The sequence below is a fragment of the Nannobrachium achirus genome (assembly GCF_963921795.1).
Source record: "Nannobrachium achirus genome assembly, chromosome: 2".
In the NCBI taxonomy this organism is placed as follows: domain Eukaryota; kingdom Metazoa; phylum Chordata; class Actinopteri; order Myctophiformes; family Myctophidae; genus Nannobrachium; species Nannobrachium achirus.
The window spans coordinates 40,100,296-40,244,474 of record NC_137811.1 but is presented as its reverse complement, the minus strand read 5'-3'; the positions used below and the strand labels follow the sequence as shown (position 1 = coordinate 40,244,474).

The window sequence follows — 144,179 nt, the reverse complement described above, 5'->3', positions numbered from 1 at the left end:
TCTATCTATAAATGCGACAAATCTCTGTCTGTTTGTTTGTAATCCGAGTATCTCGAGAACCGTTCGTCCCACCGGCTTCAGATTCGGCACGCGCGTTCCCCGCCACCGCGCGGAGTGCAGTGCCGGGCCTCGACCCGACCCGACTTGCGGTTTTCCGAAACCGGCGCGAAACGTTCGGAATCTCCTTATGCGGAGCTGATTGTTGACATCAGGCTGTTCCGGAGGAAATCGGCGCAAGCGCTGAGTCATTGTGACATCACTTCATAAAAGGCTCTGACATCACGTACGCCACATGAGTCAACACAAAATCTCTGTGAATGTGTATGTATGTATGTAATCCGCGTATCTCGAGAACCCTTCTTCCCACCGGCACGCGCGTTCTCCAGATATGGGCATAAAGTCTGACATCAGAGTTTTCCGCAACCGGTACTGTGTGTGCAGAGATCTTCATATATGGGCATAAGTGGACAAAGACAAACAGATGGTCAAAACGGGTCCTATGACAACAGGTATATTGGGGTTTGCATTAAAGGGTGGGGCATTCATGGGGTTTGCATTAAAGGGTGGGGCATTCATTCCCTATTTCAAATTCGGCACGTGCGTTCCCCACCGCAGCAGGTAGTGCAGTGCTCGGCCTCGACCCGACCCGATACACGATTTTCTGGAACCAGCACGAAAGGTTCGGATTCTGATGTCTGACATCAGGATTTTCCGGAACTGGCACTGTGTCTGCATAGATCTCCATATATGGGCATAAAATGGATGCAGACAGACAAATACAGATATCTCCATATATGGGCATAAATGGACACAGGCAAACAGATGGTCAAAGATCTCCATATATGGGCATAAAGTGGACGCAGACAGACAGATACAGATATCTCCATATATGGGCATAAATGGACACAGGCAAACAGATGGTCAAAACGGGTCCTATGACAACAGGTATAATGGGGTTTGCATTAAGTTTGTCTCCTCCTCCATCTGTTTGTCTGTGTCCCTTTATTCCCATTATGGAGATCTCTGTATCTGTCTGTGCCTCCGACTGTGTTGCAGACACAGTGCCGGTTCCCCCTTGAATGCAAACCCCATTATACCTGTTGTCATAGGACCCGTTTTGACCATCTGTTTGAAAAAGCGACAGAAATCTCATATATGGGCATAAAATGGACGCAGATAAACAGATATCTCCATATATGGCATATATGGGCATACAATGGATGCAGAATCACAAAGATCTCCATATACGGGCATAAAAGGGACACAGACAGACAGATACAGAGATCTCCATATATGGGCATAACATGGACGCAGATAGACAGATATCTCCATATATGGGCATATATGGGCATAAAATGGACCCAGAACTATAACTGCAGTGATCTCCATATATGGACATAAAATGGACACCGACAGACAGACAGATACAGATATCTCCATATATGGGCATAAATGGACACAGGCAGACAAATGGTCAAAACGGGTCCTATGAAAACAGGTATAATGGGGTTTGCATTAAAGGGCGGGGCATTCATTCCCTATTTACATTGTTCCGAGTTGGCCAGGTCGCCGACTAGACGCTGGGCCGCCCGAAGGGCGGCCCAGCTTCTAGTAATTTAAAATGATAGAAGACATCCTGAAATATGTCTAGATGATTTTACTGCCATCTAGCCAGGGACCCACAAGCCCAAAAGCTCAAGGAATAGGGTAGGAACTGTGATTTTCTGCCGTACTTTTTATTTCTGTTTTATCTATTAGTTTGGTCATTAAGGTCCACAGAATGAGAGGCCATAACCTTTTTTCGCGATGTTTCCGGCAGAGCAGGCCTGGGTCTGCGGGTCCCCGGGCTAATCTCACTTTTTCTTGCTTCCAGGGCAACCTAAGTGCAAAGTGGTTCATTTTACCCCGTTCTCCCCTAAAGTACATTTAACTCCTCTCTCTGCAGAAGGGACATCAATGTCACAAGATTAACCTGGAAGACACAATTAGCTTCTTGGCAAAGCTGTCAACACGGTGCACACGCACGCACACGCACACACACACACACACACACACACACACACACACACACACACACACACACACACACACACACACACACACACACACACACACACACACACGTTTTCTTTTCTTTATATTAGTAGTAGCCAAGCTGTAAATTACATTTCATGTCAGTCATGATCACTGTGGGGTGGAAAATGTGTACGTCCAAAACCGTACATTTTCAGGAAATTAACAAACCTGTGTTCCTAATGATGGATTCAATGTGGATATTTCTGTGTCACAAGCTCTTGTAAACACTTTTCATTGGTTCAATATTTATTTTAAAAATATCACACCCAGTGTTAAGTGATGTTAATTTCATTAAGCGTCCCGCAAAGCTTAGCCAAGTGTGGGACATACTAGCCATAAATTATAACGCTTGTAGAGAACTTCTTTTTTTATCTCTTAATTTTTATCCCACGATTTTTGTAACCCATTTTTTCACCCAGTGCCAATTGCCTAAGCTGTAATCGTGGGCTCTGCTCTGCCTCTGCCAGGTCTGGGGAGGGCCCCGAACTGAGCTCATGCTTCCTTCAGTGCATGAGGAGTGAGCAGGCCGTTTCTTTTCACCTGACAGGAAGGCGCTTCCCTGATTGGACTTAACGTGTGGAAGGAAGGAACACGTTATTCCAACCAGTTCCTTTCCCTTCCATCAGGCGCCCTGGCTGGCCAGGGGGAGGGATTATAGAGACCAGGATTACTGTATGTTTCTGTGAGGGTATCTAGACTAGAGCCCGACGATACCATTTTTTCGACCGATACGATATCCGATGTTGGAGAGTGCTAGAGCACCGATACCGATATCGATACCGATGTTTTGTAAAAATCTTTTTTTATTCATTTAAGATCATTTCATTGACTGCTCGCCCCTCGGATAAATGGTCAGATTATTGCATTTTTGTCAAAACTTTGAGTTTGGTCGCAGTTATCAATTTCTATTGCTTGTTGGATAATAATACTCTTTTAATTTGGGGGTTCTGCTGTGTTTTGTCTCGTTTATGAATTAATATGTGTCTTTTATCTATTTATTTATTATACAATTAATATATCGGATATCGGTGGAATAATTCACCGATGTTCGATACCCTTCCGATTGCTCCAAAACGACCGATATATCGAATTGACCGATATATCGGTCGGGCTCTAATCTAGACACGGGGAGAACATGCAAACTCCACATAGAAAGGCCATTTTGCGAACCCCACCTAGGGTATGGGCGCTGATGACGTGGAGGAGGGAACATGCCACCAGCGCCCACAGCGTCCCCTGGCGGGAATCGAACCCAGGACCTAGATAGATAGATAGATAGATAGATAGATACCTTTATTATCCCAAGGGGGGAAATCAGTTGCCCAGAGGCAGCACAGCATAAGGTTATTTACAAAGTTACAGAGAAGTATGAAAAAGATAAAAGAAAAACAAGAACAGAGTACAGTAAAGAGCAAGGTACATCAAGAAAGGGAACGAATAATATTTTTATGCATATAATATATATATATATTTTTACATGAAGTGTCCTTAAGCACAACTATCAGACCTTCTAGCTGTGAGGCGACAGCGCTATCGACTGTGCCACCGTGCCCCCGAGAACTTTTATTTTTAAGACGTTTTCTCTCTACAAGCGTTATAAAGGAGAGACGGGAGGATGGTTGGTGAGCCCGTTTGACCCCCTTACTGCACCACAGACATGCACAAATCCAAAATATAAGGTGGTTCCCTTCTTGCCCCAAGTGTTATCTATCTATTCGGAACCTCCTTGGGATGTGTCAGTCCATATTTTTCAATAAAGAAGTGTTTTACTCCAGCTTGTCCCGAAATCTCAGTGCATTTCCTTGTTTTCCCAAATGAGCGCTACTGCACAAGCACAACAGCGGGAAACGGGGGAAACCAGAAAAGCAAAGAGATTCCGATACAAGCTTTGACTAAAACACTTCTTTATTGAAAAATATGGACTGACACATCCCGAGGAGGTTCCAAATAGATGGAGAACACTTGTGGCAAGAAGGGAAGCATCTTATATTTTGGATTTGTACATGTTTGGAGCAGTAAAGGCCCCTTTACACAAGGCCGAGTTTGGCTCTGATTAGATATCGTTCTGGATTTTATGACCTCCCCTGAAAATGAGTTCGGGCACGAAATCGCCCTTGGTTTGAAAACTCCTCCGACACGATCCGAGCCTTTTGACCCTACCGGTGCTCCAGAGAATTTCTGGCAAGCTTGATTTTCTCGCATCAGCGGGGTGCAAATCCTGGTATGAATGTCCTCCCAGATAATTCTCTCCTAGCGAATCCATGCTCAACCAATGAGAACACAGGGCCAGTAGCAAAATCTAAGGAGTCCCAGATTCATCTCAGCTAAAGGGGACCGTGGCTTGAAAAAAAAAGATTGTTGTTCTAAACTCGAGTGGTACAGTGTCGCACATTGAAAACAACCAATCTACAAGCTCACAAAGTGCCGCGGATCTCATTGACTTGTTGTAAACTTAATTTTGGAGTTTATTTATTTTGATGGGGAAATGAAAATGACTTCTCATTGAACTGTACAGTCGTTGTTTGTGTTTACTTGCATCGCCGCGACTCGCGACAATGCGGAAGCACGACCTACACAACACATCGCTCTGTTTTACATCCTCCTTTCTAAAGCCGACATAATATCCAAAGTTCTTATAAGATATCGCCCTCGTCTGAGAGGGCCCTAAATGGGCTCACCAACTGTCCTCCCCCTCTCCCCTTTATACCGCTTGTAGAGAGAGAACGTCGATGAAGTAGGTCATTCATTTACACAGAAAAGTTTAAATATGGAGATATTTCACAATTTGACACATAACATTGTACAGTATAGGGTGGTTCAACAGTCATAACTTGTGTTAAAGTCAGTCATCAAGTGTACTAAAACCTCCAGCATTTTGGGTGAAACTGATCTCCATAATATACCTCTCTCCAGGCAATTCCTAGTGTACTTTGCTTGACACCTCTTCTGCTCTCTTCATCATTGTTGCCGTGTGAACTCCACTGTATGTTCCCCCCAAGCTCTAATTAATAGCTTTGTGCTCCCTTCAGCTCATCTATTCCCTGTATTATGCAGACTAATTGCTGGGAGAAGCATCTCTACTAATCCAATTTGGAGCCTTGCATAATCTTCGGGTGCGACTCCGGCAGTATTGAGCTGTGTGAACCTGCAGCCAGAATGCCTACTATATGTCTGTGTTCTATCTGCTCACTGAAGAAGATGGTATCTCTCAGGGCTTGTTATTCTAATTATCAGTCTACACCCTGTAACCTTATTTCGCACAATACTGTGCATACTGATTATTGACTGTACTGAGGAAGAGAGGATATGGTTTGTTTATCCAGTGGTTTGCATTGTCACCCTTGCTCTGAGCATGAGGTAGGCTACTGTCTGTCATCGCCCCCATTTCATGTGTCAGTATAAGCAAACATCCTCTGATAACTGCAATATTAAGACTTGATCACTAGATGTCACTATGTAGCCATGTATATATCACCATTCTCACTGATACTATTGCACAATAGGCAGCTAAACAAGAGAAATGAGTAGTAGTTAAAACATTATGTGGGAGTGAAGTTTAAAGTACACACTGATGATATCTATAGCCTTCTTTATGTACATAGTTGGCCATGAATGTCTCTTTGCTTGAGTTTTAGCCAAGTTTCTAATCTGCTGAAGTGGCAGTTGGGGAAGAGTTGTAGGCACTTCACCCAGAGAGGAGAATGCAGCAAGACCTTTTCACACTTCAACATAAATATTCTAATAGGTCCAAGTTTATTTCCTGTTGCTCTGTGAACATCAGCATATAGCTGACAGTTGGACCCAAGCTGTTCCCTAGCAACGCAATTCCACTGAAAAGGTCTTAATGTCTACCCTTCTACCTCTCTACCCCCCTTTCATTCTTTCTCTCTCTCTCTCTCTCTCACACACACACACACACACACACACACACACACACACACACACACACACACACACACACACACACACACACACACACACACACACACACACACACACACACACACACACACATGCGCAATAAGTATTACATCATGTCTCTGGCTTCTGTCCCCAAGAAAGAACACAAATCATTGTACTATAGCATCTAGCGTACTGCGGTTTAGCTCATAAAATGGCTGGATGCTTTTGTCTTCATCTAGTTGATGTTTACTGTGCAACAGAACAAGTGGATCAGTAGCACCCTTTAAAGACCAGGCTCAGTGCATGGATATTTGAATGCTAATTAGCGGAATTAACTAACCTTCTGATTGCCACAACAAGGTTCTGTTGTACCACATCATTTGAATTAATGAGCCAGGTTGATGAGAATCCTGAACTGCACAAAATTGGATTGAATAAGGGATTCTCAGAGTTCGGAGTGATGAATGGGACTCTAATTTAATTTCCTTCAGAGGTGCTGTGGCTACTTACTGTACAGTTGACCTGGATCCTGTGTTGTTAGTGCAGTTTAATCAAAATCACTGTATTTGCCAAGTGTGATTAATGTGAAGGAAGGAACTTGTCTCTCAGTGGCGTTGCCAAAAGAGCATATAGACAACTTACTCTGCAACACAACACACACTACAGGAAGGGGTGACAAGACTTGTAATGTGTACAGGGGTCATCAATATGTCTTTACACAGACAAATTATGTCCATGACGAAGACTTGGTCCGTGGCGCGTTTTAGATTTTCTTTTTTACACACCATTATAATGTTCTTATTTTATCATAAGACCCAATTACTGAATGTCAAGTCTCCAGGTTTTCTTCAGCACATGTATGACACTTATTTACTATGACATGGCATATAAGAAGTCCAACTAGTACCACTGGTTGTCGAATGTTTTATTTATAAGGACCCCCTTAACTCTGAGAGTTGAAGCCGAGAGTGGTCAAATGGATTACGGGTCCATTTGGTTGCATTTGAGTTACATAACAGACCTGTTATGGGCATTCAGGGCTAGATCTTTATGTGTTTCTGGTAATATTATTGTCCACTGATTTTGCAGGTCCGTGGGAAAAAAGGAATTTTGACAAAAAGGCCCACCACAAGCAAGCATGGCGATGACCCCTGCCTGCGTGCAGTGCAATGGGACACAAATGGCTTGCTCCTAAACAAGACAGCCCACTCTGCAAAACCTATAAGGCAGAATTCGAGTGACAAGTCTGAGCCACTCAGAATTCTTAGAATGTAAGAAAAGGGCTAACATTTCCATGCTAGAAGGGTAGACTATACGTTATGAGACTTCTTTAGTCTCATCCTGTGACATCCAGGAGACAGTGTATACAAATCTGTGAACCTAGCTACTGCAGACAGTAGACTACACAAAATATTACTCACTATTTCTACATTTCATATCATGTGCATCCCAACGGCACAGAGTACGGAAATCTCTGGAGAAATCTATCCGGGATACACTGTGAATCAAAAAAATACATTATGCAATCCTGACATTTTAGATGTGGCTGAACCGATGGAGTGTTAAAATAAACTGTCAAAAAGAGTTTTAGTGTAACCCTGCTCCAGTAAAAAGAAAAATCGTCTTGCTGTAACATTGAACTTTTTGACTAGCGTACCATTACAAATAAGTTAAATCAGGAATGGTCAGTTCTGCTTGAATTTATTGAATGTATAAAGGAATACATTTCTTCATCTCTTGGTTATGTATTCCCCTGACATGCTGTATTATGTGTGAGTTGTAGTTTATATTATCACTTTCAATTAATTTAGTTGAATGAATGGACCCCATTACTGATGGGAATTCATGTCACACTCAGTAGATAAGAGCCCCCTGAGGGGTTGTGGGATTGATAGCTCACTGTGTGTCAGACTCAATCCCTTTCCTTAAAAGTGAAATTCTTACAATCTATCTGCCGTTTAGTAGTAGTTGGTGGGGAAAACAAGTCTAGAATTTTAATGGAGCAATGATGAAATGAGGGACTTGTTTTGTTGTACAAAAGTGGAGAAAACAACATAAAAGTGTCTTCATAAGCAAAACACGTTGCTCCTCCTGCCTGGCATATTATGATAGCAACTTTTAGCACCATGAATCACATGCACAACCATGTCTCTGTTGATTCATTGCACAAGAAATAAATGGGCTGAGATTATAGAAATCAATGAGGTGAATCTTCCAGATCAATCCTCTGGCAGCCCTCACGGCTTCCAAGAGTCCCTCGTTTCTCATTCTCTGTTGCTTTTAAAGGGTGATTTATTTTATACATAGATGCGTGCACCAAAAACAGCTAATCTACAAGCTCAGAGCGAGTGGCAGTGCGACGCGCTGTGGGTTTATAGATTGGCTATTTTCACTGCGCAACAAAGTATATCAAGCCCTTACCGAGCTTCCCCCCCCCCCCCCACCACCACCACCACCACACCATCAAACTCATTTATAATGACAAAGACTAAAAATGTTACCGCCTGGAAAGAGAAATCTACATTTCTCGAAATTGTCATCTCTTCAATCTTGGGCCGACAGTAATGAACCTTGGGGCACCGACATTTTGATATGCAATTCAAGTAATGAAAAAAAAAAAAGAAGAAAAAGAGTTGGGGGCACTAGAAAATGAGAGAGGGAAGGAAGGGAGTGTGCTCTGAATCATTAGTTTTCTAGAAGCACTGCTGTTAAGAGACTAATTGAGTGTCCATGTGAGCCATGGCAGGGTTGGGCTCAAAGTTGCCATTGTCAGCATAAGCAGGTGGGCAGCCGTGAGGAGAAAAGTTAGGGGAAAATGGAACTATGGCTTCTCCTGATGGATGTAATTATGAGTTTAGAGCCCACTTAAAGGGGTTCTGTGTGCACAAGCTGGTGGGTGGTAGGGTTGACTTCAGAGGACAGAGGAGGCTCTGCCTATGGGAGGCTTTGAAGAAGGGGCTGGGCAGTTGCAGCATTATTTTCTCCTAACTTAATGAGAACATGAAAACATCTAAAAACTAGAAAAGAAAATTTCGAAGAAATTTTAAGTGTGCCTGCAGCTCGCTAAGTGTGTGCAACCTTGTATGTGTTAACATTAGCATCTTTAATAGCATTAGCATTTGTTAGCATTAGCATGTGTTAGCATTAGCAATATGGTTTCTTGTTTTTAAGAAATAGGCTCCTCCCACAAGTTCCGCAAGGCGATTACGTTGTCCCGTCGCTCCCGAGATCGTTTGTGTTTCGTTTTGAGAGGGTCGTTCCCCCTGAAAAACACGTTTTGGCATGAAACGGTTACGTTTTGCGCGTTTGTGGTGCCCCCTATGGGTCGAAGTGGAAATGCTTTTGGGTATATGTTCAGTATAGCGCCCCCCACTTGTGGTTAAAATTTGGTGTTGACTGGATGTTTCGTTTGTGATTTATGGCTACTTCTTACAAAACGGGCTCCTCCCGCTAACTTTGGAACCCTGTTACGTAAGAACGGTATGGACTATCAAAATATCGTTTAAATATGTTTATCGCATGAGTCCATAGATCGTGTGTATCGATTTTTGTGACATTTGGAAAAAATATGTAGGAAAAGGAGCAAAAAGTGTGTTTTGAAGAAAATTCAAAATGGCGGAAAATCTATCCTGACGCAAATGGGCGTGGCCTATATGAGGAGATGCGTCATGACCCAAGGAATCCAGGGAAAAAGGAATTTTAATTTTCCGACCCACGGTTCAAGAGTTACAGGCCGAAAGGTAAAGTGGACTGTTATAGCGCCACCATGAGGCCAACTGACGAAATTATTTTTTATTTAATCCTTGATATCATTATAAATCTCCTCTCCAAGTTTTGAAACTGTAGCCCCTATGGTTTGCGAGAAAAAAAATATTGAATGTGAGTTTTTGCGATTCCCATTATAAGTCAATGGGTAAAATTAATTCACTAATAAATTAATATCAATTAAACGATACAACTTTTCTCTTAGAAAAGTAATAGCACACCATTCCCGGCCGAGCCGCACGTTTTGATGTATATATTGCGGCGGTGGCGTAAATTGTGCGGCAGTTATTAGCGCACCAAATTTGCAAGGAACTTAATTAATTAATTAAGTATGGCGGATTACAATAAGTGTTTTGCCATTGCATGGCAGGCACACTTAATAACTGAAGAATAATAGCAAAATGGTTTTTCAGTCTACAGTTTTGTACAGGTTTGATTTGGCTTATCTCAATGCTGGTTCGGAATCCAGGTCACGCTGTCATTCTCAGATGCAGCAACAGGCAACAATTATAGTTGAAAGCTTTTTATCTACATCTGATAATCTGTCTTTGCTTTTTCCCTGTCTCTACTCTCAGGTCTCCAGGCAGGCACACAGTCTGCATACACCGTCAAGCTTTTTACCTGCTCCCGTCCCTTAGGTTGCTGATGACTATTTCTTGCTGTCACAACAGTACATGTATGCACTGTACGTATGGATGTATATACTGTATTCAGGGGTGTCACAAGGGGGGAAAAGTGGGACTGAGTTACTAGGGCCCAAGGTGGAGGGCCTTGATATTATTTTATACTTTAGCTATTGAAAAATAGCAGATCTACAAGCTTGCAGCGTGGCACTTGGTGCCGCGCTGTGAGCTTGTATGTCTGCTATGTTTCAATAGTTAAAGTACCCAGGGCCCAGAATTTGGTGCGACACCCCTGACTGTATGTAACCTTTATTTAACCACCATTACAATGAGGATCGAGTCCTCATTTACAAGTGAGATCTGGTCAAGACGAGGCAAAAGCAAACCATGCAAGTCACATAAGCAATGAACTTATGATGACGTGTGTATTTATCAACGTTGTGATGACAAATAAGGAGACAAATTTCTCACACTTGGACACAAAGTGATTGAAACTACAGTACGCTATGATATGGAAAACCCACCCATTACGTCATACAGTAGGTGTTCAGTGTCTACCAATGTTAACGGGTCACACCAAATGACCTAATATCATAATGTCAGCACTCGCCATGCACAAAAGATGTTTGCGAGACTGTAGGATTCCTCTGCCCTGCTCAGCAGGAAAGCTGATCCGGGGCGTATCACTCGCCATCGATTAGTGGCGGACGTTTTGCCCGTTGGAGAAAAACCTTTGGGTCGTTTGAGGACATGGTCTAAAAATACAACCCAAAGGGCTGCCGTGGGCTGTTTTCTTTTTTATGCAGGCTGAGCTTGTTGTCTGATGACTATCAGTTGACTGGATGAAAGCTGTTTGAACTGGTTGTGTTGGGGGACTTCCAGTTGGCTAATGTAATTCTCGTAGGGTCCAGGCCTGGAGAAGGCTGCTTCTCCGAGGAGGGGGGATGGGGGGGGGCATGGGTGAGACGTAGCATTGAGGACAGGTGCAGGGTGAACAGGTTGGGGCAGGCAGAGAGAACGTGGGCAGACTGGGCACAGATGAGCGTGTGTGTGTGTGGGGGGAGTGTGGGGGGGAGGGGGTGTTGGTTAGGTTGAGTCCTGGGCAAGAGTCCTCATGAAAACAGACAAGCACAGGTGTCTTCTTGTCACTGGGTGAAAGTGTCAAAAGTGCTGAGCCAAGACCTCCGCTGTGCCGGAACGTTCCGGTCTGAACCAGCGGCGCCCCAACCCGTCTCTGTCCCTCCTCCTTCTGACCACAGGAACATAGTGGGCATGTGTGTGTGTGTGTGTGCGTGCGCACATTCGTGTGTGCGTGTGTGTGTGTGCCACAGGCCACGAGTGCCAGCCATGCCAGGCATGCCAACCATACCGCATATCTCCCCGCTGACCTTAAGCCCTCATTGTGGCTGAGGAGAGAAGCCACAGCCTTCTTGACCTCGCCGAGCGAACAGACTTACAGAGTTGGAACACACACGAACACACACGGAGGAACTAATAGGGAACTGTCAATGTATTCTTGTCTGTAACTGCTGGCAAAGTTAGTGTGCTTTGACAAAAAAGCCCTTTCCTCGGGTTCACTTTCCTGAAAAACAGTCAACTCAAGACAGAATCAGCAAAATCATGCAGCAGACCTGGGCATATGCTTCATGCTCAGCGCGGTTGGCTAGCCATGTGTTAAATAATACATGAATTTTCTACCCACACGAGTAAACGAGTAAAAATTGTGAACGGGCGGAAAAGTGTAGTGTATTCAACTGAAAAAAAATTGCAATTGAAAATACTTTAGCATTGAAAATACTTATACCACTTATTTGACCGAGGTCCCCCAAGGCTCTATACAGTAGATCCTGTGGTATTTCCTTTAACACCAAATCTCTTCACAGAAAATAGCCCACTGAGCTTGTAAATCGTCTATTTTCACCAAAATGTTTGCCCTTAGAACAGGGATGCTAGGGGGTTCAAGTGGTTAAATATTGAATGTGGCATCGTTGAAAACAGCTCCACTTCTGAAGATATCATTTTCTTTTTCACTTTTGAAGGCCCTTATTTCGCTCCCTGGGACAAATTAAACTTCAGGCTTCCCGGTGCCTGTCAAATGACCTTTTAATGGATTTGCGATACTGTCCCTGAGGGTGACATTTGTCATTTAGCCTGTCCTCCTCCAGACAGAGTGACGGAGACAGGGCAGACTGAGGTCGGAGTGCAGGACCAGTCACTCAGCCCGGTGGAGATTCAGTGTCTCGTTCAAGGACACTGTCTGCCACAAGGAAGACACCTGAGTCATGAGGGATCAGACCTGCAACCTTCTGGGCATGCCAGCAGGACACAACGCCAATAGGGCAGTGGCTCTCAAACCTTTTCATGTCAAGGACCCCCAAATTGACGCTTATTAGCCGGCGGACCCCATTTGAAAAGATATGCCCATAAGAGAAGATCTTTACGGCTCTAGCAGTGATTGCCAGCCATCTAATTTCAAGGACCCCTTGTTTGACATGCATTTTAGGCAACAGATCCCCAATTTAATGTCATATCTATCGCTGAGAAGAGAACCTAATTTATATTGTAAAATCAATGTTAGTTTAACGCAGAGTGTGTACAAATGAAACAAACCAGGATCCTGGATGGCTTGATTCTAGGCTTAAGATAATTGTAAATCTCAATGGGAAAAATGTATATCCTATTTTGTTGTGGCGCCAGTAAACTACGCGGCACTCCCACTGCTATGCCCTATACCTGTGCCACAGAGAAAAAGAGAGGTGCTGGGGGAACATTGCCTTAAAAATTGCCTTCAAACAATATTCAGTTTATGAAACTAAAATGGCACCAGAGATAGAGATATAATGTGTTGAGATAACCAGTCATAACGTGATAAAGGAGAGCCTGTTTGGTAAACCGATACACTGGAAGAGGTGAGACAGAGGGCAAGTGAGCACCGACTGGTGTGCACAGCTGTTAAGGACCCAGCAGCAAGAACTTATTGGCTCACTGCAAAGTGGGTCAGCACGGAATCACCGCTGAGTTCAAGATCATAAAATAACATTGCAGTGTGTTGTTGGTTGTGTGCTCTTGAGAATCATATCATACAGTAGCCATTTAGATCTTATCCTGTCTAGCTTGGTTTGTCATGCATGGTGGCTATATGTGGAGGAACTATGACGCTATAAATAATACTTAGTTGCACACGCGTGTCGTGCACAGAGTATTTTGGTGTGTGACACCCCGTGTTCAACTCAGAAAATGAACCTTGTGATGTTCCTGGCGGCCTGGAGGAAATATCACAACTGCAATTCCTCTCTGTATTCTACTCAGCATGAAAGGATCTTTCATGAGAAAGATGGAGAGGGGGGAGGGGGGAGGGGGAGGGGGGGGGGCAAGCATATCAGGTCAAGAAATGTAATAGTCTTCACTGAAGCCATTTTCGGGAAAAGGCAGGCGGTTTGGGGCTTGGTAGGGGGGAAGTGGAAAGATGTGTTGTTTCTGTGTGTGCTGTGCTCGGTGTGTTTCTCCACCAGTGTTTATGGACCAGTTAAAAGCCTCCAAATGTGCTGTGGTTTGCGGCCTACAGTACAGTACAAGTCCTCCAAAACTCCTCTCCGGGCATCCGGCCAAAGTGGGCCTACAGTTCAAATAAAGCATGTACTGTAGATTCAGAGGAGTGCAAGTTATGGCCAATTTTGTAGGTGTATAAGTGGGTTTGTGTCTCTTGTGCTCGTGACGTGTGTTGAATAACACTATATCTTCCATCAATCTATTTTCATCAGTCTGCTATGGAGTTCTTTAAAGATGAACTCAACTAAACCCACCCATTTTCAATCCTTTCAATTTCATCTACACAAAGTGTATGAAGTTGTATAATAAATCCTTTATGCCCTGCTGCTGGTGCATTTTTTTCCTTCTCAATACTGAGGTACTTCAAACACCTTATTTTCCATTGAGGCCCAGTGAAGATAGTCAACGTCAAACCATACATTACAAGACCCAATTCACTGGACCGGACCATTATGTCTCAGATCAAACGTGGACACACAGTGCTTCAAAGCCTCCCAGAGTTCATTAGAAAAAAGGACTTTAGAAAACCGTTTCTTCACTTTGGTTTCACAGTCCACTCTGACGAGGAAAGAGTGTGTGTGTGTGTGTGTGTGTGTCCCATGAGACATGTATAAGTAAAAACTTCCTTTACTTGCCAACTTCAGCAAGATTTTCCATCACAAAATTAGATGAAAGCTGTGGGTAAAGTGTTTAACAAGCTTAAAATTATATCCAGCTTATTGAAGGACTTCTTCAGAAGCTTTAAATCGAGTCTTGGGGCAAGCAAAAAAAAATGCTTTGCATAATGCTCTCTCCAAAAAGAGAACAACACTGATGGAGCTGACCAAATTCCAATGTCGGTAAATAGATTACGGAAGTATATTTCCATTTTCCTTTTTTTTCCAGTAAAAAAAAAGGGGGAATTATCCTTCATCCATCATTGTTAAAAAATGACAAAGCAGTTTCAAGGTTCTTGCTCAAGGACACAGAAAGGTGTAGATTCAGGGTTCCTATGGGAATCAAAATATGTGGGACCTTGCAGAAAGATGTCTACTCATTTATTTTCAGTAGAAACTATTACACCGTGGCTCCTCAGAGGTGCAGCCGTCTCCAAAAGGGTCCTAACCCTAACCCTGTCTCCGTGTCCGGGGCTAATCTCGCAAAACGCTGGACCCGATCAGTGCCAGATTGATTCTTAGCGCACATGGCCAGTAGGCAGCAGAAGTGCCACCACTAATGTTTTTTCATCCCGAAGATCCACATGATTCCATTTTTACCTTTGGAGCCATCATCATTGTTGCCAGACCCATGAAATGGGTAGGCCTACATAAGCAAATGTCGGTCTGTCCGGGTTTTCTATATAAAGGGTATATATGATGATGACATGATGATGACATACCTACAAAAGGCATGATGTCATAAATGATGATGACAGACAGGGGGTCTGGCACAACCAGGTTGACCTGGTCTAGTTGCCAGACCCATGAAATGGGTAGGCCTACATAAGCAAATGTCGGTCTGTCCGGGTTTTCTATATAAAGGGTATATATGATGATGACATGATGATGACATGCCTACAAAAGGCATGATGTCATAAATGATGATGACAGACAGGGGGTCTGGCACAACCAGGTTGACCTGGTCTAGTTGCCAGACCCATGAAATGGGTAGGCCTACATAAGCAAATGTCGGTCTGTCCTGTTTTTCTCCATAGATGGTCATGATGATGACATGATGATGACATGAGGGAGGGATAGACCGACAGACAAAGCCTTCATGTCATCACAATGACATGAGGGAGGGACAGACCGACAGACAAAGCAAAAGGCTTTGTCTGTCGGTCTGTCCCTCCCTCTTTTCTCCATATTTGGTCACAATGATATCACAAATGATGATGACATGAGGGAGGGACAGACAGCCTATAAAGGGACAGACAGCCTATAAATGTACCATTAAATTTATAGGCCCAGAGGGTTGGCAGAACCGGGGTCTGGCACAACCAGGTTGACCTGGTCTAGTTTTATCTAGATGTCTCTAAAATGGTAGAGGACTGACCTGAGAGGAAGCGCTGATGTTGATAATAATTATGCTCTTTTATTGTGCCTTAAGTTGCGTTTATTTGTTTTTTAACCAGATTGATTTATTCTAGCCCTATTCCCCCTCTATCTAAAAAAGAAGACTTTTACCATTTTCAACCTTCATGTAATTGGTCCGTACCATTTTTCCCCCTAAGATTTATTTTTGGGCTTTCATGCCTTTATTGATAGGACAGTAAACTGACAGAAAATGGGGAGAGAGATGGGGAGTGACACGAAGCAAAAGTCATCGGGAACAGGATTCAAACATGCGACACGCTGTCAGGCATTGCAGCCTAAGGTGCCCGGACCACCACGCCGGCAGCCCGGGCCATATGGTACCATTTTTGTCCCCATCTGTCTCAGAGGAGGGCTGTAGACAGTTCAGAAACCTGCCTACCAGTGACATCATCGATGGTGGATCCAAGCTTATAGAAACTGCAGGCTTTCTATTCCTGGAAAGTTAGCACACTAAAAAGAAAAGAAGAAAAAAAAATCTTGTTTGAAAAAACCTGCCTAATGATTATGTCACTGATAGGTGGGTTTTTGAAGTGTCCACAGACCTCCTATGAGACACAGACCAAGGAGAATGCTACCCATCATGAGCATTAGTGAGGACCAATTATATGGGGTTGAAAATGGCTGAAGTTGTCCTTTAATTGTTAAATAAAGGTTTGATAAATGTTTAATAATTGAATTTGATGGGCACTTCACAAACACAAAACCACTCGTATTCTGTATAGAAACAAAGGAGGTCGTTGCTGTGTTAGAATGCAAATTCTCACGACAGGACAATTTTAAACACTTGTCACTTGACAATAAACAACAGAAAGTTTGCCTGTCATAATATTGTCTTTCAATTCCTGCCAATACGCCAATCTTGTGACATTGCGTGACAGGCAGCTCAGCAATAGGGTCAAGGCACACTTTTTGTTTCAGAGACTGCTGACAGTGATGAATGAGAGAATATAAAAAGGGCCCTCGGAGAACATGAAAGGTTGACGGAGGAGAAAAGTGTGGTTTCAAGAAAGGGACAAGAAGCGTTACACATGTACTGAAACTGATAATGTTTTTCCCCCCCCAACATCTGCGTGGGAGACGGCAGAAAAACAAAACAAAAAACAAAACATACCTTGGAAACTTGTCAGTGCCAGTGGTTATCGACAGGTCTGGAAGGTGATATATGGTGAGCGCGTCTCCGCGGGCCCTTTCAGCCTTTTGCAGTGGAGACATAATGAATTCTGATGCCACCTGTCAACGTGCTGTCACCAGGGTGAGGACACTGGGAATGGAAAGTCATTTAAAGGGAGTACCATGATTCCATTGGAAATGTATTTCTTTGAAGGTGGGTGGGGGGGTCATGGAGGAACAGCTGACAGCATATAAACCTATTTAGAGAGAGAGAGAGAGAAAGAGAAATCCACGGTTTGTCGAGTCACTGGTCAGACGGATTAAGGGAGGTGAGGGACCATGTGCTGTAATTGGAAAATGCTATTTCTCTGTCAATCACACCACAGTGTTTTGGTATTACCACAATTTATTTTATTATTTTTTTGCACTGTTCATTTCTCTTGGCTCGGGCGTCAAAAGTACAGGAGAGGTTAAAAATCAATAGAAATGAGATTAGATCAGTTTTGGTTGAACTTCCAGCAGTGAAATTCTCCAAACTAATTCTCTCACCGGGCAAAACAAAACACTGAACCAAAAAGGCAGGCTGGCCTATACTTAAAATCAGTTAATCAAATCTGGAGGTGAAACATTAATTAACTTCTACATGTACATTAAGCTGGTGTTTGCACTTTTTGACAGTCAACAAATTGCAGGATATCTTCATGGTCATTTGTTTATTATCTACAGTAATTTGAGTGGGAAAATGTGAAACAGACTAGGTAGATAAATCACCCCTGCGTGAGTCCACTAATTATGCCGGGGCTAATGACTGTCTGTTACTCATAGGGGTTTAACGATCACCTCTATCCCCATTTGTCTCTGGGATACACAACGCTGAAAAACACATGCACACTAGATCAAGATATACCAAGAAACACTCGTATTCTCAGCACACATGTGGAGAGAGACACGCTGTAGCTGTGATAATCTAATGCACCTTTTCTCAATGGACCACCAGGGGTCCAGATATACCTTGACAGGTCTGTAACAGAGATAAATAAAACCTGAGGATTTTACATTATAGAGTGTGGAGTCCCAGAGGGGGGGGGGGGGGGGGGGGAGACCAAATGCAGTCCGTAGTCGTGAAATGAAAAAGGCTGAGAATGCACTAATATAATACAGTGGTTCACAACCTGTGCACATGATTTTGGGGGGTCCCCAGATGACAGTGAAGTGATCCACAAATGGGTCCCGAGTCCCGACCCACATTTTGGGAAACAGTGAAGGCATGAATACATTCAGCTCTTTCTCAAGAATACATACTAACTAGGTAAAGTTCAAGTTGTGTGTCTGTGTCTAAAATGGTAAATAGGCCTACAATGACAACTACCTTTTTGCAGTGCCTTTCACCCAAGCACATTACAATGCTCATCTCACAAACTGAGGGTGAAGGCATCCATGCAAGACACCAAGCGTCTCATCGGAAGCAGTTAGTGTCTTGTACTTTAACACATTTGACACACAAGCCAGGAAGCCGGGAATCAAACTGGGAACCTTCCGAATGATTCCAAGAAAGCACTCTGCCTATGTGTTGGGTTGGGTGTAGTGCTTTCTTGTGGGTTTAAATCCTCTCAGCAGACCTTGTATTGAACTGTACTTTCCTGTGCAAACTGCTAATAGTATTAAAATGCTAATAGTATTATAAGTATTCACTCAATCAAACTGACTTAGAGAGTCAGAAGTTAAAATCCCTATTAACCTCCTTGATATGAAAATAATTGTGAATCAATGGTTTAAAATACATTTGAAAGAAAGCCCAATAAGCAACTACACTTTAAAAAAGCCCCAAATTGCTTATTATAAGTAGACATGGACAGCGTCTGGCTGATACGCAAGCTTGTCCAAGTTCCGGTCCCCGCCGAGCCCCCTGTGATTGGCTGAACCGGAGGTAGGGAGCGCTCCATTGTAGTCAATTGGACCGCGCAGAGGAGGTGAATAGAATGCGTTAGGAGGTTATCGTGGCGTTTATCGTGGGCTTGCCCAGGCCTTACGGCCTGGGCATAAATATAACTTTTGCATTCACCACGGCTTCGTAACTCACGCGGCCCTGGCCCGCTCTTCGCGGGCACTCGCGCCTGCGGCGCTCGGGCGCCAAGAGCAGGACCAAGGTCCGCTGGCCTTCGCGCCGCTTGCAATGTCGTGGACAATAACTGAGCGTCGTGGACAATAACTTTGACATCTAACCATAAAACGAGCGCTCCCTTCCTAGACACGCTTGGACATAGACTAGACGCACATGGACACACCGGTTCACCCGGAGCCCAACATCATTGAGTTTCCTGTTTACCACTTTCCCAGGTGTTTCGCCCACGTGTATCTAATACCCACCAGGACACAGTTAAGATCCGTCCCGCAGAAGCTTCTGATTGGCTGAACCGGAGGTAGGGAGCGCTCCGTTGTATCCACTTGGATCGCACGGAGGTGCCGAAAGCTGAGTTGGCTTATGTGACCTTCGCAACGCTCTGCGGTGTCTCACATGGCTCAAGGTCGGCTGAGACGGCGCGCCTCCATCATCTCCACCGAAAACAAGCGCTCCTTTACAAGAACCTAACTGAACCCTGGTGGTTATAGGATTCATGTGTTTGGCAGACAGGGTTTCGACCTATGTGTGTCAAAACACTGTTTCGGTTCCAGTTAAGACCTGCCCACGGAAACTTGTAATTGGCTGAACCGGAGGTAGGGAGAGCTCCGTTGTGTTCACCTGGACCGCGCGGAGGTGCCGAAAGTCGGGGGGACGAAGATTTACTATTCTGTCCATAACGGCACATAACTCGGTAACAGCTCTTGAGTCGTCTCATTCGACCTTCACAATGCTCGACACGTCGACTTGCTCGCTCGGTGGTATCTCATGTGGCTCAAGGGCGCCTGAGACGGCGCGCCTGCGTCATCGTCCTTTCACGCTTTTGACCTGCCTCCTGGGCGTGGCCACTGGCCAGGAATAAGGGGAATACTCAAATTTCTGCCTCCATCCTCCAGTGTCAGCCGAAAATCGTTCACCTTCTAAATGTAAAATTGCTTTCGAAAGAACCGAGAGCATGCAGGAGATTGAAGACTTCCCAAGCTGCTTGGAGTGAGGATCAGCAAGGATACATCAGGTGTATCCTTCATGTCTCCTTTGCTCGCATTTTTCATCAGAATGCATGATGTATATGTTTTCCTGTTTTTCTCCTGTGACATATAATTTCTCCTCCACATGACAACACTCTGGGCTCCTGAGTGATCCAGCTGTGTGACACAAGTTAAGTAATGGCTGTCGCTTCAAAATTATGCTGACTGAGTGAGGAGCGTTCCCATTTCTTAAAGCAAACCCGATCGATTCTTCCATCCTTGGCGCTCCTCCTTGTTTGGAGGCGGTGCTAAGGCGCCAGGAACTCACACGAGCGGAGGAAACGAGAATGGAAGTTTAAAGGAGTAGTTCACCACTTTTCAACCTGTCTTCATATAATAGGTCCTCACTAATGTTCATGATAAAATATCAAAAAAAAAATCTAATCAGTCCAAGTCTCCTAGGAGAGCTGTGGGAAGTTCAGAATCCATCATCTTGTGACATCATTTTCCCAAAAAGAAAATGTAATCAATATTTTTGAAAAAGATATTTAGATTTTTATTATCGCGAGAACAATGGCTTCCACTTTAAAATTGCAACTTTTCATGATTAGAAAGCCTGCAGTTTCTATAAGCTGGATTGGCAATCGATGATGTCACAAGACAATGGGTTTCTGACCTGCCCACAGCCCTCCTCTGAGAAAAAAGAAAAAGAAAAAAAGCTATTTTTGAGTGAGGACCAATTATATGAACATAGGTTGAAAAGTGGTGGAGTGCCCCTTTAAGTATTTGGATCTGGCTAGAGATGGAGGTAGAGAGGGAGCCTTTTTCACCATACCAAAATAAGCTGATTGATGTATCGCAAAGCTGACAATACTAATAGTCAACTTTGATTTTGAAATAAAAGTTCAACAATTAAACACATTAAACCACTGACACATTCACACTGTATTTTTCTTTATTCCTAGTATAAGAGACATACAATGGTATTCTGTGAGACCAAATTCAGAGTAGCTCATGAGGCATAGCCCATATACGTATCAAACAAAAACAATACTGAATCAATGAGACCCGGCCCAATAGAATGTATTTACACTCTGTGCAAGTTCAGAGAAACCAAAAAGTCATACCCACTACCTTCATTTATATATGACGACATTACACCCTAAAATTGCAGATTGAGCTTGTAGATCAGCTATTTTTGACAACGTCATACAATGTAGTATAAATCAGGCTTGGTGGAGACTAGAGCAAAGACCATTCCCTTTCCCATATACAATCTCTGTGCTAACTGAAATAACATATTCTCCAAGTCATCAGACACCATTAGCTACCACAATCCCTTTTTCAGAGGGATTATGGTCTCAACCTTAAAGGGCCACGTCACCTCTGGGACAACCAGATCTTATTTTATTGTCGTTTGGGATACGATCAACACAATCCTGAGTAATCTTTTGTGTTCAATCTGTTTTTTTAGATATTTTAGTGTTTCAGCATGTACTAGTGATGCATTTTGCATCATCAGTGATGCGTTTTGCATCATATGATGCAAAATGCATCACTTGTACATGCTGAAACACTAAAATATCTCAAAAAAACAGATTGAACACAAAAAATTACTCAGGATTGTGTTGATCGTATCCCAAACGACAATAAAATAAGATCTAGTTGTCCCAGAGGTGAAAGTGGCCCTCTAAATAAAGTGTTATTTTTCTCTCTTATTATTATTTTTTTTTTTTCAATCAACCATTATAATGAATTTCTGCTTTAAACTTTTAATGCAAATTGACTCATGTCAACAGATGCATCATTTCTGGTGGACCTCTGCTTGCTGGAGTTGCATTTGTATGGATAGTAAAACCTTGTGTCAGATGAGTTCTAGGAAATATGAATCAACAAATACCATTTTCAAATTCAATTACTAAGTGTCAAAGAATTGACTATGATTTCTGTCAACCACGGTCAAATCAACTTTACAGAAAAGTGCAAGAGTGAAGAAAGAAGTGAAGAGAAAGAAGACATTTCTCCAGACTCGGCCGGCCAACTAACTGGCTTTCACATTCCCCCCCCCCCCCCCCAAAGATAATCCTTGGCAGATGTTCAACGCGCCAAGCCACCAGGGTGCCAGTTCCACATTCCCTCCCAAATATTTACCCAAGGACAATCTCAGCCTCACGTGGTCAAGAGTTCATTGCATTCTTCCATGTTGGCGCACATCTCTTCAACGGAAACGTCGCATCTCCCTTCCTAGTACTAACGTTACGACCCATTCGAACCCGGGTTGAACCCAAGTGATATGTCGGCGATCCAAGGGGGATCAGGTCACGAGGAGCAGTGCTCTATACAAAGTCTAAGGCAGTGGTTCTCAAACTTTGAAATTTGAAGGTCTCTCCTTAACTTTGACAGCGTACAAATAGAACCAAATGGACCCTAACGGGTCCATTTGGTTCCATTTGTATGCTGCTAGGTTAGAGAGTCCCTAAAATCCACTTTGCAAATCACTGGTAAGGAGATGCTCATGCTAAAGGAAAAACAAAAAACAAAAACATATTAGTTCAGTGGCTGTCATGCCTGATTTCTACTCGATTGCCCGCCATGTCGCGCACTGAATATATCTGATCTCTACAAGCTCACATCACATTACGCTGCATTGAGCTTGTAGATCGGCTATTTTTTGGTGTGTGACACTGGTGTGTAACCAAGTATAAATCAGGTGCAAGAAGTGATACCCAGTGAAAACTGACAAGAAAAAGGAGGCAACAAAAATATCTGTAGCCTCAAGCTGTGGTATTCGCCCCCCCCCCCCCCCCCCCCTTCCAAAATTCTGCAGGCTCACACTTCAGGGATGTAAAAAATAAAATAAAAATTAGAGTCCAATAGAAATACATATATGCAATTATATACGACACATACTGACAACCATAAAAAAAAGAAACATCTACTATAGCATAGTAGCATCTTAGCTCCTTGCATTTCCCCTACCCCATGTCACACACTATATTAAATAAGGCACACATTTACACATACAGTTAAAATTTGGCTAGTAATTATTCCTTTATTTACAACCAATAGCCACAAAGTTAATAGTTATTATAACTGCAGTCCATACTACATATCATGTTTGCTCTCCCAAATGGCATGGCATGTTTTGTCTTTTCCTCTTTGGGTCCAGTTAAGTATACCAAAAACAAAGTATTTTAAATCTATTTTTTTATTTTCCATTCAAGAGGTTCTGGAACCAACTGAAGTTGTAGAGCACCATTGTGATAACATTCTAAAATAAAACTTTTGTGGACCCTACTTAACCAAGTCTTTAGCATCTAACTTTCTGGATAGGAGGGTCTCCAATCCCAGAAAAGAAAAGAGAAAAGACAAACATAGCTGCTTTGAAGAGTTTTCGTCGAGGTGTCAGTATAATAGTTTGTATTTATGTTTTTAGCCAAATTGACCATATGGAATTTGTTAATGAATTGCATGATTTGGTATCGTAAAGACACAAGTTGTCCACATACAAACAGTGCTGTGGCCAGGATCTCTTATAGGTTCATTTGATATGCCCAAAGATGAAAGAGTATAAGGCAAAGACATTACTACTTTTAGGGGAATTTGCTGACTTTTCACCACAGGTTACATGTACTGCATATGTATATGTATACATATACGGTGTGGATATAAACACACATATATATACACACACATGCATAATATAAACACATTCGAGGGTGGGGTGGGTTGGGATTATTTGCCAACACTACATCAGAAAAGATAAGCAAAAGCAAGAGTCAGAACTCAAAAGCATCACAGGAGGCTTCAGCTTTCAAGTCCAGAAGATGACCCATGTTTTAAGTTTTCTTTTGAAACACCAAGACTTCCAATAACTAAGTTGCATTGTAAATCCACACTGAGGACATTTGCAGCCTAATATAAGGTGGTGGCATCCTGCCAGCCAGGTCCTTCACTTTTCTATAAGCAAGTAGCTGAGCAATACCAATATGGTACAAAGATATTCATAGGACAAAAAAAGGTTGGGAAAAACAAGTTGAGGTTTTGGCCACAGTGTCAGTGATTGCCACGTGATCAATTGTCTCCCGTCGCAGGTCAGCAACCTAAAGACCTCTACAGTTACTCAAGGGAAGTTCCTTTCAGAGGAGAGCAGATCAGAGAGTTGTTTCTCTAGTGCAGCAGTCCACCTCTGGTCTCCTCAGTAGTTGAACTGTCCCTGTTGGTTAACAGGGGACGTGGCAGGGATGAACAGGGGCTTAGGAGGTACATCGGGTTTAAGTGAGGAGGTCCGGCGCACAATGGCCCCCCTGTGGAGGACCTCCTGCTGCTCACCGTTGTAGCTGTGCTGGCGTGTGAGGTACCCGTTGGGTATGAGCGGGTAGTGGACCTCACAGGCGCTGCCGGTGGAGTTCATCCGAGCTAAGAGCGGAGGTGGTTGGTGGGGCCCTCCTCCGCCCCGTTGGCTGAAGCTGTGTTGGCGGGGGATCATACCTCCTCCTCCTCCTCCCACGCCTCCACTTGACATCTTAGTGGCGGCGGCGATCAGCGAGTGCCTCTGAGAGGAGTGCCTCCTCTCCAGCGTGGACTGGTGATGTGACGGGATGTCTGGAGGCACGTCCATGCGCCGCGTCAGACTGTCACGGGGTAAAGTGGAAGAACTGTAGTAGGGGGCCGACTCTGTCTCGGGGATCTGCGGCTGGATCCGGTTGGCAAAGGCAAGCTGGCCCATGCCACCGCTGGCCATCAGACCAGACGGGGTCATGACCTGTGAGTTCTTGCTGGAACTTGCTTCGTGGATGTGTTTCAGGAGCTCATCTAAAGACGTCACCTCCATCACCTTCTGGGGGTAACAGGGGTAGGGTTGCTGGGACAACATACGCTCAGTGTTGTGAATCTTGCGTTCTTCTGGGTGCGAGGGTCCGCCGACCAGAGCTTGCCCGTTGGACATACCATGGGAATAGGGGAAGACCTGCTGGTGAAGAAGGGCTGAACTTGGCCTGGAGCCCATATTGTGTGATTTGGGCTCCTTGGCGTTGTTGCAGTTCTGGTTCTTCTCCCACTGGTTCTTGAAGGCCTTCATGCTCTTGATGGGCAGCTCTGGGGTGGAGTCCGGCGTGGGCAGACCAGAGAGCTCCGAGGAGTGGTGCAGGTGGTGGGGGTGGACAAGGTCTCCCATGGTGACCCCATGGTGACCGTTTCGCCGCGGCACGTGGTGATCTTTGCCGGGCGGGAAGAAGGAGTTGTAGAATTGGGGAGAAGACACTTCCAGCTTGTCGTCCTTGCTCGGGCTGTCCAGCAGACCATTGAGCTTGGCCAAGCTGCGGAGGGACAGAGCGTGTGGGATGGGAGCCTCAGGGTCCTTGGCCAGCCTCTTGGTTCTGTGGCCAGCGTGGTTACAGTAGCAGGACACCAAGAAGCCAGAGAGGAAGGCTCCCAGCACAAACGCCACCAACACACAGGCGATCAGCAGGGTGTAGTGGACACTGTGATTGGTCTTTTCCACCTCCGGAGGCCGCCTCACACCTTCAACAGATGTAAAACAGAGACAGAGAGAGAGAGAGAGAGAGAGAGAGAAAGAGAGAAAGAGAGAGAGAGCACAAAAAGGCGAGAAATTCAGTTAACAGGTTTGACTGACAGAGCAAAAATAAGGCTAATGTAGGTCAAGTACGGTAGCAGCTGGGACAGGCAGGTTGTGTTTACAGAGGCTTCACTAGGAGGGGAACAGCATAGCATAGGTGGTTGAACTCCGCTCTTGGCTTCCTTCCCTTCCACTGTTAATAGAGCAATAAAGTCTTTCTAGCTCTCCTCTCAGAGAGATAGTGGCAGAGGCCAAGAGCTCCCAAGTTGGTGAGAAATCAATTTTTGAAAGCAACTGCGGCTTAAAATATTGATGGGTACATAGCAGCAGAAACCTACACTGAAAAAATCAGGGTGTTAAATTGACTCGGTGTAAAAATGGACCCTTGTCAGTGAGCAACATTTTGGAGAGTGACATCACTTTCAACAGACTGGGGTGAGTGCACCCGGCGGAGATGAATCTCCCCCCAAAAAATATCTCAGCTCAGTGTGCTCACTGATAGTGGCAGCTTTGCAAATGTGGCCGTGTCATTTCTTAAAACCAAGCTTTGATTGTCTTTACTGCTGTGCCCAAAACAGAGGGATATTATAATCAAGTAGACATGTAAATGTCCTTGGATGATGTGAGCCTAACACCAAACAAGCCACCTCTCACAATCAGAGCTAATTTCGGATCAGTCGCTGCCATCTGTGGTAGTGTTAGGCCGTTCTCTGGCCCTTAATGACAGAAGATGATTAGGATTGAGAGAGAGGGGGATTGGGGGGGGGGGGGGGGACTAGGCTGTGCAGCAGGGTGGGAGAATGCAGGTGTTTCAAAAGCACCAAATTCAATGTTTATTGGAAGCACAGTTTAAAGCTGGTGGATGAGTCTTAATCGTGTTTTTTGAGAAGAGAATGGTGGTGACAGAGTGAGTGAGTGAGTGAGTGAGTGAGTGAGTGAGTGAGTGAGTGAGTGAGTGTGTGTGTGTGTGTGTGTGTGTGTGTGTGTGCGCACGCGCGCGCGTGTGTGTGTGACACACGCACATGGGTAATTACCAGTTGTCTTGGCCCAGACTTGACAAAGTGAGGGCATGTTGCACTGATGACTATGCATTAATTCATTCAAAGCAAAGCTTTGATGATGTACAGTATCACAGCTAAAAATAGAAATCATACCGGGCTATAAAAGCTACAGTATGGTGTGCGCGATCTCATGTGTGCATGTGAGTCTGTATGAGTGTGTGTGTTCTTGCGGCTGCCAGCATGGTGTAAGAATACTGCAAAGTGGTGGAAGCAGCATCTATCATAACAGTACTGTATCTGAATCTGTATCTCATTGTCAGCACAAAGGACATAAGTCTCAATAGCAACTGACACCATGATAACCACATGATGCACGATGGAGAGATGAAGCCTTCATCACTGTCAACACTTTGCTTTGATTGCATCTTAACCACTTAAACCCGATACGCAGCATGTCAAATAGCCATCCACAACTGAACTTGATGGATCTGGTATTTTTGCGGAATAATTGCCTAGTTTCACAGAATGTTCATCCACTTGGGCCAAATGTTCGCCTGTTATTATGACACATCCAGAATAGGTAGGGAATATGGCAAAACTAGCATCAAACATCCTTTATCAATTTAGCCGTGATACAGTAGATATGCTTCTGCTGTGGCTGACTATGTCTTTGTTCACTATTTGGAGAGGACACATGTGAGCAGAGGTGTCGATGAGAGCTCTCCACCCCATTCCCAACGAATCGCTGCTCGCAGCCACAAGTGCAGTTTTGCTACCATTTCCCAGCAGAAGGATAAAATAGTTCTCACTATACAGAACACAATTATCATTCTGGGAATAGCATTTTCAATGGAGCTTCAAATTAAAAATCTTCAATGTTTTCCCACGTCTTTTTTTTTAATTGCTTGGCTTATGGCCACATTAAAAAGTCATAGCTCATTATCGCAATTGTCATTGCTGTGCGTGTGTGTGTGTGTGTGGGGGGGGGGGGGGGGGGGGGGGGGGGGCAAAAGTGATGCCTTCTAATAACTCCTGCCAGCCTGTGTCTTTTCGTGGCATTATATTACACTGGCTGTCAGTCATCTTTACAGCGTCCATGAGGTCTGTGTGTTTCTGTGATGGCCGTTCCAAGGAAACAAGAGGCAGTCTGCTGGTGGTAGGGATATGCAGATTTTATGCGACCAGAAAACGGATGCATGTTGCAGTGAGTCATCCATTCCACACATCCGGGACCATGACCCAACACACACCAGTAGCCAGACTTATTGAAGGGCTCCTATTGGTATGGGGTGGTGGGGTGGCCGTACGAGTCAAGTGGCCTGGTAGGCAGATGAAATGCATGGGGGAGGTAAACATAATCATGACTTGTCACAACATGTTTAGCAAGTGGGTGGGATGACTCAATGACTATGTACGTATGCGTGACATATGGTGGCGTGGTCATGTTGAAATTAACACCCAGCTAGACGTGGGGGTGGACTGGCAAGCTTGCTTAGATGGCACGCAGGAGGTGCATTCAATGCAGGCCAACTGCACTCGCAGGCCCGGTCCGGTCCTCGCATGCCGCTATATCTCTGCCGGTTATTTGCAGTAACAAACTCAACAGAGGGTAACTTGGGAAGTGTTTGTTCTCCAATTTAGAGAGATTAAATGTTTGTACACAGGAGATGGATGAGGGATCTAGCTTTCATCACGTACAACAAGTGACGCTTGTGTGGTTACGGAAGGCCATCAGCGCCTCGGGGACAGAGCCGCTTCGCGGCCATCTCCCCAGCATTTCTCCAAGTGTTTACATAATTTCAGAGTCATTTTCGGTGTTCCTTCCCCTCATATGCTGTCGCATTATATTTCTGTGTCGACTCGACATGGCCCTCAGCTCAGCCAAAGCTTAATATAGAGATACCCAAGTCTGCCAAAAGGTAAACAGACAGATGGGCTGTGTGAGTGGAGGCGGAGGGGGGAGCGATGGTGACAGCGAGGGAGAAAAGGGAAAGAAGGGAGATGAGATAAAGTTCAACCTTGGCAAGAAACCGGCAATGAAGAGGCGAGTGAATAGGTGAAGACTCAAGATCCAAGAGATAAGGGTGATTTATACCTGGTTGCGCGCTGGTGTCGCACGCTGAAAATAGACGTTAGATCTTCTATTTTGGGTGCACGACTCCGGTGTGCAGCTGAGTATAACAGGCCAGGGCTTACAGTATATAGGAGAGCATGAGAAGGAGAACAGAAAGGGGATGAAAGCCAATGAGCAAAAATAAAAAAAGTGACAGCGAGTGGGGGACAGAGAGAGAGGAGCAGATTGTAAGGAGGAGTACAGTGAGAGAGAGAGAGAGAGAGAGAGAGAGAGAGAGAGAGAGAGGAGGGAGAGGCAGAAAGGGTGAGAGTGAGAGAGAGAGGCAGACAGACGCGCCAGGGTGAGTGACAGACGTTTTGAAGCCTGGCACTCTGCAGCAGCTTGTGTTATGGTAGGAGAGAGAGAGAGAACGCTATTGCTCAGCTCGCGCTCCTCCGTCGCCTCGTAGGAAGAGGAAAAGCTCTGTGATTGTATCCATATTGTTAAAAATAGATGGAGCGGTAGGTTATGTAAGCAAGCAAAGGGTTTATGCAACATTGCCTGTGCTGCGTCTTACTAATTGGAGATATATTTGTTTGTGGGGAAGAGAGAGTTGATGCGCCTAGTTGTACACGCAAGGTGTTCTTACCTCAGGTGATAGGGAGAGGAAACGCACACTTTCAGTGGGAAATACTTAAACGATACAATAACAGTAATATTGGTTGAGGCAAGTGCTTACAGGCAGCTTAAATTTAAGTACACAGGAGATAGCACACATGCGCTTTTGTATGGCTCCAGTTGTGCTCAAAAGGTTGAATCTTATTTTTTGCACCAATGGAAATGAATTCTTTCCATCTCTAAATGGACATGAAAGGACTTAAATGGACATGAAAGGACTTTCCTCTGTGAGGAACGGTGATCTCCATTCTTCTATAATGTATTTTCAAGGTCACAGCAGGTGACATTCAAAACAGCGGACCCACTTTCTCCTTTGCGTGTGTAACTTTTCCATTGTGACGGGCATTTCTCAAGGGCACGCTCAAATGTTTTTCAACTTGGAAAACCAACCATGTGCTATTTCTGTGCATTGAGAGAAGATGTTCCAAAATAGCCTTAATTAGTTTCTGCGTCTCCAAGCTTTAGGAGCATATGTAATTGTTCCGTTAATGGATACTCGATCCCAATGAGAAGGAACTGAGAGGAAAATTCCCCCGGGCTTCATAGGCGAGCATTACCTCTACTAATGCCAGAGGTTCATTTCTACTGTGTTAAACAATAACAACATTAATGGGTGAAAGTCTTCCATTTCTGCACAAATGGAAATAATGAACTATTTTCTATTTCAAAGAGAATTGTTCAGGGTGGCAAAAGAGCAATTTTGTGGCTTACCATGACATGGTAATTTGACAATTTAAATATCTGATGTCAGTGTGCTGACAGAGATGGTTAACGAACAGTAGCTTGATTGTGTAGGTGAATAAGTGTGCAGTGCATGCTTTACCTTTGTATGTGCGTTAGTGTACTGTATGTGCATGATTGTGTACATTATGTGGATACTGTTAAGTGTACGTGCACAAGGGTCTGGGTTGCTGAGTGAGTGAATTCAATCATGTACGACTTGTTATTAGAAATTTGCATAATATTCCACATCATTGCCCAGCCAATTGGATGCGGTTTGATTTATGCGCATGAGGTAATATGATATGCTGTAATGTAACTGATCCATTCCAATTGAAAGGTAGTGGTAATGAGCACCGCATTTCACTTTAGGTGTGGTGATGCATACGGAGCATCGACAGGTTTCATTACTATTTTGATTAAATACGGGTAAATTACGCATGCTGTACCACCTGGCATCCAGATACACACAGATTTCCTGATTTTTTTTTCTTATAATAAAATGTGTTAAAAAAAAAACATTTAATTAAACAAATATGTCTCACCACATGGATGTACAAAAAAGGTTTTACAGTAAATACTTCTACAGCAGCGTGGTTGAATTGACATCTCATGAAATCATTGCAGGCTATCAAATCAGGCCCAGCACATGCATCATGCAACAGTATAAAATGCTTTTAAAAAATACACATTTTGCCATTTGGTGGATGGTAAAGCATACAGAAAGTTCCAAATATAATTATGTATTGTTGTTACTGAAACAAAATACTGTACATACACTCAAATCCTCAGTGTGTGTACAAATGGAAATAAGTGGACCATTATGGGTCAGTTTGGTTTCATGTACAGTATACTCTCTAAAATGTTTAATTAACACTCAATATTTTACACATTAGAACTTCTGCTTTACCAACCAGCTTAGAGAGACAATCCAAATAAAGTGAACGTTTTATCGCAGTAATACGGTCAAATGAAAACATCTATACTAATCTAGCTTGACACCTTAAAAGGGTTTGTAGAAGAATGCCCACACAGATATTGAGCATAATGGTGCATGTTTTCCCATCTCAATTTACATGTCAAACTGGATGCAAAGATGTAAAAACAAGAAGAAAGGAGTAAGAAAAGAAGAAGGAAAAAAGAAAACACCACTTCATATTCTGTCCTTGTATCAGGTAAGGATGTCAGTTATAGTTTGACAGTTATTGCCAGAGGAGTGCATTGTCTCTCTAAGGTGGGCCATTAAGAGAAAGTGCTTTCAGGCTACTAAAAACACAGCCAAGCACAGTTTCAGCCATAGGTTTGAAACTTGGAAAAGACAGACCATAAAGAGGATCAAGGGTTGAGAGGATTCAACAAAGGAGGCAGGTACAGCTAAAAGGGTTAGTTCAACAAAAAACAAAAACAAAAATAAAAAACAGGCAGGTAAAAGTGAGAACTATTCCCCAGAGGTCAAGGAGACAGAGGAAAGGGTAAGGGGTTAGAGGGCTAGGAGTCAGAACAACTGCATAGAAAGATTTGATCACTGTGGGCCCCGAAGATCACTGTGACACACTCAACACACTCTCCACCCTCACACTGAACTCATTTAAGTGCACTACACAGTCAAATCCTCAGTGTTAAATGTCACCAAATGGACCCGTAAGTGAGTTAAAAATGGAAACATTAATACTCAGGATTTTTACTGTGTAACTGTCATGAAATAAAACAACGTTAAAATGGTGCATTAAAGGACAACTTTGGTTTTTTACAATAAGGTTTCATATTTTAGATTGTAATTAGAGAAAAGAAAAAGTGAGTGTTAAAATGTTCTCTTTTGCTTTGTTCTATTGTTTTATCGCGTTTACCGTGCTAAAATGTGGGGCATGCGTACGCATGGGGCATGCGTACAAGTGGCTAAATATGTCTTTTTAGACACAATAAGCCAGCAGTTTCTTTATTGCCATTTACAGTAGCACTTCTCGACCCCATAAGTCACATCCAACCATGAAAGGTTACATTGTATCTTGGGAATGGGCTTATTCTGTGTAAAATGACATATTTAGCCACTTGTACGCATGCCCCCAACCACTGAAATAAGAATCTCTAAAACAATAGAAAGTAGTAAATGAAATCAATTTAACACTCATCTTTTATATTCTTTAATTACAATCTAAAATATGAACCCTTGTTGTAAAAAACTAAAGTTGTCCTTTAAGTAAAGTGACGTATTCTTTAAACTGATGGATTATATACTGTAAAGTTGACATTCTGTACGCGCAATGACTTGTAGGGAGTTGTAAGATGAGTAAAACATGAGGTCACTCATGATGTCAGATAGTTGCTGTGAAAGCGCTGATGAGCCTAGTTTTGAGCGATCTTTAATGAGTGCCATTAAGACATGGCAGTGACTAAAACTTACGCAAAATTGGCAGCTCCACATAAACCAGCTGGGCATCTTTTTTTCTCTTTTTTTTTTATCCGTGCCGCTCCTACATTTGGCTTTGTGTGCATGTTCGTCCGTTCCGCATGTCCGTCACGAAGAACTTGGCATTGGCCAAGCTTTGTGAACCGCTGGGGTAGTTTTTCCGCAGTGGTACACTCATCACGCCACTACAGAGCAAATGTCATTTATTTAAATGTTTGCTTTCTACAGAGCAGTGTTCCCAAAATCAGATAACCACCATGTGAAAAATCTATACCAATAGTTACTGGTGAAATGAGGGCTTCTGGAGAGAGGAGATGTAAAGAGGAATTCATTTGTCTTAAACCGAGAATTAAATGGGTGAAGACAATAGCGGAACAGAATCAATACCTTGAAAGGAAATAACGCAGGCAGTGTTTTGCCACGGTCTTCAGAGGTATAAATAACTCTTTAGAAGACTTGTTAGCAACGACCCCCCCCCCCCCCCCCCAGAGGACACCGGCACAAACATGAAAAAGGTTCAGTTGGGGTTCGCTCACTGCTCCTCCTACAGCATTTTAATGAGCCTGCTTCACTTGCTTCCGTTATTAATCCATCTCCCTTTGTTCGTCGGCTAAATGACCCGTTAGCCTAGGGCTCTTTGGTCACCCTGTGACGCTAGTTCATCTGACAGTGAAAAGGTCAATTCACCATAGTGATAAGGTGGGACAGGAAACAAATTGGTACACACATGTATAAGACACGTGTCAGGTAAATATCGTGCTATGAGCACATACTGTAGGTCTGCCTGCTTCACACCATGGAGAGGTGGGTGTATTCCCCTGATGAAGACAGTTTTAGTATAACCTGGCTGCTGGTGTCTTTCTTCTTAGTACCTGCCTTTTAGGGTATCGCAGTGTTTACATAACACTCACTCTGCACTCAGCTAGAACCCATATTGGAGTTCATCTCTTACCTTGGACAAATCTGCTTAGGTACAGCATGTGCTAGATAGAACAACGTCCTGGGATTTGACATGGCTTGTGTATTACTTAGGAGTCAGCATTTCTATCTGTTGTCTCTTATACTAGTCTATAGCATTAAACAAAATGATGTTATGTTTACTTCACATACAGCACAGCCAGTCTTCCCTGTGTCACTATGTAAACCAAGTCAGTAGTGGGGTGACAAGGGCCCCACAATGCAATAAATTGTATTTTATAGTGTTAAAGATTATGGCAGATTTACTTTTATTCTTTTTGCGTAGTGATTCTCATTTAAACCCTGACATCAACCGGATGCAACTTTCACATTATTTCCTCTACTCCTCACACGGTTTGTAATATTTCTTGAGGAATCATAGTATTATGAACTTCCGATAACTATGTTTCTTTGCCTTTCATTGTAAAACGCATACAGTGCACTGTATAGTACTATATACAGTGCAGGTAGGTGCATGTCACCAGAAGGGTTGGCCTCCATTTGGCAGGTTGGGGTTCGGCATATTGCTGCAAAGACGGATCAATAAGATTGTTGCTGGGATTGAACATATGACCAACTGTTTGTTACTGTCACTAACTAAACCTCATGCTGAATCTAACCCTAAATCATCACACATATATATACGTTGTACACTATGCAGTTTGTGATTATGTGTACATAGTCCTGGGTGACTTTTGCCTAGATTACAATTAATTCATGATTTTGTAGATCTGATATTTTCACTATTTTTGTATTTCACCATTGTAGAAAGTATAACAGAAGGGTTAAGTGTCAGACTAATCAATTTGGTTGAATATAAAAAAAATCTATTCTCATTTATTTAAAAAAAAGCTTCTCGGTTGTTTGGTTATAAGGCAGTTATTGTTCTAAATATCAGTATGTATAGCTACTTACTAAGAGATAACTAGAGATAGAGGTAAAGAATAAATCTGTGACACTGTTTCTTCCACCATGGCTGCTGTTTTCCACTGCTCTCCAGACTCGAGCTGCAGCAGCAACGACATTGGCTGAAGTCGATGGCATTGCTCTAGTTTCCATTACATCCCTCCTCCTCGCCATGGGCTGACTCGCGGGCCCAGGCTCCCGGCTGGTTATTTATTTGTTACAGGTTTTTTCTCATTTGAGTCTGAGTGGCTCATCATTGCTGTCACAGACACTGAATGGAAGCCTCGCTGGCTCAGGATTTATGGACTAAAACACGGTGTCAGAGGAAGCCAGTGACGAAGGAAGACATAATGTAAGTCTTTACGTGCGACTTGATATTCAGGGTTCCACTACGGAGCAATACTGTATGGAAATTACATTTTTGTGGTTAGCGTCCCGTAACAAAATGGCAGCAGGTTCAATGCCCTCAGTGGTGAATGATTCTGTCCAGTTGCAGTGCTGTGTGTCTCTAACAAGACACAGAGCCTGCTCGGTAATTGAAAGTTTCACCGGATGAAACCTTCAGTTAAAAGCTAAATGTAACATGTGAACGCAGACAGCAGGAGGAGAGAAGACAGAGTTTCCACTTCCGTGGCATGCGTTCTTGAAGGTTGGAAACATGCCGGGGAACAGGAAGGCCATTTGTGCACTGACGAGCCAAATAAGATGAGGCAAGCCAAGAAATAAGATGAGGCTGTGCGGATGGACATTTGTTTACACTTGCATGTATGTTCAGTTTGACTGGAGGACTTTATTAGATCCAGTGCAGGATCTGTTTACGTGATTAAATCTTCTAAACTCCTGGCTGCATAGCTAAGCACATCTACTGTAGATTTAAGATGGAATGTATTTACAGTACATGAACGGCAACATCGTAACCGTCAGCAAACCTTTTGGAATGCTTCTGTTTCTTATGCCATCAATATCTTTCTGCTAAGCGTAGTGGTCCGTGATGTTATCTACCGTTTATCTTGTAGCACCTTTCAGCCTTATCACAAAGTGCTTTAAATCTTTGGTAAGCTGACTGGGCAATTATCAATCATGTCACATCCGATTGGAGATTAAGCAAAACTAATGAAGTGTATGGGCAAAACAGCTAATTAAAGCTTAATGCTTTTTACTAAGAGATCGATTAATCTGGAGAGTTGCGCCTGGTTTATACGTAGTTGCGCGACACGTAGTTGCAGCCAAGATATAACTCGGAGTTGAGATGTTAGTGAAGTACTTCAAGTGTTATTTCACTGCTGGAAGAACATCCCATTTTTAGCTTGCACACTTACATGTGAGGGCATCACAGATAAGGCTTTGGTTTTCTTTTTCTAGACTCAAGATGGTAATCATTGCGAACAACGAACACCACCGAGGGGAGCATCACTCTGGATACATACAGTATGGTGGTAGCATGCTGCTGAAAAGGGCAGATGTTCTCCCACAGTGAAATGCAATCTTTAACTTTCAACAGCGCTGTTAGTTGTCAGCCTGGTTAGAAGTGTACAGTGAAGCTTCTAGGGCCCAGCAGTGCAAATCCTCTGCAGGTCAGAATTAAGCAAGAACAGACACCCCACCCCCTTACCCTCCATCTCCACACTGATTGGCTCCGAGTCAGGTGACCCCTGTTCCCCAACTGGGGGAGGGCCATCAGGACCTGTACCTCTTTCAGGGTCACCTGCCTCCTTTGGGAATGCCGCCCCCTGATAGGTTGTGCTGGCGCTTGTGGGTGTGGTCTTCCCTGTAGTTGTAGTGAGGGGGAGGAGGGGCAACAAAGTGATCGATTAGTGCAATGTGAAATTACAACAAATCATTTTGTAAAATATCAAAGTCAGATCAATCCCAGTGTGGAAAAGATTAGTCAAAGCTGTCAACGACTTGCCGAGAGCTCGCATTCATGACAGTAAGGAAAAGTGACAAGTGCACAGAGCGCAACATAGTAGGCTAATTTACAAACAAGCTTGGACTCTCTTCTCTGTGGTTGCTACATTTTGTCATGTTATTAGCTCAACAATGCACCTCATCAGTCTCTCCACAAAACTGATTTTGTGGTTTTGATTTGGGTTGTTTTTCCAAAGAGCTTACAGTTGACCCATTACCTACCACGTTTGTGACAGAAAATACCTCACAACCTTGAAACGATGAAAAAAAAAAAAAGTCTAGTCTAATGTAAAATTTGCAATTACACTGCATACTGTATCTACATAAAAAACCTTGCAAAGGGCTTTGTAACTTTTCAAATAGCTGCAGGCAGCAAAAACCCTTTGAGGAAAATAGGAATGCTCAGTGCCGTTATGATTTGAATAGTCTGCTGGCTGCAAGTTTTTCCCAAACTTTGCTGCCTTTTGTTTGTTACTGAAGCACTGAGGAATCTGTAGTCACTGGTGCTCCAGTCTATTTTATAGCAAATCCCCCTTTTGTTGGGTGGCTTTGGTCCAGCTGGCTGGACCCCGTATGAATGAGCCTTCCAGTGCAGATCGACTTCTACCATTGTTAAAATGTCTTCCGTGCCTGCTCCACTGCGGTTAAGTGTTTTCACAGATAGGTGGAAACAGATACTGGTACCTGGCTAGGTGATAGTTTTTACTATACCTCTTTTTTCCCCCACTATTTCATCAAAGCTTTTTCACAGGCAACATCCCTAGGTCAAACATATTATAGTCAATGGCAAACCGCTTACAGAAAACACGATAACAGCCAATTCCTGTGATTACTTTAAAGCATCCGGCAAGAAAACCTGCTGGGTTTTTGCCTTGTATTATCAAACATATTTATTTTCATGACACACATTCGCAGGAGTGCGCTCTTCAGTCACTCAGTTTGTCCTTGAAGTTTGATCTGCATCACGCGGCTATTGGCTTGGGCTTTCCCACTAATAAGCCAACCATAATGTTAGCATACTGAAGAGTGCCTGCCCAGACTGGAGGCGAAAGGGCCGTTTCTCTCTCCATCTCTCTGTGCCAGTTGACAGCTTTCGCTCTGAATAAGGTGCCCTGTCAGTGCGCCATCTGTGCCAGGCAAATTAAAGCGGCACACAAGGGAGACCTGGGCCTTAGTGCACTGGACAATAGCTCCAGGACTTTAATATTCGCTCAATTTATCATGTTTGTGTTGGTGTCCCAGTGCATTTGTGCGTGTTGATATTGTTTTCCCTCACGAAGTACAAAGAAGGCATGTTACGCAACAGAGAGGCATTTGATTACCTACGGAGATGAGGTTCTGTCTCACACCCTCTCTCTCTATGGAGGTTCTGTCTCACACCCTCTCTATGGTCTCTATGGAGGTTCTGTCTCACACCCTCTCTCTCTATGGAGGTTCTGTCTCACACCCTCTCTCTCTATGGAGGTTCTGTCTCACACCCTCTCTCTCTATGGAGGTTCTGTCTCACACCCTCTCTCTCTATGGAGGTTCTGTCTCACACCCTCTCTCTCTATGGAGGTTCTGTCTCACACCCTCTCTCTCTATGGAGGTTCTGTCTCACACCCTCTCTCTCTATGGAGGTTCTGTCTCACACCCTCTCTCTCTATGGAGGTTCTGTCTCACACCCTCTCTCTCTATGGAGGTTCTGTCTCACACCCTCTCTCTCTATGGAGGTTCTGTCTCACACCCTCTCTCTCTATGGAGGTTCTGTCTCACACCCTCTCTCTCTATGGAGGTTCTGTCTCACACCCTCTCTCTCTATGGAGGTTCTGTCTCACACCCTCTCTCTCTATGGAGGTTCTGTCTCACACCCTCTCTCTCTATGGAGGTTCTGTCTCACACCCTCTCTATGGTCTCTATAGAGGTTCTGTCTCACACCCTCTCTATGGTCTCTATGGAGGTTCTGTCTCACACCCTCTCTCTCTATGGAGGTTCTGTCTCACACCCTCTCTCTCTATGGAGGTTCTGTCTCACACCCTCTCTCTCTATGGAGGTTCTGTCTCACACCCTCTCTCTCTATGGACCGGGATTGTTTGGCCACGAGGGAGAGGATGAAAGGGAGGGTCCCGCCCTTGGCGTGCTCCCTATTGGGGGGAATGGAGCCGCAGGTACCATAGCAGCTTTGTTCAGCATATGGGCTGTTTTATCGTCTAGGAAAGCTGATAATTGATCTTCAGTGTGAAGGCTTAAACGTTTTTTTTTTCTTCTTTTTCAGACAAAGTAAAAAAAAAAGAAAGAAAAAAAAATGAATCTGGCTGTGTATGGAGAACTTCAAACAATGCGAGCAAGCATGGGGATGGAGGGAGCTCCATGGGATTAAGCAGCAGGGTTGCTTCATTAAGCCTTGCTTGCCCAATGAGTGGTAACTCCTTCGGCAGGGAGGGTACACAAGAGCATGGAGGGACTATGGGACTGGGGAGGTCTGGTGCTAAGCCACCAGCAGACACAATGGCACTCTGTTGGGAGATGGAGAGAGACTGGGCGAGATGTTGGATGGATTGCTCTGCGCAACAGTGACGGTACTAATCACTGGGCTGGATAATAAACCATCACCATTAGCTCCCCCGCAGTGTAACAGAGTAGGAAAAAAGTTTCCCTTCTCTCAGCAACTGACTTAACTTTTTGTTGGAATGGTAGCCTTAAAGGGACACTTGTCTCACTGTTGATGTGAACATGGTCGTGATTTGGTGAACGGTGAACTGATTATCCGTTTGCAATTAACTTCAACCCTAGCTTCCCTATTCACGGGGTGATCATTCAGCAAAAATAGCTGATCGACAAGCTCACATTGCATTGCAACGCAATGTTGTGAGCTTGTGGATCGGCTATATTTTGCACAAGAGATTTATTTATAGCAGGAAGTGCTAGCAGACCTAAAAAATATATATATTTTCAAGCTTTTATTCGATAGTGGCAGAGAAAAGAGATAGGAAATGCTGAGAGAGTAGGGGAATGACATTAACAAAATATGTTTAGGTCGGCTGGGAATCAAACCAGGGAGTGGGGACTGGATGATATGGGCATTTTGTGGTATGTGGTATGCACCCTAACCACTTGGCTATTAGGACGCCCAACCCTAGTGACATCTCCAGGGGAAACTTTTGAACAGAAAACTGCTCAATTTTATGGCCGCAAATGGAACATTAGCCATACAACAAATAGAGATGTAAAAACAAAAAAAAAATGTTTCCCTTTAAAATGGTTTGCTAACACAGCCTCGCTCTCACCCTTCTCATGGCTAGCCAATGACATTGCATTCCCATTCCAGGGCTAATAATACGGGTTTCAGTGTCTGGCCAGTGGAGTAATGGGACGTGACATGGATGATGATCCCCCCCCCTGATACAGGGCATTAGGCAGCCTGGCCACCATGGCTACAGGCCTGTCAAAGGAGTGATGCTACCACCGCTCCGGACAATAGCTCCAATGTTTAAGCTGTCGGTTCGAGTGAGAGAGACAGGGGTGGCATGGGGGACCATGGTCTTTTGCCACACAAGAGCCGCTCCAGCCCCACTTGGTTGTAAACCAGCAGCAAAAACATAAACAAAATAGCAGTGAAAATAGCAGATTTACAAGAACACAAAGCCTTGGGGTGCGATGCGTTGTGTACTTGTAGATCAGCTATAAAACGAACTGTTTTGGACATACACGGTATCCACCCAAGAACGATATATTACCAAGGGTCATCTACTATGTGTAGTAGCGCGCAATTTCACTGCCTGCATTTTTGCTACCTGCTGCATTGAGCATGGTACATTACAATAAGGCCTGATTTATAATTGGTTGCGTGCGGGTTGTGTCGCACAACAAAATTGCAGATCTACAAGATCACAATGTGTTGCACCGCAACGTGTTGGGAGCTTGTGGACCGGCTATTTTCGGTGCACGACACTGGCACGCAACTAAGTATAACTGCAATCCCCCTGAACTATGTGGTAACCAGGAATCTAAGACTACTGAAACAGCTACAGTACATGGCACAGTGAGTGTAAGGTAAAGGTGACTGACCATACGCTGAATCGGCTGCTGTGTTTTGTCTCCGTGTGGTTGCCAGGATGTCTGGAGAAGAATGAGATAAATACAATTAAAAACAACATGCTGGGAATACTTGAGAGGCCAATAACTTCCATTCACTTCTTATGGGAGAAAGCTTTCCTGTCCTTTGCGTTCTTGATCACATCCCTGTACATGTGTGTGTGTGTGTGTGTGTGTGTGTGTGTGTGTGTGTGTGTGTGTGTGTGTGTGTGTATATATATATATATATATATACTGTGTGTGTGTGTGGGTATATATATAATATATGTATATATGTATATATGTATATATATATATATATATATATATATATATATATATATATAGTTTAGATGGTTTATGATACTGTATTGTGTGCTCAGTCAGGGGACGGATGTGACGCCTTGAAAAAAAGGGTGATGATTCCTGTCTTCTAGACCACTTTAACTACATAATCAAACCAGGGTATGAGCAATTAATGCTTAATTAACACAGGGAAAATGGGAACAGTTTTCCTATAGGGGTTGAGAATGGAGGCGGGCAAAATTAATCTCTTAACTCCTTTGGTGTGAACTCAGCCGCTGCCCTTGCTGAGACGGCGAAATGAACGCACTGGAATACTGCATTACAATTTGTTAGAATGCCAATCACTCAAGTCTTCTGTCTTTTAGACACAGGGATCCATTAACTTACAAACTCAATAACTTATTCTGGGAGAGCCTCTATTGGCTGAGAGTCATAGTAAATATAATTATATAAGTGTTTAAAACCGTACCATGGCAGGTGTCAGGGTACTGGAGGTAGCCGTCCTCCACATCCTGTTCAAACCCGCCCCTGGAGAGAAAGGAAAAGACACGCACGCACACGCACACGCGCACACACACACACACACACACACACACAAAAAACATCTCACTTTATATTTGCATCAATCAATTTGTATTTGTTGTCCATCATAACAGAGCCTAACTGGCCTCTTAATTTACTGCGTTGCGGAGACCTTTTAAAATGTGTTTTGTTTACAGGAAAGGGAGTTGTGAGTTTATGTACTGTATATGTGTGAAACCAAAATTAATCTCCCGTTTTGTCTGGCTGAGGTCAGAGTGTCTGTGTCTTTTGTGGTTCCATTATCCATTATTGTGCCAAGCCTCGATAATTTTGTAATCATCGACTGTACCGTTTTATGGAATTGAGAAAGCGTGTGTTTGTGTGTGTCTTGTACAGTGTTGTTGAGACATATCTTTGGGCCAACTTTTATCTGAATTCACTGAACAATGGCAGATGTTCTTTGTCAAACTGTTCCTTCTCATGCCAAGCTCTCAACGTACAGTATGTGCTATGTTCCTACCAAAGAAATATTCATATTCCTTCATTTGTTGCTTAACTCGTTTATTATTGATTGGGAAAATTAACTTCACAGCCTTTGATTTATATTTTCCGCTGTAGCCGCGAAAAATTTGTCTACAAATGACTTGCTGCAATGGACGCATCATCTTTCACCTTGGAGTCAATCAGAAATCAAAGACCCGAACGCATCCAGACGCATCCCTTCCATAAGTAATGAGATGGCACTGACGCACCAGTGAGCGAGTGCCCCCTTAGTTGAGCAGCGCACAATTACATCAATGCCAATGAACCTCGACTGCATGTGCAATAAAAGGGCCAGAACGACACATGAACACTAATACAAGCGCGAGTTCTGCAGAGACTTGTTTCTCAGAATAAAAACAAGAAAACAGCCAGCGCTCAGTAATGTCCTTTCATTAATGTATTTGCCTCGCCCAGGAGAAAAGTAACAAACACGTTTCGACCTGGTCTTCCTCAGCGTTGTAAAAAGTCCTTTTCAGCTTCTCTTTGGATGGATGTTCTGTGGCCTCTGAATTACATTTAGGACGGGCAAGAGCAGATGTACTGTAACTGTCCAAATAGAAGCTCCCTTGTATGTGTGTCGGGGTCTGCATTGATCAACAGGTGTGCAGTCACACCCAGCCCAGAGTCTAATTAGGTTGACCCAGGCCAGGTGTTACTGCATATATCAGCCGCACAGTAGCGTTAAGTCCCTTTCTATTCCAAGGATCATTTTGTTAAGAGGAAGGAGGAGGAAAAGTGCAGCCTTCCTGGCACACGATGCTCCCCAGGGACAGGGGGGCAGGAGAGCGAGAGCTAGAGCCGCGCGCGCACACACACACACACACACACACACACACACACACACACACACACACACACACACACACACACACACACACACACACACACACACACACACACACACACACACACACACACACACACACACACACACACACACACACACACACACACACACACACACACACACACACACACACAGTGAGAGAGCAAGAGCAAGAGAGCAGTGGAAACTTTGCTTCTTTGGGTCAAGTCAGTCAACAATTTATGCCACCTCTGGGTAAGGTAGAGAGCAGAGGAGAGAATGATAGTTTGAGTGAGTGTGTGTGTGAGAGAGAGAGAGAGAGAGAGAGAGAGAGAGAGAGATAGAGAGAGAGGTGAAACAGAGAGAGAGAGACAAGGAGGAGGGTGAAAAATAGAGGGAAATAATATTTCCCTCTATTTTTCACCCTTTATATTATAAAGATGCAGAGACAAAGGAAAGAGGAGGAGGAGGAGGAGGAGGTCCCTGGTTATTTGCAGTCCATCCCCCTTACTGACTTCATGAGCTGCTGTGCTTGGCCCTGGAGCCAAGCTCTGCCAAAGACTGCCTCCTGACACCGTTCCTTTCCCTTTCTCTCCCCTCGCCTCTTTTCTCTCAGAACCCCTCTTCTTTTCTCTTGCCTTCTTTCAACCTCTCCATCTCTTTGCTTTCCCCTCAGCCTCCATCTTCCTTCTGTCTCTTCCTTTCTTCCCCAGTTTACTTTTTGTCCAGTCCTCCTTCCCTACCTTCCCGTTTCTCCATCTTACTTTTGCTCTCCATGTTTCACTCTCACCCCGCCTCTCCTTTAGACGGCCCCTCCCCTCTCTCCCTAGTGGACAGAGGCAGGCGGCCTGGCCGGGCAGAATATTGTGGTCAATCTCTCTCAGGTTCTAGTCCATTGGTTTCCAACATGCCACTATCCTGCCTGACAAACATTGGCTCATAAATCAAACTTCACATACACTGTAGCCACTCAGTACATCACCAGCCAGCATGTGGCCACATTCCCAGTGTGTGCAAACGCTCTCGCAAATACACACACTCACTCACGCACGCACATGTGCGTGTGTACCTTGTGAGCATATGCATTCACACAGATGCACATAATATACATATCCACAGACAACACATAATACTCCAAAATATTCCTTTAGGAATTAGGATACATAATGGAAAGTGGTGATTGGCCAATCAGAGTGATAAATCCTACACATCCAGCAGTCGTCATGATAATCCTTTAAACGCCAGTTGATAGTGGACAAGAAGGGCTTGATATACAGTACTCGCACACCAGAAATAGACAATCTACAACACGACGTGATGGGAGCTTGTCGATCGGCTATTTTCGGTACATGACACCAGCGTGCAACCAATATCCAGCTCGAGTTTGCTGGAATGTCATTCAACAGACCACTACACAGTCAGTTTACAACCTGTGTCCACAGACGTAAAAAATAAAATAAAACAATAACGACGTTAAAGTGATTTAGGAGTAGCCATATATCAACCATGGAGGGAGAGGCAATGTCAGGCGGCAATGTAGGAGAAGAAAATAGTGCCATTAACGCCTCTCCTCCTTCTGCTCTAGCCTTCCCTTCCATCCATTTATCCATCTCTCCTTCCCATTTAGCAGACAGGGTGGTGCACCGCTGTGTGATTGAAAGCCACACAGTCGAACATTACTTTTGATTTCATGACATTACATTTGATTTCATGAAATGGACTGGGTAAAGGGAAGAGGGTAGAGAGAGAGAGAGCGAAAGAATATGACAAAGACGAAAAGAGGAGGATGGGGGGTTAGATAGAGAATGGAGGAACATATGAGGATAAGAATGGATGGAAAGCAGAATGGCATTGATTAGCCTTTTGTGCAGAAGCATGTGCACGCTCAGGAATACACACACACACACACACACACACACACACACACACACACACACACACACACACACACACACACACACACACACACACACACACACACACACACACACACACACACACACACACACACACACACACACACACACACACACACACACACACACACACACACTAATGCCACCAGGGACAATATCTCTAAGTGTCAAATGGCTTCCTTCCAGTTCATACAAATGGATAAGTAAATTATGCGGGCAGAGGCTTTTTTTGTTGATCGATGGCTTTCTGTTGGACTGAAAAGTGTGAGCCCCCCCCCCCCCCCCCCACAAACACACACACACATAAAGTAAAACATTCCCAAGCGATTCCATGTGTGTTGCATGTCTGCCAGCAAGTCCTGTGCTGAATGCATGATATGAGAGGAGATGGAGAGCGAGAGATGGCACATGGTGCTTTCACATTAAAATGTATTGTTCGTTTTACTCAAGGGGTAAAAAATGGACCCGAAAAGAGTCCATTGTTACACATTCAAAGTTAAATGACACTCTGCATTTTCCTGCGATGAAATTTGCAGAGATCCACATTCATCACGTTGATACTGCAGCCAAATCAAACTACTCTAGATTAGATATTGATTATCTAGGGTATACAGCAGCAGTGTGATGCAAGGCCGGTTTATCTGAATAGTGCTGAACGTCTCAATCACGCAGCGGCTTGAGACGTAAAATGACTTTCCTGTGACACCCGTCGGCAACTCATTTCTGAGTTACAACTTTGTTTACCGTGTCTAAATCATGTATCCATTTTGCTGACCTTGGTCAAGGAAAAATCCATGAGTAAATATACAAATTTGTCTAAGGTGCGTGCGTGTCTTTTCACTTACTTGAAGCCTGGAGAAACTGTAGCACAGCTTCCCGATTTCAACCACATGCAGTACGGGTCCCGCGATGACAGACAGGTTCTGTAGGACAAACACACACAGGGGTACCGGGTCAGTACAGACTGTTAAGAGCACGGAGTGTGAAGAACGGTGAGCCAAGGCTCAGCAGATGTACGGCTGGCAAGAACCTGACAAGACCCAGAGTGTTCTAGAACACTGGTTCCCAAACTTTTATAGCTCCAGACCCAAAAAAAGAAAAATGTGATGTCTCCGTGGGACCGAAGATAATGAAAATAGCAGATCTACAAGCTCACAACACTTCTTAAAAGTATTTTCCCCCCCTCTAATTAACTGATTTTATTTTATGGAATTATTTTGGGGAAAAAAAAGTTAAAACTTTTTTGAAAATCTTTTGAAATAAACAAAATATAGGAAACAAAAAATAAAGGAGTGTTTACTCGCGGCCCATAGAAATTGGTCCGCGACCCACATGCAGTTTTGGAAACATTGTTCTAGAACACTGTCACAGGCTGTCGTTTGACTGCACATGAGCTGGGGGAATAAATATGACTTTTTTGTTACCAATCTCTGTAAAAAAAAAAAAAGAAAAAGAAAAAAGGAAACAAATCTACAATAGTATTGTTTGTTATGTATAGAAACAGTTTATCTGCTGTCTTTCTACGCTAGTCATGAACAAGGTATTTTGTTCTCATCCCATCCGAGGGAGATAATAAAATGAGAGTGAAGTGACAAGGTCTTCTGTGTTGGATTTGGGTGCATGTCAAAAATCAGAAAGCTTCCAGGACTCGGTAAAACTACATTTTATTAAGGGCCCCTGTGATCCATGAGAATTACACCCATCACCACATCGCTGGCAGCCTCCATGCCTGCTGCAACACAATCTGTTGATATCAGAGGTAAAGCCCAGGGAGATCAGAGCCTGTCTGTCACCACAATGGAGCAATGGACACAGTAGATTTCCCAACTGAATAAAAGTGCTATACACTACAGCAGTGATCTCAAATTTGATGCAGTGATCTCAAACTTTGAAATTTGAAGGTCTCCCCTCAACTTTGACAGTGTACAAATGGAACCAAATCGACCCGTTAGGGTCCATTTGTTTCAAATATTTGTATTAATTTTGCATTAAGTATAGGGCATAGTGTCATGACAATGATACATGTTTTAAGCATTTGGTTCCATTTGTACACTGTCTATATTCATGTATTGTTCCATGAGACAGGAGCACAGTAGTCCTAGCCTCACTATAGTGGCTGCCTGTTCATTTGAGGATCAATTTAAGATTTTACTGATGACTTTAAAAGGCGCCGCATGGTCTGATGCCAAGCTAATTTTCAGACCTTTTAACCAAGTTACACTCCGGCGTCCCTATTTCGGGCATGTGGTTATATTCTCAAAAATAGCCTAAGCCTATTGGCTTAATTTATGCACGCTGTTTGCCGCTATTGAGTGGCTCGACAAGCTTACAACATGTCACAATGTGATGCGATGTGAGCTTGTAGATCGGTTATTTTCATCGTAAAACTATATCAAACATAAGTGGTTAATAACCTACGTACTCGCCAGATCCTTAAGGCAGAGCAGAATTGGCTGCCCCCCAAATCTAGGCAAAATAAAAAAGTTGATCAGGCTTTTACTGCCAGTCTGAGGATGTGAGGACTATTTTAAAAGCCTTCTCATCCAACTGTTGCTTTCATGTTCACTTTCTTGCTCCTGCATCATCCCCTCTTGTTAATTCCATGTTATTTTGTTTAACTTTTGTGGGACATGATTTCTTTCTGCTTTCATGTTTCATTATTTCTGTTTCATGTTTTTGTTAAGTTTTTTTCCCTCTCTCTTTTGGCTGTAAATCAATTTGCAACTTTTGTTTCAAAATGGGGCTTATACAAATACATGTAATAGTTGTTGTCTGTCTTGTCTTTCATTCTTGCTGGCTTCCACCCATCCATGCGGTACTGTACACTACACTGCAGTTGTGTGTGTGACTGTGTGCTAATTTCAGCTCTGGTCAGTCTGCTACTCTGTTTACAGCAGCACTCTCCGGGGGCGTCTTGGAGCCAGTGGTGGTCTAAGACAGAATGACACAGCTGACCTGAAAGGACAGCGGGTGGCCATTCTGGCCAATCTCCACAGCAGAGCACTCTGGGAAAAAAAAGAGGTCAGTTGTGTCCACTGCGGTTTGGAACAGCGGTGAGTGGAGGGTGAAGTTATTGGCTTTGTGTCCGGCGTGAGACCGACTGTACTCGCATGGTCGTGCATGTGTGTCTGTCCCTTATGTCTCTTTAAAGCGTCAAATCTTTTTCAGACTTGCCCGCTGGCTTTTCGCTCATGCTCTGTCAGGCTATGATGAACACACAGGTGTGCATCCTCGCCTACAGCTAGAAGGAACATCCATTAGTTGCTGTGGGGAGGTGGGATCTCTGCTGCTCTCCGAGGTCTGGGCTCATAACTTTTACTTGTCAGTTGGCTAACATCCAGGGAATACCCCCTTCTTATAGGATATAAGATAACCCATTCCCACAGTAAAACTCTGAGCCAAAAGGGCTCTTACTGTCCATTTGGGTCAATTTTAATATTGACACTGACGATTTTACTGTGCAGCATTTTGCCATGATGAAAAGTTGCATACAGAGGGAAAAACACATTTGAATTTGGAAAGAAATTGAACATTTAAACATTGACATTGTGTTTTTGTATTGCACAGTGGGTCTTGGGGACCCAATGTTCACAGAGCTCAGTCAGGAGTCAGGACAAACAATGTATGAATTATAAACAATAATAGGAGAGAAAATGGGCGAAATTGCTTTTACCAGAACTTCACCAAGCAGCAGTGATAAGCACACTATTTTGTTTGTTTATTCTACCAAACTGACTAAACTGAAAAAGAAAGAAAAAAGAAAAACAGGTTATTTCTAGGAAAAGTACATGTCCAACTGGGCTAGAAAATCTGTCTCTGCAGATTACCAATACAATTCCCTCTGTGTCCAGCCACCATCATTCCATCAAAACACCCCTTTCATACAATGCCTCGCCGCTGTCCCAAAAACATTGTAATTTCTGAAACCCAATATCGGCACCAGTCCCCCAGTGAAAAATAGAAACCTGCCTTACACTTTTTGTGAGCGAGCGAGGCTACAGAGGGGGGAGGTCTGCGAGAGAGCGAGAGGGAAAAGAAACAGAGAGTGAGCAGGAATTGAAGAATGCAGTGAGAGAGAGAGCAAGAAAATGGAGACGGTAACTTGCGAGAGATACACAGACCAAATCTCATTTGGAGGTAGAACGATAGAGCGGTGAGGTGAAAGAAGACACACAGGCTGACACAGGACCCCCCTGGCTTGGCCTGATGAGCCTTAAGGGGGCCCATAATCCCTGGATGAGGTGGGCGGCTGCCACACACTCCAAAAAGGATCCAAAGATGCAGTCGACCCGTAAGCCCACTAAAGTGAGACAGACCTCATCCGCTTTTCCCCCTCGCTCCTATTACAGTACCTCCTTCCCTCTTTCTCATACTCGGGCGAGAGCAAACGCTGGCCACCGCTGGCTCTCGGCCAATCAGCTGGTTCCAATTTGTGCGTAAATGCTTGTTGAGAACTTTCTGGGGCCCCGGCAATGAGGCGTTAGCATGCTATAGGGCTATACGCCGTTCCCAGTGGGATACTGAGGAGAAATCTTTTCTCTTCATTGGGACCGGGGTGAGTGGGGGTAAACATTCCAGTAACCAAAAATAGAACATGAGGCGGGGAAGCGAGGAGTGCATTAGCGAGGAGTAAAACCCTTGCCTGACAAAACAAAAGTTCTCAAACAAAGAGATGGACTAGGAATATCCATAAACAACCTCAGCCTCTAAAACAGTCATTCCAAACCTAATGTTTGGAAACAGAATATTGTTTATGTGTTTCACAAAAGGTCTTATAAATGCTCTACAATAATAGAGGCTGCTTTTGTGCTGCTAATTACTTGATGTTAAACTATTTGTTTACAACCACCGCCTCAGCCATGTTTAAAACCCATTTAGACCTAGAATTATTGAATGCTTTAACTATTGAAAAACAGCAGATATACAAGCTCACAGCACGGCACCGAGTGCCCGCTGCGAGCTTGTAGATCTGCTATTTTAGAAAAATCAAAGATTTTTTTTTGGCAAGTATTTGAATATATCCATTTAAAAGCGAATATTTGTAACTCAAATATTTGCTTCTGGGGGTCCCTGGAACAACATATTTTGAGTTGGGAGTCCGTGGCCAAATACCTGCAATTTTGGGGGTCCTTGACAAGAAACAGTTTGAGAACCACTGATTTAGAGGAAGGATTTAGAAGTCGTGTCAAAGATCGGGTCAAAGATATTCAAAGACTTGCACACATTTTCACGTTTTTTTTTTCTTCAAAAATAGCAGATCTACAAGCTCGCAGCGCGGCACTCGGTGCCGCGCTGTGAGCTTGTATATCTGCTATTTTTCAATAGTTAAAGCATAAAATAATGGTTAAAGTGGTTAAAATCTAATGCGACTCGGGCGCGTTCCAGGTATTTGAGTGTTAAGATACTGTAAACTTAACTGACTTACTGTACACACAATAACGTCCTTGATGGCAATAGCATACTATTAAATACCAAGACCCCCAAACCCTAACAATGTTAGCATCGTGCTCTATGGCGTAGAACATGTGGCGCAAACATTGTTAACTCAATGAATCCATGCAATGAGCTACAGTACAGTGCTATACAGTAAATGAAACCCATCACGGGGTTAGTGTCATGCTCTACTCATCCTGAAGTGCATAATGATGTGTGATATGAAATGTAAGCTTGTCTTATAAACAAACTCATTGTTTATAGTCATCTTTGACTGTCTTCCATCCTATGTTCAAGGGCGTCGTGAGAAACTAAACTTCCTTTACAGTCCTTTATTAAACAAAAGGGGGATTTTTTTGTTTCATCATTTATATCTAGGCCACACACACACACACACACACACACACACACACACACACACACACACACACACACACACACACACACACACACACACACACACACACACACACACACACACACACACACACACACACACACACACACACACACACACACAATAGAATACTTGCTTAGGAAATAGATAACTGCAGTGACAGTCCAACATGGCGCTTACTCTGACCATGCACTGCCCATGCATAAAAGTCCCGTTGGATGATGCCTAAATTATATAAAGGCCACTTACTTCCTGCAGTTGCCATAATCGGAACAACGGCTGAGTGGCATGCGGATGACACAGCTGGAGAATGCCACAAAGAGAGCGTGGTGGTCTCTGTCCAACTCCAGGCCAAGCACTCTCCTGTCCTCGCCGCGCACGTTGCACCTAGTAATACAGGACAACAGCAGCTGTTAGGATCGAGAACCCATTTTGTTACATTTTGCTAAAGGAAAAACTAGATGCTGATGGCTATTGGAGTCAGAGTAAAGTGGAAAGCTGTTCCCTGTGAACGAGGGTGCAGAATTCACAAGAGTAAGACTTGTCAAGCTGTGCACAATAAAAAAAAAAAAAAAAACACAAGGCTGCAAAAATGCATCCACTCTATGATGCAAAGTCTGACAATAGACTAGAGAAAGGGTGGGAAGGACAGATGGAGGCAGTGCAGACACAGAGTGACTGTTCTGCAAAAGCAAAAGTAGGAGGAGATGAAAAAGTGACAGTAGAAGGTAGGTTGAAAAAAGAAGAAAGCAAAGAATAAAAGCAAGACTATGGGGGCGAACACACCGAGATACTGTATTTTGCTACATGAAAGTGAATTCAAAAGATCGCCTTGGGAAAGCGCATCAGGCAAAAGTGTGGTGAGCCTGTGGTCGTAGTTGTCTGCTTGCGCAACCGGGCATTCGATTGATTAACAAAATCATATTTTGTATTTGAGTAATGGGGTGACCTTGAATTACATATAGTTCATTGTAATCAAACATCACCAATTGAACCCATTGTTTGTCTTTGTCATTGCCAAGTGTAGTGGTAAAGTACACCTAAAAAATAAAAAAAATAAAAAAACAGGCAGCGCAAGAGGAGCGTGTGCCAGGCGTGCCAACCGTAGGAAAACAACGGGTTCGGGGAACGACATGTTTCTAGCGACGAGTCTCAGTGTGATCGATCGCCCCCACACTGCGATCGCCCACACAGAAACCAAAAATAAAATAAAGTTCTATGAGTGATTTTCTGACTTGTTTGGGTTGTAGACGTCTATGTCCTCCAGGAGCTGGGTGCTGAAGGAGGCGTTGGAGCCCTGCGTGCTGGCCAGGATCTTCAGCACGTGGCCGTTCTCTGAACCCAGGAACACCACGGTGTGGTTCTTATACGGCCCAGCTGATGTGTCCACAGCAATCTGGGTCAATTTAAACCTGGAAAACAAAAATGACAAAAAAATAGAATTCCATATTAGAAAAATAGTCAGAATCCGTGGAATTCTCCAAGTACACAGCAGGAATTTGAATTTGACGGGATATGTTGCAGACACAAACACATCCAGGGCACAAATCGTCACTGTCGGGTAGAAGAAGAATCGTATCGTAGGTTTCAAAATGTGTATGTTTGTATATTATGTAGAGCCCTGCTTCATCACACAAGACTGTCGCACAAAACTAGTGAAAATAGCAGATCTACAAGCACACAATGCCTCGCGTTGCAAGGCGTTGTGTGCTTGTAGATCGGCTATTTCAATAGTTTAAATCTTTTCTAAAACGATAATACAAAACGACCGGTTTTGGACATAAAATATTTCCACCTGACAAGAACGAAATATTACTCCTTCAGAGTCAGAATCCCTTGAATTCTCCAAGTGCACAGCAGGAATTTGAATTTGATGGGATATGTTGCAGACACGATTTACAATTTAGGCATTTAGCAGACGCTCTTATTACAATAAGCAGGTAATACATCAATACAATAAGCAGGTAATACATCATTACATCAACATCAATACATCAAATGCATAGCAATATCAATATAGAAAACACAAACACATCCAGGACACAAATACTGTACACACTAAACATGGCGGGGGCCGGGGGGGAATCACACTGGTTCTAATGTGGAGTAAATGAGTTGAATCCTCAAGTTAAGTGCTAATTGGAAACAGCAGACACATTTGTAAGAGCTTTAATATACTCATTACTCATAAAACATTGAAGGAGTATGATCAACATACAGTTGACCGAGTTGAGCATTATGAATTCTAGAAGGGGGTGGGGTGACTTGCAACAGAGGTCACTAGCTGGAAACAAACCGGAGATGTTGCAACTGTGTGGCAAATGCACAAACCGCGATTATGTGGTGAATGCACAAACTGGCCAGCAACTAATGTCAGCCAAGACATTTTTTCCCCTAAAAATCATTTTTAAGTGGAATGGTTTCCTTGTTAACATCATTGTCATTTCGTAAGAGTGAAAAACCAAAAACCTCAAACGTGTCTTGCGTTAACTGGCCATCGTGCCATTACCCGTCATCTATCCCTCTTTCCATCCACATCTCATGCGTTCAGCCTCCAACCGGCTTATCTTTTCCTTATTATGCGATGGTAGGAAACCCGCAGCAAGATTCCTTTCTGTTCGTCAGTGATCTCTCTGAGCGTTTCTACAGCACACTTCCAGGTTTTCACTGAGCATCTATCCATTTATGTACCTGCTATCCCTGCAATTCACCTGTCACACTACAACGATCAATGGAAACTACATTGAGAGCTCTTTCACAGTTTTTCTGCGATCTCTGTGTGAGCGGCACTACACACCCCATCAGATTCCAACGTGTCCTCTTTCATACATCAGTGACATCAGGGCAGCTTCACTCTGTGCCTCTCTTATAACCCATTAAGACCCTCACACCGTGGCACCGAGGGGCGCGCTGCGAGCTTGTAGATCTGCTTTTTTTTTTTTTATCTTGGAAATTTGTGCAAGTCTTTGAATATTTTGACCCGATTCTATAAATGTCTTCTAAATCAGTGGTTCTCAAACTTTTTCATGTTAAGGACCCCCAAAATTAAGTATTTGGCTGCAGACCCCCCATCTCAAAATATGTTGTTCCAGGGACCCCTCAGAAGCAAACATTTGAGTTACAAATGTTCACTTTTAAAAAGATATATTCAAAGATTTTCACAAAGCAAAAATAGCAGATCTACAAGCTCGCAGCGCTGCTATTTTTCAATAGTTAATGCATAAAATAATGGTTAAAGTGGTTCCAGACATTAATGGGATAAAAGTCCCCCAACATGGTTTTGCACCAAGGTTGGGGTTACGGGGGGGGGATTCATTTAACATGCACGGCGCTGCAGCGCCTTGCCGTTATTGCGTGATGCGCGCGCCTCTTGGTTAGATTTCATTTATTCAGCTCCTCTCTCCGGGGAGCGACAAAGCAGATGTGATGTTTTGGCGCCAGATGTGATACCGTGCACCTTCCCCAGCGTGGTGCAGCCACAGCCTGGCTGGCTGTCAGCCCGGCTCCGCTTCAGGAGTCTGTGGCAGGGAGCTGTGGGTAAAAGTGTGTGTGTGTGTGTGTGTGTGTGTGTGTGTGTGTGTGTGTGTGTGTGTGTGTGTGTGTGTGTGTGTGGCTGTCTGTCTGTCTGACTGTCTGGGATGTTTCTATGTATTACATGCCTGCATTCTCAAATATCACGTACACACACACACGCACGCACGCACGCATATTCCGATGACTTTCTCGCATGAGAGTTCCCTGCAGGTCAGGTCAATGCTTTAGAACAGACTCCCATCCTGGATAGGAGCGAGGTTGCTCTTGGATGAGGGGGGAGGCAATCGATCCGTTCCCACAATGTGAATAAATCTAATGGGTTTTAATGAGGGACAAGGTTGTGTGTTACAGCCGACTTCACTCGCCAATACCAATCACGGCACCCCGGTGTGAGGAACTGTGACGTTTCAGGGTGGAACATAACACATGCACACAGCAGCCATACATAACACAATTTACCACCTAGTTTTTTTTTGTTCTCCTTTAAGACCCACTTGGTAATTTCTGCACAGCGTATCCAGCTGAAACGCTGCTGTACCTCTGCTGTGTTTAATTACTGTTATGTGTTGATTCTATTAAGGAGATTCCTCCTCTCTCAAAGGATTGACTACAGGTACTAACAGTATGCGATGTGCATGTGTATACATGTGGCTGGAGTCTACAGAGACTTTGTTAAAAATACAAAAATAAAACGCTACGATAATCTCCAAACTGCTTATTCTCCAAGTTCAAGTCTTCTAGAATCTAAGTGAAGACTCCTGAAATCAAGCGCCTAATAAATTGGGAGTTTAATGTTATATCCACCCATTTCCAAATAATCACACGCGAAGCTTGGCTAATGTAGGATGCGGCGGGACATACGTACAAACAGTCACGGGACAAACAGACAAAGCCAGATGTAGGAGCGGTTAGCGCCACTCAAAATAAGATCTATCCGCCTCTCTGTACCTGCTAGTTGTGCGTGTGAAGTAGGGCCGGTCGTTGACTGAAGGCACGGACTCATCCATGAGCGGGTAGGACTTGATGAAGGTCAGGGTTTCGTCTGGGAAGGTGGTGGAGGACTTGTAGGCAGCTGCTGAGCCGTCTCCAGAACAGCAGCCCGGTCTATGGAAACCACAATGCAGGAGACTGTCTGTCAGGAGGGAACGCAACTCCAAGAACACAGATGTAAAAACACTTGCAGCTGTTTGTTTTCAGAGGGAGTTGAGCATGTGGGAGTGTGTGTGTGTGTGTGTGTGTGTGTGTGTGTGTGTGTGTGTGTGTGTGTGTGTGTGTGTGTGTCTGCAGGTGTCTGGTGTCATGTGCAAAAGTAGTTTCTTGTTCAGTGATGTACATACAAGACAATGACAGTAGCAGCTGCGCCCTCCATTTTTTTTTCTTTCTTTCATTTAATTAATATTTTATGATCAAAGTAGGCATACATTGTCTAGAACAGTTCAAAGTACGGCAGAAAGATCTCAGACAAGAAGACATGCAATCAACATCATGGAACTTGCAAATCGTCACTGTCGGGCAGAAACCTTGTATCTCCAAGTTTCAAATGTGTATGTTTTTTCTTAAAGTAAAAGCCCTGCTTCATCATACAAGACTGTCACACAAAACTAGTAAAAATAGCAGCAATATCAACAAGATCGGCTATTTTCACTATTTTAAATATTTTTTAAAATGATAAATACAAAACAAATGGTTTCCACCCGATGACAACGTAATGTTTATGGCGTGTTTCAGTGATCATATGACTCACCTGGGCTTGGGGACCTGTTCTTCAGGTACAGGCGTCCACGCAGACTCGCTGTTCCTCTGCTCCTTGAACTTGCCGCTGAACGCCTTCTCGATGTCGTCCATGTAGAAGGCACACACCGCCGAGCCCGTGATGCTGAGGGACATTAATTTGTAATTAACAAAAATCACACCCGTGTGAACTGAGCGGTGGTTTACCCACCTCATAGATCATGTGTACCGATTTCTGTGACATTTGAAGAAAATATGTAGGAAAAGGAGCAAAAAGTGTGTTTTGGAGAAAATTCAAGATGGCGGAAAATCTATCCTGGCGCAAATGGGCTTGGCCTATATGGGGAGATGCGTCTTGACCCAAGGAATCCAGGGAAAAAAGAATTTTAATTTTCCGATCTACGGTTCAAGAGTTACGGGGCAAAACGTAAAGTGGGCCGTTATAGCGCCACTATGAGGCCGAGTGATGTAATTATTTTTCGATTCATTCTTAAAATCATTATGAATCTCCTCTCCGAGGTTTGAAACTGTAGCTCCTATGGTTTACGAGAGAAAAATACTTGAAAGTGATTTCTTGCATTGTCCCATTAGAAGTCAATGGGGACAATTAAGCGTCGTTTTTTGCCGATTACGTCGGCATGGTAAGGCGGATCGGAACGAAAGGTAATAGAACACCATTCCCGGCCGAGCCGCACATTTTGATGTATATATTGCGCGAGTGGCGTAAATGGTGCGGCACTAGTTACGCGCCGAAGTTTAGGCTACATACAGACAGACAGACACGGACGGAGACCCACACACACGGCCACGTATAGGAGCGTTGTGACCACCGCTCAAAAACTATATTATTGTTATTTTTATTAACGCAAAGCAAAACATTGTTGACACACTTAACACAAAATGCCTGTTTCAAAAGGAAACTTTGTATATTGCACAATCAAAACATAAAATAACATATTTTCTAACATATCAGATTGATAGTGCTACTTTTTAAATATGTTGTAACCCTGTGGGCATCTCTTTTTATGTTATACTCGACTTTAGTTTTTTTTTGTATTTCTTTGTAATCTGTGATATTTTATATATTTTTGTTAATGTATTTAACACATTAAACGCCCACGTGGTGCCCACGCGCCAATCTCTTTGATGTTTACGTGTGCCCACGACGCGTTCGACGCGTTGTACAGTAAACTATACTGTACTGTAGCTACTGCACTTGGCTACCGCGGTGATGAAACAAACTCCATTTCCCAACATGCAGCGCGAAAGTACGTCACCCGGACGTGCTGTCTGTCTCGTTGACTTCCTGTTTAGCGGCTGCACAAAAATGCTGTTTTCTCCGGATTCTCTTCCTTTTTTCTTTTTTTTCTCAAAACGGCAGCCTCTTCTACTGGCCGTAACACAAACACTGTGGCTTAGAATTGATAAAAAACGGTCCTGACTGAAAGAAAAGATTTTCGTGAAATAAACAGGACATACTTGGATTACATTTACTCGGATTACTTTTCTCGCCAGTATTTAAAATGGCGGGTTGCCATGGGCACCAGCAAATTAAACGTCGAATAACTCTGGGCACCCGATGTGTTAATGTCTTGGACCCCAGGAAGACTAGCTGGAGTCAGCCTATGGTGATCCGCTAAATACCAAAGCCCCCGACACTATGACTCAGACATATGAGTTGGATCGGCTGTGCAATGTAGGAGTGAGGGCCACGTAGCACGCTGAACGCAACGCACCCATACATATACCCACATACATCAAAGAAACAACAAAACATAACATCAAGGCCTCAAGAGGTTGAGTATGCCTCCAAAAAATCAATTGCCCCACCCACTTCAAAAACCCACTCACACACCACAGATCATTTCACAAGAATTCAAAGGACACAGACAAACAGGATTGGCCTCTAGATCTATTTAAAAGTGTAAGGGTAGTGCCCGCTTCGGCGGCCTGGCTGACCTGTTGGCCTGCGTGGTGAAGACACCCAGCACTGCGGGCCGGTGATTGATTTGCAGTACGTTAGTCAGCGACTGCAGCACGTCGAAGTAGAAGAAGGAGTCGCCAGGGACAGAGCAGTTCAGCCTGGCTTTGAGGAATGACGTCCAGTAGCGCTCCAGAACCCGCGGCGAACCTCCATTGTCATTCTTGCACACGCGTGCCACTCTGGAGAACACCACCTGAGGGAGGGGACAGGAGGCCAGCACAACCGGTGACGACAAACATACGTGTTTATCACTCACGGAACACCTGACTGCAATTACAAGTCTTGTGGGTGTGCGTGAGTGTGTTTTTGCGCCAACTCGTGATCTCGTTTGATTTCATTCCTGTGCATGGAACAACAGTGCAGGTGTGTGACTCTGCAAAAAGGTTTTGGTGTGTACTGTAGCTGCATGGTCTTGAATAACAAGTCCCTCACCTTTCCAAGTGTGGTGTACTCCACAGCAATCTCGCTGAAGAAAAAGTACACATAGTTCCCATACTCGATGGCATGAAGAAAATGAGGCTCTAAGGGAGACATGAGAGGAAGAATGTAACAATGACAAAGTGACAGCGCTGCTTTGTATTCAACACAACATTGCATGCACATTAGAGGAGGAGAGGCGCATGGCTTGCTGGCAACACAAACAATCTTTTTGAACGATGAGTCCATAAGCTGTAACAGCAGGATCTTATAGAACATTATACAATTGTTTTCCAAGCAGAGACGTGATACGCTTATGCATACAGCCACAGGTATAATCTGGTGCAATCCCAATGAGTGCAACATTAGAATGGTACTGTAGTGTTAACAATATAAATATACAGTAAGCTGTACATTTAGTGCTGAAGAAAGTACCCAAAATATTGGGACTAGTGTGTATAAGATAAATGAGAAAAATGAAAAACAAATAAAAAAACTAAAAAGAAACACTCTAGCTGCTGCATTTGAGCATAAAACCTCAACAACTCAGTGCTTGGGGCTTAAGGATGTATTTAATATTCTAGAGTTATTACAATACTGTGGAGCCTCACCTCGCAGCCATTTGGAATCATATTTGACTGTGCGAAGAACGGGGCTGCTTTCTCCCAGACTGCGGTAAATCACTGCATCGCTCGCCAAGAAGTCTGTCATGGTGGCCGAGTAGAAATCGCCACCTTAGTGGAGAAAGGAGTGTAAAAGAAAAAAGGTGTCACAGTAGGGACATTTCCAGGGATCACAAGAAAAAACAATTTCTTTCAAGTGTCTATTTTAGTCACAGTTGACTTTTATTGCCCTTTAGAGAGGGAGAGAATAAAACAGATGTAGGAGGAGCTCGTCGTTCTTGATAACACTCGATATGAACTTTGCGTAAATGTCACTGGAAAATTGGCAGGATTGAATGGTGGTCTGGCTATCAGATTGCTAAACCCCCTTGCTCCCGGCCCCTGGATTGACTGGTATGTCAGTTCACTTCTCCTGGATGAACTTGTCTTGTACCGAGGGCTGACGAGGGACCGGCCTCCTTTCCCACCATGGTCAGCAAATGTTGATCCCAAAATTCCAACCTTGGACATACAATTACATTGAACATTGTAGGGTTTACCTTATATTCTGTGTGACTTTGAGAGCAAGCAGGTTTGGTGACTTGCGAGGGGTCCCTTTGAGTGGTCACACAACGCAAAATCACACAATAGCACGTGACATATATGAACCTGTCATCTGCAGCACTCACCAGCAAAGAGGCCAACGTTGGATTGGCGTGATTCAAAGGGGCAGCGAGCCTGTCCTACTACCTCCTCTCCATCCTGCTCCAGTGTGGACATCTAGGTTAGAAAGTACACAACCGCAAGGGGACACTTTTATATGGCCCATTGTAGGAGTTTAATGCTAACTCGATACATCACGTGTCAGGATATAAAAGACATGGCTGCCATTGTAAATACATGTACCAAAACAAGTGAGTTTACGTTTACGCTTGTAAACCCTGTGGCTGTTATTGTCCTTCAGCCACAAAATCAATTCACCTCAAACTCAAAAAGTCCTTTATGTGTTTTATTGTGGCTAACTGCAAAGGATGCGTACCAAATAAATGTGTCAATGAATGGCAGCACATGTGCCATAAAGATTATTTTTATTAGATGTATTGTATACAGTATGTGCCGGCTTCATAACAGAGGTGTGGTGGTTATAAGTCATGCCACTGTACTATACTGTACAGAGAGCACCTACTCTATCTTGACTACAAATATTTTAGCTGCTATTTTTGGAACTGCTGTTAACAAGGTTGTAAAACCTCACCCACAACATTACAGGGTAGTCCCAACCGCGTGTTTGTGTGTGCATGTGTGTGTGTGTGAGTGTCTGCGGCGGTGAGTGAAAAAGGAAGGTGTGTGAGGGTGGTGTGTCTCTGAGGGAAAGTCAAAGCACATTCAGCACTTGGTGGTGAAAAGGTGACACGTGTGTGCGCATGGAGAAATACAAGCCGGTCATTAACACATGGGTTTGTATGATGCCGTGTCACTGCTCTCTGGCTTACCGATGTCTGATATAACTTGGGATATAACATTGGGTTATAAGCTTTTATAACCCAATGATACCACAGTATGCCCACAGACTGTGATACTGTATACAGTAAAAGTGATCAGATTCAATCATTATTGAATATGCTAAAGCTCAGTAAGTGAGGTGAAATGTATTTATAAAGACATGGGTCCACTCAATACCCATGCCCTGTGCACTGCCATGCTAGAGCAGGAACAACACAACATTCAAGATACACATAATCCAGTGTACACCAAAAGTGTTCATATCAACTGTTTAGATTAATTCATATAGATGCATTCTGCATCGTGGCTCCTCAGGTTTGCTCTACAGGAGAGCGAACCTTAAGTATAGTCACAATGCAAAATGAGTTGTTTGCTCCAATGTTATACAAATGTAAGAATGAAAAAGTAAATTTGAACACTCCTGGTGTGTTGGTGGATCACTTATCTTGGATGTTGTATTTAGAAAGACCTTCTCAAAACTGGATAAGGGACTTTGCTGAACACCCAGGGAGATAAATACAGATAAAGATGAGGCAAACACCTAAACATGTTATGATATATGATATATGATATCATATGAAGCCCTGAGCTAGCATGTGCGTTTTGGGCATCCATGTTTGTTTGTTTGTGTGTGTTCACTCAGTTACGATATCTCTCATGAATGTTATGGAATGCAAAAGGGTGAGCAATTCATCATTCTGCTCATTTCTGCTCCGCTCATAGCTGCCACAATGGGCAGATGGAGACACTGATTGGGTACTTCATATCTGACCTTTTAGGTTACGGCCGCATGCTGATCTCAACCTCCGAGTTGTTATCTGGCCCAGCTGGCTTAGCTTACTGGTCAATGATGTGGTGTCTCTCCGTGGCTGAGCAGTGAACACCCATTCATGCCTTTGACCCAAACACCCCTGCTGTCTCTCGAAAAAACAGACACCGGCGTACACGAGCATGACAACACACGCACAGATGGGTAACGTGCTGTATGTGTCAAACACACGACCCCCCCCCCCCCCCCCCCAACTATCTCGATTTCATTCCCATTCTGCTTTGTCCTCCCTCTGTGGCTTTCCTGAAGAGTCTCGGAGACAGAGCGTGATGTGATTTACATTTCCTAACACTTTCTCCAGCTGTCTGCACAGTCATCGCGTGCATGTTTTTTCCAGACTAGGGGGGGTTGGGGGATGGTTTAAGTGTAAATCAGAGTCTCTCTACCACGGTGAGTCAATGGAAGCGGGTCTTTCGTGTGGGACAATGTGGGATTACTTAGTTTCCTCTTGGCTTTACCCCGCTCCCCTCCGCCTCGCGATTTATGTGCTGTAGGCGTTATGTTCCTCCCCCAGACCCCTTTACCAACGGCCTGCAGTGACTCTAGGTCCAAACCTGTGATGTCACCTCTGTAGCAGAACTAGGCCTTTACTGCAGGCTTTTGTTTGACAGAGTTACCGTGACTTTGGACTTGGAAGATCGGTGCAGTACTGTTATCAGAGCAAACTTAAAACCATTCATTTCCTTATAGATTATGCTTTATTCCAATCTCTCTTGGGTTATTAATCACTTGAGCGGTGAGACAAGGTAACTCAAGTTGTTTAATTTGACTTTCCCGAATTTAGATTTATTAGATTTGTCCAAAATGGTGGTGACCCAAGTGCCCCAAATATAGTGCTTCCAGTTTGGGACCAGAACCGGATATGCATTTTCCGTTTACTTCCTACAGTATGTAAACAACACTACTCCCAGCTCAGCAACAGTAGCATGGATTAAGATGGGGTCTTTTGTAATCGCGAATGAACCACAGCGTGCATGCGGATCGTGCACGATCTGTGTACCATCGTGCACGATGGATACGCACACGCCCACATTAAAAAGGTACGACAATCGTGGCAGGTAACCCAGAAAGACAGTCAATGAGTTAAAGTATACAGTATGTATGCCACGGTTTTACTCAGAGCATGTAAATGTACCCTTACGGACTTAAATTAACACTCCAAATTTTAATATCCACATTTTTACTGTGTAGGATTGAGGCAAGTTAACTTTTTATGTGTCTTCTTTTCTCTTGCTTTTGGCAGCATTTCTCAATGGTGTGAAAAGAGTCTGTCATGATATTGCCACTATCAGCCACTATCTCGTGCTCCGTCAGCAGATTGCTCTTTTGGAGCAATATATTATTCCATTAACACAGAGCTGTTGAAGTTATCTTACCATGCAAGACATTAATAAAATGTCTGGGTCTGTTATTTGACTTAATGGGCATGGTAATTGTACTTTTGCATAACTTCTGTAGCACTCCATCACGTTTTCTTTGTTTGGAACAATTATTTAGTTGAATAATTGTAACAGTAATTAGATAAACCAAAGACCTACATTCTCAACAAGGCTATACAGCAATATATATACACAATGTTATACAGCAATATATAACTGATAGTGACAGTAGTAGTGTGATTTATTATTTGCAATTTGATTTTTTTTTATTAACATAATCTCACAATGGAGGCAGGATACAGCAATGTTGTGTCACTAGAGGTTCGCGGCCCTTCGGGCCGCTCACATCTAGAGTCAACACCCGCTTTTTTTTTTTAATTAAAAAAAAAAGTTAAAAAAATTTTTTTTTTTGAAAAAAAACATTTTTTTTTTTTTAATAAAAAAAAGTTTTGGCCTAATTGTGTTATTATTGTTACTGTAATAGGCCTGCCAATGTTTTATTTTCATTATTTCAATGTTTTCATTTTAGCAACACACACACACACACAGACAGACAGACAGACAGTATCTTGCTGTGAACTCTAGAGGTGAGTGGCCCGAAGGGCCGCGAACTTCTTGTAAGATACAGGCTCTCGGCTAGCGATTGAGTCTCTCTCTCTCTCTCTCTCTCTCTCTCTCCCTGTGCAGCGCCCCCCCCCCCTTCCCTCTTGTAACCTGAGACTCTCTCTCTCTCTCTCTCTCTTGCTCTCTAGCGAATGAGCGGACGGCATAGGGTTAGGGGCGGTATTCCTTACGCCCTAGACGACTACCTATGAATTGAAGTGGATGTAAAGGGGGCGTGGAAGTGGGATGCGGCAATAAGCCCATTGTAAATATAAGATAGTCTTACCTTGTAGTTACGGCAGGTTGGGTTGAAGGCATTGGTGCCACAGGCAAACAACGTCTCGTCATTTCGTGGTACCAGCACTTTGATGTAGTTGTAGCATTCATCCTATCAGAAGGCAAACAGCTGGTGATTACACAAGCACAGTGATGAGGTGCACGGTCCATATCAGCTCGCAGTGCACCCGCTGCACGAGTGTTGCAGGTCTTACAAACAGAACCAGCCAGACAATAGCTAGCTTACTTTCATGCTGGATGGTAAGCCTGTCTATTTTGTCCTCCTTTCAGTCAGTCAGCCGGAGCCAGGGAACCGTCATTCACTCTGAGGTCACGTTGTATACAGTTAACCACTTCCTGTACACTCTGGTGTCCTTCCTATGGGATATTAAAATTGCCTTGACGGTGGGTCTAACACACGCAACATGCCCATATACAGCATGGAGACTATTCTGGCGTGCGGCAAGGATAAATCTGGCTGATGTCACTGATGATGTCAGAGTGTGACTATCTGATTATCTGGCGTACAGTAGGTAGGCGTCACAAACATAACATGCCCAAATCCACACAGCGCTGCCGCATATTTGCGGTCGCGGTGAGAAGCGGAGCCGCTTGATACCGCAGTTTTGATTGCCGCTCTGTGGATTAGTCTATACTGTATGGAGACCATGAAAACAATTAAGACACGTAACCTCATCAGCCACACCTGTGTACTTTAATTACCAGGTTATTTGGGACCTGTCAATCTTAATCGTCAAGAAAGCTGCATGGACTGCTGAAACACCTTTATCTTTATCAAATACCGTAAATATGACAAACAAAAGACAATTTATATATATATACACTTCCAAGAGAACACAGGGTTCTGTAGTTAGTAAGCGGAGGAGTAATGACTATAGGAAATAGGTAGCCATTCTTAATAGCTGGAAATGTGGAGGTAACCTGTCGAGGTTGTGTACAAGTACATTTGACTCATTAAAAGTATTCATTGTGTATATCGTCTCTATTTGGTAGGAACCTCATACAGTATGTTTTCAGGATTCAAATTCAAAAGTAGCACATCTAAAAGGTCAATATGTGTGTGTCGCCATCTGCTACTTTTGATACTTTTATGTGACGCTGTAGTATGATCAAGTAGGGTGTTCAGTTACAAAGTTAAAATATGGAGATGGTTTCTGCCGGACAGCAACACAATACAGTTGCCATTTTAGTCATATCATTATCTCCAATGCAAAGAAACTATTTCCAAGACGTGAAATCAGAAACCAAGAGTCAAAATTAGTTTATCCAGCATTTTTCCACACTTCTCTCCAACTTGACGTCTCATTTTTATTGGACCGGCGGGGATATGCGCCATAGCACGCCAAGCTAAAAGGTTTAACTACAGGCCGCTGACCTCCGTGCACCTCAGAGCCTGCCGCCCATCACCGGCTGTACTGATCTCCCTGCTGTGACACACTTCCAAACACATGAATAGCGCTGGCTGCCGATGACAATGTACATTATCACGCTCAGAGAAATCTAGTGAACATCTCGCAAAATTAACATTATATAACAAAAGATAATTATAGTATACAAAATTAATTAAAAGTAACTTTAACTCCGTTGTTGCTATTTTGGGCATGTCATAGTCAAGAATTCTCAAAAACGAGGGAATTCTCAAAATCATCGATTTTTGCTATTCATCATACGATAAAGTGTATACGGCTTAGGTTAACAGAAGACAACATAAACCTAAACATAAATAGCTCTGGGGAGGCAGAACCTCTCTAACCTACTCTATATGTCTAGTGATGCCTATTCTGATAGCTATGCATACCATATCACAAACTTCACTCCATGACAGAGCCAGAGCAAGATAAGAAAGACAGAAAAGAGGCAGAGTGAGAGAAGTAGATGTGGGGAGGAAGGCAGTAATACTCACGCTGTTCTTCCCTCTCACTGTGCACTTTTCCACATCCTTTGTCTTCCAAGTCAGTTTCTGAAAAATGAACAGACAGCCAACTGTCAGCTCGGAGACGGGCTGTTTTCTCCCCATCCCCCACTCGTCTTGCTCCCAATCGTTCAAGTGCTATTACGAAGACAGCTGTGATGAAAATCTCATTACCTTCGCTAAACTATCGGAAAAACAAACAGACAAATATCACAGATGCCTGGGGCGGCCTGCATTGTTTGTCAGTGAGCAAGTAAACATTATGGTGCCTTAATAATCAAATAAAATAAAAGTCTACGGCGGTTTAACATGCGACTGAAGGACCACATGTGTGTCTATGTCTATAATGATAAACAGTTAATTAATCATGTCCTTACCCTGCATCACGCACGCACGCGCACACACACACACACACACACACACACACACACACACACACACACACACACACACACACACACACACACACACACACACACACACACACACACACACACACACACACACACACACACACACACACACACACACACACACACACACACACACAGAGGGGGGGCAATAACAGGTATATCCATCAGTGTGTTAACAAGGTGGCCTGGCTGAAGGTTTAATGCACTGCCTGGTGGCTTCAATTCAATGCCATCTCTGCAGGGTGATTTACTGACCACACAGCCCTCTGGGCTTATCAAAACCACCAAGGACTCTGGGAAATTGCCGGGAATAAGGTACTAGACCAATCCTTCTCAGCAGCAGCAGAGTATTATGAAGGTGTCTGTTTTCTGGGATTCTTAAACCCACCCCCTCCCTCCTCCCCTCTTGGCCCTGCAGTGGAGTGTCTCCAAAGAGACTTTCACATTCTCTTGAAGATCTGATAGGATTCGCTAGGAGTCAGCGTTATGGTAATATAAGCCCTCCCTCATCCACGCTCGATTTGGTTTACTAATAATTACTTATGCCCTCCTAGGTCCTTGGAGATCAGTGAAGGGGAGAATGCGGATGGGCCTGTGGTGAGAAAGACTAGGGAATTGGTTTGAAATTGAGCCAATGCTCAGAAACAGATATAACATATGACAAAGAGAGACCACTTTGACAGTATTTTCTGAATATGTGACTTAGTCATCCACTGACAATCTCACTGAGGGAGATGGGGAGGTAAAAATTCTCAAGTGGCATACGGCTAGAGTCTTCATTAATTTTCTGCTTGGTTCTTATCAAATTAGGTGGGAATGGCTGAAAGATTCATGAACGCTTTTCTTGAACGCTGCTTTAAAAAAAAAAGAGGATGAATTAGCATTGTAGAGCTCCAACAATGTCACATCTTTCTACCAAAACACAAGTCAATGTTTTAGATCCCCATTAGTCGCTCAAGCCAGGCAACTCTTACTTTATTAGCGATGACATCAAATATTGAAACAGTGCAGTACATTGATCAGTGTGTCATGCAAGGATGATAAAGATGCCTCCACTTTGCATCGGGATCTAATCATCCTCTCGTGGTTTATTTCTCAACAATGTCCGGCTCTCCGTCAATTATCTCGCTTATTATGCAGCTACTTAATAAAGAAATTAATAGAATTGACCCAAAAGTAACAAAATAAAGGATTGCCTCGCTTATGGTAATAAAAGTAGCCTATTCCGTTAATGTATGCCAGGTTACGGTGTTGATCAAATAGAATAGATCTTTGATTGCTGCATTGTCTATTTCTCGCTTCAAATGTTTTCAATATTTTGCTCTAAACGACATTGTGCACTTGTTTATATGGCGGCCTTGTTGGATACAGCATCAAATCAAGCAGCGCAGATTGATATGAGCATGTCCTCTGAGTCTTTGATTAGACAGCGGTATGTTATTGAGCTCAGTGGTCATTCATTGCGACCGTAGGTCGCATTTACTATCAAAAGCTCCACGGGCTGTCTGTCAGTGAGTCACACTTTTGCCCTGCTCATATCTCCACAACCGTTGCCCCGATCCATGCCAAAATTTCCACACAAACTCCTTGCCTGCCAAACTACAACCTCCAAGGACCCCCGGAGTTCCAGGGACCCCCAGGTCCCTGGGGGACCCCCAGGTGTAAAAACAATCACCACATACACGTCACACTTTCCCCCTACTCATATCTCGGCCACCGTTGGCCCGATCCATGCCAAAATTTCCACACAAACTCCTTGCCTGCCAAACTACAACCTCCAAGGACCCCCGGAGTTCCAGGGACCCCCAGGTCCCTGGGGGACCCCCAGGTGTAAAAAAAAATACCAAATGTGCAAAAATGACCAAATGACCACCCCCACGGGGCTGCTCACAGGGAATTCCCGGGGACCACCCACTCCTGGTGCTCCAGAACGGATGCAAAAGTGGTGGCGCCCCCAGTGGAGGACCCCCTCCACTGCAGCTCACATAAAATGCCCTAACTTGGCCTAGGAGCGTCCGGGAGAGCCGGGGCCGGTACCTATTCGTCCGCCAAGGCAACGCGGAGACCCCACCCCTCATTTCTCACATGGCCCTCTTCTAGCGAGACCTACGGTCGCTTATCTCCCGATTAGGGAGTCTTACTGGTAAATAACACACCGCTGAAATCAGTGATTGACCAAATCAGAATCAAGCATCCAATCAATCCATGTAAAGATATACATAATAGCCTATACATTTTGTAGTTGGTATGTATTAAAATTACAGTACAGCAGTCACTGGCTTGCTCTAGGAGGCAGAGAGTGTTGTTTCCCTCAAGTTTAGCTGCTAAGGCAGCAATTACTGGCAGGCAGTGTATCGCCCCCATGAGCTCCAGGGAGTAAACGATGCCTATGAAGTTTCATTCAGGGAACCAAAATAATTTCTGCCACCTGAGTGAGACGGCACATGCGTAGTTGCGGAACTTGGGTAGTTGGTCTGTTGAGCCGAGCTGACTGAGAGCCGAGAGGGACTTTTAAATTAGATTTTATATGGAAAAGCATGCACGTAGAAATAATTCACAGTGTTCATGCAAACCCCAAGAAGGAAGCGACTGCATTAATGTTTCATGAGGACTACACGCTTCACACAGCAAGGAAGATTTGCAAGCGTGAAGCCATATGGGTACAGTGGCGTAGCACCGTAGATATAGACAGTGCAGGCAACGTGGTTGCGCTGGCGGCTATGTGGTTGGGGGCCAGTGAATGTGCCAGTCCCACCTACAGCATGGTGTGTGGGGTGAAGAACTCGAATTAAATTAACATTAGTCTCATGCTGCCATTTGTTATACATACCCTAAAAAAAGCCATCATAGTCATGGTTTCCATTCCCTTTTTAAAGGTATGAATAAATAAATACTTTTGTACTTTCATCCCCAACCTGGTGCACCCCTAAATCTTTAGTCCAATGGGTGCAACCTTGTTGTTAGTCAACTGTGCTCATGCAAGCCCAACGTCCCGACATAGTTCACACTGATGTTGACAAGCAGGGATGTGAAGTACCAGGCAGGAGGCAGTCGATTAACATGAAAAGACAGTACATTTTGCTTCATTGCCAAGCTCTGATCAGAACTCTACTCACAAAGTTTGCATTGTAAAAATGAAAAGTTTCGAAAATCTAATTTTGAATTCAGCCTGTTTTCTTCCCACCAAGGTCAAGTGAGCTTAAATACAAATCTTAGTCTTATTTAGAAGTAAACTGAGAGTCTACAGCAGGGATTGGCAGCATTTTCCTTTCCTTCAGAGGGCCATATTGACTTTGATAAAGTGAACAAAAGGCAACACACTGGACAATTGAATTGAAACTTGAAACATATGCTGAATTAGGTTAAAACTGCATGAATTTGGTAGACATGACAGATTGTTTTACAATAGGCTATTTACCAGGCCAGAATGCCTGGGTCCTTGCTTCAGAACACAATAATCTTCTGTTACGAAATGTAGATTCTTTTTTTTTTTTTAAGCTGTACAGTTTGTGTTACCCTGGTGTACTCTGAGGATACAATGAAATGCTTTATTACTTGCTTTTAAAAATCAGCTTTAATTTACCTTGGTCCAGACCGCTAACATAGCGTCAGCGTGTCGTGGAAAGTGAAAAAAAAAAAAAAAAAAAAAAACTAAAACGTAATGCTTTAAGTTTTACTATGTAACTTTTTTTATAAAACAAATCTTAAAATTGTCCTAACTGTTAAATCGCTAAAGTTTTAGAACACCCACTCCGTTATTTTCAGCTTCTGAAGCCTTCTCTTTATATGTTTTCTATGAGCCGTGAGGGGGGGAGAATTTCGCGCCATGATTACGTAATCTGCATCATCTGTATACGTTGTGTATACGTTGCCCAATCACATCGCCGATCATGCACACATGGTACACTACCGGCCAATGCAGCGCATCTTGAAGTGGGGTCGCCATATTTGTAGTCGCCCGTGTGTCTCTTTACTCAAAAGGTAATTCTCGCCTACCAGGCAGGGTGAAATAGTCCGTTTCTCCGGAATGCCTGAACGCACAGGAACCAGGGACCCCTCTAAAGATAGCTCTCGGCGTTGTGGAGGCAGACGCGGGGGTGTGAAGGTACGAAAAACGGGCGAAAGACGCGAACGCGACCGCGGTTTGCTATATGGCTACTGACCACTAGTTGAGAATCTTACACAGTATAGCTTTAATGCTCAATTATAAGCTTAATGCTTAATGCTTATAATTGATCCAAATAAAGCAGCGGTTCTCAAACAGATATATACATTTGAGGCCACGGACCCCCATTTGAAAAAGAAATTGTGCCAGGGACGCCCATAAGAAAAGTCATTAGATATAGTGCGGAATGCTACATTTGTCTGTAGGTGGATTGATAACATTGGAGAGAGTGAAACCTGTGATCTGAATAGTAATTCTTTAACATTATCTTATTAGTTGAACTCCTACTCAGTGAAATAATAGTGAAATTAAACTGTTCCTTTCATTATACTGGGGACCCCCTGGAACCCCTGGGGGACCCCAGTCAATTTGAGAACCACTGGATTTAATGTTAATCAAATGCTGCTTTCCCTTTCTCCATTCATAAGGCTGTGTGATAAAAAAAAATATATTATTGCTTCATTATTTAACAGTGTGCAAAGTCTGCAAACCTGCATCAGCCCTCACCTATGACTCTAGCAGATACTGATTTTATTTTCCTCGTACAGTAATTTGCGGGGAGAAAATCTGATCGTTTTAGAGACAAGCAGATAATGACTTGTTTCTATTGAACTAAAGAGAAGCATGCTATTATTCAAAGATCGGAACAAATGAAATAACAACCCCCAAAAAAAAGAGGCATTGTGCAGGTAGCCTGGCATGGCCTAATATCATAAACTATATATCACTGTGTAGATATCTCTGTGCGGAACCTGCATTTCAACGGGGCTGATGACTGACTGGTGATAAACCCGCTCCATATTTGTATACTGGGCCCTGATTGGTGCCCTGACTTCGGAGGCAGGGAAATCCAATCACAACCAGACTTATTAGCTGGGGGCAATTTTATAGATTTTTTTTGCACTTGCAGATTTGTCTGGTTCCCAGGCTATTGTGCAGATACATTTATCCCCAAGTGTTTTTCAGGACATGCCACAAGGCTTACCTGTTGTGGGGTGATTTGCTCAGAAGAGGTGGCAAGATTGATGGCAAACACATGGTCCCTGGAAGAGATGAAAAAAGCATTACAAGCGGCCCCTCTGGACTCCAGCAGTGAGACTTTTGAACCCAACCCTCCAAAGAGCACTGACTCAAGCAAAACATCCTTTCATGCATTTTTAATGCATTCAGAGTTGGGGTAATGCTATATTTAATAGTATAATATAATAAAGTAATATAACATCACTTTTACAGATTGGTTATATTATATTGTCTAACAGATGCTTATTTTGTCTAACAGATGCTTATTTAGACTGCACCAATGGGTGCTGCAGCTTCTGAGTCACTTGCATTTCATCATGACAGCTAAAATACCATTTTAATACTAATAACATTGTGGCTTTCTTTTTAATTATATTCAGTCTCCCCTCCTACACTTATCATGTCAAGTCCTTCTACGCTTCACTGGATGGTGCAACACAAACATAATGCAAAAGTATTAACGCATTACTTGATTATAATCCAAAGTGAGTCATTATGTGGGAACTACTGTATTACATTGATTTTGAAAAAAGAAACTTACTTCCCACAAGTTCAGCAACTTAGTTCATATCATTGTTTTGTTTTAAAATGATCAAATTGAATCAAGAAGTTTGGCTTGTTTTCAGCAAGATATTAAAGCTGTCCCACGAGAAACAAAATTAAAACTAAAAGTTTGCCCTGCATGGATGTAATGTAAATTAGTCTGTACAGTAAACTTAGCACTTTGTTGTTTGCATCTGTGGAAAATATGAAGTCCACTTAGGTACATTAAGAATATCCATACCTTTTTGGACACAGTTCTTGGCTGCAAGAGTGTTGCAGCCTGGCCCAGGGCCAAAATTGGAACATAATGTATTTTGCACAATGAAATGGGCAGAAGAGGTGAGACCTAAAACTTTTTAGATAATTAACCTATGGCAACGTGATTGCAAGAAGAGCTATATGCAATCAGGCCGGGAGATGCTATGGAAGTATTTTGTCAAGATGCTGCCAATGCCACCTTCCTATCAGCAGTGTGGGTGTGAAGGAGATGGGGCACTTTAAAATGACTAAGGCTATTGAAAGCGAGTACAGGTGCGTAGAGTTGTTCCGACTTCCGACGTCCCATTAGTCCAACGGTACCTAACCCTAACCTTGACCCTAACCTCAGTAAAACTATGCCTAAACCTAACATTAACCCTAACCTCAGTAAAACTATGCCTAAACCTAACCTCAGTAAAACTATTTCTAAAACTATGCCTAAACCTAACCTTAACCCTAACCACCGTCGGACTAATGCGACGTCCGACTATCGTGATTTTGCCAGTGAGTAGGTGTGATCACTGCTGCTTAGAATGGGAATACATATGGTTGGTGGGATACCATGAATTACTCCACTGGAGAATAGACCAAATTGAATTAATCTATGGTGAGAGGTGCCCTTGATCAAACTGCAGTCACCCACCCCCAACTTGCAATAAGGCATGGTTATACGCAGGTGCTCTCCCTGGTTAAATCATAGGAAGGATAGATGGTGTGCATCTGGCCTTGTTTATAGGGAACTGGTAAACAGGATAATGGCTGGTCTGGGATGACTGACCTGGCAGCAACGTAGAGCATGTGGTTAATCCGCAGCATCCTCTGGAAATCCAGGCCTAGGCGGACCGTGTCATTGTCTGACATTAGTCCCTGGAAACTGGGATAAAGGTAGGAGCCTGTGCAGGAGGGAAGATGGGCAGAAGTAAAGAGGGATATTAGAATGGTCTGACTAATGACCATGTGCTAGCAACCTTTGACATAATGGCTCAACAGGGCATATGCATATGCTTAGTCCTTTTCATTGACTGCAAAAAAAGGTTAAACTATGAATAGGTCAAGTAAAATACAATAACTAGAATATCCTGTACCTGGATAGTAAAGAAGTAGGCTGAAATGCCCTCATACAGTATTTAGACATCAATTATGCTTACATAGCCAGACTTTTGTGTCATTTTAAGGGACCATGGCACAAATATGTCATTGTGTAATCACATCTTTGGAAATATTGTACATAACTATTTCCCCATTTCCTATTATATAACTATTGGGATTATTTTGCGCTGCAACCATGCAGCTAGTAGGCTGTATTTTTTCTTCTTCCAACATTCTTTTATCTGTATCATTTTCAAAACACTATATTTATCTGTATCATTTTCAAAAGCTATATTCTTGCAATCAAACTGCACATGTATTTTTCCCAAATGGGAGGACAGACAGTAAACAAAGCATTTTTATCAAACATGACCCAAGTGCTCAATTTAATTCTGCTACTCCAATCAGTATAAAATCAGCCTTCTCATTACCAACATGGAGCTACTGTACATCAGTGAGCTCTCCAGCACTCTCTCTTTGTTCCAGGTGAGATTATGCTCAGGTCCAGGCTACTTAAACCTGAATGGCTGGTATAAAAACCCTCCAGCCTCCCATCTCACTTGGGCTACCACTGCTGAATTGGCAAACTCTGCAAAAAATGATGTCCTGGTGTGAAATTACTGTTTCTGAAGGGGCCTTAATTTTCTCTAACCACTCTCCTTTAATCGACTGTTTAAAGATTTAAAGAGCTAATGACGGAGCAATGGACCTTGCTGTGGCAGGAGGGTCCGCCTATACTGCCCCGCCCGACAACCATTCCCTCGGCAAACAAGGTCTTTTAATTAATTCTGAGCACTTATAATTACACTTCCTTTAAAGTTTTGGGTGCCTGACAATTTCTAGCCCGTTTCTCTCCACTGGCCCAAAGTAGGGTGCCCACTGCTCCCGCCAATCTCATAGCATCAAATCCAGCAAGACATTTCCCTCCTGAACATCCTGTGGTTTGTAACCCGCTAAGCAATGTCTGTCGTAAAAGAGAAACTGCACTGGGAGCCTGCATCCTCTCAAAAAGGGTGAAATGGGAGAAAAAGGGAGAGGGGGGAATGGTGTCTGAGGCTTTGGGCTCGTTTGCGATATATTAGTGCATTAACATACGTAATGGACGTCTTCCCGAGTTGTGAGGGCCTTCTGACACGCCGTCACCCGCTCTAACCCATAGTGACAAATGGTTCTCATTACACCTGGGATGGAGCTCCCACATATAGCACTATTAGCGTGGCTATTTCTGCTAATGGCTGTGTTACTCTCTTCCAGATAGATCAATTACAGTGTGCAGGTCTTGGTCTTAGCCACCTCTTAAATCAATTATGGGGAAAGCACATTTACCAGCCACAACCCGCTCTGCAGACGGTCCCATTGATTGGACGCCGCTGATGGGCTCCTTGGGTGGTCCAATGAAATGGTGTGATGAGGTCAATTCTCCTACCCAGTCAAAAAACATTTGCTTTTAATCTTTGCACTATACTTTGAACCTGGTAATATTTCACCCAGCCATCTGCAATAACAGCATGCCCCCTGGGTATGGGAGGATAATTCATGCTCCGTCGCACGACTGTGTCAGGCGCAGAAAATTAACAGACCTACAAGCTCACAACACGCGTGACAAAGTATGAAATCAGGTTTAACCTTTGCTTCACTTCACCTACAGTACTCCTTATCATTAGGGATCACCATGGCAACGCAACACGGAGCAGGACACTTACGCTCTCTTCCCACGACGCTGATTGGCTCCAGGTCCTGTGGAAAGGGAGTGGCTCCAGAGGACAGTCGAGGCAAGATGGCAGCGAGGGTGACGGCCAGGAGCGCTGGCAGTAGGGGACGTGGCGACCCGAGCACCAGCCTCATTTTGGCATTCGACTGGACCTCACCAGAAACACATGGCCGACGGCAGATGCACCTCCGCCTAGGACAGGAGATACACAGCAACCCGATAAGTCAAACATGGTCTTTGCATTGCTACTGTATGATTAATTCCCATTGTCTGGCAGCCCTCCCCCACCAGCATTTTAGCATTAGCCTGAAACATGAATACGCCTTTTAATCACAAGTGAGAAATTTACATATAATAATTAGGTGACTGAGTTATGGCTGCAGCAACTTTAAGGCTGGCAGCTAAGCTCTTATTAGCATGCAACACCTTATGCCATTGCGGCGGTTTTGATTGAGAGTTAGCCGAACCGGCTAGATGGGAGACTGTAGACAGACACACGCATTTTTTATATGTATATATTTATATACACCGTACACACAGTATAATTATATGTACACTGGTATACGAGAGTAAGAGAGAGGTAAAATGTAAGGAGAGATGGGCAGAGAGAGAGAGGGTAAGACTGTGAGACCCGGCTAAGTGAGAAATGATACAGCGTGTGTGTGCGTGTGTAGTGTATGCGTACATGTTAGTGGAAGATGGGGGCTGGTGGTAACAACAGCGAGGAGAGGAGGCACCCCCCACAAGGTTCGTGGCCACCAGGACACCTGGCTCATTTCATACAGCCTGCAGTCTTTCACAGGTGACTTGGCAACAATTAAACTGTTGCCTCTGAGGGGGACGCCGTGACATCTGGCCCTACACCGTTCCCCCAGGGACAGGGTTAACACAAAGTCAACTAACTAACGGCCTGTTGCCTGACACACACACACACACGCACGCACACACGCGCACGCACACACACACACACACAGCTGTGCATACACAATCACACACACAAACACCACATGTATTTTCTCCCCCCCCCCCCACTAGGAACCACTGCAATATTTTATATAATATTTAGTGTGCAATTGTCATTGTACTATATTAATATTGTCATATATTAGTATTATTTACTATTGTTACTTTATGCAATTATCGTGTATAATGGCATGCAACAATAAAAATATTGAATCTCAAGTTAAGTCTTAATTATGTCATTGAAACTTATGGAGAGCGTATGTAGCAGGCTGAAATTGTCTAGATATGTTAATGTTCACATCTGTTTGGCATCTGAGTGAAGAGACGGGAACAGATGGAATGGCACAGCGATTTGTTAAAAGCCAACTTTAAAAACATGCTGACCTGTGCTCGACACCAACTCAGTGAGAGCCATGAGTCCTCAGAGGCATTCTTGCAAGCCACACCAAATTTATGTAGCCTACTGTGTCACCTGGCAATGAGACTTGGGCCACATGGTTTTAAGTGGGAGCAGAAAACAAAGTCAACAGAGATATGAACCGCCATCAATATTGATAACAGTTTGCCTCATTTAGATTCAGGGGAGACGAGTGCATTTAGCGATGAGGTCAGGCGATGATCACTGTGCCATAAATCGAGGGGAGTGGATGGTGTCTGCTTGTGTTTACTTCATGAATTACAACCGCTAGCGTGTCCTGCCTAGGGCAATATATGAGGACAATATTGGCTATCCAATGGATTAGGCCCCATTTTGTTTTGTTTTTATACAAAGGTTGTCTGTCTTTGTGGCTTTGTTCCAAAACAGCAGATTTGCCAATAACTACTCCTGCCTAAACTTAGATTAATTTCTTACTCTCACCTCAATTTATATTATGATAAATCTTTTGATAAATCTCTGAGGGCTTTCAAAGCACTCAGGGAAAGAGCAAGTGCCAAATCATCTCCTAATGTGGATTATAATATGTTACCACTCACTCAGATATGCAAACTAAACCAAAATGTCATACTGTACATACGCAAATGAGTCCCTTTACACTCAAACACAACGGCACACACAGAGAGTGTAAAGAGATAACTGACATGGAGGATTTCTCTGTGTAGAAGCAAGCAAGGATTACTCAGTCAGAACTGTGATCATTGACATGCACAGGGTATTTATCCAAAGGAATGTGTCCAGGAGAATGTTGGGATGACTCATGCCCAACAATACAACCATAATTTGAAGAACAGCTTATGCAAGATTTGTCCTATGCACTGAAATTCCTGCCTATATTTCCACAACAAGCAAAGGCACTGGGTGCATGACGCCCTCTTGATATGATTATCAGTACACTGAGCTACTTTGTTGCATGCTGACAATAGCAGATCTACAAGCTCACAACACGTCACACTATAACACATTTTGGGCTTGTAGATCGCCTATTTTCCACTCATGACAGTGGTGCGCAACTAAATATAAATCTAGCCTCCCAGCATGAGACGACAATGTATTTGCTATGCTATGAACTGCACATTGTGCACAATGTAATCCAGTTGGGTGGAAGCTGCAGTAATATTATGTAAACTAGCATATCATTCTTTGATCTGATACATATAGAACACGGCTGAGATGGTGATGTATGCATTTGGCCCGATGTCGGTAAAGCGATATAACACGGTTATGAAAATACTAGCATACACTGAGAACAAAGGCATTCAGATGCACATACTGTTGCTTTGATACAAATAATGTAGAAGGATGAAAACCATACTGTATCTAAAAAGAGCATGAAATTTGAATAGTGCAGCCTTTAAGTGACAAATGCCTTTAAATCAAATGCCTTTTGGACAGGGTGGCGCCTAGAGGCGAGCAGTCTAGAGGAGAACTGTCTAGAAGAGCATTTGTGTGACTGTCCATGGCTAATATCCTTAACAACCACTACAACGATCAGTGTCAAAATGTTGACCAAGGAAGCCAATCCCTGAATGTGTTTCACATTTTGTGAATATTTCTTTGTTTTTTAAATTTGTGCAATATCAATCAAAATCAGGCCCACCTTACGGCGATCCATCAAACCCATGAACAGCCTTTTCCCAAATATGGAGCCATGTGGAATTCTATTTGAAAAAAAAGGTAAAAACCAGTATTCAACAATGTCCTTTGTGATTTTTGTCTCCGCCAGGCCGAAAGGCATGACCGAGTCTATGATTTTGCCCCTGTCCGTCCGTCCGTCTGCGTGTCCTTCCGTCAGTTTGTGGACAGCTAATCTCCGGTGCATGCACACTCCCTGGGTGCCAGAGAAGAACCTCTGCCCCCAATTTTCGCATGGGCCTGTTATAGCGCCACTAGGAGGCGGATTTGTGCAAAACACATTTTTGGACAGTACTCCGATTTGAGTTTGTTCCAAAAATCACGCAAATCAGTACACAGTATCTCTATGTGATCAAGGCTTATCTGTCCGATATTTCATGTTCCATCCTAATTGGTCTACATTGGCTTCCAAATTTTGCAGGATTGATCCGTTTTGAATAAAATGCCTCTAATCGTAAATGCAGCTTGCGATTTCCATGCAATTTTGCATGCACATTCCCAATAGGTCAAGGAACAAATGCCACCCTTTTCATATTGGCCTGTTATAAGCGACCTACGGTCGCTTATCTCCCGATTAGGGAGTCTTACTGGTAGTGCCACCAGCAGTTACATTTTTGCCAAACACATTTTTGCAACAAAATGCCTCAAATCATGACAGGCCACAGATGACATGGCACCCTTGCCTATTATAGCAATACTAGGGGGCTACAATAACCTACCTGACCTGGCGGAGACCTGTGCTCGGAAGAACATTGCTTCTATTTTTTTTTTTCTTTTAGAAGACGCAAGAATCCCTGAGATGCTCTCCACCAAACTTGCATACCTAGTAACTTCCATAGCACAGGAACTTGGAAGCCATGCCGTTATTAGACCCCATCTTGTTTTAATCCCAACCCCTGTTCCCTCAGGTCTTTTGCCCTTGCCAGGCCATTACTGTGAATAAGAATTTGTTCTTAATTAACTTGCTTGGTAAAATAAAGGAGGACAATGATTGTGATGATGATGATGATGATGATGATGATGAAAGTAGTGGGCGTAAAGGGAATTCAGGGAGTATACTACTGGATGTTGAGATAGTAAATCTCAGGGAGGGCATGCAAAAAGAGCATCAGCTCTTTCAACCTACTGCCATTGACGGATAATATATTGGAGAATAAGGCTGCACAATGTTTGTATTTATATTTATATTTTTATCTTCATGGCAATATGAATTCCTACAAAATAGCTTAAGTTAAACAGCAGAATATATCTTTCATAAACATGTCAGTCGGGCTATCGAGCTATCCACACTATATCTTATTTTTGTAATTGTTTACCCGTTAAACATGTACCAGATATGTCATTTTCGCGCACACACACACACACACACACACAAACACACGCACGCACACTAGCTTCCATAGAGCAGCCCCACCTCTCTCTCTTACAGTGCTTTCAGCTCTCGTCACTGGACTGGTCTCATTTGCTCCACTTGAGAATTGTTGTTTACCAGAGCTGTCATGGGGTTATGGTTTTCAGGTTTTTCCATTCCGTGTTAGTTTGCAGAGACATGGAATCGCCTGCCACTCTTTTTCACTTCTCCTGCCAGTGAGGAACCTCACCGGGAGGACGCCGCACGTGCAGACGACACCCTATTCCTCACAGTTCAACACCCAACAACAGGTGACCTGGCCCTCCCTGCCTGGCTTCCCTCCCATCAACACAAAACAATCGTACTCGTATGGACGCTCAGCCAAGCCAGAGATACCAGAGAATTCAAACCCTATTCTTCATGGTGGTGGGCAGGAACTTTACACCTGCGCTTAACCTAGTGCACTAGTTTTGATTGGCAAATATGACTGCACCATGTATCCCCAGAAAGGCTGTCACAGACCTAGTGGTATGATGGATTATGCAGCCACATTGCGTTTTGTCTTTTTAATGTCAATTTGGATATCATGTTCCTGCGCTGGGACACGTGAAATTTCACCCATGAAGTATATAATCATACCTCAAAAATTTCAGTCACGTTATAATATGTTATGCTTTATTCATGAATATGAATGAATAAAATTGCATGCCCCCAAATTATGTTGGGTTTTCCCTGTGATATATGCAAACTCATATTTTTCTAGGTATTTCTGAAATGTTACAAATGCAAAACCCCATGCAATCAAGGATGTCATTCCCCCAGTAGAATTTGGACACAGAGATTGTGATTTTCCAGAACTTAACTCTAACCTGACTCAATCAACTGTGCTGATCGAAGAGAAAGGGAAGGCTGACGGGCTGACAACCATCAATAGGAAATAAGCCACCGTTTATCTCTTTGCAGACTTTTTTTTTTTGTAGTACTAGGTTTTGCATGATGGGAGGGCTCCTATCATTTTAGTTTTTAACCCATTTAGAACGGGTACACATTTTGTGTATCATTATTTTATGCTTTAACTATTGAAAAATAGCAGATATACAAGCTCACAGCGTGGCACCGAGTGCCGCGCTGCGAGTTCGTAGATCTGCTATTTTTGAAAAGTCGTGAACATTCGAATTTTGACCCGATTCTATAAGTGTCTTTTGAATCCTTCTAATTCTAGGCCTAAATGGGTTAATGAGCTGGACTTGTTAAGCCATCTGGTAAGTGCTGGCAGTTGGATCTCTTTGGAGAGCAACGGATTCTGGGCCGCTGGGGTAGTCAATTGATTATCTGACATTCACTTGGATTAGCCAACAGTGCCGGCTCTGTGGTTTGATAAGACCCCCCCCCCCCACACCCACACCCACACACACACACACACACTCACACACACACACACACACACACACACACACTTCGATGCCTGAAGGCCTTTCACAGAGCTATGCAAAAAGGCGACTTGAATGATGAGAAAATCATGGACTTCATTAAGTGGCATGGATAAGACGACCATGGTATCATCTTTTAAAAAAAGGTTCCATTTTAATTCAAACATAAACTCTCCCCAGCAAATTTTATGTCCTAGTCATCCATTTGGCCGGCAAGCACAGTTCCATAAAAAAAAGATACAATTAAAATACCAAATGCCAATTTTATCCTTAATCAACTGCTTCACACTGTATGCACCTGCCCACCATGGGGACATCCGTTACCATCAACTACACAGAGAAGCGTTATCCTGTAGTTGAATCGCCCCTCTGATATCAGTGGGATTGATGGTAATCCACTCATTGTTTCTCCTAGCTAGGGAATATAGTATACCTCTCACCTCCAACCTGTTCACTGGGATATTTCTGATGTCCTTGGCTGAACTGAGTAACTCAACCCCCGCACGCACACACACACACCTATTCCTTTCTTATTATCCACAGCATACATGGGCCAACATAATGAAGGGACATATCCCTGTTCTCCACCATAATCCAGCAACTCTAATTGAAGAGGGCCACTTCATTTATCCGTCCGGCCTACTATTACCACACCGGTCGGGCAAAAGCCTCCACACTACGCAGAAATAATATAGGCTATACTACATGGCATGGGAAAACTAATACAGTATACTAAATGTAACGTTTTCAACACTCATATTTACCTTACAGTTTGTATTTGTATGCTTATTGTGCATTTCCTTTGCAGTGCTCTGACGCGATCTGCATCACATTTTTCTAGTTAATACACAGCGCTAAACAAGGGTTGGTAACATTTTATTTTGAAAATTAGAGAGCACAGATTCCTATTCCCTCCCAAACAACATCACTTCACACTAGGCCTGGGGCGGTATCGACATTTTGTTACCGCGATTACCGTCTTCCCATTTACCGCCGGTACTGCGGTAATTACCGCACCCCCGTATCTATTAATTAAGGTTCGGCGATAAGCCAAAATATTGAAATCATCTTCCCAAAAGTCGCCTCTCGAGTCTCCACAGCCTGACTGCCCGAGTTATACTTCTCCGTACAGCACAGCGGGTATGGCTTTGAAAGGAGCAGATCTACAAGCTCACAACACATCACATCCGCGACGCGTTCTGAGCTTTTAGATCTGCACTGTCGGGTTACCATAGTAACGTAGGCTAGCTACTTAGCTTTTCAGACACAAACAGCTGTGTGAACAAACCAGAAGAGGACGGGTAGTCAGATCGTGTACAGTGATTCTGTAAACTCACGTCACGTCTCAACTCTCAAATCGCAGTGAGGAGTTCCGACAAGATGGCGACCGAGTAGGACGCGTTTGTTGAGCTCTGTGGAGGTGCATAGTTTTCACATTTTTTAAGCCCATTTTTTTACTGCCTTTATAGTTCTTTTGAGACTTTAAACGCCCAAAACACTGGTGAGCGTCTGTTTTTGCAGTTGTTTCGTGTTTCATGCCGAATACGATTAACACGAGGTCGAGGAGTACCAGGTCTCCGACCGCAAACGCTGACAACATGGCCGGCGCAATGCAGGGCGACGCTGACGCTCCGGTTACAAAGAGCATGCTGCGCGAGGTCCTCAAGGAATCACTGAAAGAGTTTATGGATGGTTTTATTCAACCCATGATGCTTGGCTTGGAGAAGAAATTACTGAAGAAGATTGATGACTTCGGAAAGGAGCTGCGTCCTGCAGTCGCCACGCTGAACACGACCGTGGCTGAACATGGGGAGGCCATTGAGAACTTTGGTTCCTCCATGGACAGTTTGCAGATGTGTATCACTGAATTGGAGAGAAGATGTGCTAATCTGGAGGAGAAGCTCGTCATAGCAGAAGACCGGAGTCGTAGGAACAACATAAGAGTGATTGGGATCTCTCCTGGGCTAGAAAAGGCTGACCCAGTGGCCTTTATCCAGTCTTTTTTGCAGAAAACATTCCCCGACGAGTTTCCCGACTCCCCCCCGGAGGTGGATCGTGCTCATCGGACCGGCAATCCACGTTCTGATAAGCCAAGGGCTTTCCTGGCAAGGATCCATTTTTTCCGGGTAAAGGAACGCATACTCCAGCTCTCCAGGAAAGCAGGCCAACTGACATACAATGGCAAAAAGGTGTATATTTTCCCCGACTGGTCTGCTGAAACATCAAAGAGAAGGGCAGCTTTCGGGCCAGTAAAGGAATTCCTACGTTCCATCACCGCGGAAGGAGTGAAATACGGAATAAGGCACCCGAGCAAATTCTGGATAACCGTGGATGAGGCGACTTCTACTTTCAACTCACCCAAGGAAGCTCTGGCCTTTTGCAAGGATAAGTTCAAGACTCCAGGTGCTGCGGACGAGACTCTAGCTACGCAGGATGATGAGACGACAGTTACAGAGAACTAACTTTTACCAGGGACACTTTTGCTTTCGTGATCGCGTGCTTTCAAACACATTCTGCCGATGTGATATCCTTTTGCCTTTAATGGACTGTTGGTAAGCTGGCTGGGACTTTGGAGATGACTTTTACGCAGCGTCTTTCTTTCCTCACTCTCTCCTCCTCCTCCTCCCCAAAGGGTGAGTTGTTAATGTAAGCCTACTTATTGTTTTGGACTCATCATCTGACTTGACGTTGTGTTTTCAAGTGTTTCGTTTCATAATACCTATTTTATTTGTATCGAAGAATAAGATATATTTTATTTTTTAACAAGATCTGTAAGCAGATGGGTGTTACTCGTTTTAATTTAGGTTACCGCAAGGAGAGAGGATTTAGGGCTGCTAAAGCTATAAGCATAATTCACTGTCTTTTTTGTTTGAATTTAATGGACATTGTTCTTGTTATTATTGTATTCCTTTTCTTTGCTCTTATTGAGCGTTGTGCTGCTTACTATATAGGTCTAGAGGGTTTTATCTCTCTCTGTTAAGCTTTGTCTAACGGGTTCCGTGTCGCGGTTCGGACGGAGCCTGCTCTCTCTCTCGTCTTCCCTCTATGTCTCTCTATCTATCTCGGCTTTCCCTCTCTCTCTCTCTCTCTCTCTCTCTCTCTCTCTCTCTCTATGGCTCTCTCTCTCGCTGTGTGTGTGTGTGTGTCTCTCTCTCTCTCTCTCTCTTTCTGTTAGGTAATGGCGGCTATGTTGGTTGTTAGTTTATGGTTCGTTTATGCCTCCTAAAACGCTACTTTCTCGGGTAGGAGGGCGAGACTGGGCTTTGGCCTTTGTATTGAGTAATGTAGCCTACTGTTTAAGGTGAAACAGATATAAATAATATGGTCTAAATTGTGAAGGCTCCGCGGTTCCAGAGACCACTCGCTCTCCCGCCCTTTCTCTATGTCTCTCTACCTATCTCTGCTTCTCCTCTCTCTCTCTCTCTCCCTGGCTCATTGACTCGTTCTTTTTTTTCCTTTTTTTTTCTAATCTCAATAGCTGGCGGATGTACGATCTCGTGGCGCGTTGGCTCTACGTGCTTGTGGATCCGCTGTCTGGGGGGGGGGGGGGGGGGGGTAGTTATTTACCTACTTTACTTGTTGTCTTCTAAAATGTTAATTTCTTGATGGGGGGAGAGGGGAGCTCTGTATTGGGATATTTATTTTGTAGTCGTGATTGGGTAGGTTCACTGTTTGAAGTATGGTAGTTTACTGTTTAAGACGGAAACAGACTTAACTAATATGATTGACATTTATCTAAGTTTGCACTGGCCTTTTGGGCATGTACAGGGAGCTGTATATGGCGCAGTATACATTATGTGTGCTGTGTTGTATATGGTTTCCTGATCATACATAACTGTGTTTTATGTAAATACTTATGTATACAGACTTTTCTTTTCTTTCTTTTTTTCCCCCTTCTAATTAGTAATTGTGGTTTGTATACATGGATGCATGGGGGGGGCTGTATGTGGCGCAGTATGCATTAACACTGTGTGTGCTTTGCTGCATATGGCCCCCCGGATGTGCTTTTAATTTCTATTTCTAACTACATATATAAGTGCATATATTTTTTATATCATATACACTGATTTCCTTTTTATTTATTTTTATTATTAATATTATATTAGTGCCTTGTCGTGGTGACAGCCTTATTTCCACTTATCTGTCACAAGTGTTTGGTTATTTGCATTAACGTGGCTTATAGGGCTTTATCACATTCTAAGTGGGCCTGGTGCTGGACTGATTATTATTATTAGTGGCCAAGGCCACGAAGTGGCAAAAGGCCACTCATTGATATTGGACTTCATCATTACTATTATTCTTCCGCCACTTTTTCTCTAGCGGCTAGACCGTGCAGTCGCTTTTTACGAAACTCGGCAGTATGGCAGAGGACTATGCCAAACGGCTAAAACGCGAAGCTCGCAACAATTGGCCAAAGGGTGGCGCTGTAGGAAGCCTTTGAAGAATGCCAACTTTGAACTGGTGTAGCTCATGCCCTGTTTCAGGTACAGCAATGAAACCTGTATACACTTATGCGTCTCCTCATGCCGAACAACTTTTACGCTCTGACTTTTGACCTCTGACCTTTACTTCTCCCACAATTTTGAATTATATGAAAAACAGTCAAAATCTATCTCCTCCTGGGATTTTCGCGTAACGTGCGCAAAACTTTTTTTTACATGAACTTTGGAGCAATACGGTCAGATCTGTCTCGGCAGATTTCTTTTAAAGCGAAACATTATTTTTTAATAATTCACTCAATATTGCAGTTTTATGCAAATTATTCTTCTGCCTCTAAATCATACATGCAAAGTGACACGTTCATGGCATTTGGCAAATATGTAGAGGGTTAGTCCAAATATCACTGAAAGCAATCTTACTCCAATTGGCCAAAGGGGGGCGCTATACGAAGCGTTTGAAAACTCAAACTTTAAAGGGTCATAAGTCATGCCTCGTTTCGTTTGAAGACATGCAACTTGCTTACACGCGTGCCTTGACTCAAGCGGAAGACATCTGTGTCTTTGTTAAGTAAGCTCCGCCCTTAGATTTTCCGCCATTTTGAGCAGTTTGTAAAACACTTAAACCCGCTTTTATTCCGGAACTTTCGCGTCACGTGCACGGAACTTTTTTTACATGAACTTTGGACCAATATCTAAAGATCTTTCAGATCGGATTTTTTTTAAATTGAAACATGCTTTTTTAATAATTCAATCAACATTGCAAGTTTTATGCAAATTATTCTTCTGCTTCTAAAACAAACATTTAAAGTAATATTTTCTCACTGTGCAGAGCTGTGTATAGCTCACCTGGTAAGGCCTTTGTCTATCATTCCAGAAGTCCCCTGTTCAAGCCTTACCTCATGCATTTAAAATACATTTTACAACATTTTGCCGTGAAAACCCTGGTACTGCAACTGAACATGGCAACCCGACCAAACATGGCAACCTTCTTAAGCAAGGGTATAAATAGTGGTTGAGTTGAGGCCACTTCCCCCCTCTCAAGCCGCATGGTGCTGGTGGTTGCTGCTACTCACTGCTACATTATGCAGCAGCTGCAGGTCTGTACACTGTTCATTATTCTAACAACTATTCCAATTTCTAACAGTTTCATTCATTATACTTACCCATACTATAATTTGGCTTTTAGATTTACCTCACCTGACCATACCTACCCGATCCACTCGATACACTAGCTGTGTGTGATGGAGGAACAATGTGACTTGGTAAGCTGACCATGTGCTCTGAAATGTTATGTTGTTTTTGGTTTTGGGATCTAAATGTTAAACGATTTCTTTTGGAATGTAATGCTTGTATGTTAGCTGCAACGTTGATTATTGAATTGATGTATTTTGAGTTTAATGCCAATGCCTAGTTGGGCAGATTAATGGAATTATTTTGTTTCAAGCCTGTAGTGCAGCAGATTATTTGAATTTGTTGTTTTTCTATTCATTTGGCCTTTTTCTTTGATCCGGGCCAGGTTTATTGCCTAGAACTGAATCTGAAAGATGGCGAGCCTGCAGAAAGACTGACACAATCCTGTCTGACCTATGGTTATGGGTAGGAAAAAGCAGCCGCAGTGACACTCATTCCTAGTTTGATTTGATTTTGAAGTAATGACTTTGAGTTTCTTTATAAAGTAATGATGGTTGAGTGCATTCATTTATTCATTTATTGTTTCAAACCATGCAGGGGAAGCTCAGCCTCACACCTGAAGCCCATCTGACAATCAGCTGACAATCAGTACCAGCTCCCAGATTGCTTCATTGAAGCCAAAGAAAGGCAGTGTAAGTGGGTTCATTATTCTGAACTGTGTGGAACGGGCAGATTGAACACCTCTTCTCTACCTTGTGGCTCACTGTAATTATTCTGAAGCTCACCTCATTTCTCTCTCCCTCCCCCACCTAGGCTGGCTGGGTTCCAACACCCCCCAATTGGAATCCATAGTCTGCTCTGCCCACAGGACAGCAGCCCCATGTGAGCCCCTAAAGTTCCAAGTTTTGACCCCCAGCCGCCTTCCCCTCAACGTTTTTCAATAAAAACAATTTAAGTTTAGTTAAGTCTGACTCTGCTAGCCACTTACAGAAAATAATGCTGCTAAAATATTTTGCAATTGCAAATCCTTTGGGTAAATAAACTGAAATTCATACTATTGCATGACTATTTCTTTATCATGTTTCACAAGCATCTGGGTCTACAATGCCAGTGGTGTAAAAGTAACTGAGTACATTTACTCAAATACTATCCTTAGTATAATTTTGAGGTATTTTATACTTCACTTGTATAGTCTTACTTCTAGGCTACTCCAGTAAATGCTTGTGCGTTGCATTGCATTGTGAGCTTGTAGATCTGCTATTTTCAAAAAATGTCAAGTTGATGCCAATACCTTTGTACTTTTATTCAGTATTTATCTCTATATATTCATGTTATTCCTGGCACCGCCCCTGTTATCCTGTTCATATCCTGAAAGAGGCGGAGGCTGAAAAAGCTGTCCTGAAAAACATCATTTGATTTCCTGTTGTCCTTGCATTAAAGTGTCAGTAGTTGGCGTTCTGGGCTCTGAATGTACCTGGGTTGCCATGTCTGCTTATAATAAGCAATTTGTGTCTCGTTAAGATTTTTATTTATCCAGCCCCCACCATGCAGTTTTGTACAGTGAAACCCAAAATTCAAAAATGGCAAAAATAAACTTTGCCAACAATCTAAAAATAGAGAACTCGGGAACGGGAACAAAAGGCAAAACTCAAGAAAAAGGCAAAAATAACAAACACTGCACTAGGCTATGGGGCCCTTGCAACTCTCACTGAGATTTGTTCATCTCGCTCTGCTGAGCATAACAGAGTTGCCCTGGTTTGCAGCCTCCCTTTAAAGGAGTGGATCCTACCACTAACCTGGAAACCAATTACCTTGAAATGGCTGATATAGCAGCTTACAGTCTCTCTCTCTGAATACATTACCCTTTCAATAAATGTGAAAGTGTTTTACGCTACATATTCAGGCTTGGAATTCATGTACAGAGCTGTTAGAAAAACTTTGCTCAATGTCTTTGTCTAACACCCCCCCTCCTCCACAGTATTGGCAACCTCCACCCCTATTTAAGTGGAGTGGTACAGCCCTGTTCTGTTTGACTTGCACTGTCACGACCTGGCCCGTAGGCAATGACTAATTGAGGACACATGGTAGGGGTATAAATAATAATAATTTATTAACTAAAAGGGTTAACTCATATTTACAAGAGTATGAGGTGTGTAAGTCAGTAATCAGTAGTGTCAGCAATGCATGTATGTGTGGTAAGTATGATGTGGGGTGTTGTAAAGAGTGTAAACTCAAAGGAACTGAACAAACAAAGGGTGCTGTCGTCTGGGGAGGGAGAGAGAGACTGGCTTTCCACTCAGTCTTTTATGGGGAGCCAGGGAGCACTGGCCAGGTGCTCCCAATGCACCTAATCATCAGGCTCCATTGGCCGACACCCATAGGCTCTGTGGAAGAAGCACACATACAGTGATCCACCATACATAGGGCTACACGTGTGTGTGTGCGTGCGTGCGTGTGTGCAATGTCTTTAAGCAGATTGCATATATCTATAGGGCACGGGCTGCCCCGTGACAAAGTGGTTCCCAAATCCTACAGTCTTTTGCATACATGTTGTGTAGAGGCCAATTTGTGCTTGTTGTGATGGTCTATATACAACGTGTACTATAGCCAACTATATAATAATAGACACAGGTACAAGATATAACTTTCAGCTTAACGCGGGAGCTCTTGTTTTATTCACTCTCTCTGTAGGAGTACCGGCGATCAACTGACATCCGGTCTAGTGCTTGTCACAATAAGGTGTCTCATAACGTGTATCTCCAACTTCACAATAAGAGCTTATGTTGTGATCAGTATCAAACATTACAGTGCTTTTACCTATAACCACCGATTAGTGTAAAACTTTGTATGCACACTTCCCAGAGGCCAAGGAAAAACCTGTGCCGTGCATTTTTCACATCTGCCATTTATAGCGCAACCAGAAGGCAGACTTACAGTATGTAAAACACATTCTTCGATATTACTCCTTCAAATTTTATCCGAAAATCACACAAATCAGTACACAGTATCTCTACAGTGATGTGATCATGACGGATTTGTCCGATATCATATTCTATCTAATTGGCTAAAATTGAATTCCAAGGTTTGCAGGATTGCTCCTTTTTGAACAAATTGTCTCAAACGCAGCCTTCTATGTGTGTGAGATTTTGCACACACATTCCCACTAGGCCAAGGAACAGATGCCACCCTTCTCACATGTCACCAGTAGGCCAAAAAAAACACCTGACCTGTTCGGAAGAACACTGCTTCTAGTTTCTCTTTGATGTCTTCTTTGCTTTCCCTTGATGCTTTTGCCTTGGCCACTTTATCGCTGCTTGCAGCTATATTTACAGTTGTTATAGTCCCCTCATTTTTTTTCCTTTATTCTTTTCTTTTTTCTCTCCCCCTTCTTTACTAGAAATGTTAACATACCATTCTCATTTATTTAAGTGATATGAAGTGGGGAGATTGATCATAATTTGAGCGGATGGAATGTTTGAGAGCTATTCAGCCACAAGAAGGCACTTTTTTGTTGTTGTTGTTTTTACTTTGGTGATCTGTTATATATTTACATAATCACCAGAGGGCAATGTATGGTTACTTTTGGGCAGTTACTTGTTTGCACTCTCTGACAGAGTGAAATGAAGGTTGACTAATAGGTTGATGGGGTGGGGAACTGTTTTTGTGCACTCTGATGCTAATGGGGTTTTCCCCCTCAAGCTTCAATGTTATGTGTTTTTTTATGTTCGTTTGATGTTGCTTTTTCCTTTCTGTTCCTTTTGGGGTTGTTTTGTTTTTCTGTTGGGAAGGTTTGTTGTGAGGGACCAACTAGGAAATTCTAAAATGTTCTACTGTGCTTGCTGTGCGTATGGTTTGAACCACAATTATGACAGAATATAAATTTCTAAGTTTCAATGTAAGGGGAGCGAATATACCGCATAAGCGAACCAGCATTTTGGGGGTTTTGCGATCTAAATCAATTGACTTTGCATTTATACAGGAGTCTCATCTTTTAAAAGAGCATTCCAACCGATTGGCTAATAAACATTATCGTGTTTTAGCCTTTTCAGCTGCTTCTTCCAAAACCAAGGGAGTAGCCATATTGGCTAGACGTAACCTTAGGTTGGATTTTTTGGGTGATTGGTCTGACAGTGACGGGAGGATAGCTGTTGCTAAAATCCGCTTGGAGGGTAAAATGCTAGCACTAGTCTCTGTGTATGCTCCAAATGTTTTAGACAAAGAGTTTTACAAATTACTAACTAAAACCTTATTGGAACTGACGGATTTCAAAATCATTGTTGGTGCTGACTTCAATGCAACATGGCAACATAACCTAGATAGATCCACTGGGGTAGAAAGCAGAGAACAAGCACTAGCGTCTGCAGAACTACGTGCTTGGGCAAACTCAACTGGCTTACTCGACATCTGGCGTTTAATGAACCCAACGGTTAGAGATTTTTCTTTTCTGTCGGGTAGGCATGCTTCATTCTCTAGGATCGATTACGTTTTTGCCCCTGTTAGCTTGTTTCATAAAATTGCCAAGGTAGAGTTGCTCCCAATGTCACTCTCGGATCACAAGGCGGTGCTGTGTGTTGCTTCACTGAAACAGGTTATAGATAGAGCTCCTAGATGGCGGTTTAACACCACACTGCTGCGCGATGCAGCATTTGTAGCTCAGTTTCAAACTGGTTTGCGCGAATTTATAAATATCAATACAGGCTCAGTTGAGGATCCCAGAATTCTTTGGGATGCAATTAAAGGCTTTATCAGGAGTAATACAACCCTCTATGCGTCCACTCAGAGAAAATTAAGGTCAGCCAAACTGGTGGAATTGGAATCTCGGTTTTCTACTTTGGATAATTCTCTCCAAAATAACTTTGATGTTAGTACAGCAACCCAGAGGGAGCTAGTTAAGAAAGAAATTAACTCCATTCTCAAGCGCCGCTCAGAATTTCAAATGAAACGCACAAGGCAAAACTACTATTTTAATAGTGCAAGACCCAGTCACTTACTGGCTTTACGTCTTAGATCCAATGAGCATTTTGCTGATATTGTTAGTGTCAAATCAACAACGGGAGCCATGGTTACAGAACCCAAAGAGGTCAATGCCACGTTTCGTGCTTTTTATGATGAGCTCTACACCTCCGAGGTCATTCACGATGATGCAGTATGCAATGATTTTTTATCCAACATACAGTTACCAACCCTTAGCGAGGCGGATGCGGAAGCCTTAGATAGACCGCTCCATCTGGCGGAATTACAGGAAGCTGTGCTCGCAATGCGTAGGGGCAAGTCGCCTGGTTTGGATGGGATACCCCCTGAACTTTATGCCATCTTTTGGGAAGATCTAGGTCAGCTGATGCTAGACATGTTTCGATATGCAATTGAAAGTGGCTCTTTCTCCAGGGATGTGAATGTAGCTATTATATCATTATTGTTGAAGAAGAACAAGGATCCCACAGATTGCGCAAGCTATAGACCGCTTTCACTTTTGAATTCTGATCTAAAAGTTTTTGCTAAGGTGCTTGCGCGTCGCTTGCAGGGTTTTATGACCACCTTAGTACACTGTGATCAGACAGGTTTCATAGGAACTAGACTAGCCTCTGATAATGCTAGACGACTATTGCATATCATCGATAGGGCTAAGGAGCTGAGGACCCCCGCCGCAGTGTTGTCGCTCGATGCGTTGAAGGCATTTGATCGTCTGGAATGGTCTTACCTGTGGGCTGTACTAGATAAAATGGGATTTGGTGCTTCATTCATACATTTTGTTAAAGTACTTTATTCTAATCCGTCAGCGATGGTCCTAACCGGTAAGATCTGTTCGCCGCTATTCACGATTGGCAGATCTTCAAGGCAGGGTTGTCCCCTTAGTCCTCTCCTTTTCGCACTTTCACTCGAACCCTTGGCTCAGACAGTGCGTCAGTCTGCAGATATTACTCCTGTTTCGATTAACAACACACAGCATCGCATTTCCCTATATGCTGATGATATTCTACTGTTCATTGAGAATGCACCACAGTCAATTACTCACGTCCTTCAAATTTTTGATCAGTTCAGTTCCATTTCCGGCTACAAAATTAATTGGACGAAGTCAGCCCTTCTGCCTCTAAATGATCAGATGAGATCTGCTATCCTGCCGTCCATAATCCCAGTAGTAAGCCAATTCAAATATCTTGGCATAGATATTTTCCCTTCTCTTCAGGCTATTGTTAAGAACAACTATGGTGACACTCTAAATAAGATTTGTCTTGATTTAGATAGATGGTCATCTTTGCCCAACTCTCTCCAAGCTCGAGTTTCAATCATAAAGATGAATGTTCTTCCTAGGGTTAACTTTGTAAGCTCTATGCTCCCTTTGCCACCACCGCCGCAATACTGGAATAAGCTTCACTCTTCGATATCTAAGTTTGTGTGGAAAGGGAAACGCCCTCGTCTTAAACTTTCTCTATTACAACGTGCTAGAGATGATGGCGGCCTTTCATTGCCCAACTTTAAATTTTATTATTGGGCCTTCACGCTCCGCCCCCTTTTAAATTGGTTTAACCCAGCAAATAAGGTTTCTTGGAGAGAGCTTGAGGAGAGTTTAGTGCAGCCTGTTGAATTGAGAGATCTTATCTATTCAAACATAACTACACATCAATGCAAAGTTCGCTTTGGACCTATCATTTCTCATTTAGTGGCAGTATGGAGGGCAGCTGAAAAGATGTGTAAGATTGATTGTAAATGGAACTTATTTTCCCCAGTGTTCAATAATCAAAGACTTTTAATAGAGGATCGCCCCATTCGCTTTCCAAGGTGGAGGGCTAAGGGGATTCGTACATTAGGGGACTTATTTGATAGAAATGGTTTACGACCTTTTCGAGATTTGTGTGACATCTTCAATCTGCCTGGAAATACCCTTTTTTTCTACTTCCAACTGAGAACGTCCATGAGGACCTATGGGGTCCCATGGCAAGCTCCCCTTAGATTGCACCCCTTCCATGAGTTTATCTGTGATGGTAATAGAACAAGAGGTTTGGTTTCCACCCTATATGGTTTTTTATTAGACTGTAGTTATGGGCCCCTATCTGTTGATACTGTTTGGAGGAATGATGTACCAAATTTGGACCCTGACTTTTGTTGGGACACAGTATGGTCTAACATTAGGCTATCTTCTAGAAATCCAGACCATCAACAAATTCATTTAAATTTTGTTCATCGGACTTATTTAACTCCCCGCAGACTATGTGCTATGAGGATTTTGAATAATCCCAACTGCACTCTCTGCGCCTCAAATAGTATTGGTACCTTCCTTCACATGGTTTGGGAATGCCCAAATGTGTCGTCATTCTGGAATATGGTTGCCTCCAAACTTTCAACTATTTTTAGTATTAATATCATATCTTCTCCTTCTTTATTTTTATTAAATGACGTCTCACAGTTGCAACTAAACAATATACGCAAGCGCATCTTCTTTGCTGGATTAACGGCGGCGAAGAAGATGGTAGCTACGCGGTGGAAACCTCCTCATACGTTAACGTTTCGCCAGTGGGCCTTGACCTTTCTAGATATAGTATATTTAGAGCAGTCGATAGCAAGGTTACACGGAGCAAAAGAAGAAAACATTAATATGTGGTCGGACATTGCAGATAAGCTTAAGGCTATGATTCAAGAAATCACTATATAGTGGTAACAGCCTAGCACAGGCATGCACTATTGTACATTCCGTGTTGGTCCGGGGAAAGGGGGTGGGTGGGTTTTCTTTTCCTTTTCTTGTTTTGCTATTGTTTGTGTTGTTTGTCTGTTAATTGCATTTTTCTTTTGATTAATGTTTTACTTTTTCTTGTTCTATTCATATGTATGTCTCTAATTTCATGTTATGGAAAATAAAAATAATTGATAACAAAAAAAAAAAACTCTCAAATCGCAGTGATTGAGTGCTGCTATATACAGGTTTAGTTACAAGACTTGACAGAAAAGGTTATAAAATCTCCGACGCGCCGCCGGGCACAACGTGCGACGGAGTGGAAAAAGTAAAACAGTTTCATTTTCGCTTTTAGTCCACGCGGCCCGCGCTCCGCCAGTAATCCGTATGAATAAAAAAAGATATGCCACAACACAAGGTATGTATTAACATCCTTGTGTCGTGTGGATTACAAAGAAAGTTTACGCTGCTCTGTACTCCTCTACGCAGGCTCCCCTGTGTAGGTCTGACTGTCTGTGTCTCTGAGAGTGAGAGTGACGTATGTGGCTTCCAAACTGTGGTACACGGCCCAGAGCAGAGCGGCATGGAGCGCATGCGGTCCTCGCTTCTCCCCTGTTTTAAAACTCGCTGGTTTTCCAATAAAAAATAGACTTTTTTTTGTCTTTTTTTACCGCGGTAAGCACACTGACACCGCGGTAGACCTCGGTTTACCGCGGTACGGCGGTTACCGTGTCCAACCCTACTTCACACAGCACACAGGGTGAGCAGCAGGACACAACATGCAACCAGGCATGTAAACAAATACCGTGAACATGGACACACACACACACACACCTTCACATATGGAAACAATGTGTTTGTGCAATGCACTCTCCCTCTGTATGGATGTTTTTATTGGACTTGCATTGCATTTTGGTCAGGTCTGATAATGACTTATTTACTTGCTTACCACTTGCTCCGGGGGGGCTTTCGCATAGGAAGGACACAAATCCCCAAAGGGGGCTTTTTTCATGTTTCAGAGATGATTAGCCACATTAACCTGTGTTCTCCACAGGCTAATGTGTTTGTGTTGAGTTTTCATTGCTTCACAATATCCCATTGACATGGTGACATTGGTCAGCTAATATAGCATTCTGTATATGTCAAGTGGTCCCTAATGGGGCAGCTAATTGGGGCCAAAGCAGAGTAAAATGAAGAAAAGAAAATAGAAAAAGCTTAAAAAAAAAGAAAATATTATGAGTATCCAAATATTTATACACTTGTTTTCTTTTCTCAAAAATAGCAGAAATATTATACACTTTTTTCTTTTCTCAAAAATAGCAGAAATAGTCTACAAATCTGTAAATTGACTATTTCTGTTATGTATGTATTTTACAAAGTCTAGGACTTTGTCTAGAGTAGACCATTGGTTCTCAAAGTGGAGGTCTAAATTGACCCATAAGTGTACACTGTCAAGAGTTAAGGGGAGACCGTGAAATTTCAAAGTTTGAGAAACACTGCCCTAGATCATCTGAGCAGCTGTATAGTTGATTATATTAGCATCTTCTCTGCCATGGCTCACTCCCATGACCAACTCACTACAATGGTCCTACAACTACACAACCACGTTGTTTGTTTTTATAGCTCGCTTTTATAGGATTATCTTGTTATATGTTCAGCACATTGTAGGTTACCTCCTGGTTTTGAAACAAGCTATAGTTATTGTAATAAGCAGACACTGCCCAGAAAAATATCAAAAATTATGAAGGTAGCGTAAATTGCATACGGTAGTTTTCATCATAAATGGATTCCTGACAGTTCGGTTACCACATGTTCAAAGGATTTAGGGAATACTATAAGAAGTGCTGAAATAGACAAATCTATATCTATTCATTGTTGCCAAAACGATATGTCACATGACCTTCACATGACCTTGATGTGTTTTGATGGGAAACAACCCCATAATGGCGGTGTTCTGCTGTACAAAGAGTGGTATTGTTGAGGCTGCTCTACATATCCTACCTGACCTCCTTTTGGAGGGCTCGTCAGACCACCAATATCTGATCCCTGTCCCATGTAGCAGTCCCATGACGAGGCTCACATGGCTTATAATTAGCCACAGACAAGAGTTTTACCTTGTTTTCTTGTCATTCCGGACTTTCCTCTCTCTCTGTCTCTCTCTGTCTCTCTCTCTCTCTCTCACACACACAAAACCCACGCTGCGTGAGGCATTAGAGACACCGTCCAGTCAGAGATGATATGGGCTAAGAATGCTTTCTGGAAATCGTACCCAACTCACTGAGATGTCAAGATGACATCCGTTAAGACATGCCTCTGCAACAATTTTTCTCTTTTGCCCAGCAGCAATTTCAACTCTCTCCACTCCACCCTCTCAGACAGGGGGAAGCTTCTCTAATTAGATTTCCAATGGCTAACTACGCAGATGTCGTCCAGGCAAATTGGAATTGGGATCAAGGAGCATTCGGCAATAATTGGGAGAACAGCCCCTGCAGGGCTACACAGGCAGTTTCCATGGGGAACCTTTCAGACAAATGTTACATGTGGTGCAACGAGTTCATGCTATTGTAGTTAAAGCCTAGCAGCAATTAAGAATGTCTTTGAAAGAACCTACTCGAAAATCACGATTGTTCATTGAGGGCAGCAGGTTTCAGGCTTTTCTCTGCGACTTTTGGTAACTTAGTCGAGAACGCTTTGAAGTAAAATTTGACTTGGCACGATTGTATTTTTCAGCATGTTCTTGGCGTAAAGCTTTGCTTTGATACTGGCTTTTGCGTATTTGCATAACATGAAAAAATATTGAAAAAGATCTGGGTCTTATGTTGTACATAATGAATCTGTCAAAGGTAAAAGGTTCAAGTGATCAAAATAAAAAGGGTGACATCACTACAGGTAATCAGGCAGCCAATATTGTTGCACAGATGCCCTTGTCAATTTTGGCCAGCAAAGTGCCATTTATTAAGTGAAACATGTGTTTTAGATGAGATTAAATGGTTGCACAAACATGTCAGAGAGACACACAAAAAATGTTATCTGGGGAACTTTCAGCGCCGGTTCTGCAGTGGCATAAACAGAGCAGTTCCGAGGGGACCCCAGTGACAACACTTTAAAAAGTCCATTAGCATACGGGGTCGAAGAGGAGATTGATGGCTCACTTCTTGCCTTTTTTTTTTTTTTTTTTTTTAACCAGGAATAGAAAATCAATGGTCCCAGCAGCCCTTAAGTTCTGAGATTAGTGTGTCAAATGGCTGGTGTCAGTTCTAATGCTCTTGTTCGTATAGCATCCATGCTGTGCCATGACAGTGAAAAGGGGACGATGGTATCCTATGTGAGAAGTGTCTGTCAGAGGAGGTCAGGACCCTCCCTGCCACCACTGCCACTCAGTGCGCTCCCAGAGGGACACTGGTTTAACCTCAGAGCAAACAGACTTCAGACAAAGTGATGGACCACCTTGTAGTGGCGGGCCATATATTGTCACCCACATCAGAATACTCATTGTCTAAGGAATACTCCCCCTCAGATTAAGTTAAGTGTTTATTTCACCAGTCTCACCTGCTCATCTGCACTGGATTGATGTCAGGGTAAAGCTAATCTGACAGGCAGAGAGTAAACAAAACTTTAGCAAAGTGCTTCGATTCAGTGCTGAGTGCAAACTCAGAAGTGGGATGAAAAACGTTTACCTTTAAATTTGATACCCGATAATCACTGATATTTGCCCCTAAAGACTAGCATCTACAGTTTTGTGTATTCTATAAGGCCCAGAAAAGTAAAGCCTTGTACTCAAGGCTTCCTGCCACAGCGGGCGAGTTGGCCAGACTTCACATCTATGAAGATATAGACACTGAGACTGTTCTCCCATCGATCTGGAAAGCCGCTGAGAGCGTCATCCATCGCTTTCATGTCTACTAGGGGAAAAAAACATAAGGCTGTCTTTGGAAGAGAATCAGCCACACACTAATGGTTTTCTCTTCATTTGTCTGTCTGATGTTAATAATTTAGCTTAGTCTTCAGAGAAGCCTATAATTCTCTGACCATTCCGTGGCCCCTGTCACTCAATCGCCATACGTCTTCAATCTTAGCAGTTCTTTGCCCCGGGTCACCTAATCATATGGAATGGTTTTGAAATATGCAAGAAGGCATTTGGGCTCCCCACCGCCTTTCCTCTGCCCCCTTTTCTCCTCATACATAAAAGTGAATGTTAACTACGCCGTCTTCTCCCAATCTCCCTATCATCAATAATTCAAAGTGTTATTGAGAAACACTACCTGAAGCCCGTATTGACAGAAATTCAAGCACTGTTCAAGGACGTCATAATTGGATACCCCCCGAGGCTACTGCTCTGAAACACAGGGCGAGGAGGGAAAGACTTGTGAGTGTTGTTGTTATATATCTTGTGTGCGAGTGTGTACGGCGAGTGTGTGTTTCTATTTTTACAACGCTATTTCAGGTACTTCAACTCGAGCAGCTTCCAGAACCAAAAGCAGAAGTCATTCAATGTGCAAACTCTACTGACTTGAGAACATTCCTCTGGGTACAGCATGTTTATAGGTGGGCGGGAGAGATGGATATCCTAACCTTGGAGAAATAGGCTGTAAAAAGAATATCAAGCAGATTTACTCAGGAGCATTAGAAGGGTTAAAATGTTTTATATATTTGTTCAACAAAGAACTTGCTACACTTAGACTTTAAATCAGATAATCTGACGCCATGACCCTACCTTAAAACTGAATTCCGTCTTATCATTTATATTATACTAGTCCTGTGCCCGGGGGGTGTGTACAGTATATGAGGGATTGAATGTAGGAGTCTCAGAAGTAATGTTGGAGTGACCGTTGGGCAGATCGTTATGCCCATATATGGTGTTCTGAGGGATTGAATGTAGGAGTCTCAGAAGTAATGTTGGAGTGCCTGTTGGGCAGATCTTTATGCCCATATATGGTGTTCCATGTTGGAGTGCCCGTTGGGCAGATCTTTATGCCCATACATGGTGTTCCGTGTCCAGGCCAGTCTGTGATGTCAGTACCATGACGTCAGAGTATGACGTCAGAGTACTGCAAAAAGACGGCAGACAGACGGCGGACAGACATTCTCTAAATTAATAGTTAGATATAGTGATGTCATGTGAAGCATGACCAATCCTGTCTGACTGGACATTATATTGTTGTTCAGGGTCCCGCACGGCTTTACAACCTGTATAACTTTAGTCAAAAGGTTAACAAAAAACAGGTTCACTTTGCTGGCAAGTGTGGTTGCCTAGAACACACCAGTAATAACATTATTATTATTAATAATGCATGTATAGTCTAAAATATACATTGATACCATATCAAGGTATTTCCCCTTAATGGTCATGCTGCAGCTTAACCTCAAAATAGCATATCAGTGTTCCCACTGTAGTCTGAGATATCGTGAAGACCACAAAGTTAGCTGCAGTTACACTGAGTGTCTGTATGCAGAGGCTGGAATACAATACCCGACTGATAGTGTACACTGTCCTCTGCTCTGACAGCAAAACAATGGAGATAGAAGATGTGAAAGCGAGAGAAATTCTCCTGTCCCACACACTTTGTACTGCAATGACTACGGTACTGCCAGAGGCTGTCATCATTCTCACAGAACCGCTGAATCCCGACAAGGATGTGAGGAGCGGTGCAAAGCTAGCCAGATGAAGATGATATTCCCCACATTCTTGTTGGAATACATTTTACAAGTATGAAGCATATGTTTCTGAATTCCGAAACTGACCGACTTGGCCCAGGAACTAGCTAAATTCAGTTGTGCCGTTACGTACCGTGTGAAAAACACCATATTTGTGGTCAGAGTTAAGTGGAGAAGGAAGGGAGAAGAGGAAGAGCAGACGGCGTTGTCAGTGGCTATCATGTAAAAGGTGATCTCCAGAGGGTCGTTAATATCACCAGGAGGGGCTACCTGACTCTCAGACCTCCTTAACCCCCTGTGAGGTACAGTGCATTAAGGGAGGGAGCCATGGAGGTAATTCTTGCAGCAACTATGCCAGTAGTATATAATAGTCCTCTGGTGGGTAGACGAACTCATGGGAGGAGAGGGGCATAGCGCTAAGTGATTTGTCTGCCTTCCATTTATGAGATAAGGGGTGTGTGAGTGTGAGTGTGTGTGTGTGTGTGTGTGTGTGTGTGTGTGTGTGTGTGTGTGTGTGTGTGTGTGTGTGTGTGTGTGTGCGCGCGCGCGCGTACAGAGTACACACGCACGCCGTCTCGATGCCCGCTTGTGCACGTACTGTAGGCCTAGTTGCTTGCTGCTGATCTACCTAATCACATAACTCTGATTAGGCACTCAAGATGGGTTTCTGGGGAATTGGCTTGGTAAGCTGCCAAAGCCCAAGGCAGCAGCCACCCAAAATAAACCCTGGGCACAGCTAGGAAAACCCTGTCCATCAGGGGCACGGTGCCTGGCCGCCTGAAAGCGACACATTAATTAAAGTTCTACACACAGCAAACATTGTACTATTTATGGGAAGGACCACACATTGGCACAGTAACAAAATGTCAATTTTAAGTCAATATTATGCTAATAATGTTACCTTTTTTGGCTTCTCTACCCCCTTTCCCAGATTTCTTTATCCAAGTATCCTCTTTTGCTTAGGAAACTGTAAGCTGAAAAACCATGTTATATAGACTTACAATAAATTAAAATATAAAAATAAATTATTAAATGGATCTCTGCGTGGCCCTCGAGGTACACGTACCCCCATTTGAGAAATGCTGCTCAAGCTAAACTAATGATAACACAGAAAATCATGCGGATAAGAATTGAAATGCTAATAGCCATTAAACTTCTGATGCTAATAACAATAATAATAGTGCAAGTTCTCTCGAGTACTTCACACCGCCTTCACACCACTTCACTTACACCTACACTACACTTGACTTCACAGCAAGAGACCCACAATGGCATCATGCCACGACCAAAAGAAGTGATGTAGTAACATTTTCAACTTTGAACAGACAAACACTTACACAAAGCACCGACAGAGCGGCAAAATAAAGGAGTGAGACCTTTCTATTAACAGAGGCGCTGTGATCTCGCCTTTCCTTTCCAGTAAAAGGGAGAATCGAATCCAGTGGCGTGCATTAGCTTGATGCACTCTTTGCTTTGTATCATCTTTATGCATCCATTTTGAAGTGGAGACTCCCTCAATGATACAGTACCAGAGTTAATAGAACTTTGACTACCTATTCATGAGAAGTCGACAGTGAGTGACAAGTATCTAAATTGTACAGCTGTACAACTGCAGGGAGCTTAGAAGTCTTAAGACATCAAACACTCTCCGTGATCCCCGCTACTTCGGGCCCCACTGACAATCCTTTATTCATTGATTTAATGGACAGGCACTCCCGTTAGTTGGGTCGTCTTCTCAACAAAAGAGGAGCTTGCAATTCAAACTGTGCCAATGGAGTGCTCTGACGCGAGAGATGAAACACAGGGAGACGGAGTAGCTGAAAACTGATCAAAAGGAAGATAAATAGCAGTGAAGATCATTCCACTTGCCTTTTATCCTACATAAGCAGAGGCAATCAAATACCTGTCACCTAGCAGATCCATCCATGTCACGTTACCCCAACGAGTTTATACAGAACAGAAGGAACACAAAGTCACTGGGGGAACGTGTGTGACAAAAGGGGAAAGTCCTGTTCTGGCGAAGCCCGAACTGGCGAAGTGGGGATTTGTCTCCTACCGTAGCGATCTGGCGAATCGATTGTCCACGACACTGCAAGCGGCGCGAAGGCCAGCGGACCTTGGTCCTGCTCTTCGCCCCCGAGCGCCGCAGGCGCGAGTGGCCGCGAAGAGCGGGCCAGGGCCGCGCGGCCGGCGGAGCGCCGCGCGAGTTACGAAGCCGTGGTGAATGCAATCGTTATATTTATGCCCAGGCCGTAAGGCCTGGGCAAGCGCACGATAAACGCCCTGTCCAGAAGACGTTCGCCAGATCGCTACGGTATCGGACATTTCCCCACTTCGCCAGTTCGGGCTTCGCCTAAAAGGTACGTGCCCGACAAAAGCACATTTGGTGCATCCTCGGCAAGACACACACCAAAACCGCAAACTTTGCTTTTATAAATGAATGATTTTTGCAATCTGAGCAGTTCATGCTGATTAAGGGAAATATAAATCAGGGCAAACAGTGAGGCATCTCTCGGGGAGAGCGCCTGGCAGAGATAATGCCATGATCATGCCTGTGTGGTTCACTGTTCCTTGGGAGATTAAACGCTTCATCATTGTCTTTCAGGACAAACAGTCACTGCTCGCATAGCATTCATCCAATTATGAAACCGTCCGTGTTCAAGCCCACCATCCATGCGTTAGTGCCATCAGCACACAGTCACATGCCAGAGATCTCAGGAGAAGAGATGAAAGAGGGAGCAGTGTTATCAGGAAGAAGTTCTTTCTGTGCAGTAGGCAGTAGCCCACAGCAGCGGCTGACCTCGCCGTCATTAGCGTCTCACACTGATGACATCATTGAGACGCATGTCAAAAAGGCCCAAAGGCTTTCAGGCTCCATTTATTTCATATTATAACTAGCTCTCTCCCTCTTGGCCACGGGCAGGTCATAGAATAGGAGGCATTATGTTGTTGTTCTTATAGGCTTAAGGCTATATCATGTCAGTCTGAAGTAGTATCAAATGCTTGGCCGTCTCGATGTAACTGCCCTTGGGACACGGAACAGAGGCTGGGGGGCAGCCAGTCACCCTTACTGAGAGGGGTGGGGGGTAGACGGCGACGTCTCACAGCCCACTGGTCTGGAATCAGCCAGACAATCAATTCCACCACTCAGTTTCAGGCCAGCAGGTCCAACAACAACTACACTGATGATCAGAGACAACACCAGATTATCATCACTGTCATACTGCTGTGATGAGCCACACTAATTTTGTTTATACTGTAACAAGTATTATATACTGTATTATGGATCACATTTGTATAGCTCTTTCAAAGTACTTAGAGCACTTTACCATGTTCCATTCATTCATACGCTGCGGGGGGGGGGGGGGGGGGGGTGAAGCGGCGAACAGTCGAAGCCAGCGTCCTCACTTCCCACATTCATACGCCAATGGTGGCAAACCAACACCAACCGACGCATTGGACGGTAACACATTCTGGGACCTATATTCTATAAGCGTGACACATTTATGTTTGCAATACTTCAATATCGCACCATGGGGAGGGTGGCTACAACTCAATTGCTGTCTCTCTTAGAGCTCATCACAGCATTGATTAAAGTCCATTTATCCTTCAGACATGCAAAGACCTTTCTCGTCTCAGCAGTAGCGATGTCTAAGTGCTGGGCGTGCTTTGTGTGTGTCTAATGGGTATGAGCTGTTAATGCATGGCCCAGATCCTGGTGTAGATACCATAGATCCTGGAGCACTTAAGGAGGATAAGTTGTTATCGCAGGCTAAATTCCCAACTGTCATTAGGGGCACCAAGGCCTGCTTAGAAAGGCCATCTAATTAGGGCCCAGGTCATCTTCTCCTACCACATAAAGACCACAGATGATTAAAACATGACATGAGGGATGTCACACTGTTCAAGCAGCAAATTACAAAAGTTCCAGAGGGAGACACAGATTATACGATCATGAGTGGTTTTGGATTGACTACTGTTTGAGTGGTGCAAACCACTTGTGTATTAGCACGGATCTCCATGTATGGAGATCCGTGCTAGATATACATAAAGTAACTGACATCACGTACCGCACCGCTCACCCAGTTGATGGCATTTCCTCTAATTAAAGTAGATTAAAGGCGTAGAGTTAATATTCATCAGAATAGTATGTTGTTTTGCTTTGAGAGATCCTTTTTTGAGCTGTGAGTTATGGTCGAAAGCTATTGTAGAAGGCTCATACATCTTCCCACACGTAGAAAACAAACCTTTTCATGGGCAGGTCAAAGTGCACATGTTCCATTTTCTGTAAATTCCCTGACTCTTCCAGTGTTAACGTGCTCTGCTTTTTGAAGTTCAAGTTTCTGAGACAGTGGTGCATCACCGATTCACCGCAGATGCAAAGAGAATAATGTAGTAGAAGCCAGACCAATCCACATGGGGAGAGCCAGAATAAAAGATGGATGCCAAGAAAGAAGGAGCAGCAGCTTTGTTGCCTCCGGACTCATCACCACTGGCTTAGAACCTCTCCACCTACTCCTCTGTTTCATTTGATCAAGTGGCCATAATAATGAACAACAAAGGGACAAACAGGCCCATCTGTAACAGGGCTAGATGGGGGTGCGAGTGCACTGTTGAGTCCAAGCGGAGGTGCTATTAAGTGTGAGTGTGTGATAAATGCACTCTGCTTGTCTGTTTTGAGATTCTCATTAGTCTGTGTTCAGAGAGAGACCTAGAGCCATTACTCTTTTGGCTGCCATGACACGAAGCTGAGTGTATGTGTCTGTGCATTAGAACTAGAGGGACAATCGAGTGTGTGTGTGTGTGTGTGTGTGTGTCAGTGAGCTGAAACATGTCATGTAACATAAGGACTGTGTATGACCATGACGGCATAACACACACACACACACACACACACACACACACACACACACACACACACACACACACACACACACACACACACACACACACACACACACACACACACACACACACACACACACAGAATGTGTATGTGGGATGTACATAGTAATGTTAAGACTGTGTGTGGGAAGGTCTTGGTATGTCAAAGAGGGTGTGTGTGTACTGTATGTGTGTCCGGCACTGTTATTTCGGCATCTGTTCGCTTTGTGTCAGCATGCCATTTAAAATTCAAAAATGCTCCCTTCCAAGTATTAGAGCCAGAGAGAGAGAGAGAGAGAGACAGACAGACAGACAGACAGACAGACAGACAGACAGACAGACAGACAGACAGACAGACAGACAGACAGACAGACAGACAGACAGACAGACAGACAGACAGACAGACAGACAGACAGACAGAACAAGATTGAGAGACAGAGAGAAAAGGAGAGGGAGAGACAATAACATAGAGAGCCAGAAGGGAGAGAGAGAGAGAGCGAGCCAGAGGAGAGAGAGACGGTTGGCCAACCAGCCGTGTCAGTAGCTATAACAGTCGTCTGGATGTCTAGCCCAATCAATACTCTGAGGCAAGTGTCTGCCGAGGTCTTCTCCTGTTACTGTAGCCCTCTCCACCAAGCCGCCTCCTCCAGAGTCTTGTGTTAGCCACTAAAATTACTTAATACAAATAAATACGGTATACAAATAGATGGGGGGAGGGGGCTGAACATAAAATAATCGTTTTTTCCCCCTCACTTTTATCATTAAAGTCGTTTAGTTATCAAACAATAATTGATCGTTTTTGAACAGTTCATAGATCAGAGAGTATAGATTTTCTTCTCTTTTCCAGGTACACATTAAAAATTTCACGAGGATCCATGTTCCCCCTCTGATGGCTTGCATTGATTGATCAATTACAAACTTTGGAAATTATTATTTGGTTGTGAAAGTTGACATGGCAGAAATGACATGATGGGAACTAATAAGAGGCCTCAGGGTGACATGCGACCTCGCCAATTATTGGCCATCTGGCCAGTGATGTACAGTATATCGGTCCAGTTACCCTTATGGAGACCCCTGGTACCCATATATGGAGATCCATTTACTGTGTATGGAGATATGCTGTGAGAGCCCAAACATGCTTACTCAGTTATTTGTTATGTGAAAGTCCTATGATGTCTATGACATCTGACATTATACCCTTTTATGCCCATACATGGAGATCCCTGTCTGTAGAACCAGTGACACAGATATGGGCTGTCTTGGCCATATATGGATTCTGTTAGGGGGTATGTGGCCTCCATATATGGGCATTCCCATATGGAGTCCTGTTAGATATGGGCTTAATATTGATGACAGGGAACTCCATATGTGGGCATAAAAGGGATTCTGTTAGTGTGACATCACAGTGAAGCCAGAGTGTGATGTCAGAGCGGCAAACCCATAGAACCAGTGTCAGGCGTTATAGAAAGACAGAGATAAGCTGTGACCGTTCACATACTAATCTGCGAATGAACTACGGTCGCAATAATGTTTTGGAAATGATGGCAGATTTCCATTGGGATTTGGCATTTCCCATTCCTACTAATAGTAGCAGTCTCATTCCTGCTGTGAATTAAATGAAATAAAGCTCATATTTTCCATGTTTGGAAATGACAAATAATTAATATTCAACTCGCAGGCAATAATTACTTTAACATTTTCATTTTGTATCACTGTACTTATTTATTGCAGTCATGTTCAGACTGCAATAAGTACAAGTTGTACAAAAGAAAAACATTTGTCTTTTCCATTTGAAAAGACAATAATCCTAAGCGCTCAAAAAAACTAACTATCTGAAATATGAGGATATTAGTATAGAATTCCTAGATGGTGTTTTTCACCATATTTCATTGAACAGAGGATCTTTTTTTGTTTTACTTGCTTTGAGAAAAGAATATTGTCACTGTCAGAGAGTATCTTCATTTTCATCTTTAAGTTTTTGGCTTTTCTTCATTACTTTCAAAGTCGACTTTGAATTGAGTTGAAGTGATGAAGCATCAAGTGGCTCAGGAGGTAGAGCAGCTGTTGCCCGTTTGATCCCCGGTCCTCTTGCCATCATGTCAAAGTGTCCTTGAGCAACACAAGTGCTCCCAAGGAGCAGTGTGGAGTTTGACATCGCTGCCACCACCATCAATGTGTGTGAAGGTAATGCATATATCGTAAGGTTCTTTGGGAAAAGGTGCTATATAAATGCAGACTTTACCCTTTGAATTCCGCAAATTAATGAAAAGTACTGGCCCAGACCTAATAATTCCTGGTTATCATTCGTAGGACTGTAGCATGAACCCATGACCTATAAACACATACTCTTGTTTAATGTATACTTTTCATGACTCAGACTTCTTTTTGTACACTAATATTTGGAACTTTGTCCACTGACACCCATTAAAATCAAACCCTTTTTTGAGTTGTCAAAACATTCCATTTGAGAGCAAGCCCTGGGCGTCCGGACACATAAAACCCCAAACCAGCAACTGATGGCTCTTAAAGTGGAGTTGCAGTTTTTAACATGGTTCCCTAGTATAACCGATAACCCTGGGAGACTTAAGTGCCAGATAATAAAGAGTGGCTCCAACAAGCTGCTATTGTAGTTACAGTACAAACTAAATACTGATCATTTCAACTTGTAATAAACTTGCAATGAATTTGTCACCATGTAAATTGATTGGTGAAACTATGTTCGTCTAACGTTTATGCTAAAAATCGATCTGATGATGTGGCTCGACTTTCACTTCCTCATTCATAGCCATTGTATCTGGCTGCAAAGATCTGGCCTTTTCTGGCCTTTTATGGCTACTTTCTCTCCACATCACTTGACGGCCCCATTTTCTGTGGACTGTAGCCGACTCATGGATACTCGCGTATGGACTTTTTCTTCTCCGCGTGAAAGAAGACACGTGGGGCAGCCGTGGACGGGGGCGGCAGCCCGCACAATGGGCACGCGTTGCGTGCACGCCACCACCGAAAATCCAGTAAAAACAATAGGAAAGATACATGGCGTTAATCTACATTAGTTATGGCAAAACTATGGCAGCCCAAGTATTAACTCATGAAACCAAATGGGCCACATTGGTTTCATTTTACGCTCCCAATAGTTGGTAGAATTGTAACAAAGAATAGTAGTAGTAGAAGAATTGTTATTTTGATCAACGTTTGCCTGTTACCTGTTGTACCAACATCAATACAGCATGGAATTGTGGACAAAATCTTGTCCAACAACAACTAAATATTGTAAGCTTGGGGTCTGAGAGGCTAAATCTCATCAAATGGTGGTCCATGGCTCAAATGCTAAATAAATAATGGTCCTTGATTTATGATAAGGTTGAAAACCACTGATCTACAGTAGCCATTTACACACCAAATAAAGACTGGCAGCAGAGGTTGTATTATACTGTATTGTAGAATATGTAAAAAATAAAAATGAGCAACAATCAGCAATCAGGCATTCTTGCACAGTCAGAGACAGAGACTTTAATCTCAACAATTTAATTTCCTTGAATGCTGGGATTGGTACTGCATATGTCTTCTCATTCTGGATGTAAGCTCTTTGCCGCCCTCAATGTGACACACAGTTTGTAATCACTTCTCTCAATGACAGAGCACATTCTGTCCTTTAAGCCCAGAGATTTGAGGCTTGCTTGAGCCGACACAGCCCTTTTCTCTGTGAGCCTTTTAGTTGCAGCCAGGCCTGGGGTCCTTAAAATATATTGCTGTTTTTTTTAGAAAGAAAATGGGGAAAAAAAAGAAAACACAGAAACGTTCACTGTATGGTTTTCTAATCTATTTGAGCTGACCGGCTCGTATTCCATTATATGAGAAATATACAAGGCAATACGGAAAATGCAGACAATACTACAAGACAGTATTGTCCATATTGACAGTAACTTCATTACATAGATATGACACAAACCCAAAATTGGCTTTTGTCATTTCTCAAGGACGCAGTCCGAGGTAATGTACATTAAATGCTCAAGGCAAGCAACAAAACAAAAATAGACATTATTTGAAAAATCTAAAAGCAGTTTGGATGCTGGCCCACTGTCCAAATGGATCAATTTTAGATTTGCTCATAAGTTATGTGAATTCAATTGACAACTTTAATGAGCAAATATTAACTATAAAGTAATTGAATTAATTCAGTTTTGCCCTCAAAGTAAGCGTTATTCATTAGCAAAGAAAATTATCATAAATTAGACTATTTTTAATTCCAAGCGAGCTCAAAAGTAGATGCGTGCAGATGCAATATTCTGTTGTGACCTTCGTCTGTTGTTTAGGACGGGAATAAATTCAAACATTGAACCTTTCTCTAATTTGCATTGCAATTATGAGCAGCCTTAGTACAGTCTTAGTCTTATTCACTTTCACCTGAATGATCTACACCTCATTATCTGAAATAGCTAAACAGTTTAAACCCAAGTGCTCATGCAGATTCACCCCAGGGTGGTGTAAAGCACAATCACAGCACAAGTCCCTCCCTGATGTCTTTGTCTTGGCAGTTAAATGAGTAGAGTGCAACGGGAGAAAAGCGGAGTAGAGGTGAGGCTGACCGTAAATAACCAGCCATTCTTGGTAGGGCTTTATGTTTTTTTTAACCTTTGCATCGATTCAAATAAATGATTGATTTTTTTAATAGTCAAAATAGCTGAACTAAAAGCTCACAAGTTCATTGTGAGCTTGTAGATTAGATCAGCTTTCCACTAGTTTTGTACAATGAAGTATAACACAGGTTTCAGTAAATAAACTTAGTTTATTATAAAACTAAGTTGATGTACACGGAATTGCTTTTTTTTAACTAAACTTTGCTTCTCAATTATTTTGTTATAATACGGTTATTGGTTCTACTTCTAAAAATCATTTTCAATACATTTTTGTTTAATTGCCCTGACCTAAATTCCTGGTGACATACAGTGCAGTATGTCGCCATGTACAAGTTGATATATGCGTTTCTTTTCAATTCAGTAACACCATGTATTTACATGTGCATGACAGTTTGCACTATATGTTCTGAGAGTTCTGTCTATGAATGTGGCAAATGAAAAACACAGTTACTAGTTAAGGGGGAGTGAGGCCTGCAAATGGTTTGTGCTGACAGAGGATGAGCCGTTATCACAAGGGGAGTGCTGTTTTTCTCCTCACAGCTTGCCAACTCTGTGTGTGTGTGTGTGTGTGTGTGTGTGTGTGTGTGTGTGTGTGTGAACTCTGTGTGTGTGTGTGTGTGTGTGTGTGTGTGTGTGTGTGTGTGTGTGTGTGTGTGTGTGTGTGTGTGTGTGTTTCTGAGTATTTGTGTTCATAAAACAGCCTTGAACCAGTCATATTCTGAGTGTCTTATACTTATACAAAAGATTCCCTGCTGTGAGGTTGTACTTCATTTCTGAGCTGGACGTTTAACAGCCCCGAACACTCGCATCACGCCATCTTTCAAATGTGAGGTGCAATAGTCTTTGAAAAAAAAAACATGAAAACTAGCAAAAAGTTCCTGTGAACTGAAGTACAAACATTAAGCTGAGAGGTAAGTTTGAGAGGAAAAGTCAATACTGCTTATCTAAGTTACAAAGCTTGTCTTGCCACTGCTGAATAAGAATGAAAACTAAGATCAATATCACAAGATCATTGACTTGGTATTCTTGAGAGGAAAAGCTGAGGGTTCAACCCATCCAGCAACTGTGCTCTTTGCGTTTTCTCATCTCCCAGTAACTGCACTGCACTGCACTGGTCTCTAGTGGTCTGAGCCGTTCCAGGACCTTCGGGATCCTCCCACTCAGATGAGTCCACTGATACTGGGGCTGCTGACGGGGAGGTCCGGGGGGGATGCATCACATCTGCTGATCGATATCCGGAGCTTAGTGCCTGTGTGTTGACTGAATATTAAGGCAGTGTGGGAAAACGATCCCATCACGTTCCAGGTAAGTAGAGCTAAAGCTGGCAATTATCCCATCCTCCCCGCCCACAATGTTCACACCGATTTTAAAGGAAAGAAAATCTCATCAATTAACACTGAAAAATGATTCAAAGCCCACTTGTTGTTAATGTGAGGACATGCTAATGCGTTAAGCAAACACTTCACCCATGATGATCGTGAATATGTTCACATCAATAGAACAAGGTCTTATCGGCAGAAGCACAACTGGTAGGCAAACTACTATTTCACCAGGCATCACATCTGAAGCACCCTGGGGAATTTCAGCCAAGCAGTTCAGAGAGCACCTTGGGTAAACATGGCAAACATAGCAAGCTGTGCAAATAGAAATTCTTGGTTCCTGACAGGTACTGTGTGGCATGGAATGTACGAATACAGAGTGTTAGCCTCTCTTCCACAAAGCAAGTGGAGCATGTGCGGCTGCTCCGCGGTGGCGAGTTCAATTCATGTCAACGCGGCAAACGGTGTGACAACCAGCCTCCTCCCCATCACCATCTGCCTCCTCTGTGCCAATTTGTCACAGCACATTCAAGTGTAGCCACAGTCTCATTTAACAATGAGGAAGAGGATACCGCCGGGAAATGGGTAGATAGGGGACGAGTGAAGGAATGGGAAAATGTGAGGGCACTGATAAAATCTTCATCTCTGGCAAAAAAAGGGAATTAAATGAAATGATTGAAATCATCTCACGGTCCACCTCAGAATAGCGTGGCTCCTTTATGGATTTAGGATTTGCGGCCGGGCTGCGACGTTAAGATATGTAATAGAGCAGATGACTGACGTCATAGATGCCATCCATTTGAACTGGGGGCGGGGCCTTAGCCTACAACACACACACACACACACACACACACACACACACACACACACACACACACACACACACACACACACACACACACACACACACACACACACACACACACACACACACACACACACACACACACACACACACACACACACACACACACACGACGGTCATAGACTGATCTGATGCATTGCAAAAGTAAGAATCAAAACATTTTCCACCTCATGTGAATTAACTTATCCCTGCCCAGCTCTGACTGATTCATATTTAGATCTCTAATTAGTTGGAAAAACAACTTTGGAATATCAATTTTGGCAGTGCTGTTATGGTGCTGGTGCAAAAACACAGTTAGACTGCAAGGCCAGCCTCCTGCAGAGCCATGCTGCAAAGACCACAGCATGCTCAGAGTGATACTGATTAAAAATAACATTTACTTTCAGTGATAGCTGGAGAAAAGACAAGACACTTGATGTGTGTGATTGTATATATGCCTGGCCATTAAAGCTATACTGTGTAAGATTCTCAACTAGTGGTCAGTAGCCATATAGCAAACCGCGGTCGCGTTCGCGTCTTTCGCCCGTTTTTCGTACCTTCACACCCCCGCGTCTGCCTCCACAACGCCGAGAGCTATCTTTGGAGGGGTCCCTGGTTCCTGTGCGTTCAGGCATTCCGGAGAAACGGACTACTTCACCCTGCCTGGTAGGCGAGATTACCTTTTGAGTAAAGAGACACACGGGCGACTACAAATATGGCGACCCCACTTCAAGATGCGCTGTGATTGGCCGGTAGTGTACCATGTGTGCATGATCGGCGATGTGATTGGGCAACGTATACACAACGTATACAGATGATGCAGATTACGTCAATTTTGCGCGAAATCCGGTCCACGGCCAGGATCATAGAAAACATATAAAGAGAAGGCTTCAGAAGCTGAAAATAACGGAGTGGGTGTTCTAAAACTTTAGCGATTTAACAGTTAGGACAATTTTAAGATTTGTTTTATAAAAAAAGTTACATGGTACAACTTTAAATTACATTATATTTTTATTGCATTGCACATTATTGATCCCTGGGGGAATCCAACACCGAAAGTAAAATAAGAAAACGGGGTCCATTAACTTCATGTGGATCTCAGGCTTCATATAGCCAGCCTATGACACAATCTATGATGTATCTATGATACAGTATATGACTCCAGATTGGGCAAGGTTTCAGCCCAATTCCACTGCCATTTACTTCCATAAAATTAGAGTGAAATATTTTGAAAAATAGAAGACATGCTAAAGAAATCACTGAAGACGTACTTTCTTAGACTACTGGCAGCAGGCACAAGACATTTTGTGTCGAACGAGATTTGCCCCAGACAACCCCACAGACACTCTTCCAGATGGCTCTGCTTCCTACAGAGCCAAAACGTAAAAATAGATGAAGTAGCCATTATTATTATATGTCTAAATGCAAGGCAAAGCAAATGCACAAATGAACATGTTCACATCTCTATTGTTCAAGGAATAGTCTGCTATTATACAGCAACGTTTTTCAGTAAGGCATTCAAGTTATGAATAGAATCTCACACATTTAAACTGGTGCCTCACTCTTGGTGGGAGGGAGACAGTGGCTATATTGTCAAGAGAGCGGCTGAGAAGATACCAGTGCAATGCCAGAGAAAGTCTCTCCATCATGCTCACTCACACAGAGTTTTGGCACTTAAGTTCCTCTGTTTAGTTCAGTCTAAGAATCTTTCACACCTACTGGATGCGGCCACTTTTGACGACTACAGCTTCCACATATGCACACCCTCACTTCCTCCCCTTGATACATTTTTGTGTCACCACTGACAGGCAGCAAATGGCTGCCCACATCATCAGTGCCCAGCACTAGTAGCCACAGGCCCTCATGGCACCACTGGGCCAATTCCCACACATCAACCCCTATATAACCTTTCCACACGCCCCTCACTCCGAGCACTCGGCTCGTGAACAGCAATGCAATTGGTTGCCTTGCATTCACTTTGACTGCTGCACAATGGTCCCGTGTTACATGTACACGGCCAGCTAAAAGAGGGATAACAGTACAATGACAGTGCTTTGAAAAGAGCATGAAAGGAAGGGTGTTCCAACGTGAACCCTTACACAGTCATATCACAGTCAATAGAGAGCGCCTGTGGAGGGAAAAACTCTTTTAGACTACAAAAAACAACAGCTTTGTTACATAAAGCATTCCATGAAGCAAGTGTTCCTCAGTCTGTGTGAGTTATAGGGTTAGGTAGCTTTGGTTGAAAGCTCTGAAAATCTCTTTCTCCACAGCAGAAATAGCACTCAATAATCATGACCAGTGAAGGCTTAAACAATCAGCCATGGTGTTAATACTGAAAGCCATTAGGAGACAATCAGCTCGCTTGCCACGTTCATCCATTACAGTGGCTAATTTGAGCTTTGCAGGGTCGGGAACTTGAAATTATAGTACACCAATATAATGTCCTTCAGCGTTATCTTCTTTCATTCTTTTAAGATGAATATTTTGTCATTTGTACTGAATGCTTTACTTCAGATAGGAAACCAAGTGCAGAGAGAGAGGAGAGACACGGAAAGGCAAGACGCAGGTTGGATTCAAACCCGGGTCCTCGCTCTCACAAGAAGCATATTGTCTGTGTGCACCAACTGGCTATGCAGCCAAGCACCCATTCAGTGCATTCAGTGTCATCTTAATTTAAAGTCGGTAGGTGTAACGAGTGGTATAAATGATGGCAAGTCTATGACTGACTGGATGGCTTGGTTAAAGAGAGAAGACAAAAGCAAGTCCAAATATCCCAATCATTCACACATATTTTGTGTGAATGAAAAATACAGCCTTTCTGGGATGTCATACACTCGGCTATATGTGAGGTATTGGGATATGAAATCCCTCATTCATGCCTGGTACTATGGGTCATATGGAGGAGTCTGTACAGACAGGAGACACATATCTGACTAAGATCCTCCTGATTGCTGCGAAAAAGGCAATTACTAGGAACTGGCTCAAAGACGAAATCCCGGACTACTGGCAATGGAGGACAATCTTGGACAAAATTCAGGACATGGAACAACTGACAATTAAGTTAAAGGAAGACCTCTTTAACACAAACTCTGCCATCAAAATACCCCTTTGTACCCCTTCTCTGCCATGCCCATAGAGCCCGTAAATGTAATAAAAATTAATTAAAAAACGTTTTTTTATCGAATCGCAACTAAAATAGGCCGGAACTAATGCTCCGTGATCGGTTTCTACACGGACACATTATTGAGCGGACCACTTTAACTTTGGGGTCCCTGAACCGGAAGCGGAAGTCCGTCCTCTATTTTGGCCCAGCTTACTGTCTACACTCCGCGGCTTACAGATGGAGAACTTATTGATCAATTGAAAAAGTTTCAACGGATTTGAGAAGCTGATGGAATACGCGAACACACGAGCAGTGTCCGATCACGCACGATGGGAACTGGACGAGCGCCCACGTTAACAGGTAGGACTCGGAGAAGCCGGCAGTGAAAGACAGAGAAATTAACGGGCTTTACGGCCGTAAACTACGAATGAGTTAATAAAAGACGTGAAAAATGGTTATTATAAAAGTTAAAAAAAGGAGCGATATATAAAAAAAGAAAGTCTATAAATGTGAACCCCTGTACATTTTTGTTTAATTTATTTTGTATTTGATTTTGATTTGATTGTATTTGTGTTTACTATTGGTGTCTTATCATGTTTGTTTAAAATGGTGCAATCTAAATATAAGACAAAGTTGTTTTTTTTTACAATTTTTTTTTTTTTACAAATGCTAGTATTTACATATCGCCAAACCATCTTTGTCGTCATCAACAAATGTAATAAATCATCTACAGTGTGGAAGGACATTACGGTTTGAGTAATCAACAATAACAAATGATATAAAACAAGTTAAGTTTCCTAACTTTTTGTGCGTAGTTTTAGAATGCATGTCAACAGATGTGATGGTTAAAAGATACACCGACTATGGCTTCTGAAACACGCTTGAACTTCACTCAAAAGCATTTCAGTACAGCTGCTGAAGGACATACAACAGATATAAGAAGTTTAAAAAAAGAAATCTTACCGTCTGTTTTTGGGTGATGTTTTCTTCTCTCAGTAGATGGATAGAGCTTCTGAGGATCCAGCTAATCTTCAGTTCATCCCACTGATCTCCAGAGATGACCGCCGTGTCATGGAGGGGAGTGGGGCGTGACAGAGTAGTAGTTTTGAAGATGACCAAAAAAAAACGCAAAAAGGGGTGCGCAGGGGTGAGAACCCCCCTTTGAGTTTTCTTCCTCCAAAAAAGTTCTGCAATCCTCAGCAAACTTCCTGTGAGAACAAACAAAGAAAACATAAGCGTTCTGCAGCAGTGCTGACCCAGTGTGTCAAACAACGGGAGGCGCACAGCTGCGCTGCAAACACATTGCCTAATAACCATCCCCCCGCCAACCCACGCGGCCATGGCAGTGTAGTCAAACGGGACCGTTGACCCGTGGAAGGGGAAGACATGGAGGGGGGGAGCAGCATGTCCTCTTAGTATAATCTCTTCAGTCACTCGGCTGTCATAACATCACAGCTAACACAAGCAGAGAAGCTGTAAATAGAGCCAGATGTTTAGCGGCTGGCCTGGGGTCAGAGGCATGAGATGGTGAGGATGGGAGAAGAGCCAAGGAACTATCAGACTGCTGGAAAATGAATGAAAGAGCCCAGTACGCCTCTATGTTGTTTTTGCGATTAATATTGTTTGCTGTGCATGACAGAAATATTTGTAATTATAATTTAATACACAAGTTATTTTAGAATATATCAAACACAACGTTCAACTTGTGTGTGTGTGTACAAATATGTCTATACTGTCTCAAATGGATAAGAGGCACGGCCGAACCAGACCTTGAAAAAAACAAAATGTTAGCATACGGTTTTGCCTTTGAGCATTCAATTTAGGTAGACCAAATACTGTATACTAAAGAGCACAACACTCATCATTTATGCTAAAAAGCATGCATTTATTATTCAAAATTAGGCACCGTTTGGTAGAAGCAGACTCCTTTTGCCTCAGGATGTTCGTTGCAAATCAAAACAAAACACTGCCTTTTGTTTATTAGGAACTTTCCCCAAAACTTTTCAGACTATTCTGAACTTTTCCAGAGCTTCTTTCTTAGGAGTTTGACTTTGCTCTCCAGAGGCCGATTCACGCAGAGCATCTGGGGTTTAAACCACAGCCACTCCATCACCAGTTTGCCTCACCAACTGTATTGTCATCATTTAACCACCCTCCCCAAAGAGAGCCCGCCTTCGCCCTGATGAAAATGCATGACAGATGAACTTCCCAACAATCCATTTTTGCAAGGTCAGCACTTCTTTCCCCCCCCCATTGCTTGTCTGTAATGACTGGTGGTGACTAACGACAAGTGGTCAATGGATTTTCTGTCATGAGTCCCGGTCCCTTCTTCACATGCATGCACACGTACGCATGCACGCAGACAAATTCACACATCACACACACACACTTCCAACAACACACTTGTGGAGCACAACTGCAGGCAACAGGCTCCAGGGGGTCGCGTGCATACACAAAGCGATTGCTCACATCCTCCTTAGCCATGGATAAAGTATGTCCTGCTCACTGACTCACTCATAGACACAGATGAGTTGGATAGCTTTCCAAATCCCTGCTGAATGGGGCAGCTGACTGCAGCTGCTGCTGGGAGCTCAACGGAGTCCAATCGTGGTCTCGCAAAAACCAACGAAGGGTCGTAAACCTACGACCACAGTGGCATTCTAGATATTAATTAAGGCAGTGTGGGTGCTTTGGCATGGTGGTGGTGGTGACTAAACCTGGGTAGTAAAGCAGAGAGGTTCCAAAACCTTTCCATCCCATGGACATCCAATTAGCTACAGGCTCTTGCTTAATGAGAAATGGCACAATAATCTTATAAATCAAATTTAACTTGATTTATATACTGTATGTATTTCCTCTTCTTTCCCTTTGGCCTCCCAGGCAACCAACACTTTGAAAACCTGTGTAGTAGCCGGGGACAGTTGATTGAGGTGGGGGCTTCGCTTTTGAACAAGTGGTTAGTTCGAAGGTTTTAGGCCACCATGCCAAATTACATTGGGTCTCAAGTCATGGGAAATGAACCTGTTGGAGTACAGCATGTGATGTCACCTCTGAAGACACATTAAAGACTGCCAGGCTTGATTACACACACACACAGACCCGCACTGACTCTCATGTTCCCATACTCAAAATTCAGCGGTTGCATAAATGGCACACCGCAGCAGTCTTTTAGTTGAAAACAATCACCCATCACCAAGCTCCCGACGCGTTCTCAAAAACAACAACATGAACTAATTAGCAGCACCTGGTACATAGAGGTGGGACAAACTGGAGTCAGTAGATTGAGTTAGAGAGCACACAATGCCGTCTATGTCCAGCGGATGTAGAGGCAGGAGGGGGTTTGTTGTTTTGCCTAGTTGTTCTCTCACCCTGCACCATGTAGCTGCTGCAATATCAATTCTACAAAATGAGATCTGCCGCTGCTTTTAAATTTTTTTATCATGAAGTTCTGTAGCCTCCACTGTTTGAGTTTATAGTGCTGGTTTGGGTGCTCATATACTGTATCACACTGGAAAAGAAGGATAATATAGCCGTGATTGTTTCATGGCAACATGGCCATCATTGTGCCCCTGTTTAAGTAGCGACCTATAATTTCTAATCTCATTTGCTGGAAATAGTCCCACGGTGAGGCCCCTTTATCCTGCCATAATGGTTTTGAGGTGAGCGCCATTAACCAAATGAGCTTTTCGGAGCACAACATTCCCATTAACACCGCACACAATCCCTCATATGCCTGAATCACCACCTTTAACTTCCCTGCAGACCCCCGGTACACCCCAAACTCAAAACCTCATTTCCACAGCTATGCCTCCGCCGAACCTCCCAAGAGCGAATTTGGTGTAATCCTTCCTTGCCCAAAAATTGCCCCCAAGTCTCCTAAACAGATTCATTGCACATCCACTCCCACACTCCGGGCTCCACTCGCTCTCCATCTCTTACATCGTTTCCCCCTCTAGATATTTCCCAGTAGGCCTTGCAGTGTTCACTGGGTTGTGGTGGTGATCAATGGCCCTTGGCTGCGGGTGTCGGGAGGGGGGGGCCCCAGGCTCCTGGAATGGAGGTATTAATAATGCAGGGGCCGGGCCTGTCATATCCTCCATTAGCACTGAGGAGGCGGGGGGCCAACGGCTGATTGATTACTAATTAGATTAATTGCTGTCTTTTAGAAAGTAGGAGAAAGTAATAGACTGGGGGCCTGACAACTACTAAACCAGAGGAGCCTGGCATCCTGAAAAATGTGGAGTGATTAAAGAGGCTGTTGTAAAAAAAGAGATTTATAATTTGCATTTAGAGCAGCTCAGTCTCTTTAATAAGCATCTACTGTATGTGTACAGTACACGCACACGCACGCGCACACACACACACACACACACACACACACACACACACACTTACTGTTGAGTGCCTGATCAGTTTTGGAAGTGTGTAAAAAATGCATCCAGTCCTTCCTGTATGATATATCCCGTACTGCTAGACAAAGCTGATTCCGACCACCGTCAGACCATGATGATGTCTGACGAAAAAGACAAGCTGATGTTTTGCGCCGCTCTCATTCGAAACAATTTCCTCCTCCCATTTCAGAGGATGAATCTTGTTAGCTACTGCTATCCGCACGACGTGACATGATAAGGACAATCTCCAGATTTTGTGTAATGTGTGTAATGATAGTGTTGTTGAACAGAGGCTGTTGCTATGGGGAGCAGAGGTGCGTGAAGATTGAGTTCTACTTAATCTCCTTGCCTTCCATTGAAGATAAAACTAATAAACCACATCAAAGCCGTAGCATACTGAGATTCGAGTCCAGGGGAATACAAAAAGAAGAAAAAAAAAAGAACACCTTCTTGAAAAGGCTCTGCTAAATGAACAGGGGAAAGGAACATTTGTCAATGCCTTTTCTTACACAGCGCTTTCCTGTTGACCTTTGAATGTTTCATGTGGCCTTACGCCATGCAGATTAATGAGTTGTAATCGCTCCTTTGATGTCTAAAACATTTGACAAGTGCTCAAGCATGCGTATGTGTGTGTGTAGGTCCTGTATGTGTGAGAAGAAGACGAGTGCGTGTCCATGCATAATATGAGCAGGAATGTAGACGATGTATGTGTGTACACGTCTAATTGCTGTGTGGCAGGCTTGTTTGGCTACAGTCATTACACACGCCCACTTTCAACATAAATAGCCTCACACTTCTGAGGGGGGATAATACCCTCAACCAGGGACCTCAATGCATTTCTCTCTCGCTCACCCACACTCTGTGCCAATAGACCATGGCGAGTCATATCCTGCTTAGCTGTTTTGTACCAATCTCGGGGGAGGGGAGGGGGGGCTTTTGTGCAACGGTACGTTTAGTGAAATCATTGTGGTATTCCAATTTACAAAAATATAAATATGTCTGTTTCAGTTAAGTCTACACTCTACAGATGATACGCACAATTGGGCCAATCTGCGAAATTAGAAAAGACGGGTCATTATTCCGCAATGCAGTCCATTCTCCATAGCCATCTTCCAGTTCTGACATAATGATGCCACTTGTAATGGGAGTTTAGCTGCTGACAAAGAGCTCTGCGGAGGGTCTTCCCTTTATGGCACAATCCCTGCTTATTTTGTGATCTATATTAGGGACATGAATCAAGTGAAGACAGCCCCTTATCAGTATTTTTTGACAGAGTGAAGGGTCATTAAGCTTTCTCGTCACAAATGAGCTCTTTGTGGGTTGTCGGGATGAAGTGGGATATTACACCTATTAATTACTGTGCTGTGTCACTTTGCTCCGAGGCAGCCCTGATTCTGTCCATCTCTCATTTATCTAAGAGGAGTCGATGCATTAAGACGGCATCCTTCTACTGTAGATTGACTTTTTGTTCTGCTGGCATTAGGCCTGGGACAATAAATGAACTTGTGATGCGTATACAGGATGTTCATTACAATCATGCCCACAATTTATATTTCATAATGTTTCTCTGCTGGTGAAAGTTAAAGGAATACATAGAGAGTGTTTGATATGAAATCTAACCTTACCAAGAACAATCTAGTTATTATTGACGGCCTTCCATGACTCTCCAGGTACAAGGGCTTCTGGAGAAATAACTTTTTATCTGCTCGTCACTTCAGCTTGTGCGTTTATAACAGACTGTGCAAGGGGCTTTAGTTTCTAAGTGTTAACGTTGCCTACTTACATTTTGGCTGATGGTCAGATTTGATCACAACTCAAGAGGGTGACATATCTGCAATTTACTGCTTTAATCGCCAAGTTGACGTTTCGCCAAGTTGACGTTTGTCAACCCAAGGCACTCCGGCAAAGAAATTAATAAATCATGGCGCAAATTCAGCAATAAATGTCCCGCTCCCGTTATTGTCTCTGCAACTCTAACTCTTTTACAAATGTTTAAACACTGAAAAAAGTCTGACCTACTAAGTAAATGTATTTGCAGGACTGTAAGAAGGGGTGAGTATAGTTTCATTAGCAATTTGCACCTGTCCCCTTCTTCTCTACTCCTGTAGCCTGTTTGCTATACTTCCTGCTCAGTTCTACGTTCAATAAAGTTTAGTAGAACTTGATCTAGCAAGTAGTTCATGTTGGCTCCTGTTAGTTCTTGTTTTGTTTTGCAGTCAAAACATGCCCTTATTTTCTCCTTCCTTTACTCCCCCCCCTCTCTTATTTTCTCCTCCATTCCTTGACTTTCTCCTTTCTCTGCCCTCTAATTTTCTTATCCCATGGCTGTGCCCTGCCACCTCCTTTCAGCCCCTGAGGCTTACCGCAGCGATGGCACGCTGCGTTAATTGAAAGCGACCCTGACTCGTCCTTTTTAAGAGCCACTCCGGCTGATGCCCCATTGTTTTTTCCTCTCCATTGGCAGTTGACAACTGGCCTTTCAGCCCCTGGCACACCGTAGTGTGAACTTTAACCCTACCGTGCTGCGTCGTCGCTCCTCTCCCACCGTCAAACACAAGACCATTTCCAGAGCCGCTCAGAAACTGCAGACTTGCACTTTACTTTTGCTGTACAGCTGAGTTGGACTAAATTGTTCAAGTGAGATTTGCTTCAGAATAGATGCAGTCATACTAAAAAAAAAGAAGAAAAAATATGCATTTCTTCAGGGTACCTCGTGTGCACATAATGTGTTGTTTTCATCTTTACATAGAAAACAGAGTAGTTGCTCAATCTCAGATTTATTGCAGATGCAAAGCCCTTATAGACCTTAAACATACACCCCCAAACTCGCAGCGGTAAGAGCACAAATGCTAACCAAACACACAGTACAGCTAAAGTCCACCACAAGTGATTCGATTATTCTCATTTAATTCTTTTATCAAAAAGCGATGCTATTCCCTCAAAATGTAACACATGTACCTGTAGTGCTTCCAATAATGGTGGGCCAGTCTTATCACCAATGGAGAACGAGACTAGAGACCATAATGTAATAGCTTTGCAGTGCACTCATAAATCACTCGAGAGGCTGCATGCCACATGCACTGACACTCCCAATATGGTTCCCTGTGTCTTTATTAAAGACCACATTATACTGAAAAGAGTCTTCCCTAGCAGTCCCTTTCCTCCAAACTCTTCAAATTGAGCATTTATGCGCTCAGCACACATGCACACAGGCACACATGCGGTGCGTGTATTCTACATTATTTATCCAACAGTGGGGTTTGTATTAGTCTCCGTCCAGCCCCTTTGACAACTAAATTGAAAATATGTCAAATGTAAATGTCATAGAAGCTGACAGAACAGCAATATAAGCTGAAAAATACATTTGGCTGCTTTCAGATATTAGAGATTTAAAGGTTGTTACAAATTGTAACTTACAGTACAATACACCAACCTAGTTTAACGACACAAAGAACCAACCCTCTTTTACAGCAGGGAGGGATCAGCATTCTCTGAACCAACAATCCATTTATACTACCCTGCCTTGAGCAAGATTGTAATCTCCCAGGTACAAATGTCTGTCAATTTGGTTTGCTGATAGTGTTTATAATAATAATAAAAATACACTGACACACCTGAATGCAAATTACAGAAGTTTTGCACACGCTCAAGAGACTTCATTATATGTCCAGATCACTTCTGCAGGGTAATGTCTGTAGCCAAATAATGTGATATACACTGTATGTACGTACACAAGGGCACCAGGGGGAACAAATCTTTGTAAAGTAATGAACTATTTAATTTGGAATGAAAATAATTTCCTTCCTCATGAAGCAATATACTTTAGGCATGCAAGTAAGTGTGCCAACTAAAAGTTTAGTAAAACACACAAGGGAGCAGTAAACTCCTTTCTCCTGAAATGCTTGAGCACACGTACAGGCACAACTCTGTGTATACGGTACATGCCTGGAAGAACACATCCTCCAAAGTAGGCGTTGTTGCGAAGAAAGGTAAACAGTTTGTATGCTCTTAAAATGGAAGTAATTTTACTGTACAAATACTATGTTGAGGATGTGGATCTAACACAAACACGAGTAATATGAGTGTTGTTGTCTTTTTCCTTTAAGCTTCTGTGGTTGAAACCCAACATTTGCCAACGGCTCTGAAAGACTCTTTGCTGTTGTGTACATCTTTATCACATGCGGTACTAGTGGCCCTGCCATTTTTATTCAGGAATTTAAGTGACAAGAAATTCTCAAAGCTCACTGCAAATAATTTACAGTGAAAGGAGGCCCCCCAACACTAGCGCTCTGTTTCCTAAACAATTAGCACAACTAGTAAAATTATCATTTGAAACCTCCTGCTGTTCTACGTACAGCCAGCCAGTTTAACATGTATGCTATTGCTAGTTTGACCAATTAAAATACCCTTTCATCTTAAAATAATAATAATCCATATATTACTGCTGCCTGGCCTTGACTTTTACATTTCTTTTTTTGTATGTTGAGGATCTGCGGGGACCCTGCTTTACCAGCAATTCATCAAAGGGGCTATATAAATTCAAGCTATTATTGTTATTGTAGATCTGCTATTTTCATTGTGCAAATTATTTATAAACCACAATTTCCATCTGCCTACCAAGTACCTTTATAGAAAGGCAAGAGTTAGCCAAGAGAAAGACTCTGGAATCCAAATGACTGAAAGAGGACAATGGACATCTACCAGGGCTGCCCCACTCCCACCGGTGTCAAGTTCAACAAAACACATCCTTCCACTGTGACAACCAGGAGTACAGTGGAGATCGGAGCAGTGGGTGACTGGTTGGATGTACGCCCGATGCCTTTGCCATGGCTGTTGCACAAATGTTATAATCCGACATCCCGAGATAAGTTAGCCGAGTCACTGTCGTTATCTCGTCTCATGCGGCACACGCAACCCTCAGATGCACATACCGGCATGCCCAAGGAGGACAAAACTGACAGGTAATCCTGATTACAGCCCAGAGGTGTCATTTCCATGGACGCATGTTCCTCATGCCGCCGCCTCTACTGAAACACGGGAGTATAACCTTCTGTCCCCTCAATCCTAACCGCCGGCACACATCAGTGGACTACCGTGAACTAGCATAGATGGCCAGGTAATGAGGTCCTGTTGCCTTGTCAACACCATCCGTTGTTTTCGTTCCCAACAGATAAACCCCTAAGCTCCTGTTCTTGGTGCACTGCACAGGGCATTTCAGTAAACCTATCACATACAGTATGACATGGCATCCATACGTTAGTAGGAATTTCATATCGTCTGAAAATGCTGGGGATACTAGGCTGCTATACATGCATGGCCTGTTCACAACTTGTTCGCCCTGTCTCTTTATTTCAGGGGGGTGATTTTAGGTTATATCAAGACATGATTACATTTCAAATTCATAGACGATTGTGAAAGTGATAAGATAAAATGTTCAAAGGCCACAGTTCGCTGCAGATCTGGAAGCAGTTGGATCGTAAATGAAAAACGATGACAGATAAAGCATTTTATTTCCGCACACATACTGTAGCCCCATGGGCCAACTCATCAAAAGACAGAACATAAATTGTCCCGCAGCGCACTAGGTTGATTCATGGAAGTCATTTCACACCAGAAAGGTTATTAAAATGACTTTAGTTGAACATTTTCACTTTTGACCACACCTTCCAACACATTATGGGCAGTCAATCTCCAATTGTGGTACCAACCAGGAAACCTAATCACTTGTGTTTTAGATTATAAAACAACAAATAATTTACCTTTACAACACAATTATAATGCAGCTCATGGAGTCAAAACTCAAAAGACTGCACTTTTGAATAACTTTCCCATTGGATATCTTCATTCTGACTTAAGACAGTGTGTTTAAATGTTAAAAGCATGTCTTCATTCACCAAGATGTAGAGTTGCCTTTCTGGTTTTACCTTGAAGCAGTTATCAGACAGTCTGCGTCAGAGGGAAGAGCAGGGCCACATTCCCCAGGCAGGTACTGAATCTATACGATGACAGTTCCTACGGAGTGACATTCTCCTTTCTAGCCATTGTCAATGTAGCATCAACCACGTCACAGATGTGAAATTCCAAAACACAGACAACTATAAAGGTCCATTGTAACTGTTTGTTTTTGCTGTGTATAAGCTCTCAATACACTTGTGTCATGTGACATACAGCTGTGTTGTGGTGATTACCCTGCTATTATTATACACAACTCTTTGGAAACCTCTGCAATTATAAAAGGCTTCTACTGTAGCATTTCAAGGCTCAATACCAGTCTACTGTCCAGATCCCAAGGAGTTGTCAAGCAGTAGAAGCCTTTTATAATTGCATAGAACCCTGGGACATTTGGTCTATAATATACTATATTATAGTATATTATAGACCAAATGTCCCAGGGTTCTATGCCAAGTTTCTCCTCACCAAATATCTTTGGTGAAAATGGCTGATCTACAAGCTCACAAATGTTCACACACGGGACACCAGGGTTAAAGTTGTAAATGTCGTATTGCCTAAAACGTAATTAAAATATCTATTTTATTACTGAAAATACATGTCTTCATACAAGTCTCTCTCCTAGTTTTTGCAAAGCATCATAACATTCTATATCATGAAAGGGGTGTGGGGGGATTCCACGGTCAGGTAACAGTTTACAATCAAACATATCCACAAACATTCCCAAGTGGCAAATGTATGTAATGTTATATTGCAAACTGGAAAATATGAAGTTATTTTACAGTAACTGTGGCAGTACAGTGACCGATTTCAAGAGTTTTGGTATTGGGTTTAGAAAAGCTAAGGTTTCCCACTCCCTTTGTTTTCTTGCTCCCCTCATCCCATTACTGAGTCTTATTTCTGTTGGAACAGGAAAATAATATTTCCCTCTGCGATTTGACCCAGAAGCACATCAATCGTGGATGTCTAGAATGACATATTTTTTACTTCTTATGGAGCCCAGTTAACTTATGTAGGTGAACTAACCTCTCACCGACAGACTTTGTAAACAAAACAGACTTTGCAAAAAGACGTGCATAGCTGTAAAAACTCCAAATAAAATATCCATAATTTGCACTCAGCTAGGGAGCAAATATTCAATAAAAGAACACGTTTAAAGAGTGTATGGGGCTGAGTTTCTGAGAGGATTGTCCAAAATCTCTAGTAAACGTTTTGTAATTATTCCAAAGTGACCCATTACATCATTATTGACAACGCTCATCTGTGCACACTGGGTCGGAAATACAGAACAGCAGTGAAAGCACATGCTTTTTTTTTTTTACTCGCAGGGAGATCTTAAGTCAAACATAAAACATAATTCATGAATGCCAGTGAAATGGAGAGACCTTTTTCTTCATGTCCCAATTGAAGGTTTGCACTTTAATGACTGGAGTGAGGTCTTATGTCATAATCATGTTGGTTGAATGAGTAGTTGCAATGAGGGCTACAGGATGGGCTTGTTGGGCTGATGCTCTTATCCACTGTCGCACTGTAGCATGATCTCATGAGTACAGTATTCATGGAAACCAACAGGTTGTTTGGGCTCACCCCTGCTCTGGTCCTGCAATTTGCCCGGAAATTTGGGGTTGCCACTTTTGAGCCCATCAGCCCCTTGCCATTATCGATTATTGCTCCCCTGTCCAAGGCGAGGTACACGCCACTCCCTAAAATGTTCACAGATGGCGAATACAAGCACAAAAACACTAAGGCTCGCCTTCCACTGGCAAATATAAAGTGAAGTTAGTGCGACAAGGAAGATTTACTGTTGAAGGAAAACTTGGCAAACTCATTTTGTACATGGTGTAAAAGTATCAGATATGGCTAAGAACCACAGAGAGCAAGATGATCTGTTGAGATAGCCTATTCTTGGAATGCATTCAATCGTCTATGAAAGCAAGTTGCTCTGTTCTCTCTCTGTTGTTTTCCATCTCCCTCTCTCAAGCAGACAGCATCAACAGGAAACTGGCATGGAGAGAGAGTGACAGAGGGAGGTAGAGAGAAAGTGCAGCAGTGATTGAGTGTTTGAGAGTCTGGTGCAGCAAACCCAAAGGAAATAAAAAAAGTAGAAGAATAAATAACAAAGAAAACACCCAAAACATAGCAGAACAGGACTCACACTGTCACAGTCATTCACTGAGAGCCAACCCAGAACAGAACAGAAAGGGCTAAGAGGTGAAAGGAACAGCTTAAAGAGGTTGCTGAGCCCCAGGTGAGCCCTGTGGTTGGCCATTTCACACCTCTGACTAACACTGACAGGTCAGCCAGAAGACCCGCTGTACGGGCTCAACGGAAAGAACGGGCTGCAACTGAACCCACAGAAATACACACACAATCACACACACACACACACACACACACACAATCTCCCTGCCCCACACAACAAAACAATTTCCTTTTCAATCTGCCACACAATAACTAGGCCATTGTTTATTGACCTTTTGCAAGGCACTGTTCGCCAAGCAATCGCTTCTTTGACTCTAGGTACGGAAATATAACTCAGGCCCACTCCACCTGGCTGGAAACACTAATCCCATTCTAACATTCACACATGGACCGTGTCACGGAGGAAGCACACCAACTGAACCTTTCTTGATTGGCAAATCAAAAGACAAGGCTTGTATGCCATCATTGGTGGCAACAACAAATCAATTAAAGCCAATCACAAAACGGATTGTGCACACACCTGCGCCTCAGAGCTCCAATCTGATCCACCCCCCCTCGTCAGTGGTCGCATCCTTTTCTCGAGCCGGATGTGACGTGGAGTAGCCCAATATTCCTCTGAGGGTTTTCGCAGCACTACTGTTTACTGTAACTTCTGTATTAAAAAAAAAAAAAAAAAAAAAAAAGATTTTTGGATCCTCTCCATGATTTTCTCACGGATGAGAAACGGAGGCGGCGAAGCGGTCATGGTGGCTCGGTTGCAACGGCAGCCTTGCGTCGCCGACTGAATAACGGTGACAGTGCGAGTCCTGTTCTGCTGACAAGCAGCGGGGATGCAGGCGGGCAGACAGAGGCTTATCTGCCAAAACAGCTGGGGCGCACCACACCTCCCGCCACCGCCACGATTCACGACCACATGCTGAGAGAATGAGAGGGGGGAAGAGGAGCACAAGGGGTGGTGGGGGTGGTAGAACAGAGAGGTGTAGACATGTACTGTAGGTACAAGGATGCAATCGGTAACAAATACAGACAACCTAGAGTAATAATTAGAAATATATGGAGGTGGGGGGGGGAAAATGTTGCATAATAAAAAAAAGGCGAGATGAGAAGTTAGGCGGCGACAGAGACATAGAGAGGAAAGCAAAAGAGCAGAACATTGGAAGAGAAAAATCCGACTTTCCTTTCTCCCCCTCTCTCTCGCTCTGTCGCATGGAGATTACACTAGCCGCGTTCCACTGCCGCTCTCACGCTGGGTGCCTCCTCCACCTCCCGCTCACCAAGAGCCGACCCACTCCTGATGTAACACGTCCGTAAGCACCAGCAAAAGAACTAGCATTCCATTTGGGATGTCGCGCCGTGCCAACCTCATCTCCCACAACACGTCAAGTGTCAACTAAAGCAGGGCTGGGCTGCCTGCTGGAGAGCGAGCGCTGCGCCGCTACACCAGGCCGGGCCCTTGTGGGCACAGTGTGTGCGAGTGTGAGATCCCAGGTGTCCTTTTAATGGAGACGTTGATAATGGTGGCGTCTGCTTGAAAGGATACAATTATAGGGTTTAGGGTAAGGTAACTTTACACCTGTGTGTGTGTGTGTGTGTGTGTGTGTGTGTGTGTGAACAGCCCATTACATAATGGGGAAAGGTTTGAGGAAGCTTTCAACATACAAAAGGCCATGATTGCCCTAATCATTTAATAAGAGGACTCTTCCTCCTACGGCGGGTGGACATGTCTCAAAACAGCTTTGAAAGGAGAAAACAACACCGTCTTGAGATCAGTGTGCTGCATCGACACGGCGGCTCCTCTTTCTGTATTGTAATGGAATTACAGCAGTCCCCGTCTGATGGATGAAAGTGCCATGTCTGCAAGTGCCTCTTTTACATAGCAGAGAGCCTCTCCTGCAGCCCACATTCATCATCTGACAGTTCGATGGTTCTATTCATCTTAATGCATGCCAGGCCTAAAGCGTAGGTCCCAGGTTGCATGCTGCTGCCATGAACCCCGCTGTCTGACTAATAAAGGGGAACTGGAAAGGCACCAAAATTGGCTTTTCGGCATTGGACAAACAAATAATGCTATAACGGTGATGTTTGACTAATCTCATATTTAAAACCAAGGTCAACACTAATGTATAACGTATTACCTGCAGACAGCATCATCACATACGTAAGTAAATCTGGTACTGTTAGCACATAGGCCTACTGCCTATGCTTATTAAGATAACCAACTCCATAAGAATGTGAGCACGATTGATTTCTCAACAATTAAACTTAAACAGCACAGAAGAGATCATATTAGCAAAAAGATCACCAGCACTCATGAAATAATACATTGGATATTAATGTCCATGGATATTTCATGACATTTCATGAGTGCTGGTGAAGCTTTGATCCCTTGTTGATCTTGTCGATTAAAGAAAGCCAAGTAGTTATGAAAGTGATGAGGTCATTAAAACATTATTAAGACATTTCAAGGAATGAACAAAGTTCATTAATAAAATAAAGTTTAATATTCCCTTGATTTAATATTCCCTTGATTAAGTAATGTTGGTGCATTTAGGTGCACGTGGAGGATAAGCTCAATAGATAATAGCAGAATAAATATATACTGTAGACAAAGTCGGCTTATAAATGAAAGGGGTTTTAGGTCCATTTCCATTGGCTCATCGATCAAGTAACTCATGTGCAAAATAAGACTGAAGGAAGTGCAATTTAATGAATAAAGAGATGTTTCATAGAATACTGCCTAGTACGAGTGTTCTTGTGACCTACAGCACTGAATAACAACGATGCTTAAGTAATCTGTTTGCCTCAGCAAGTGAGCAAATAGTTCTTTATTTTCTTGCTTTTTCTCTCCTCTTGGCAAGTCGGCGGGGATAATTGGCATGCATGTCCTGGCAGGGCACTCTACGAGTCAGGTCTCAAGTTTGGGCACAAAGCACAAAGGCTCTGCTATGCCCACAAAATTTGTTTAATGGTATGATTCAGCTACAGGCTGAGTCCTGCAGAGCTCTGCTGATCCCATCAATCACTGCAAATCCATTTCTCTGGGAAAAAACTGAGACACACGGCCCCCCAACAACTACCACACAAAGTCCTCCACCCTTAACCTTGCAGGGAATCGAATGTAGGGGCAATGCTAAAGAGGCAAGGGGGAGAGGGACCGGCATGGAGGGGTGGGGGCCTACCAGCAATAATCTCTATCCCAATGGATAATAGCCAAGATGGTGTGAGAGGCAAGACGGTGGCAGGGATTAGGGGATGGGGAAGTCAGGGAATTGAGTAAGGGAGATGGGGAGGGGTGGATGCGGTACGATCGAATCTTCTCATTAACTTTGTTCAGGCCTGAGGAGAGCTGGAGGGTGAGGAAGAGATGGGAGGGCGAGGAGGTGGTGGAGGGGAGGATTGGTTTAATGAAGACTCCTGCCGCGAGGGTTCGTCTTTCCAACTGCGCGCCTCTGTGAGTAAGCCTGGCAGACAGATGGGCCGGAGGAATTGATTAGTGGAGACAGTCCACGGAGGCCAGTGCCGACTGAGAGGATAGGTTTCAGTTAAGGTTGAGCACACAGTCATGGTTATCAAAGACAATCAAATGTCACAGGAATTGATTATATGAGTGGGGATACTCTCCAAAGACGCCTGCTGTAAAGACGAATGATGTGCAGAAGCACACACTCATAAACAGAAGGTTTAGTTGAACTGATGCACTGAACACATGATAATTACTAAACATCCTAACCCAGTGGTTCTCAATGTTGTGTTCTGGGGAACCCAATGGTCCTTCAGCAGGTTCTGGAGGGTCCCCCAGCTAAATGATATATATATATATATATATATATATATATATATATATATATATATATATATATAAATCATAATTATTAATGTCATGGCCTTTTGCATATCAAACTGGGGTTCAGAATGGAAAAGGTTCAGAACCAATGGCCTAACCTTGCAGATTATAGCCATGTGTGAATGCTGCAAGGCGATGTGAGAGCAATCCTTGAACAGATTTGCTCATGTCACCAATTCTGATGGTGCAGACAACTAGTAATAGAAGCTATTCGGTATCCTGGCCCTTTCTCTCTCTCTCTCTGTTGTCCTTCAGAGAGCTGTCCCACTTTTTTAACCTGGTGTCTACTGTGTGTGACATCCATCTTTCACATAAGTGACAGCTACCCCATCACTCTCTACCACTCATTTTCTCTCTCTCTCTCTATTGTTCAAGGTTCTGAGTTGAAGCCCTGGCCTATGATTTGGCCATCTCCATAAGCTTAAAAAAAGAAAAGAAATATATATATATATTATCACATACACAACCTTTTTTGTCATGGTTGAGGAAGGAAAGAAAAGAACATGAGAGTGGTGGCTCTCTCTGAACTGGCACTGCAAGCCACCTCAATTAAGGTATATCATGGTCTGGATAAATACTCCATTCAAAATGTTTAACACACCTTGTCGTGGATTACCCTACAAATACACACTATGAAAATATTTAAAGACCTGTAAAGGGAATTCAATGATTTGTTTATAATCACATTATAGAGTAAACATGTTAAATAGTCATGGCTGAAAGCCTGTACAAAACCTATACAAAAAACGATATTTTACAGAGTTGCTGAGTAATACCACTTGAACATTTTTGTTATCATATCCAAGTTATGATGGGTGGGGTTAAAATCTTGATGGGGGCGCCAATGGCCTAGCGGTTAAGGCGCATACCACATACAGCGGCTCTATGGAAGCCTGACAGCGAGCTGCAGGTTCGATTCCCGAGCCCCAGCGACCTTTGCTGCATGTCACTCCCCATCTCTCTCCCCCCCGTTTCCTCCACTTAAGTTCTCAGCAAAGTCGTTGTAATGAACCTGGCCAAATGAGCACATTTCCGACTCTTTCCTCCAATTCCGATTCTTGTAGTTAGATCCATGGTACCCTGGAGACCCAGACACATCTAAAAATGTAGGCCTGCCACCATCACCATGGTTACCGCCGCCTAACACCACTGGCAATGGCAAATAGACTGACCACATCCGAACATTTGACAGTGTACTGGCAGAGAGACTGTGCGCATCATCAGACAATAAAGACCGTGGGGCATGAGGGGACAGTCAGTGAGGGCTGTTACATTTAGAGCAACTAGTGTGCTTGTGTAGGAATAAATAGACAGACAGAGCTCCTGAGCCAGAACTAGCACGGAGGGCATCTTTAGTTCACATAATGTGGAATGTTAATTAGCCCAGGAAAAACAGAACACCGCGCTCTTAAATGTCACATCCTCATGAGGAAGGCAGGGATGGAAGTGGGTTCCATTGACTTGTGGGGACCGATGGGTGCCAGGGTTTGTTTGTCATTCCTGTAGCAATTTTATTTGGTTCTCTTACCCGAACCCCTTCTTTCTTTCAAAATTCTCCTGCTCTTTCTCTTGGCCTTTCTGTGCCGCTGTTTACTCTGTGATGAATGGCTTCATTTCAAGTCTGGCTTTCTTTGCTAGAATGAGATTACAATCTGTGCAATTGTGTGGAAACAAGATTGATCTAGCTAACAAAAACGAGGGTGCAGTAGAGGATGGGAAATAGAAAATGGACAGTAACACAGAACTTCACTGTAACCGATTTTCGGTACATCCTCTCTGATATAACCTTTGCTGTTCATACAAAGCACATCCGACAGATTTGAAGCATACAGAAAAAGGTCTCGATAAGGGACCAGGGAAGCCAAAACAGAAATGACGGGTCATGGACTTGGGCAGAAGAGGAGTAAATAAGTATCAGAATTGTTTGTAATGAGACGCGACACAGAAAATGCGTGGCCTTTTAAATGGCAGGCCTTGTTATCAGAATGGTTTCACAGCCTCAGACGGGCAGGGATGGTGATAAGGATGCATCGTTAGAGTGATGGGATTGATTGGAGAATTCGTACAACCATAGGAATTGGATGCACAGAGAATCATAGGGCAAAAACTATGCGTGTAGTTTACACTGCCTATATAAATCATACAAGTTTCATCATGAGCGATGGGTTTCTTAATCAAGTTTCTGGCCGAGCTTTTTGTACCCTTACTACTTTTCATGATTTATAGTTAATATAGTAGCTAGAAAATGGCTCGGGGTTATCACTGAATATTAAGCAATACCTAAAATTACTTGAAATAATAATTGCCTCCCTTACAATTCACCGAAAATTCATCACACAAAAGTCGAACTGATTGGAAAATGAATGACTCCTCTAAGGTAGGAAAAAAAAGGTCGGATATAGGGCAAATTTATTGACATGATAGTCAATAAATAAAATTGAAGGGGATTTTCTTTTTTTTTTAATCTCTTTCTAGGAGCATACAGTATTTATCCCAGGGATAATGATTAAGATTGCATGTGTGAGCCATTCGCCAAACAGCTACAGAACTGAAACGGAGATACGGTACTAGCGAGGGTGATGGTGATGGCGCAGCAGTCAAGGCATTGATTCAGGAGTCATCCAGCCTGGGGAAAGTGAAAAAGAAATGCTTTTCTGTTCACCAGCTGAATGCCAGGGGAGAATGTAGAGCGAGCAAGGAGAATGAGAGTTAAGGAACAGAAAAAAGCCTGTCCAAGGAATTGGGAGTTTAATGCATGGTTTACACACTGGCTGCCAGCTAACGTTTCGTCTTGGTGTCACAATTTGTTTTGGGAAGATACACAAATGTCCTTAAAAAAAGAAGAGTGGGCTCTCTCCCCAAAATCCTAAACAGCAGTTGCTAAACGTCACTCGCGATTTTTCAGCCACCAGGGAGCAGGAAGAGGGGACAAAGTAAAAAAAAAGGGAGACTGAGAAGGCAAGTGACTGAGAAGAACCTATTCATTCTGATCCAGGTCTCCTGTAGGGGAACTGGTATAGTTCTAATGGTGTGTCATGAGCTGTCAACGTGCATTTAGCATGCAAACAAAGCATGCAGATCATCAGGCCAGCAGAGAGTTAACTGAATTTTGACTTCAATGGTCAGACGGCCAATTTATTTACTTAACATGAATTTAACATTCAACTTTGAATGGTAATTGACGTGTTATATGATGTGTGTGTATGATGTTGTGCTGTATGTGCACTGCACACAGTGCTTATGCTCACACAGATATATCCCTGAGGGGCGCAACAATTGGCAGTGTTGCCTTGTATCCGTTTCATAGATCCATGTTGCGCTGCTGTACCAAAAGAAGCAACTCCAAATCAGATTGATTCAGTCTTGAGCCATGCCTAGCGCCTACTCTCATCACGCCTCTGCCAGAAACGGAGAGCGTGGGAACTTCTTTTGGAGGCATTGAAAGGGAGGCGGAAGAGTGACCCTGACTTATCGACCAGGGCTCCACCACACATCTGCATGACTGCCATGGAGCTCTGCCAAAAACAATGCCTGGATAAAAACAGCCTAGCAGCTGAATAAACAAACAAATACAATTAACAATTTTCCCGAATACACAGACTCATACTACTGTTTAGGGCTTCTTTTGGTGATATTAGTTTCCTGTTTCTCTTGCAATATTTGGGATATTTAGCTTATTTTGTAAATGAAAGGGGGGGAATGGACATTATCACAGCTACTGGGAAGTATGAGGAAGACCTTTGGTCTTGAAACATCCCTGTACTGTGATAATGTCCTTTATAAATTAGAGATAGATGGTGTGGATCTTCTTGTATTTTGCAAGGCTATGATAGGTCACATACCCGAGATCCACATTGGGAGATACACACCATTAATAGACCCTGTCTTCTTTTGTCCATAATCTTTTTTAATGAAATAGTTTACAAATTCACAAATTAAAACCAGCATTTGTATTTAACTCCCCCACCCTCCTTCATTTGACAGTTGGCCATGGAACTTGTCTGTACATTGCTACTCTCAAAAGAGCAAACACCTATGTCCTATGTACCACCCACCACACAATCAATATTGATTTATTATTTTACCGTTGCAATGTTTGTGACCGCCAAGGCAGCAAAGAAGCCCCTTTCACTGAGCGTGACATGGCCGAGTTGAATATCAAAACATGATGTAAAGTGGTGATTAAAAGCTAATTACAGCTTGTGCCAGTGAAAAGTCAATTAGCATTTCAGAGGCCGAGAACGGGCAGCTGCAAAAAGGTGAAGAGGCAGAGGAGAGTGGAGAGGAGGAGGAGGAGTGTGTGCTAAACACAGGGTGCAGAGAATAAGGAAAAGATACCGGAGAGAGTGAGAACAAACACCAGGAGTCGGATCCTATTGGGGGGGGGAGACTGCCAGAGCCGACAGAGCATGACACTCAGCAGTCTGAGCACACATCTACTGTAGGAATAGGATTTCTGCCATTCCTGTCACCGTACGTCCATAAATTACGGACAATTTGCATTGGGCAGCATTCAATTAAGAGAAAGATCCACGGGAGGACATGTGTGGGAAGGCTGTCTGACAAAACCCTTAAAAAAACAAAGGCTCCTTATTCAAACGTCTCCATTATGCAGCCCTAGAGCCTCCCTCCCGGCCAAGTTTCTTTCTGATTGATCCTGCATTACTTATTTATGCACCCATAATGAATGCTGAATGTGAGAAATGTGGGCACGGAGAAAGAGAAGGCGACGGCGAAGAAGGAAAAATACTCGGTTCAGGCATGGGTGTTGCTGCGGGGATTCTGATCGTCCGTCTGGACCCCGTGGGGGAGCCGTGTTTGCCATGTTGAAATACAGCAGCTGTGACATAGCGCTGCGGAAGCCGCAGCGCCCTGGGACAGCAGAGTGCGGTTAAGCAGCATATGCAGGCGGCACAGGCACATGCGCCATGGCTTTTCATGATGAACCAGCTAAACACAGCAAAAACATTGGTGTCAATTTGACTCAAAGTTAAGTGTGGAAAAATTGGACCCGCGACAAATTGAGACTCAGGATTTTGCAGTGCAGGTCCCGACTCCCAATGGACCACACACACACACACACACACACACACACACACACACACACACACACACACACACACACACACACACACACACACACACACACACACACACACACACACACACACACACACACACACACACACACACACACACACACACACACACACACAGTAAATAAATAGCTAAGAGGCAAACTAGTGCTGCTTAACGCAGCACTTTAATTATTGGAAAAATGGGCTGAAATTAGCACGACATAACACTCATCCTAAAGTGTTGTTAGAGGGTAATGAAGTGCTATAAGGGAGGTGGCAAACTACTACAGATCAGCTCAGAGAAAATCTATAGTAATAGCCGACAGGTCCTTTCCGAACAACGTGATGGTAGCGTTTTTAAATAAAATGTAAAAAAAAAAAAGGATTGTGTAACGCTGAATTCTAGTCTGCAAACACATTGTGTATCGCATTCTCTCCATCTGTCTCTCTCTTTTTCAGTTTATCGCATTCCATCTCTGTTTTTTCAGTCTATCACATTCTATATCTCTTTTTGAGCAGTGCTCCTGGAAGGACCTAAGCTTCAACAGGACGCGAAGCGTGGCCTACCTACATCGTGGCAAAAAGCGCTCAAAGTTTGATGTACGCACATTGGCCAAGCTTCGCAGGACGCTTAATGAAATTAACAAATAGCACTGCTCACTTCACACTAGGTGATTTTTTTTAATCTACAGTGAACAGTACCACATTTTCTCTCCATCTCTTGCCCTCTCGCTCTCTCTCTCACACACACACACACACACACACGCACGGGCAATCAACTTGTGCAGGAATCACCTGCACTCACAAGCGTACAATATTGTCATGTTTGCTCTTTCCTTTAGCTTAGTCCGAAAACTGTTTTCAATTTGTAATGCTGCATTCATTCATTTCTTTTGAAAACCATTTGTAAAAAAAAAGAAAAAAGAAAAAGAAAATCACATTCTAACACTTTCTAGTCTTGCTACTTAATTGGTCTGGAATACATGGAAAGTCTGCACATGTGGAATTTGTAAAAACATCACAGAAAAAACCAGCCATGTGTACTACTAATATCCTTCCTCTTCACTGTTAACAACTTTCTAATGTCTGTTATGTTCCCTTGTTTTTAGTCTACCAAACACTGGAGAGTGCACAGTAACATACAAACTGTTATGGGTCCCATTTGTACACTCTCAGACTTAAATTAACACTCAGGATTTTACTGGGCATGCAAATAAGCGATTCCTCGGTTTCAGCTGGTTTACGTGTGATTACATGCCTGTTTATACAAACCCAAATCCTTAAAGAACCAGACTTGCTGGCTTAGCTGGTGACTGACAAATGACTGTTCTCTGTCCAATCTGGCTTGAGAGAATCTTCCAAGCCGTTTGTGCCGCTCAACAGGCAAAATTCATCTAACTTCATTTGTCACAGTTTGGACAGTATAGAAGTGTAGCATGCAGAAGTTGGACAAGTATCAACTGTGGTTAAGCTACAACCTAGGTGGGGAGTGGTAGTGGGGGAGGGGGGGGGGGGGGGGGGCACCAGGAGGGCAGAGAACATGTGTTTTGTTTCAATATACCTAACAACAATAATGTGGTAAACAGCTGGGAGGGGGATGTGACAGAAATGTTACCACAGAAAGATTCTCTGCACATGCTTTGCAAAACTTTAAATATAATAATAATGTAAATAATTCTATACAACTAGGTGTGCCACTGAAAAACAGATTTTCCAAATATATATAAAGATATATATATATATATATTTTTTTTACAGACAAAATACAGGCCCATACTACTGTACAGTAAATTGATTGATTTACTGTCACTCGGAAAGTAACTACAGTATGTGGACTGAGAAGGCTGTAAAATGTCTCCACAAAGGTTTACTCATCAAAACTATAAGAACTGTAACCATCAAAGCATGGACAGCACTCAGTTTCTGGCATCCCTATATACAACATCCATAAACTTTCTCTTCTGAGAAAGTTCAGTTCAGTTCTTGCCGAGGAGCTCAAGCATGGTTCAGATCTATTACCATTTGAAAAGAAAAAGAGGATGTACAGCCAGGGGTTCAGACAGGAAGGCTTATAAGGACAGAAGACTGGAGGGAGAGCGAGGGAAAAGTGGCCGAGTTGTTGAACTTGACGCATGGATGAACTTCGGTGTCAATACAGTGAAATTCTCCCTGTTCACATTTTGCCCCAGATATAAGGACATCTTCAAAGGATATCTTCAAATGTGTACCGTATCCATGTCTGAGTAGAGATAGAGACTCCAACAGGCATGTGGCAATGATCCACATGCTGTGCTATACCCATGGGGAAAAAATAAAAACACAAAACTCTTGCTTGCAACGAGCAGTTAAAAGTACAAATTAAAAAAGTACTATCTATTTATAGTACTATAGTACTATTTATAGTACTATCAAAAAAAGGTTTCGTGCGCTCTATTGTTAGTGCATCCATTTAGTAATGCATCCGAAATTAAAAAGGTTGGGTAATTTATGAGAACTGTCAGTGAAAGTAAACCAGTCCCACAAGCCTCTGAAACTACAGTGTCTAGTTATGTGGGTTAGAGTAAAATGTAGGTAATGCAATATCCTTGCACTCTACAACATAAATTGATACGTTGTACTGTATAACATGTATATTGTAAATGTGGTACAGCGCGGAAAGTGGGTTACAATGTCAGTGTGCCATGCTGTCTACCATGCATGACTGAGGCCTACTGTAATTTATACTAAGTTGTGTGCTGCGTCAACCGTCAAGTGCTGAAAATACTGTATGTAGCTGATCTACAAGTGCAAAAGCACGTGTGAGGTTGTAGATCTGCCATTTTTATCGCATCACATCTGGCGCCCAACAAAGTATATATTAAACATAAGGGGATTGGGAAAATCAATTTACTGAGTAACAGTTTTGAAATGAAATGTGCTGGCTAGTTGTTCTTGAAGCACAGAGAGCATGCTGCAGTGCCAAAAGCTCAGATGGGCAATGAAGTGTTACATTTCAAAATAGATTTTTGCATCTTTGGGGAAAGCAAAAATGGTCAGAATTGTTTAAAAGCAGCATTGAAAACATCCAGACCTACCGAGGTGCAAGTGATGCATTCCCCTGTGTTGGCGTGTGAATGCAGCGTTTCCCTGAGAATCAGTCTGACTTCACCTCAGGGTAGCTGCCTGCGGCCAAGCAGGTGGGTAGAGGCACTTGTTTCCACCTGCTGTGTTTTGGTTGCTCTCTGCCAGCAATTAGTCCCAAATTCATTCCCACGCCCGTTTGGTACTATTTGCATAGCTGCTTTTGCACACACGCACACACAATGTTGTGGTTCAGCAAAGGAAAAGCTGCAAACCTCAGAAACTTATGGAGGACAAATGACCCCTGACATTTTTAAATCTCCAAAAGGCAAAGTGTTGACAACTTGATCCAATGGGGGAAAAACAATCCAGTGTTCTCCAGCGCCCTGCGCTGACTTTAGGCCGAGAGCCAAGCACTGAACAACACCTCTTTAAAAGTGTGCTTGACAGGGCAATCGGAGTGTAATGGAATTGAAGTTCTCCACTTTGGAGCCGGAGAGAACAGAATTGCCATGGAAACCTAGAGGTTGGTAATTTTGCAGATTTGAGCATTTTCCCAAACACCATTAATCCAAATATTGTTAGAGGATATTGGCTGTGACACCGCTTCCGTCAGGCTTGTGAAAAGCCTCCTCTTGGTCCTTTCCATGTTTTGATCCCTTTTTTTCAAAAGGTAACATCACATCCTTACATCACATCCTGACGTCTTAGCCACGACAGACAGATAAAGGCTGTGAGATTGTCAGTAATGACGGGTCCACAAGCAATAAAACTTCCCAGAGGTACTCGTTTCAGCAGTAATTATGTCAGAGGAAAGGAACACGGTGGCTGTGGCTCTGTGCAGCTTACCAAGGCTTTTCGTTGGTGACGTCAAGTCAACTTTTATTTATTTATTTATTTGCACAGTAGGAAAGTCAGTCCGTTGAGTAAAAGGGGACTTAACAGACGTGAGAAACAAAGCTGTAAAAAGTGTGGAAAGATGGCAGATGGAGAGAGAGAGAGAGAGACGGGACTTCAAGAGTCTATGAATGGGGATGAGATTGGTTCACTCATGGTCCGTGTCCTCCAATCACAAGCATATTGAAGACAGCCCCACGAGTGGGGCGATGAGACAGGAGAAAAAAGGGAACGCAAGAGAAGAGGGAAGATGGGAATAAATAATAGAGAGTGGGTGAGAGTTGGGAGGTGCCGGGGGGAAAGGGAAGGGGGTGATTGAAAATACGGTAACCGCAAGCGGGATGAGCAGACTGATGGCGCGCACTCACGTGTGTTGGCACATGTGCATTATCTTTGAAAAAGGTTTCTCCACTCCACCTTCTCAAAAGAGGAGGGAATCTATCATCTCACTCGTCTCCCACCCTCAGTAATCTCCTCATCCCATAACCTCTTAACCCTCCCCCGGTTCCCTGAGACGCACAGGTGCTTACGAGGAGAGTGCTTACCTCCCCCCCACTGGATCAACCCAACTGGAGGTGTGAGCTTGTATGCAGGGGAGAGAGACTCAAGATGGGACGAGAGACGGTGGGGCTGCAGACTGCTCTGCTTTTTCATTTTCACAATTGCACAAAATTGAAGGTTGGCTACAGGGGACAGAGGGAGGATGAATGAAAATTAACTAATTTCACCTCCCCACTTCTACTCTACGTGGCGGCAGGAGGTGGTCGATATTGAGAATGGGGGAGCGAAGGGATAGGGGAAGGATTTAGTGGCCGTGTCTAACCGTGTCGGCAACCATAGAGCAGTCATCTATCATGGGTCAGACGCCCAATGCAGAGGTCAAGGCCAGGTAGCCGTGATAAAGCTCTTTCTTAAAGCAGATTGCTTTAAGAAAGAGCTTTATCATAGCAAAGAAAGACATTAACATTAACTGAATTCATATGATGTGCAGTTATTTATTTATGGTTCTTAATTTATTATCATTACATCATACGATTAACTGGGAAAAGCAAGGGCCAAAAATAAAGAGTTTGTCAGCAAAAGTGACCGGTCTCTCAGTAAACAAACACCATTAAACCAAAGCAGAGGGCATTTACATTCCAGCAAACAGCTTGCAATTACCCATTTAAAAGGCATACGTTGGCAATTAATACAGCAATCTCACTTAATGCCCTACCTAGGGAATTTGTAAACATCAATTATGTGAAACAGGAGAGCCACCAAGATAAAATTCCTGTGCTTTGCAGCAGTCACAGCATGATGTTTGCAATAAAATAAATACCTGGAAACGAATTCCGTTACTCCTCAAATCTTACTACCTCGACCATATAATTCCTGAGCAAAAGAAACAATGTTGCAATGTTGGAGTAAAACCGTGTTGTTTTCTCATAAACTCCGGACAATGTCCAGAGAATCAGATCTGTCAGGGTAATGTCTAGATCAGTGGTCCTCGGAAATTTTTAATGTCACAGACCCCCAGTTTTGTATGTGTTAAGCCACGGACTAAGAGCCAGTGGTCTCTAGATAGTGTTCAGGTTTGCAGTCTGTGTGAAGGCAGCTATCTTGCTCTGCTCTGCTGTCAACAGGGCTTGCTGGACCAGTCTGTCCACAATCTAACAGTCTCTCTGCCTTGTGACATCTAAACATCTATCATACACTCCTTTAAACCAGTGGTTCTCAGACCTTTTCAAGTCAAGGACCTCCAAATATGGATTTGTCCCTGGACCCCCACCCCTCCTCTAAGGACCTCTGGGAGTCCCCGGACCCTACTTTGAGAACCACTGCTGTAAACCATGGGTTTTATGATCAGATCAATAACGTCTCTTTAGCAAGTGTTAGGACAAGTGTTTTGCTAGCCTTACATTAAGTCGCTCCTGTAGAAGTTTCTGCATTGATGACGTTTATGGCTACAGGTGCGTCTTAACGCTTTGACAGACAGGTCGGGAGTATGGTCTGCAAAACTGCTACTGCGGCTCTACACATGCACACATGCGAGACATATCTTCCGTACAAGTTCGTCAAGGTTTTTGCGACTTGTCCGGTAGCCTTGTTTAATGTATTAGTCCGTATTGTTAAATAAAATGAGTTTTTACCAAGTGTACAACTTTTCCTCGTTTGCTACAACGTTAGCTGCAACAGCGCCCGTTGGTGGCTGGAAGCATTATTGTGCATTCTTCCGTATACACTTACGTCATGTCCTCGTATGAGTGAATGGGGGAATGGATGAACGTCACGTGATAAGTGCAGCCATCTTTAACCAAACCAGAGATGCTAGATTTGGAAAAGACACACACTTGGTAAAAACTCATTTTATTTAACAATACGGACTAATACATTAAACAAGGCTACCGGACAAGTGGCAAAAACCTTGACGAACTTGTACGGAAGATATGTCTCGCATGTGTGCATGTGTAGAGCCGCAGTAGCAGTTTTGCAGACCATACTCCCGACCTGTCTGTCAAAGCGTTAAGACGCTCCTGTAGCCATAAGCGTCATCAATGCAGAAACTTCTACAGAAGCGACTTAATGTAAGGCTAGTGTTTTGCTAGAGTAGCCATATGGAAAATAACCAAGCACAAAGTGTGCGTACGTGCGTGCGTGTAATGTATATATAATAAAATGGATTAAGACAGACTCAGTAACTTGTGCTATTGCAGGAGAGGCTAATGACATAATCCTCATTGTTGAGCTACGTGTGGAATTAGTCCAGGGTGAAGCTTTAAATGGCTTAGTGACATCACGCTCCAATCATCAGATAGCATAAAAAAAGAGACGTGCTTCAGAGCCTGACAGAGTCACTGCCCACTGACCACATACTTCCTAGGCATCGAGACGTAACAAGAAAGGATAATCCTTAACCCCGGGAGTCCACGAAAACTACGTACTTAAGGTCAAGTTTATAAGGTAATGACAGCTCAAGTGGTTAAATATCTGAAAACACAAATGGGGTCCTTGGCCTGAAAACGTTGAAGATCCCTGGTATAGAGGGTTTCAGTCGTTAAACAACATGAAACATAAGACGGTCATATTTGAACTCCAATGTAGGGAAACTGTCAGGTGGAAATAGGTGTGGCTTATTTGAGTTGTGTAACAGTCCAAGGAATCCAAGGTGAAAATAATTTTTGATTTTATGACCTACGGTTCAAGAGCTATAGGCCAAAATGTGAATCTGCCTGTTATAGCGCCAACTTTGAGGCTGATTTGAAGAATGTACGGTGGCATTTCTTAATTGGCATAGTGGGAATGTGCGTGCAAAGTTGTACAGCAATCGGATGCTGTGTTCATGATTTGAGCTGTTTAAAACTAGCTACTCCTGAAACTTTTGAGAGACAATCTTGGTCAATCAGGATGGAATATGAAAAATCAGACAGAATTAAGGACGGAAGGACGACATAGACGCACACATACACACGGCCTGGCGGAGACAATAATGTCAGTTAGAAATAACCTAGATACAAGTCACAGAGACCTTCATTTAATTTAACTAAAGGACCATACAGTCACAAGCATTTAATTTAGAAAATAAATTACTTTCAATTTGCAGACAGAATAATCACTACGGTATCGTAAGTAGTCATTCTCAGAGATGGAAGGCATTAATAAATCTACTTGAGTTAGAGAAACATTAATACATTGACTTGAGTTAAATGTCAAGTTCACCCCTCAATTCAAGATTTTAAAAAGGATATGAGACTAGTATAAACGCTTATACTTGTTCCCATTTCAGTCTCCCAAGGTTTTTTTTTTCATCAGGTAGGTAGACTACCAATTTTGAAACAAATCAGCTGTTTATTTGTACTACTATGCATATAATATATTTAAATAATTAATATGGATTTAAACCTAAATCTGGTTCTCAGATTTCCACTTCCCATATGTGGTGTGTCGTCACGCAGCAAATTCCAACCAGAGCCTCACTAAACGCAGCATTATGCCACGACCTAGTATGCAGGGACAACACAACAAGCGCTCCCCCGTAACCCGGCGCGTCAACAAGGTAGTCATCAACGAGGAAGTGCCTTGTTGTTTTGGTCATGGTGTGTTTGGTATGCATTCTCTTGCACTGCCCTTTGTTCTGGAGCATCAAGCTTTATGCATAATTCATAGACAATGGAATACTAAATGAGGACAAAGATAGAGCAAAGAAAAAAGTAATGTAAAATGACTTTAAGACTTATGCCAGGATCAGACTGCACAATAATTTCGTCTTTCACAATGGTCATCCTGTCAGTTAATGCAATTATAGGGCTATAAATTCTTGGGTGTGTTTTGGTCGGGAGACTGGCAACCACCAATCATTTGCAGTCTTTCACGACGACGGCGGCGGCAGTGGCGGCGGCTCTGCTTTATTGCCTACTGAGAATCTAAGTCAGGAGGATCATTCAAAGATATTTTAGAAGAGCTAATTGGAGAAGTTCTCATCCCAAAATAATCTTAAGTAGTAGAATATCTAGTTAAGGCAGGCAATCAACTCATGGCTCAGCCTGTCGGTAACTCCTTGCCTTAATTTCTCATACATTTCAGGCAACACACTTGTGCCTCAAATGCGAACTGCTTTACACTTGTCTTTGTAATGTGTTTTTAGAACGCTGATACTGTAGTATAATGTTTAAATCCAGCATTCTCCTTCACTGAGAAGGCTTGCATGTCACTGTGAGTCGCGACTGCGCTCGTCATTTCTTGAGTGCGACTCATGGGTTGAATTATGTGGGAGTTTGGTGTTGTTGGCTGTCATATTTTTACCGGACAGATGGTAAATGAAAAGTAATGCAGACTGGACTCTACAATAATACACTCGGAGCTCTCTGTCAACTTGTCTGAGCCTTCGTTTTTCTCTGTTGGAAGCAGGAATTCGCAGCAAG

The 144,179-nt window shown here is 43.2% G+C and overlaps 1 protein-coding gene across 1 annotated transcript; it reads right to left on the bottom strand.

The window, feature by feature from the left end:
* Positions 1-23,928: 23,928 nt before the first annotated feature.
* sema6cb (semaphorin 6Cb) lies at positions 23,929-114,948 on the bottom strand. The gene is made up of 19 exons (XM_080749068.1): positions 114,821-114,948; positions 74,354-74,553; positions 72,340-72,454; positions 70,726-70,783; positions 65,154-65,210; positions 63,240-63,341; positions 59,329-59,419; positions 58,649-58,771; positions 58,053-58,141; positions 57,596-57,813; positions 55,650-55,781; positions 54,854-55,009; positions 51,607-51,783; positions 50,621-50,758; positions 45,387-45,464; positions 41,225-41,283; positions 40,444-40,494; positions 36,101-36,256; positions 23,929-25,711 (listed from the first exon to the last, which is right to left on the bottom strand). Exons 2-19 carry the CDS (start codon positions 74,493-74,495, stop codon positions 24,387-24,389), a joined length of 3,267 nt encoding a protein of 1,088 aa, XP_080605194.1. The 5' UTR covers positions 74,496-74,553; positions 114,821-114,948; the 3' UTR covers positions 23,929-24,386.
* Between the last annotated feature and the right edge of the window lie 29,231 nt (positions 114,949-144,179).

Coding starts and splice junctions, on each gene's coding strand:
- sema6cb (XM_080749068.1), bottom strand. CDS start 74,495: ATGAGGCTGGTGCTCGGGTCGCCACGTCCCCTACTGCCAGCGCTCCTG. Junction 57,814..58,052: donor AGTACACCACACTTGGAAAG/GTGAGGGACTTG, acceptor CCCCTCCCTCAG/GTGGTGTTCTCCAGAGTGGC. Junction 25,712..36,100: donor AATCAGTGTGGAGATGGAGG/GTAAGGGGGTGG, acceptor CATCTGTTGAAG/GTGTGAGGCGGCCTCCGGAG.